The sequence below is a fragment of the Lynx rufus genome, unplaced genomic scaffold, assembly GCF_022079265.1.
Source record: "Lynx rufus isolate CCGP_SWC_20201006 ecotype Redwood Valley unplaced genomic scaffold, mLynRuf1.p SCAF_10, whole genome shotgun sequence".
In the NCBI taxonomy this organism is placed as follows: domain Eukaryota; kingdom Metazoa; phylum Chordata; class Mammalia; order Carnivora; family Felidae; genus Lynx; species Lynx rufus.
The window spans coordinates 80,634,430-80,777,306 of NW_025814824.1; the positions used below are offsets into that span (position 1 = coordinate 80,634,430).

Consider the following 142,877-nt stretch of genomic DNA (forward strand, 5'->3'; position numbering starts at 1 on the left):
CTGCTGGTGTAGATAGAGTAGGCCAGCCAGACATGGCGTGGAGATGGGGTTCCCCACTAAGTCTCTGATGAGCTGTCTCTTTCCTGGGCCTTCAGCCAGAAAAAAGCTGGCTTTTCCTACAGCTTTTTCTGTCTGTGCTTTTGGTGGTTCTGAGCTGTGTGCCTTTCCAGTGCCCACTCTGAGGTACATGGGAGAGGAAAGAAATCTCAGGGAATGGGGCATTGCTTCTCAAGTCCGAAGGTCCCTAGCCAATCTGCTATCTTCCCTCTACCTCTCAGAATCCTCTTATGGTTGTCTGTAATTATTTCCAGGAGTTTTTAGTTGTATTTGGAGGTGAATAACAGGGAAAAGTGGGTCTATGTCTCTTGTCTAGGACCAAAAGTCTCAAAGAAAGAAGCCCATTTTATTTTATAGTTCTTTCCTCAATCCCCCTCTCCTCTCACATTTTACTACAAACAGCAAGAAGAAAGCTTAGAAATCTCTTTATATCACCAAGCTCATGGGTACACATTCTGTTTTCCATATAACTGGTGTAGGCAGTGTTGTCACAAAGATCCCCCTTCCTCCAGTTTCCAGAAATATGTTCCTCACTTCCTTTTGAGCTGCCCCTGGCAGTGTCCTCCAAGTCCAGATTTCTATCAACCATCTGTTCAAAGCAATTCAGGCTTTCTCTATCATGCTCTAAAAAATCCTTCCGGCTTCCACCCACTGCCCAATTCCAAAACCACTCCAATTGTAGGTATTTTTTATGTCACCACCCCACTTTCAAGTGCAAAATCTGTATGAGTTAGCTATTTATCCATAACAAATTAAAACAACGTAACAAACTTAAAGCAGCACATGTTCATTATCTCTCAATGTCTGTGGTCCAGGAATCTGGGCATGACTTAGCTGGATCTTCTACTTGTGGCTCTCTCACAAGGCTGCAACCAAGGTGTTGGCCGGAGATAAGGTCTCATCTGAAGACTCAACTAGGGAAGATCTTTCAAGCTCATGTACGTGGTTGTTGGCAGCATGTACTTCCTTGAGGGTTGTTGGACTGACTATTCTGGCTATTGCCTCACTTCCTTTCTGGCTATTGTCTGAGGACGGCCCTCAGTTCCTTGTTGTGAGGATTCTCCAACATTTCAACTTGCTTAGTCAAAGGCAGTAATAAATAGAGTCAGCTAGTAAGACAGAGGTGACAATCTGATGTAACCTAATCATGAAAGTGATAGTCCATTACCTTTGTCATATTCTATTGGTTAGAAGCAAGTCACTATATTCAGCTCATACTGAAGGTAAGGGTGGTAGGGGGTGGACAGGAACACCAGGATAGGTGGGTTATTGGGGACCATCGTAAGATCTGCCTGCCATAGTTGTTATCAATATTACTTACCGGGGCACCTGGGTGGCTCAGTCGGTTAAGTGTCCAACTGCAGCTCAGGTCACGATCTCATGGTTTGTGAGTTTGGAACCCCACATCGGCCTTTGTGCTATTAGATCATCTGTCTCTCTCTCTCTCTCTCTCTCTCTCTCTGCCCCTCCCTACTCATGCACGTGCACTTTCTCACTCTCAAAAATAAACATTTAAAAATTACTTTAAAAATATTCCTTTATAATTTTAGTGTTCTTTAAAATATTTTTTAATGTTTATTTATTTTGAGAGAGAGAAAGACAGCATGAGTGGGGAAGTGACAGAGAGAGGGAGACACAGAATCTGAAACAGGCTCCAGGCTCTGAGCTGTCAGCACAGAACCTGATGTGGGGCTCGAACTTAGGAACTGCAAGATCATGACCTGAGTGGAAGTTGGACACTTAACCACTGATCCACCCAGGTGCCCCAATTTTAGTGTTTTAATAGCCAATAATCTTTATCTTTTATAGAACACTTACTAAACCTTAGTTTTTAGCCAACAAAAAAGGATTAAAATAATAACTTATTGTGACTTTAGAACCTCCAGTTATTATAACTATGCTATAATGCTTCATTCATTTGTGGAAACATGTTGATGTGACTACATAGTAAAGGTTCTTCTGAGGTAGTTGCTTCCTTTCTTGAACCACTACGGCAGTTTGGCCATGTCTTCCTTACGTTTTAGCACTTCTAAATTTCCAAAAGAGATATTTATAGTTTTGTCTCCCCTGCTGGACTGTAGGCTGCTTGAGGTAAATTTTATAAAATGTATAGTCTCTCTATATATATCTTAACATTTTTTCTATCCCTGACTGCTCCTAAAAGAATATATTTACCATGGAGTTAAGTTGATAGCTCTTTACAAAAGAGTCCCTGGGGCTCCCGGGTGGCCCAGTTAGTTGAGTGTCTAACTCCTGATTTCGGCTCAGGTCATGATCCCAGGGTCGTGGGATCAAGCACCTCATCAGACTCTGCTGAGCATGGAGCCTGCTTAGGATTCTCTCTCTCTTTCCTTCTGCCCCTCTCCCCCACTTGCACACTCTCTCTCTCTCAAATATAAATAAATAAATAAATAAATAAATAAATAAATAAATAAATAAATTCCTGTAGCATTAAAAACCATGCACCCAACATCATTGCAACCATAAAAGTAAGATATGTGTTTGGTAGAATGTCTCTAGTTCACCTAAGTTCCATCAGATACTAGACAGATTAAATGCTAATTGAGAATACTTACAAGCACTGTATCTCCCAACACTGAAAAACAGAGTTTTTAATGAGTGAGTTGATGAATATTTTTTCCCTTTACATATTTCCCTTTGACATTGTGTGTGTGCGTGCGTGTGTGTGTGTGTGTGTGTGTGTACACGTGTATCTATCTATCCATCCATCCATCCATCTTTATTTTCTGAACCAGGAGAGTCTGGTGTGTTTCTTCATTTTGTGCCTCCAAAAGTATGTCCACATTATTTATAATATGTAGCTAATAACACCACTGTGCATTAATATTAAATTAACATCCATTTATTCTTACTCCAATTTAGGTAGATTTAGATGGTTTAAAACTGCAAGGAGAAAAACAATTTATTTTGGAAGATTGCACATTTTTGTAAGTTTCCAAAAACACGGAGACGTTTAATGTTTCGTAGTTGAGGAATTATTGTGATTCACTTATTAATCCATAAACCTAATGATACAACCATCAAATGCTCTTTGAATGCCATGCTATCTTCACATGTTTAATTTGTGGGGGAGTTCTAAAATTTGGATCCCAATTGTATTCTGGTGATAACAACTTAGTGGGTTTATTGATAAACAAATATTTGTTTAAATAATGTTCATATATGCTCTTGAGTCCATTTCTGTTGTCACTGGTAACTCCTTTTTGATATTCTTTAATGAAGGCTAAAACCTCACGGGGTGTGCCACCAAAAACTGCACTCTGGTAATAGAAATCTCCCTCTCCAAAAGGGATGAAAGCTGCTGATTTAGGTCTTCTCTCATAGGGGAAATTTTCAGCATGTCTAAAATACCACCATGCATGGAGTTGAGCTACAGACTCGCCCAGGGTTTCCACCCCAAAGTCATTCTCGAAGATCTGGTTTACAGTCATACTGAAGAGAAAGTCGACTTCATGTTGGATATGTTCTATGATGTACATATCCAAGTTTTTCATGTATATGTAATTGAAGTCTTTCCACACATGTTGTTTGAGTACAGTACATAGTTTAAATGTTCGAAGGGGCCCCAACTCTATTGGAGGTAGTTTGGAGAAGTCATCCATCAAGATGTAAAAGATAACATTGTAGCCAATCATGAAGTGCTTATTAGCAGACTGGAGGAACTGTTCCAGGTACTGATCCACAAACCTGTGAAACACGGAAGACCAAACATTCACTTTGCTAAAACTCATCAGGAGAAGACATGTCACTTAAACATGCAGGAGAACATTGTTGCTAAAGAACTACCAGTAGGTAGGTGGGTAGAAATTGCATTTAGAGCTTAACTGTGTTGGTTAGCTAAAGAGGGTATAGTGAGGTTGGGGAGCGGGGGCTGAGAAAAGCCATAAAATTTATTGAGAAGAAAGGAAAAGTGAGCTAAATGGATATTAATAGAAAGATTCCAAGTCGTGTTAAGAAAGCAGCCATGGCTGGAGAAAATAACCACTACAAATAATTATGCAGACCAGCCAGAAATCATGATTAGGGTTAATTATGAGTGGCTGTTTGGATGTAGAGAGTTCACGGGTGCTTATCCATATGTTTCCAAAATAAAAAAGGATGAATGTTAGTAAGCACCTACTTTCCAGTAGCAAATACAGCCAAGCCTATGGTAATGTTCAGCCTTTTGTAATACTTTTCCAGGACTTGTCTGTTGTAAGTTCCTTCCCAGATGATCGGTGCAAACCAATCAGTTGTCGTTTTCACATCAGGACGTTTTCTGTTGAACAAACAAGAAAAACGATTAAGAGAGTACCACTTATTAGGACAGCAAATGTTGTTCTCCAAGTGATAGTAGCCAATCATTATAAAGTACTTAACTATGTGCCAGGCATGGTGATTAAGTGCTTTACACTATTTATTTAATCCTTGCAATGTCCTATAATATAAATTCCATCATTATCTCTATTTTTCATTATGAAGAAACTTGGGCGCAGATTGGTTGAGTAAATTACTTAGTGTCACACAGCTAATAAATGGCAGAATCAGGATTCATAATCAGCCAGTTGGCTTTCCGAATCTGTGCTTTGGTCATTATACCAAACTGCCTTTTGAGGGGCGCATGGCCAGCTCAGTCAGTAGAGCATGGAGTTGTAGGTTTGAGCCCCATGTTGGGTGTAGAGATCACAAAAAAACCTTGCCTTTTGAGTCCAGGGATTTTTTTCCTTGAGCTCTGACTATAGCTTAAACCGAGAGCTCATTGTCTGAACATTTCTCTGATTATTGCCTAAAACAAAAAGCACTACTGTCTGCTTATGTCTTCCTTTCTTTTTACCCCTTTCTCATCTTTCTCTTCCTTTTTCTTTTCCTAGAGTACCTTCTTTCTACCCTTCCTAATGCTGAAGGCCCATCAGTGCAACCTGGAAGAAAATAAGATTAGTCCAAAAAGGGAGATGATATTACATTTGCTTCTAATAATAACAAAATAACAGCAGAAGCAGAATTAGGAATAATAAACAACCCCCAAAAAAACAAAATAAAGAAACAACAGTAATAATAAACAGTTTGGTTGGAGGGAGGACATTAAACTATTTAAGCAAATTAAGGCCAGGGTGCCTGGGTGGCTCAGTAGGTTAAGCTTTCGACTTCAGCTCAGGTCATGATCTCATGGTTTGTGGGTTCGAGACCCACATCAGGCTGTGTGCTGACAGCTCAGAGCCTGGATCCTGCTTCACATTCTGTATCTCGCTCTCTCTCTCTGCCCCTCCCCTGCTCATGCTCTCTCTCTCTCTCTCAAAAATAAATAAATGTTAAAGTTTTTTTTTTTAATTTTTAATAAAAATAAAAATCAAGCAACTTAAGGCCTTCATTTTGGAAGGAATTGAACACAAAGTGTGAAGCCATTTTGCTTTTGGTAATTACAGGTTTTAATTACAAATCTAGACCCGGACAAGGGTAGAATTTGGCAACCCTTAATAGTACATTAATAATAATAACAAAATTCTTGAAAAGTACCCCCTTTTACTATTTTAAGGATTTTTCGAACTTACACATTTATTTGCTTTTTTTTTAATACATTTACTTTTAAACCCTTCTTATACTTAGAATTTAAGGCCATACACTTGTATTTGACTCAAAAGTCTCAGACTCCACTTTAATATTGGACAGATGTACCCTTATCACAGTGATGATGCTTATAAATTAGGCACATCACAGAGGCTAATCAGTATCTATTTGAGAATGGGAAAGGGTCTGAAGATGAAAGATTTGCTATTAGAACGAAAGGAAAAGTCTCTGAAAGCAGAAGGCAGTTAAAAACTTGTGTTTAGAAATTATTTGATAAAACAGAAGAGGAAGGAGTAGAAGAGCTTTAGAGTCATTAGGTTTCTCTTACAGGTACGAAACTCTTTACCTGGAAGGTAAATGCTGCCCAGGGGGCATTCTCTGCAAAGGACATGCTCAGCAATCAGGGGGATAAGATAATCTGCCCTCTGGGTGTCAGTCAGATACCTTGCCCGGTCTCCCTTGTGACTGACTTAGTGTCTCTGTATAAAGTGGCCCCAGCTACTTGGAGTCCAATGGGGATTATGCACGGCCTCAGTGACATGGACATCCCATTGCTAAGACCAAGCTAGAGCCAGTGCTGAGCACCCAGCTTGCCAACAGCAGGGGCCAGTTGGAGCCCACAGGGTGACACCATTTCGCATGGGAACCAGCCAGCCAAATGATGGCTGGTTGATTATATTAGACCCCATAAAGAAAGGGGCAACACTTTTCCCTCAGGGGAACGTTTTATGTTCTGGGTAGGGATTTGCTGTTCATGCCTACAAGTCTGCCAGCTTTGTTGACTTGCAGAATATCTTATTAGTTGCCTTCGTATCACACATAACTTTGCCTCCGTCTAAGCTACCCGTTTCATGGTGAGAGTAGTGTGGCAGTTGGCCACTTCCACAAAGTTCTCTGGTCTGTGTGCCTCCCTGTGTTGAGGCACCTGGCCTGGTAGAAAGTGGACTAGCCAGGGAAATCTCATTTTCAGTGTTAGTTCCGAGATAAGTCCCTGAAAAGGCCGAGGTACTTTTCTGTAGTAGTTCGCCATTCCCGCTTTGACTCAATGAGCAGTGTGAGATACTGTACCTTCCAAAGCTAGAATGCACAGTTCACAAAACAAGGTGGATGTGAGGGTGTCCCTGCTCACGATGACATCCAATAATTCACTTATAGAATGTTTGCTTGCTCTTGTTGTGACTTTGGGTCCCGTGTGTTTAGAGTTCTCAGTTCCCAAGGGAGGAGTCTTTGCTCTAGGGAGAAGGTCATGGTTCTGTGAAACTGATGGTTCCCCATGCTGCTGAGCCAACAGGCAGAAAATGGCATTACTGTACTGGTTGGCATGACTGATCTTCATCACCGAGAAGATAGGAAGATGAGGTTATACAAGGATGGCAAGCAGGGCTTCATATGGAATGCAAAGGATTCTCTGGGAGTGCCCCCCGCTACCTCATTTCCAGTAACAATGGTCAGTGGGAAATTGGGGCAACTCAATAAGGTCAGACCACTGAGGGAACCAGACTCTCCAGGGATGGAGGTTTGAGTAACCCTATCGAATAGAAACTCTGACCATCAAAGGGATTAGCAGAGGATAAAGAAACCATGGGATGGTGATTATTAACTGCCTCCTTTTATTGCCAGCCTCCTGAACAGCTACAGAGGTAGGACTGTAGTCGTGATCTGCTATGTTAATTATTTTCTCCCTTTTGCCACCTTACATGAAGAATACTAGAGATGGCAGATGTTACGATCTAGGTTTCAAGTGGGAATATAGCTAGATTTCCATCACCTCGATGATACCCGGTAGCTGATGTGACTTTGTTTCTCGTGTTTGGGGAACATGAGCTTCTCCATCTAAGTCAAAAAGGTGGATTGTGTTAGTTATTCTCCATTTACAATTCCCCTGTCCATCCTTAGCCTTCTCTACCTGGCCTTCTTGGGAGCAGACTGATCACCCAATGTTCCCTGCCCTGTGGCTTGCAGTGGGTTCTGCTAATGGGAGGTACCCACGTAAGATCAGAGGGCAGGAAAACAAGTTGTCTCTTTTCCTCTTTTCTCTCCCAGCTTTGTTGAGATCTTGCCAGTGACTGTGTCCATATGCGGCTACAGCTTCTGTTGGGCAGCTCTTTCATGGTTCCAGAAATCTCTGGTCTCCAGGAGCACCATCCCTTCCCTTGTCCCTTTAGGCCAAGGGTGATAAGAGCTTCTTACTGTTGAAGCCTCTGGATGCTTCCGTGTCCTTTGTTGGGTCTCTTAACCTTGTTCCAATCTCTGCCAACCATTCCTTCACTAAAGTTACTTCATCTTAGTTGAGTTGTTTCTCTCATACCCTGATAGATTCAGTATCTGAGAAGCTTAGAAAATACCTCACCATGCCCAAGCAGAGGGTGTTCAACAGGATACAAAATGACCTGCTCATAAGTATATTGCTTACAATGAAAATTTGCAGAAGGAAGGTACACAGATAGTATGCTCAAGTGTCATAGTACTGTAGACTATCATAGGTGTGACTTACAAAGAAGTATACTAACGAAGGAGGGAAATCATATATATGGGCTAAGATATTCACATTTGTAATAAAAAGAGAATAGGTGCTACACTGAATTAGAAGTGATTTCAATGCTAGAAGGTGTTCCTAAGATTTGCTGAGATGGGATTCATGACAGTAATATGGCAGGTTATAATTTGTTCGAAAAATAGATCTGGAGAGAGAGGGTGGGGACTCTTCCTGTAAATCAAGGCTATATTGACCTATATACAGTTTCAAGGAACTGTGCATGAGTCTAAAAAGTGTAAGAAGCTAAAGTGATATAGCAGAGATAAATATACCATAAGCAGACAACCATGAGAGTACTAGAGCATTTCCAGGGTGTATGTTTCCCACATCTACCCCTGCACCACATCATGTAGCTTTCCACTTTCCTCTTCCTAGCTGCTGGCCTGCCATATTTGCAGCCTCATCCGTGCTCTTTTCTTTTTCCCTCCATATTCATATCCAATTGTATAGATAACATGTGCACAATATGCACACATACATAAGTACACACACATATGCAGGCTTTAAAAATCTTGTTTATTTTGGAGCGCCTGGGTGGCTCAGTAGGTTGAGCGTCCAATTCGTGATTTTGGCTCAGGTCATAATCTCACGGTTGGTGAGATTGAGCCCAGCGTCAGGCTCTGGGCTAACAGCATGGAGCCTGCTTGGGGTTCTCTCTTTCCCCTCTCTCTGCCCCTCCCTCGCTCATGCACGCATTCTCTCTTTCCCTCTCTCAAAAATAAGTAAATTTTTTTTAAATCTTGTTTATTATGATGAGATAACGCATACTTTCCTGCAGCTTGTCTTTCTACTCATCACAACCTTGTGGAAATCCTTCCAGGTTATCTGGACTAGTTCTTATTCACTCTTTGTAATGGCTGCATAATATTCCAAGGTGTGGACAGTTTGTTTAGCCATTTTCTTAGGACTAGGTATATACATTTTATTCCTGGAATTTCTGTCATTATAAAAACTGATGCAACAAACCTTAATCTTATGTCCTTAGGTATTGTTGCTATTATCTTTAAAAAAATTTTTTAATGTTTATTTATTCTTGAGAGAGAGAGAGAGAGAGAGAGACAGAGCATGGGAAGGGGAGGTGCAGAGAGGGAGACACAGAATCAGAAGCGGGCTGCAGGCTCTGAGCTGTCAGCACAGAGCCCAATGTGGGGCTTGAGCCCACGAACCGTGGGATCATGACCTGAGCTGAAGTCGGATGCTCAACCGACTGAGCCACCCACGCTCCCTTTGTTGCTGTTATTTTTAATGGCTAGTCCCAGGAATAGGATTGCTGTATATGTATGTTCATTAAAAAAAATTTTTTTTTAAAGAGAGAGTGCAAGCACATGCGTGCACACGTGTGAGCAGGGGAGGGACAGAAAGAAAGGAAGAGAGAGAGAATCCCAGGCAGGCTCCACAGTGGCAGTGCAGAGCCTGATGTGGGGCTCTAACTCACAAAGTGCAAGATCATGACCTGAGCCGAAATCAAGAGTCAGACACTTAACTGACTGAGCCACCCAGGAACCTCCATGTGTTCATCTTTCATAGTTTTTACCCAATTATTTTTTAAAAGGCTGAAATACTTCACCTTCCCACCAGCATTTTCCCTATACTATTAGATTATGGCTTTAAAAAGATTCCAGTAGCTCATTACTACATTATTTTACATTTCTCTAATTTCTAGTGAACTTGAGTATCTTTTCTTATACATGTTGGCTACCTCTAATGTGAGTTTCATGTTTTTCTATTGAATTGTTAATTTGTTTTTAAACCAAATCAAAGTTTAAAATTTGTATATAGTGAAATACATCTTTTTAAATAGGTGGTAGGTTTTCAGCATGGATTAAGAGGATTTCCTTCTTACCTAGACTTTACATGTTGTCTTATTGATTTTCTTTTTTTTTTTATTTTTTTTAACGCTTATTTATTTTTGAGACAGAGAGAGACAGAGCATGAACAGGGGAGGGTCAGAGAGAGAGGGAGACACAGAATCTGAAGCAGGCTCCAGGCTCTGAGCAGTCAGCACAGAGCCCAACATGGGGCTCGAACTCACAGACCACGAGATCATGACCTGAGCCGAAGTCGGACGCTTAACCGACTGAGCCACTCAGGCGCCCCTGTCTTACTGATTTTCTAGCAAGATTTTTTTTATTGCTTTATTTTTTACACTTAAATCTGTAGTCTATCAGGAATTTATCTTTATGCCATAGGATTAATGCCCCATTTTGCCCCCACTTAGATCACCAATAGTGTCAGTATAATTTATGAACTAATCTGTCCTTTCCTCACTGATTTTTAAGATGCCATTTTTGTTATATATCAACTTTGATACATACTGTGACCTAATTCTGGATTTACTACTCCTTTGATCTATTCCATTTGATTTGATCACAATGATGTCAAAATATGTTTGACTATTTAAGGCAAAACCCTTTTAAAAATTTTATTTTTGAGAGAGAGAGAGAGCATGAGAGACAGAGCATGAGCAGGGTGGGGCAGAGGGGGAAAGAGAATCTTAAGCAGACTCCACCCCCAGTGTGGAGCCCAGTGTGGGGCTCGATCTCATGATCATGAGATCGTGACCTTGGCTGAAATCAAGAGTTGGACATTTAGCCAACTGAGCCACTCAGGTGCCCCTAGGCAAAATCCTTTTAACTTTCTTATTTTTTCACACTTTCTTGGCTATTCTGAGACATTTATTCCCACATATTTACTTTAAGCTTATAGTTTTTTGTACTTAATAAGAACCAAAAATGAGCTTCTTCCCTCATATCTCCATAATGCAGAGGTCATTTCATTTTAAACTAAAAGCCAATATGATGCTTAATAATAAAGTGCAATGCCTTCTACCACTACTTTTGCATTGTTATGAAGGTGCTATCACTTCAATTAGACAGAAGATCTCATGTATTTATCTATTCTACAAATATCGAACCCCTACTATATCTAGGCTTTTTTTTTTTTTTCTAGGCACACTCTTGTGGGAAAGGCAGATAGTAAATGAATAAGCAAGCAAATATACAGTATGTCAGATGTTGGGGAGAGCAACTGAGAACAATAAATCTGGGTAAGGGAGAAAGGGAGTAGCTAGAGAAGACTTCACTGATAAAACAGCGTTTGAAGGGAGTGGGAGAATGAGCCATTTGGCTGCTTGGAGGGTAAGCAGTCCGCGCAGAGAGCACAGAAGGTGCAAAGTCCCGAGGTGAGAGCTTGCTTGGTGTTTCTGAGGAACAACAAGGAGCCAGTATGATTGGAGGAGTGGGTGAGGGACACAATGGTTGAAGATGAGGTCAGAGATAGAATCGGGCAGCTATTTTATCTACGTATTTTTTTTTTCCTATTGTAAACACATTCTTTGGAAAGGCCTCTTACAAGAGTGTTACCTCTTAAGGCTCAAAATAACAAAAACCTAGACGCAGTCCAAGTGCCCACTGATAAGGCAGGGGATGAGCAAACTGTGGTATATTTCTACAGTTAACTGTAACGCCGCCATCAAAATGAATGACAGTCATATGCAATTTGGATGAATCTTAGCAATCTAATATTAAGGGTCAAAATGAGTCCCTGGAGATTACACGTGGCATTATATCTTCTTTAAAAAATTACAAACAGCTATAATTTTAAAATATACTTGTTCCAGAATACAAATGGAAGATATACACTTATATTAAAACAAGAGAAAGCAAGGGGATAATGAAGCAGGATTCGGGATGGAGGTTGTTTCAAGGCTAGAGGGTGAGGAGACAGAACGGGGGTCCTAGGAAAGACAGAGGTGGATAGCTGGATGTTGAAGTTATTGAATGTTGAGGTTTTGTTTCATTAAAAATAAGCAAGAGAGGCACCTGGGTGGCTCAGTCAGTTAAGCATCTGACTCTTGGTTTCGGCTCAGGGCATGATCTCATGGTTCCTGAGTTTGAGCCCCGAGGCAGGCTCTGTGCTGACAGTGCGGAGCCTGCTTGGTTTTCTCTCTCTCCCTCTCTCTCTCTGCCCCTCCCCTGCTTGCTCTGTTTTTCTCAAAATAAATAAACTTAAAAGAAAACAGAAATAAGTGAGAAAGCACACAAATAAATAATGACTGGGTTTTGAAAAACCTAATGATGAGAGTGAGTCATGTAGCAAAGATTATTATTTAAATTTTTTATTAAAAATTTTTTAAAAAAATTATTATTAAAAAAGTGTTTATTTTTGAGACAGAGAGAGACAGAGCACAAGCCAGGGAGGGACAGAGAGAGAGGGAGACACAGAATCTGAAACAGACTCCAGGCTCTGAGCTCTCAGCACAGAGTCTCATGCGGGGCTCAAACTCATGAACCTGTGAGATCATGACCTGAGCTGAAGTCAGATGCCCAACTAACTGAGCCACCCAGGCACCCCACAAAGATTGTTATGAATCTAATTGTGTGCACTTAAGGTTATTTAAAAAAATATAAATATGAAAAAGGAATTCACAGAAGATGAAATATAAATAATACATATAAAAGATGATCAAATTGAACAATAATTATGGAAGTGCAAATTGAATTGAGATATTTTAACTAATAGTTTTTCCAATAAAAAAATATTTGATACAAATAAAATAAAATGGAAATTTATAAAACAAATAAAGTTAACATTCATCCACTATAGATTAGAAAATAAATGGTATAATTATTAAAAGGCAATTTAGCAACCTGAGTAAAAATTTAAAATGTCTGCATCTCATTTTTTAAAAATTTTAAATCTTTTTTTTAGCTTATTTATTTATTTTGAGAGATAGAGAGGGGAGGAGAGGTGGGAGAGAGGGGCAGAGAAAGAGGGAGAGAGAGAATCCCAAGCAGGTTCCACACTATCCATGCAGAGCCTAGTAGGGGGCTTGAATCACAAACTGTGAAATCACGACCTGAGCAGAAATCAACAGTTGGATGCTTACCCAACTAAGCCACCCAAGTGCTCCTAAAATGTCTGTATCTCTTAATCTAATGATGCTACAATAGGAATTTATCATATGGATAAGTTCACACAAGAGTGTACAAAAATATATGTACAAAGATATTCATCAAAACATTATTTACAATAGCCTTCAAACTGCAAATGGTTCAAAACCAATAGGGAACTGTAGCCATAAAATAGAATACTAGATAGCCATTATAAAGAATAAGATTCTCTGGGGCACCTGGGTAGCTTAGTTGGTTAGGTTAAGCATTCAATTCCTGATTTTGGCTCAGGTCATGATTCCAGGGTTGTGGGATTGAGCCCTGTGTCAAGCTCTGTGTTGGGTTCTACACTGGGTGTGGAGCCTGCTTAAGATTCTGTCTTTCCCTGGAGCGCCTGGGTGGCTCAGTCAGCTGAGCGTCTGCTTCGGCTCAGGTCAGGATCTCGCGGTTCGTGAGTTTGAGCCCCACGTCAGGCTCTGTGCTGACAGCTCAGAGCCTGGAGCCGGCTTCGGATTCTGTGTCTCCCTCTCTGCCCCTCCCCTGCTCACGCTCTGTCTCTCCCTCTCTCTCAAAAATAAATAAACATAAAAAATTAAAAAAAAAAAGATTCTCTCTTTCCCTCTCCCTCTGCCCCCCCACCTCAAAAAAGAAAAAAAAAAAAAAAGAATGAGATTTTCCCCCAAGTATTAATGCCAAAATCAAGAGGAGTCATTAATGGCATTTTTGGGCTGTTACTAAAAACATTTTTTTTCTTTCTCCTAATAAAACCAGGAACATTAAACTAGATAACAGTTTTCTCATTATGACCCTCAATTGCCTGATTCTAGATAAATAGACACTAGGTTTATATATAAAAGACTTTAAACTAAAAACTGCCAAGGCCTGGAAAGCTCCCAGGATAGGTACAATTTGATGATGGAAAAAAATCCTCCCCCATTTAAATTGAGTTGTTGTTGTTGTTATCATTAGTGTGTGTTTGTGTAGAATATTCTTTCTTACTTGGGATTAAACCAGTCTGAGAGCCGAAGTTCTTTTTCATTTTCCCTGGGTACAAAGAGAAAGTCAAGTTAAGAGTAATCCATTTACTCAGCAAATAATTATTGTGTCCCTGTAACACGGCAGACACTGTTTGATGCTGGTTGTAGAACTGTGAACATTTAGATCAGTTCTTGCCCTCTAAAAGCCAATAGACTAGCTGAAAAGACAACATTAAATAGATGATTATAGTGCAGAGTGGTAACTGCTAATAGGAAAACACAGATCTCCATGGGAGCATATAGATGGGGCATCCAACCTAAATGTGGGGTTAAGGGAAGCTACTTGGAGATGAAATATGTAAACTGGGTCTGGAAGGATAAGGGTTATCTCAGGAAAGAGATGTGGGGTGAAGAGGTCATAGCCAAGGGTGGGAAGGCAGGGAACAGTATGGTTCTTGAGTGGGGGATATATTTTAAAAATTAACAAAGCAGGAGAAATAATGTGTATTCAGACAAAAATACAGATTTATGTAATTCATTTATCAAGTATTAGTAGCTTACTATGTGATAGACACTTTATTACATGTTAAAATAAAGGAGTTGGAGTAGGGGGTCTAGATGTTTGTCTTTGATTTTCGTTTAAAAATAGGACCCACCTAAGTTTTTGTTGTGCTTTTAAGTTAACTATTTAATTAACAAGGTTATAAGGGGGCTTCTCTTTCATAAGTTGGGGATATTTTGTAAAATAAGAATAACTTTAAGTGATTTGTACTTCCAGATAGATGGACTAGGTACTCAGTTTCCCTATCCTACCACTAACTATAGCTAAAAACCCAGGACATTATATGTGAAGTAAACAAAAGAGTGAAAGGCAAAGAGAAGAAAGCAGATCAGGTAGGTGCACTGGGACTCAAGGATCGACATGGCAGTGGGTTCCCTGGGTTTTCTGCCACATGTATCTCAGATTAGGTGTGACTCAGAAATGCCAGTGGGTACAGACAAAAAAAGAGCCCTGAGAAAAAGCTGCTCTTAATGGCCAAAGGGCCAGGAATAGGGTATCCTAGCAAGGCAAAGAATCTGTAGACACTACTCACTGTTCTCCAACCCAATACCACAGGAAAATCCGTGGCTCTATTTCCATCCCTCCAGCAAAGGCCAAGTAGGGAGCCTAGACGTGTACTCTCACCAGGCCATAATGGGGATTCCCTTCCTTCCTCACTGGTGTGGAGTTAGAGGGGATTAGTGGGTATTAAAACAGTCACCAGTACGCAATCCCCCTGTGGTTGTGTCAGTGGAGACCACATGGGGATCCCAAACTCCCATCCCTGCTCATTAGTAACAAGGAGCCCCTCCCCACTGGGTTTCAAGGGAGGCAGAGTCAAGAACCTAAAATTTCATCCCTCAACCGACAGTAATGCAGGGGTGCCACCCTATTTCCCAGCTAGCACCGTGTTAGAGGATGCCTATGAAAACACAAGATTTAAATAAGATCCAGTCTCATAATACCCCCAAATTGTCCAAGAAAAGATCTCAACTTGAATGAGAAAGGATAATCTACAGATGCCATGATAACACAGATATTAGAATTGTCTAACAAGGATATCTGACAAAGGCAGTGTTCAATGAGCCATTACAAACACTTGAGATGTATGAAAAAATGGAAGTCACAGTAAAGAAATAGAAAGTCTTATTAAAGATATGGAAGATATAAAGAAGAACCAAATGGAAATTTTAGAACTTAAAAATATAACACTGAAATAAAAACTCAATAAATAGTCTTCACAACAGAATGGAGAGGATGGAGAAAGAATCAGTGAACTTGCAGACTGAATAACAGAAATCGCTCAATCTGAATAACAGAAAAAATTGAAAAAAAAAAAAAAAGAACAAGCCTCGGGGACACGTGGAACAAAAACAAAAGATCTAACATTCATGTAATTGGAACCCCAGAAGGAAAGAAAGAGAATGGGGCTGAAAAACAATTAAAAATATGGCTGAACATGCCCCCAAATTTGGCAAAAGACGTAAACATACAGATTCAAGAAGCTGAATGAACCCCAAACAGGATAAACCTAAAATTAAAAAATCCATGCTGGGGTGCCTGAATGGGTCAGTGAAGTATCTGACTCTTGACCTCAGGTCAGGTCTTGATCTCAGGGTCATGAGTTTAAGCCCCGTGTTGGACTCCATGCTGCGTGTGAAGCGTACTTAAAAAAGAATCCATGCTAAGGCACATGATAGCCAATTTTCTGAAAGCTAAAGGTGAAAAGAATCTTGAAAACAAGCAGAAAGAAATGATTCACCTAGAGGGAAAAATAATTTGAATGAAATGGATGTTTTTAATTAGAAACTATGGACCCAAAAGGAAGTGGAAAAATATTTTTCAGGTGCTGGAAGAAAAGAATTGTCACCCAAAATGTCCCCCAGTAGGTGAAGGGTTAAGCAAACTTTGGTATGTCCCTTTATGGAATACTACACAGCAATAAAAAAGGAGTGATTGATTGAAATACACTACAAGGTGGTTGGATCTCAAGAGCATTATCCTGAGTGAAAAAAGCTCATCTCAATAGATCATACACTGTATGATTCCATTTATAAAACATTCTCAAAATGACAAAATTGTAAAGATAAAAATAGATTAATGGTACTAGTGATTAGAAGGGTTGAGGAGAGGAGGTTGAGGTGCGTATAAATGGTAGCTCAGAGGAGATCTTTGTGGTGATGGAATCATTTTGTATCTTGATTACCTTGGTGATCTACAAATCTACACGTGATAAAATGTTATACAATTATATCCATACATTGTCCCAGCATCAATTTCCTATTTTGATATTGCATGACAGTTACGTAAGATGTAACTCTGGGGGAAATTGAGTGAAAGGTACATGTGACCTCTTTGTACTATCTTTGCAACTTCCTATGAATCTGTAATTATTTCAAAATCAAATATTAAAAAATGATTTTGAAAGTGCATCCCATCTTGACATTTCGGAGGTGTTTTTAACCAAAGATATTTTAATATAGGATTGCTCAAGACTCATACTCTTTCAAAATCCAAATTTTCCATGCCTAACTGCACTAAACATGTATAGTGACAAAAGGAGAACTTTTAAGAACAGGTTTTTTTTTTTTTTTTGAGGTTTGGTTTTAATAATTTTTTGGGTCCTACACAATGGTCGATGGTAGAAAACGTGGTGGACCACAGATGGCTGTCAATCTAAAGAAAAATACCCTGGACAGAGGTACTTCAAATATAGCAAATGTCTAAAATTTATCTGGTGTAAGCAGGTAAGTGTGTTGAAGGAGCAAAATTGGGAGATGTGCACATATACATGTCCATACAAACTCACATACATGTATATATGCACATGCACCGATTATTTCTGAACTGATACCCAAGAAATTTGTCAGTGGTTATCTCCGGAGAATTCAGTTTTATGTGCCTTCCGATTGCCATTACCATTAGAACTCACTCGACTCCAGCCAGTTTGCCCTCAATACAGTTTGTAGAATATTTATAGAATAGATTCTTACCAGCAGAGATCTATCTTCTCTAGGTGGTTCTTTATTCTTCACATAAATAAAAAGAGACATTTTAGTGTTAAACTTGAACAAACGCCTATTGCAATTGGAATAACAAAAAATCTAGAATTCAGTTCCATTCATTTACTCATTTGTTAGCCAAGTGATTACTAAACACCTACTACATGCCAGGCATAATGCTACAGTTCTGGAATGCATAGCATCTGGTTCTGATGGGACATTCCAGTTCTGGAATCCGGGCCTGCAATGAGCTTCTGGTCTATTATCTCCTTTTTGACTAAGATAGACCTTTCTATTAAGGCATAACACCCTAGGAGGACAAATAACATGTAGAACATGATACCAAAACAATACGGTTAATTTTTAAAGACATTAGCTCCCACAATATAGCTGATTTTCAAATAGCATTCGGTAACATTGCATTGCTTATTTAAAAAGACCATAAAGATGAGGAAGGCATGGAGGAGGTAAGAATTTGAATTTTTCTATAAGAGAACTTTAGCAGGTTAACAGATTTGTTCTCCAGTACAGTTATATTTCGATAGCAGTTTTCTTTGAGTCGTGTTCCTATTGTCATAGCTTAAGATGTATCTAAAATAGTCCCCCAACACTCTCTGTTCTCTTATCTTGCTTTATTTCTTTCTTCGTAGCCTTATTATATAAAATACAAAGCTCCTGGGGTGCGTCGGTGGCTCAGTCAGTTGAGAGTCTGACTTCGGTTCAGGTCATGATCTCGTGGTTCATGGGTTCCGCCCCCCGTTGGGCTCTGGGCTGACAGCTCGGAGCCTGGAGCCTGCTTCAGATTCTGTCTCCCTCTCTCTCTCTGTCTCTCCCCCACTCATGCTCTGTCTCTCTATCTCAAAAATAAACATTAAAACCAATACAAAGCTCCTAACATTGTATTATAGATTTCTTTGCTTATCGTCCATCTTCTGGACCTGGAATGTAAAGCTGCATAAGTTCCCAGCACCTAGGACAGGACCTGGCACCAAAAAGGTACTCAATAAATATTTGTTGAATGTTGAAAAATGAAAGAATTAATATATTTATAATTTAATCAGTTCCTCAAAGAGGAGATACTCTCTGATTAATTTAGGGAGTGTTTATTAAGCTTTTTTGGACAAAACTCAGCATTTTAGGTCAACTCTGCCAATCATTAAAGATGATGACTCATCAATCTTGTATATTTACCGGGAGCGATGCTTAATCAACATCAGCAATAAAGCAAATGAAGTTAATAACAGCATTTTCCACTTAGAATTCATTCTCTCCTAGAAAAAAAAAAAAAGGAGAAAAGGAGTTTTTTTGGAAAGTAAGAAACAACTTCCTTGCCATCTTCTAATAACTAATTAATTATAAAATTAATTTATGGAAATTTGGCTGAGTCTAGGATGCTTGGCCTAAGGAAGAAGGCAGATTTAGGGAAACCTAAGTTTTGTGTGAAGTGCTTGCAAAGATCCCTTTTAGTATGCCAACTGATACTTTTTAGATTAGGTACAGTGTGATGTTCCTTTTGTATTTCTTTATCACCCTGAATAAGTAAATTCAATAAAACTCTCATTCTATTTCATTTGTGCTTCTGTGAAAAGAAAATGAGGTCCTTATGAAGATGTTTTTATGTATTGGAATACATTCTACCTCCAAAGTTGATTTTTATATAGTTTTTCCTCACAAAGGTATTGAGACTAATAATTTACTCAAAGACTATAGGTCAAGTATACTAAAAATATATACGAGCTCTCTGAAAGGTATATTCTTGTAAACAGTGATTAAAAATCTAAATTAAAGGCATTAAGCACTAACATGGAATATTTGGCTCTAGCCAATGCACTGAGCTTATGTTAAAGGTGTTAAATAGGATTTCTGTTTACCCATGGGGCACCTGGCTGGTTCAGTTGGTGGAGCATGTGACTCTTGACCTTGGGGTCATGACTTTGAGCCCCATATTGAAGTGTCATCTATTTTGCACAATATACTTTCAAGGCCAAGGTTTGGGGATGATCCCTACGTATGATTTCACCAGATCACCCAACCTTTCATAGTTTCTTCCTAAGAGCCTTACCATTAGTTTTCGTGATGTTAGAAGTCCTAGGATGTTTCCCAATCGTCATATTTTTGGGTCTTCATAAAAAAAAATCAGATATTGTAAAATACTCTCCTGGTGTTTGAATCTTTTGCTAATGGTGATGTCACCAGACTCTTTTGATGATGAAAGCGTTCAAAAGTCACAATGATACTGTCATAATGATTCATGTGGTTGCAAGTTCGCATTGCTACCAGATGGTAGAACTTTGTCCCATTTGAAAAAGGATTTTAAAAGATGGTTTGCTTTTAGTTTCTTTTGTTGTACTTCCTTACCTACCTTTTTTTCTTTCTTTCTTTCTTTCTTTCTTTCTTTCTTTCTTTCTTTCTTTCTTTCTTTTTCTTTCTTTCCTTCTTAAATTTAGTTTCTTTATTTTGGGAGAGAGAGGGAGAGGCAGAGAGAGGGGGGAGAGAGAGAGAATCCCAAGCAGCTCCGTACTAACATGGAGCCCAATGTGGGACTCAATCTCACCAACTGTGAGATCAAAACCTGAGCCAAAATCAAGAGTCAGGCATTTAACCAACTGAGCCACCTAGACACCCCTTAAAGATTTTATTTTTAAATAATCTCTACACCCAGTGTGGGGCTCCAACTTACAACCCCGAGATCAAGAGTTGCATGCTTGGGGTGCCTGGGTGGCTCAGTTGGTTAAGCGTCCAACTTTGGGTCAGGTCATGATCTTGCAGCTGTCAGGCTCTGTGCTGACGACTTGGAGCCTGGAGCCTGCTTCGGATTCTGTGTCTCCCTCTCTTTCTTCCCCTCCCCCACTTTGCACATGTGCTCTCTTTCTCTCTCAAAAACTAAATAAACATTTTTTAAAAATTATTAAAAAAAAAAGTTGCATGCTCTACCGACTGAAGCAGCCAGGCACCCTTTCCTTACCTTTCTTGATGACTGATTTTTACTTGCAGAAATATATTTTGAATTGTGTGCTGTGTGTATATATGTGTAAATGAATGACCAAAAAAAAAGTACACCATCTTTTTCTTCATCCTCTTTTAGCCATTGTCCAATTAGGTAAAGTTAATCCCTTCTTACCCTTTTCTAGAATGTTTTAAGAGTACTTAGTTTCTGATTATAGAAATAGCACATTTTCATGTTATAAAATTGGTTAAGTGCTTAAAAGCATAAAGAAGAAAATGATAATCAAATATAATCACCCTCTCCTGAGATAATCACTCTTGTTTTAAGATGGCATACCTTTAGTATATACTTCTTTTTTTTTTTTTTTAGCTTTAGCGTCTATTTTTGAGAGAAAGAGACAGAGCATGAGTGGGAGAGGTGCAGAAAGAGAGGGAGACACAGAATCGGAAGCAGGCTCCAGGCTCTGAGCTGTCAGCACAGAGCCCGATGCGGGGCTCGAACTCACGAACTGTGAGATCAGACCTGAACCAAAGTCAGATGCTTAACCGACTGAGCCACCCAGGCACCCCTAGTATACACTTCTTTTAAAATAGATTTTCTAATTGAAAAAGACACACACACACACACACACACACACACACACAGCAAAAAAATTCAAACAGAGGAGAAGCTATATAATGCTTATCTTCTCCCTCAGCACTGACTCCATTATCTCATCCCCAAGGACAGCCACTGTTCAGTTTTATATTCCATAACTATTCTGCACCTATAAGGGCATATATATTTTTTAATGTGTATAGGTTTCCTTTTCACACAAATGGCAGCATCCTAAAATAATTCTTCAGCACTTTGAATATCTCACTTATCAGTATATTTTGAAGGTCATTCCATTACCTTTCATACCTCTTATTCTTTTGCTAGTGAAACGGGGTTTATTATAGGACTTTATCATTTATGTAACCAGTTCTCTATTGCTGGACATTTTGGTTGTTTATTGTCTTTGCCATTATAAGGAATGCCACAGTGGAAATAGTTGAACATGATCTGTGAACACTTATTGAACTATATTGCAGGATAAATTTCTAGAAACAGACTTGCTGGGTCAAAGGTTATACCCATTTAACAAATGAGTAAATGTTGCCAAATTGTTTTCCACAGGGGTCGTTCCAATTTAACTCATGCCACCAGTGGGTAAAAGTACCCATTTTCATACATCCTTATCAATATAAAGTGTGTTGTTAAAGTTTTTGGTATTTGAAAATTTGAGGGTGTGAATTGTATCTTAGCGCAGCCTTAATTTGTGTTTGTTTTATTATGGCTGATGTTGAGAATCTTCTTGCACATTTAAGAGCCATTGTAATTTCTTCTCTGTAAACTGACCGTAGCTTTTGTTCATTTTCAGTTAGGTCTCTATCTTTTTGCATTTTTAAATAAGCTTTCTATTTTGGCATAATTTTAGATTTAAAGATACAGTAATTAATGCCATATGGTTTAAGATAGACATACAGATCATTGGGACAAACTCAGGAGTCTAGAAATAGATCTACACGTATATGGATGATTGATTTTTGACAAATAAGAAAGGTAATTCAGTAGTGAATGGATAGTCTTTAAAAAAAATGGGTCTAGGACAATTGGTTATCCATATGCAAAAAAAAAAACAACAAAACCCAAACAAACAAAAGAAAAAACAAAACAAAACAAACTTTGATCAGTACTTTGCACCAGGTATAAAAATTAACCCCAAATGGATGACTGACCTAAATGTAAAATCTAAAACAATAAAATGTATAGTAGAAAACAGGAGCAGAAACAGTTACGACAATGAAAAGGAAACTTCAGATTGCAAGAAATACATTAAAAAATGGCAAAGTATTTGATCAGACATTTTGCAAAACAAAACGCATTCGGAAGGCAAATAAGTATATGAAAAAATCATATTAGTCTTCAGGCAAATGGAAATTAAAACCACAATAATATACCACCACATACCTATTAGAATGGCTAAAATTAAGAAAACTGGCCATACCAAGCATTATGACAATTGGAAAATTGGAGCTCTCATCCATGGTTGGTGGGAATGTAAAATGGCACAACCACTTTGGAAAAGAGTTTGGCAGTTTCTTAACAGTTCAAGCACACACTTACCGGACAATCCAGCAATTCCACTCCTAGATATTTACCCAAGAGAAATAGAAGCACATGTCCAGAAAAAGCTGTTCATGACTGCTCTTGGTAGCTTTCTTGGCAGTAGCCAAAAGGTAGAGACAACAAATGTTCATCAACAAGGGAATGGATAAGCAAATGTGGCATGTCCTTACAATGGAATAGTACTCAGCACTGATATGTGCAACAACTTAAATGGACCTTTGCATAATGATACTGTGAAAGAAGCCAGGCCAAAAAGGGGCACGTACTGTATAAATCTGTTTATATAAAATTCGTAAATATGCAAATCATTGAAACGATACAGGGCACATTTTTGTTTGGGCTGCCCAGAAACCTGAACACCCCTCATTTACAGGGAATCTTAAATTCAAGAAGCAACAGCATCCTTCTGCCAAGTGTGGAAGCCGAAATAGGCAGAAATTTCCTCTTCCTGCCCTTTGCAACTAAACCATGGGCACATGACCTAAACTACCTGGCATGCTAATCAGATTCTCTTACCTGGGATTTTGAACCTTAGGGGGGTTCAATTTGAAATTATTTGTAATAGAATCAAGGACTAATGTTCTGGAAGATGTTTTCAAGGGTATGGAGATCAGCAGGGAGATAATGAGTGATGGGATCAGGATTGGTATTCAAACAGATTACCCCTGTGGCAGGATCTTGTCTGTGTATTCCCTCCCTTTGCCCCTTTATATTAGCAGCTATTGGCTAAGGACTGGGCGCTGTTTCTGTAGTAAACGTTGTTGCTGGTCAACACTATCTGGTTCTCCCTTCCTTTGCAGAGAAGACTCTATCTTCTAGCCCAGGGCATGGGATAAGTCCAGGCTGAGGCACTGAAAAGCCCCTGCATGATTCTCTAGTGTCTTCCCCTGACATTGTGACTAGGAATGTCACAGATAGTGGACCCTCCATCGTTCTGGGTCCCCAAGTGACAATATGGAGGAGACTTCCTGGTTCCCACCCTCACTGGAAATGTAGGGTGAGTGAGAAACTTGTTTTTGTGTTAAGACTACTAAGATTTGAGGGTTCAGTTTTCTTACCCAACATGCCATTTCATAAATTCTTTCTCTGTTTAGATGAATTGGAATCAGGTTTTAGTACCAAAGAGAGGGTTGGTTTGTAGGCAACTACACTCAGGGAAATAGGGGGAATCTAGAATTTGTTTTCAGGCCTTGTTTGGGTCTAAAGTCAATTAAAAAAATAAAAACACCACGTTAGTATTCAGAGATAGGTTTCTGGCAGCCTGTGTAATATAGCAGTAAACAGTTACATTGTCCCTGTGCTCTCATTGAATGAGGTGCTCATCAAAGGCAAAGGCTTTGGGGCAATGATAGTTTTTGCCATAAAAATATATGATAATGATGCTTTATAACACTTATGCACCAGACACTGAACTATGCACATACATTAACTTATTTAATGAAATAACTTAAATGTTAACTTGCTCAACAAACAGGTGAAATGGCTGTATTTAATGGCAGTAGTGAGCTTAAAGAAAAAGTGTAACGCCAAAGTTAAAGTCTACTTTGTGACTGCACCTCCCACCAGATAGCTGTGCCCTTCGTGGTTGCAGTGGGTTCCAGCCCCCACTGATGACCCTGGCTTCTGGCCTTTGGTACCACCACCTTCCTGTGCCCTTCTGGCTCTTGGGATGGCCGAAGCTTCTCAGTTTCCTCACTATCCCATCTAGCTCCTTAGCAATTCTATCACCTGTGTAACCAGTTCTCAAAATCCCCCATTTGAAATACCCAGATTTTCCTGATTGGACCCTGACTGATAATAATAGTTCCCAAGACTAGAAGTGCTCTGATATCAATTAATTTTTGCTGTATAACAACCCACCCAAACCTTAATAGCTTAAAGCAATGATGCTTTATTTTTGCTCGTGAGTCTGGGGTCCTTTGCTGCTGTTCTGGGCCAGGCTTAGCTGATCTCATCTCAGAGTACTCATGTAGCTACAGTACTCTGGTCGGTTGAGAGCTTGCTGTTCTATATTCACATGTCTGGCTGTTGGAGAACATCTACTGGGGCTATATAAAATGGGCATGGATACAGAGAGAGGATAATAATATTCACTTTTGCTTTAAGCTATATTACAAAGCTGTAGTCATGAAGACAGTATGGTTTTGACACAAAAAACAGACACACAGATCAATGGAACAGAATAGAAAGCCCAGAAATGGACCCACAACTATATATATGGTCAATTAATCTTTGACAAAGGAGGAATGAATATACAATGGGAAAAAGACAGTCTCTTCAACAAATGGTGCTGGGAAAATTGGACAGCAACATGCAAAAGAATGAAACTGGACCACTTCCTTACACCATATACAAAAATAAATTCAAAATGGATGAAAAACCTAAATGTGAGATAGGAAACCATCAAATACTGACATTGAAATGGACTCTCAGATTTCAATGAGAATTGTGGGGTTTACATTACTGGGGAACCTCTAGACCCGGTGAGCAGAAACTTGACTTCAGTTGCCGTGGTAACAGGTTATGGTGTCTCATGTTCCCACACCTAAGCCAGTTTACAGACCTGGAGTCCCTCGATTGAAGAGGAGTCTATGTCACCCCAAGGGAGGACCTGTGGTCGTATAGTAGGATGACTGTGTCCTTGGAGGAAAATGCAGAATGGACATTAGATCTGAGTTGACAATAATTTCTAGAGGCTAGAAGTAGCATGGTGATCTACTTAACAGAGTGAGTAGAAATCCATTTCCACTCACTTTAGTGGTAAATCCACTAAAATGGTAAATCAAAAGTTATATAACCCCGGGGCATCTGGGTGGCTGAGTTGGTTAAGCGTCCGACTCCGGTTCAGGTCATGATCTCACGGTGTGTGTTTGAGCCCCACGTCTGGCTCTGCGCTGACAGCTCAGAGCCTGGAGCCTGCTTCAGATTCTGTGTCTCCCTTTCTCAAAAATAAACGCCCCTGCTCACGCTCTGACTCTCTCTCTCTCTCAAAAATAAACAAACATTTAAGAAAGAAGTTATATAACACCTCCCTGTGGAGATTGTAAAGATTAGTGTTATCATTAAAAACTCAAACACTGCAGGCTGTTGATTCCTATCACATCCTTGTTTAATATCTAATAATATTAGATTAAGACAAATGGAATTGGATTGAGCTGAAGTTCTGAAGCTATTGAAACAGGTACACTTACCTGAGATTGTTTGATACCTTTGCTTGTTTGGCCGGTATAAGAGACAGATTCATTGGTTAAATGCCTGGGAATCATTGTAAAGTTACTCAAGTGGTGACTTCAATCACAGTAACTTCTCCTGGTGCCGTATGTTTGCTAGAGCAAATGAACACAGTCCCTGTTGTGTGGTCTACAGGTGACAGATGCTTTTCCTTATATCAGTTAGTGTGGATTACCAAAAGCAGTTTGCGTTTACCTGGCAGAGACATCAGTAAACCTCCGAGTTATGTGAACTCTCCTGTGTTGTCATAATATTATCCACAGCATCCTCGACCATGTGGACATCTCTCAGGATACCGTTATTAACATCATGCTGAGCATTTTGAGCAGAAAGAAGCAAGAATCTCAGATGTCATGCTAATACAAATGCGTGCCAGGAGGTGGAAGAGAAACCCCATAAAAATTCAGGGGCCTGACACACATCAGTGACGTTTCTGAGGAGCATGTAGGGTTGTTGGTTCTAGGCAAATTACTGCACCTTGAACTACATATCACCAAATCAGAGGCCTAAATATGCTCAGTGGGACTTTTTGGATATTAAAAGCAAGGTGTATTGTACTTGAGTGCCACTCAGACCTGTGTGTTGAGAAACCAATACCCTGCCAATTTTGAGTGAGACCCAGGGTGAGAGAAGGCCCTATGTCAGGCATTGTCTGCCAAGAAAGGTTCTGTGACCCTGAACAGGTTTATGTGACAAATACAGATACTGGATAGGGCATTTTCCACAGCCAGGTAGAGAATACTAGGCACATGGGATTCTAAATTTACCTGAACTATGACCTCTCCTACCCATTGTGAACTTAATGCTTTCTGATCCAACAAAAAGCTTGGGTGTATGCAGCTGTAACCCATTACAGTGGAAGTCATTTCTGTGAGATTGGACTCAGGCAGATTGAAAACTCAGTGACAAGAAAGTCTGAAGTTCTTTATGGGCTTCTGAAATAGGTACAGAGTGTAAGGATGTGAGTGTCCCATGAAAATACTCACCAAAGAGCAATCTTGGTAGATGAGACTCTCAATAATCAAGTAGAGAAAAATCTGTTCTGTGATGTCAGCCAGCCTCTTTCTGCAGCCATCACAGTGCTTTCTTGATGGCCCATGTACAAAGTGGCCTTGGTGGCAGAGACAGAGGCTATCCAGTGGCTCAGTAAGATAGACTTCCTCTCATCAGTGACGATCTGGCTTTCTCTGCTGCTAAACGTGCAACCACCCGGCGGCAGAGGCCTCCCTGAGTACATCATATGACACTTTTCTTCTGAGGGTCTGTCTGGCCCCTGGCAGCATATTGGTAACCTTGGAGCTTTTCCATAAGGGAAGGAGAAGAAATTTGTCCCCAAACAAATATATTCTGGGTACAGATATACCTTCCTTTCCCATAGTGCTTCTTCCAGCACTACCACTTGTGGACTTACAAAATGTTTTCTTCATTGCCTCTGCCAAAGAGAGAGAGTTTATTGGCAACTAAGTGCAACAGTGGGCTTCTGTCCACGGAATTCACTGGTCTTACCTTATAACTCATGACCCAGAAGCAGCTAACTTTGTGAAGCAGCCTACTGAAGCCTCAGTCACAGGGTCAGCTCTAAGACAACACCTGGTGAGGTCGGGGTGCCATTCTAAAGGAATGTTCTAAAGGAATTAAATAGTAGTCACTAGGTCATATCGTCTTCCTCAAAGCCACAGTGCATGGGTCCTGGAACCAAGAAGTAGAGATGTGAGGCTTTGTTTTACAATTACACCAGATAATCTGCTGGAACCATTTTTAAAAAAAAATTTTTTTTAACGTTTATTTATTTTTGAGATAGAGAGAGACAGAGCATGAACGGGGGAGGGTCACAGAGAGAGGGAGACACAGAATCTGAAACAGGCTCCAGGCTCTGAGCTGTCAGCACAAAGCCCGACGCGGGGCTCGAACCCACGGACCGTGAGGTCATGACCTGAGCCAAAGTCAGACGCTTAACCGACTGAGCCACCCAGGCGCCCCTGCTGGAACCATTTTTACTTTCTTCTCTGCAACCTTGGGCTCGATGAGTTTGAAGGTTCTCATGTACAAGGAAACAAAATGATGGTCCTGTTGAACGGGCATCTGAGACTCCCCCCTGGCCATTTTTCACTCTCATTGTGCTGGATCAGCAGCCAGAGAAGGGGTCTCTGTACTGGATCAGGGAACTGATTATCAAGGTGAAAGTCGGTTGCTATGCCACAATGGTGGAATGAGGGCTGTATCTAGAGTTCAAGGTGTTCCCTGGGAGCCTCTTTAACTACTCTATCCAACAGTCCTTGTTAAGGGAAAGCTGTGGCAATCTGATAAAGACCCACTAAAGACTCAGATTCTAAAGATTATAAGACTCAGATTATAAAGGAGAAGCTTTATATCATCTTCCTAGTAAGGAACCCTACTCATCTGAGCTTCCAGCAGAAAGTAAAGAATGTGGAATGGGTGGTGAAAGAAAGGAGTGATCAATATGAACTTGACCTTGGAACCAGCTACAGAAATGAGGACCACAGAAGGCATGTATATTTTTCTTATGTTTATATTATAAGCGTAAGTATACATTATCATATATATGTACCTTTTTATGTGTTAACCAATTATTTTCCCCTTTTCCTTCTCTTACAATTTTTTTTTTTCTAAATGAGTAGTATTAGTTATTCTTTACAATTTGGATCAGAGCTCACCAAACAATGAAGAGCCACATAGAGTCCTGAGGGAGAGGACCTCATATCATCCTGGATTCTTGGACATAATGAGGGAAACTATGTCAGGCATTACTTCGGATTTCACCCTTCGGGGTGTGATTATTTACACAAAAGCTGGTTGCGTTTTGCATGGTAGAAACATGAAGTCATTTTATGGGAGTTAGGAGGAAGAGGATGAGTGCTTTGTGGCAACGTGAGTGGACTGTGGTAGCCATTTGTCTGTTTACTCTCAGATTTCGATCTCATTTTCCCCACACTCTGCTCGGTGTGGCAGGGACCTCCATTTCCTAGACTCCACTGCATCCGACTACTGGATGGCACTGGCCAGTGGAAACAAAGGCAGACAGGACAGGAGAAGGAGAAAAGTCTGTACATTTCTCTCTTGTCTCTGTCTCTGTCTCCTTTGGGTGACATCCTTAGCAGTGACTAGACTCCTCTCTTTGTTGTCCCCACCCATGCCAGGCAGCTCGTGCTAGGTTCTGGCTCTTTGTGGACATTCTACAATTTTCCCTTCAGCCTTAGGAGTGCTATTGCCTTCATTAAAATAAAAATTAGGGGCGCCTGGGTGGCTCTGTTGGTTGTGTCCGACTTCAGCTCAGGTCATGATCTCACAGTTTGTGGATTTGAGCCCCGCGTCGGGCTCTGTGCTGACAGCTCAGAGCCTGGAGCCTGCTTCGGATTCTGTGTTTCCCTCTCTCTCTGCCCCTTCCCCACTCTCTCTCTTTCTCTCTCTCTCTCCAAAATAAACATTAAAAAAAATTTTTTTTTAATTATGGGTTGCTTCACTTTCTCTTGTGCGCACTTCAGCTCTGTTATGAGCTCTTGTACGTCCAGTTCCCTGTGTTAAATCTCCACTGTTAAATACTGAGGATGGCATTATCTGTTTTCCTAACTGGGCCCCGACTAGTGGTAAAATCCTTGTGTGTGCCTGTATGTGTGCATGTGTGTGATATGAATCAATTTGTGTAAAATACAAGTGTCACTGTGTGTGTGGGTATTCATGTGGTGGGTATATAAATGCATATAAAAGGAATAGTGAGGGATAGGTTTTCAAAGGGAGAGTAAAGGAGGGGCTTTCAATTTTCTCTGTATCTATTACATTTTCTTTTAGTTTTTATAACAATCAGTCTCATAGTTTTAAAACGCCTAGTTCTTTTTGAGTGACTCCGTTTCCTAAGTAATGATCCGTCCATCTGATGGCAGCTTTAACATCTTTAATGTTTTGCATAGATAGGATATTACTATAGTTGCAGTGACTTCTTATCCACACCTCCAGACAATCCCTTTCTTTTTTATTTTTATTTTATTTTGTTAATTTTTTAGATTTAATCTTATTTGAGAGAGAGAGATGGGGGAAGAGGCAGAGGGAGAGAGAGAGAGAGGGAAAGAGATAAAGAGAGAGACACACACACACACACAGAGAATCTTAAGCAGGCTCCATGCTCAGCACAGAGCTTGACGGGAGCCTTGATCCAACAACCCTGGAATCCTGACCTGAGCCAAAATCAAGAGTTGGACCGGCTGAGCCACCCAGGCACCCTGACAACCCCCTTTCTTAAGCAGTATGAGAAATGTGTATCTACATGGATCAATAAAAATATTTCAGGCTTCATTTTCTTGTGACAGATTCTATTTTGTTCAATGTAATCCAACAAATAATATCTCCTCAATATTCACACAGGATATGAAATCATTGTATCTCCATCTGACATCAGTACATTCATTCTGCAATTGCTGTATCCCATCTTATACAGTTCACAATGAATATGAGAAGTATGAGTATTCCATATTGGCGGTCTTGCCATTTTGCTAGTGATTTTTTTTTAGTGCTAAAATTTATCAAGTGCTAATTTCCTAAGGAATAAGACAAAAATGATGCTCTTATTTTCAGAAATCTGAAGGAAGTGCTATAAAACTACAATTTCACCCTAAGATGTTTATAATCCTTTTTAGCCCAAGAGAGTTTGATATTATGAATATTAATGATATCTGTTCTAGTAAAATCCCAGCAATATTCCGGTGATAAGAGCTTAGCAGGTTTGTGGAGAAAGAAATACTTATTTAAGTGGCTTTCATCATGCCATACTGCTTCAATGCTGTTTTTCTTGTCATTCATGATTCCTTTCAAGCACTCCCTGGCAATATTGAGAACTTGGGTAGGAGTGCCACCAAATACAGCAGCATGGTAATAAAAATCTCCCATGCCAGTAGGTATATATGCTTCTGATAACTCACTTCTTTCATATGGCACCTTTATCAGATCTGCCTTGTACCAGTAAGCATGTAACTGAGCCACTGACTCCCCCAGAGTCTCCACTCCATATTTCCTTACGAAGATTTGATCTACATCCATGCAGAAGAGAAAGTCGACTTCACGCTGGATATGATCTACAACATGTTCACTAATAGTCTTCATGCGCATCATGCTGACATCTTGCCATCTCTTCTCTCGCTTAATTTCAAACACTTTGATTGTACGGAGGGGACTCAGCTGTATCCAAGGCATCCTGGAGAAGTCATCTATCAGGACATAAATTATGACTTTATGGCCAACCATAAAAAACATATCTGCAGATAGTATAAATTTCCTCAAATAGTGGTCGATATATCTGTGAAGTAAACAAGAAATGATTAAGTTCTTTGTCTTCTATTGCAGTGAAATGCATACTACTTAACTTACACTGGTCGTAGTTTGTCCAGAAATACTAGTAGGCAAACTAAATATTAGATACGCTTCTTGAGTTATATTTAAGTAGCGTAAAAGAAAGTGAAATTATCTGCCTTTCCTCTCCCTGATGGGGTTCTGTGGATCATGAGAAAAGAGGACTTCCTTACGAGGGGGAATGAAACATGGTGAGATCGGTAAATGGCACAGAGCCCTGTCGCAAGATGAGAGCCAGAGTCTTTAGGGTTGTCTGGGAGGAAGGAGCTTGTGTTGGGGATCGTAGGCAAGAAGGTCTTGGGTCCTTGCATGAGCAGTGATTGATGTCCGTGGCTTGCTTTATGAGGAGGAATTTATGAGGAGTCAATAATGCAGACATACATGTCTCAGCTTCAGATAATGTTTATATAATCATTAAAAATAAGTTCTGGATATTGATCTAAGTTTTAAGAAACATAGTAGATGGAGTCGGGAGAAAACTTTCTAGTTTGGAATATCTGAAGTTATGGTAATTTAATAATTAAAGCAAGATAAATTATGACAAATACCTCTTAAAATATTCTACTGAGTTGGAAGCTAGCAACCCAAATACAAAGAGATACCATTTATCCGCATTTTTTTATGGTCAATGCTTTTGTACTGTGTTCCAGAAATCCTTGCCTCCTCAAGGTAGTGAAAGTATGCTTCTATATTTTCTTTTAGTTGCTTTATTGTTTTCACTTTCACATTTAAGCCAGTTATCCATTTGAATTAATTTCTGTGTATGGTATAATACAGGGCTCTTTGGTATTGGTCTTTGCCTTCGATAGTAATCCTATTGGCCAAGAATGCCTGGGACTCACCTAGGCCCCTGCTGCTTGTGGTGAGACCCCCACAGACATTTCCCTTACCAGCCAATGTTGTGGCTGGACCAGCCCACACTTACAAGATACTCCTCAGCAGCAACCATCAGAGAACTTTGAAAAAACAAAGTTCGTTACTCACAAGTCCTGGAGGGTACAAGGTAGGCCCAGGGCCACAGAACGAGGTCTTAGGTAAAGGGAGAGAAGGGGGCGATCCTTGGGGATTCTGCCTTTATTTGGCTGGGGGATGGGGTGCCAAGGCTTTCACAGCTTCACTCTTTATTGCAGAATTTGAAACCTAAGAGCAGGAATGAAAGTGCAGGAAGGAAAGTGCGGGGTCACTCAGGTGGTCAGTTACACAGGTTACCCAGGCCTTTCTAAAAGGGGAATTTCACAGGAGGGCCGACCTGCCTCTTTACCCAGTTGTTTAGTTAGTGACCAACCATGTTATAGCCCGCAGTATGTTTATTCAAGTTGGATGTCTTTGAAATGAGTGCCTCAGTAATCAAAAGTGTAATGTCAGGCATTCACAAGAAAAAAAAAAGGTTATCATCAGGCACTTTCACTGCTATGGTGAACTTATTTTTTTAAATTTTTTGAAAACTTTCTATTTTGGAATGATATTAGATTTATGTAACAGGTGTAACTGTATTATACAGAGTTCCCATATACACTCTATGCATCTTCCCCTAATGTTAGTATCTTATATAATCATAGTACATTTGTCAAAACTAGGAAATTATCAGTGGTTAAATACTATAACTTAACCACAGATTTTGTTTTTTTCACCTGTTTTGCCCCCAGTGGGCTTCTAGTTTGCAAGATCCAATCCAGAATACGCATTGCATTTAGTCATTATGTCTTGTTAGGCTCCTCCAATCTGTCTCCATGTCTCTCCTTGTCGTTTATAACCCTGACCATTTTGAAGAGTACTGATCAGGTATTTTGTAGAATGGCCCTCAATTTGGGTTTTTCTGATGTTTTCTTAGGTAGAGATAATTTCAATACAGTCACATTTGTCAACCTCTTCCTTTATGATTAGTATTTTCTGTATCTTGATGAAAAAATCCTTTTCTGTCTTGATTTCATTCAGATACACTGCGGTTTGCCCTTTAACTTTTGGTCTTTAAACTACTTGGGAAGTATGTTTGTATATGCTTGTATATGGAATGCTGTAGAAAGGTGCAATTGTGATTTTCCCATGCCGACATCAACTTTCTCCAGCATCATTTATGAAAGTCTTTCCCTACAGATCCACAATGTCATAGCCATGGTCTTTCACATTTGCATGGGTGTTTCTGTTTTATCATATTGGCTTATTTGCTCATCCCTGGATGATTGTGAATTTTATTGATTTTTTTTTTCAAAGAACCAGCTTTTTGATTCTTTGATTTTACTCTATGGATTTTCTGTTTTCAGTTTCATGGATTTCTGTTCTCATCTTTACTATTTCCTTACTTCTGTTTACTTTGGCTTTATTCCGTTCCACTTTTTCTAGATTTTTGAGGTGGGATTATCGATAATCTCCCATTTTCTATAATAAAAAGCTTGAATGTAAAGGACATTTGGCATTACCTACCTTCCTACGGCAAACACAGTCAGCCCCACGGTAATTTTATGTTTGGCATAATACTGTTCCAAAACTTCTTCATTGAAAGTGCCATGCCACACAATTGGAGCTGACCAGTTGGTGGTGGTCAGGTTCATGGACTGACTGTAAGAAAGACATAAGAATTGTGAACAAGATACCTTTTAATAAAACTGTGGTAGATGTTACTAATATATAGAGCCTGTGTCTGGTTGCAGCATTTCCTTACTCCTAATCCAAAGCCTTGATGGTTATGACAACCCGGAGAAACAGCTTGTCAGAAATGGCCAGATCATTACAAAAGTACGTGTACAGGTTAGTTACACTGTGATTCCAAGATCGTTGAGGACACAGTTAAAACGTCACCCTAAGTATAAAGTAACAATAACTCTTATATTTGGACAAAATCTCCTGGTCTTAGGCTCTTTGACATTAATTGCTTTCAGAGACCATATTTTGAAAAATGACCTTCCTAGGTTCATAATCTAAAATGCTGCCAGTGCTAATATTACTGCATACTGTCAGAATCAACTTTGTCAGAACTCTAGAAGGTAGCCAAAAGTTTAGAGCAATCAAGCAAAAGTTAAATCAAGAAAAGGACGACTCAACACAATAGAAGGAAAGGTTTGTGGTATTTTAACTTAGCCTTTGCACCAACTCACTCCCAGTATGGCATAGTGTTGAAAACAGCAAACCATGTTCTCAGTTTGAGTATCTGCTTTGGGATGGAGAAGAGTGGATCTAATTCCAAAGGAAATGTGTTTGTCCATTTTGGCCCTAGAAGTCCCCAAAGGACTGGACTCCTAGTGCTTCCTTTTGTTTCACTTAACTCAGAACTCTCTCAAAATGGAAAAGTGGCTAAGTAGAGGGCAATTCTTGAAAACATTTTAAAAAGAAACAAGCCCCTGCCATCTGAGGCAAGAAATTACAGTTGGAATAAACATAGATATGCTGAAATCCTGGGAGGAGAAAATTGGGAGAGAGTTCTTTGAAAAGTAAAGGCTTTAACAAGACCCCTTGTATAACGAGGAATTAAGAAATCCATACACGTGTTCAGGATTACATGCTCAGAAAATATCCCTGAAGATCCTAAGATTTCACCTCTGGCTGATATTTAGGCTCAGTCTAAGCAGGAAGTGAAGACTAATGCAGAGTTGTAAACAACTGGGCTGTGTTGAAGGAGGGCCCAAACATAGAGCCAGTCTTCAAAGACTGTAAGAGGGTTATTTTTTTCCCTCATTCTTTTCCTTTCCCTTCTCTTCCCTTCCATTTCCTCCTTTCCTTTCCTTTCCTTTCCTTTCCTTTCCTTTCCTTTCCTTTCCTTTCCTTTCCTTTCCTTTCCTTTCTTTTTTCTCCTTCCCCTCCTCCTCTTCCTCCTCCCCCTTGGAATTCTCCTCCTCCTCTGCTGCCGTCATCTTCTTCTTCTTCTTCTTCTTCTTCTTCTTCTTCTTCTTCCCATTCTCCTCTTACTCCTTCAATTATCCTACAACCACCACCACAACCACCACCACTATGGCTCTAGGTATTTAAGGTTATCTTTAACAAACCAGTAGCTGACCATAAGCTAAAGGAACAGAGACCTCTCAGACCAAACAAGACAAAGAATACAGTCTTTAAAAATAGTCTGGAAAAGTCACCAAACAGACAAATAACTACAATCCACAGCAAGCAAGAACAACAAACTCTGAGGCAAAAGAATCAGCATTCCAAAGTAATGACATTATAATATACAAAATGCCTGTTTTCAACTAAAAATTATGAGGCATACAAGGAAACAAGAATGTGTGGTCCATTGATGGGAGGAAAGAATTAACAAAAACTGTCCCTGGGGAAGCCAGACATTGGGCTTACTATAACAAGACTTTAAATCAACTATTTTAAATATGCTGAAAGAGCCAAAGAAAACCATGGAAAAAGAACTAAAGGAAATCAGGAGAACGAAGGCTTAACAAGCAGAGGATGTGAATAAAGAGATAGAACTATAAAAAGGAACCAAAAAGAAGTTCTGAAGCTGAGAAGTGTAATAGCTGAAATAAAAAAAACTTGCCATAGGATTTCAACAGCAGACCTGAGCAGACATACATAGAACATTTTAATCAACAACAGAATACATATTCTTCTCAAATACACATGGGACATTTTCCAGGATAGATCATATGTTAGGCCATAAAACAAATCTCAATAAACTTAAAATGGTTGCAAACATACAAACTATCTTTTCCATTGACAGTGGAATGAAACTAACAGCAGAAGGAAACCTGTAAAGTTCATAAATAAATGGAAATTAAACAAAACACTCTGAAACAACCAATGGGTCAAAGAAAAAAATCACAAAGGGAATTAGAAAATACATTGAGATGAATAAAAATGAAAATACAACATACTAAAACTTATGGGATGCAGTGAAAAGCAGTACTCAGAAGGAAGTGTATAGCTGTAAACATCTGTATTAAACAAGAAGAAAGATACCATATTGATAACCTAACCTTCCACCTTTAAGGACCTAGAAAAAAATAGCAAACTAAACCCAAAGCAAGAAGAGGGAAGAAATAATAAGGACTGGAGCAGAGACAGCGGACATAGAGGAAAAGAAAAACATGACAGAATTAATGAAGCCAATAATTGGTTCTTTGAGAATATCGATAAAATTGACCAATTTTTAACTAGACTGACTGAAACCAAAAATCCAGAAATGACTCCAATTATTAAAATCAGGAGTGGAAATGGAGACACTACTACAAACCTTACAGATAGAAAAAGCATTATAAGAGAATACTATGAGCAATTGTACATGACCTTATTAGATAAATAGATGAAATGGACAAATTCCTAGAAACACACGAACTACCAAAACTAGTTGAAGAAGAAATAGAAAAATTTAATAGGCCTGGAACAAGGCAACAGAATTAATAAAAATAATTGGATTGGCAATCAAAATTCTCCCAACAAAGAAAAGCCCAGGACAAGATGGCTTCATTGGTGAATTCTACCAAACATCTAACAGATTAACACCAATTGTTCTCAAAGTCTTCCAAAGAAATTGAAGAAGAGAGAGCATTTTCTAACTCATTCTATGTGGCCAGAATTACTGATACAAAAGCCAGGAAAAAACACCTCAGGAATACTGTAGACTAATATCCATTATGAATAAAAATGCAAAAATCCTCAACAAAATATTTGTTAACTGAATCCAACAGTATATTAAAATCTGAAGTTAGATTTATTCCAGGAATGCAGGCTGGTTCAACCTACAAATACCAAAAACAAACAAAACAAAACAAAACAAAACACAAACAAATACCAATCTATGTAAAACACCATATTAATAAAATGGAAGTAAAAAACCCACATGATCATCTTAAGTGATGTAGAAAAGGCATTTGACAAAATTCCCACAATCCTGCATGATAAAAATACCCAACAAACTAGGAACAGAAGGGAAATTCCTCTACATGATAAAGGGCATCTTATGTAAAACTCACAGTTGACATCATACTTATTTTTGAGAGACTGAAAACTTTTCCCCTAAAATCAGGAACAAGACAAGGCTGTCTGTTTTATCCACTTCCTTTCAACATTGTACTGGAGGTTTAGGGAAGTTGGGCAAGAAAAGGAAATAAAAGGCATCCAAATTGGAAAGAAAGAAGTAAAACTATCTCTACTAATAGAGAAGATTCTAAGCAGTCTTCCAAAAAAAATCTATTAGAACCAGTAATTGTTGCAGGATACAAGATCAACATGCAAAAATCATTTATATTTCCATACACTAGAAACGAACCATCTGAAAATAAAATTAAGAAAACATTTTCATTTATAACAGGAACAAAAAGAATAAAATATTTAGGAATACACACAACCAAAGGAGGTGCAAGACTGATACAATGAAAACTATAAGACATTGTTGAAAAAGATTAAAGAAGGCCTAAATAAATGGAAAGACATCATGTTTATGGATTGGAGACTTCATATTGTTAAGATGGTACTATGCCCCAAAGTGAGCTACAGATTCAATGTCATTCCTACATGTACTGCATTGAATAGTAACCCTCCCCCCAATTCAAATCCACTTGGAACTTCAGAATGTTACCTTATTTAGAAATAGTGTCTTTGCAGATGTAATTAATTATGATGACATCATTCTGAATTAGGTTGGGCTTGTGAATCCAATGACAGGTGTTCTTTTAAGATGAAAGGGCACATAGAGGAGAGATACAGATAAGGCCATGTAGAGACAAAGGCAGAGACTGGAGCTATGCTTTCACGCCAAAGAATGCCTGGGGCCACCAGAGTCTTCAAGAGATAGGAAGAATTCTTCTTTTGGGCTTTGGAGGGAACGTGGCCCTGCTGACACCTTGATTTTGGATTTCTGGACTCCAGAGTTGTGAAGAAATTAATTTATGTTGTTTTAAGTCATGTAGTTTGTTGTGATTTGTTATAGCAACCCTGGGAAGGTAATACACTATCACTTTTCTAACTGCTAATTTAATTTAATTTAATTAATTATTTTTACTGAAATGAACAAACTGAGCCTAAAATTCATAAGGAATTGTAAGGAACTTCAAATAGCCAAAACAATCTTGAAAAAGAAGAACAAAATTGGAGGACTCACACTTCCCGATTTCAAAGCTTACTGCAAAGATACAATAATCAAACCAGTGTGTTATTGACATAAGGATAGACATATATAGGTCAATGGAATAGAACTGAGTCTGTAAAAAGCCCATACAACTATGATTAGTTAATTTTAAATAAAGGGTGCCAAGACCATTCAATGGGGGAAAATAGTCTTTTTAACAAATTATGCTGAGACCACTGGATATCTACATTTAAAAAAAATGAAGTTGCACTTATCTCCCACCATGGATAAACGTTAATGCAAAATGGATCAAAGACTTAAATGTAAGAGCAAAAGTTATAAAACTCTTAGAAGAAAACTACAGTAAATTTTCATGATCTTAGATTTGGTAATCATTTCTTAGATGTGACACCAAAAGCATGGACATCAAAAGAAAAAAAATTAAATAAATTAGACTTCCACAGAAAACAAAATTTTGTGCATCCAAGGACACTAACAAGAAAGCAGAAAGGAGACCCACAGATAGAAACTGGCATTTTACAAAAGTAAATATCCAAGTGGCCAATATTCATGGGAAAAGGTGTTCAACCTTGATGGTCATCAAGGAAAAGAATGAAAACAGAATGAGAATTCTTGTACAGTTGGAAGAAAAAGATTCTATTGGGGCGTGTGGGTGAGTCAGTCAGTTAAGTGTCCAACTCTTGGTTTCAGCTCAGGTCATGATCTCTTGGTTTCATGGGTTTGAGCCTCGCATCCCGCTCTGTGCTGACAGTGTGGAGCCTGCTTGGGATTCTCTGTCTCCCTCTCCCTCTCTGTCCCTCCCCGACTCATGCTGTCTCTGTCTCTGTCAAAATAAATAAATATATTTTTAAAAAAAGATTCTATTAACTATTTCAGAACCTGTTATGGACTGAACACTGTCTCCCCCCAATTCATATGTTGAAACCCTAATCCCCATTGTGGCTATTTAGAGACAGGGCCTTCAGGGAGGTAATTCAGGTTAAATGAGGTCATAAGGGTGGGGCCCAAATTCAATAGGACTGGTGTCCTTAAAAGAAGAGACACCAGGGGCGCCTGGGTGGCTCAGTCGGTTGGGCGTCCAACTTCAGCTCAGGTCATGATCTCGCGGTCCGTGAGTTCGAGCCCCGCGTTGGGCTCTGTGCTGACAGCTCAGAGCCTGGAGCCTGTTTCAGATTCTGTGTCTCCCTCTCTCTCTGACCTTCCCCCATTCATGCTCTGTCTCTCTCTGTCTCAAAAAAAATGAATAAACGTTAAAAAAAATTAAAAAAAAAAAAAGAAGAGACACCATGGATGCTTGTGGATGATGGCGCACAGAAAAAAGTCCCGGTGAGGACAAGAAAGCCCAGGAGAGAGGCCTCAGGGGAAACCGAACTTCCCACACCTTGACCATCCACTTCTAGCCTCCAGAAGTGGGAAGAAATAAATTTATATTGTTTAAGCCAAAAAAAAAAAATGCAGTGAAAACTGAATTTTATTGGTAGTCAATTTGGAATCTGTGTAAATGATTATATGGTTTTCTCCTTTGTTCAATTGTGATGAATCATCACGCTGACTTACAAGGATATGCCTTACTTGTCTTGTGAGTGGGATCCTGTGCCAGCTATTAAGCTAACATCTTTCGTAACTAAACCCACCGCACTGTGCTGGGCTTTCTTATATTGAGCCAGGACTCCGCAAACCACATCTCTTCTTTGCCAACAGGCACCCTGTTAGGCTCTGCTAATAGAGGGCACTGGAGGAAAATTACAAGCCTGGGGGAAGAAGGAACTTGCTCTTTCCTGTTTCCAGGGGGCTCCTTATCTGCCTCCTCCTCCTGCAAGTCTCCACCACCAAGATATAGTTCCATCTGGATACAAATTTCAGCTTTTCCAACATTGTCAAACCCAGCCTCATTGTGCCCCTCCATAGAGGTCTGGCTCCTTGTCCCAAGAGGCCTTTCTGGAGCCTGGTAGTACCAGCACCAGTTGAGTGGGTCTTAAACTCACTGAGTTTAAGCTCTCCAAGTTTCTAGGGTTTAACAATTTTGGCCTCTTCCTTCTGTTTCTTCAGCCCTTTTCCTGGGGAAAATAGTTACTTCCTGTGGTTGTTCCCCCCATGACACCTTAGAATTCTCTTTTCAGACTTTTCACTTACTTATACTAGTTAACAACTAACTAGGTAACTTTATACTAGTTAACAGTTCTTTGTATGAAATGCTTTTTTAAAATAACCGGTGTGCTTTATGTGTCCTTGTTAGATCTGACAAAAGTTGTAATATCATAGGAGGATGGTTCATGGACCATTATCCAATCATGATCTTAGCTGGACATCTCCTTTCAAAGTTTTAATTCAGACAAGTCCTGAAGCCCTGCACCACCAAGGAGAAAGACACGTGGGTACAGTAAGGAGAGGGAGACAGAGAGGCTGGAGGAAAGCTGCTGTATTAAAGTGTGAAGTGCACAGACAACCCATCTATCTGACTGGGGCTTTGGTTCCCTCGTTGGCGAAATGAGGAGAATCAAGCAAATGGATCAAACATGGACCCTTCACATTTTGACCTGCCATAATGTTAGGTTTGGGTTTCTGTTGGGTTTCTGTCATCTATACTCATTTATGAAGGATGTGGGCCTTAATGTCCACTGGGACACTGCTTATTTTTTTGTAATGTAATCAAAGATCAATCTCCCGCCCAACAGTTGGAAGGCCAGTTGTAAGTATTATTGACACAGTGTTAGTTTCTACTGGGCAATCTATGGATTAATCTCACATATGTTTGACTTGGAGTTCTTACCTAGGAGAAAACCAGTCTGAAAGCTTTAATTCCTTTGATGGACTGTTCATAGACCTATCAGAAGAAATAGTGCAAAGAATCACACTATATCTATTGAGCTTGAGATAATTGAATGTCTACCAAATCAAGGGTTATATTATGATACGATGTAAAATGCAAGATAAGCATGAAGCAGTAAGAAAAGCAGTGATGAACTTTGAAGGTAGTGGCATGGAAAATCATGATTTCTAACCTTGACTGAGGCTCTGTGCTGCCCAGAAATCTTTATGTGTTTCTACAGTGCTCATTCTCCTTCTTCTCACCGATAAATAGCAGTCATCACATGAAACCTCCTTCAATTTTCAGCCACCTCGCCTCCAAGTTCATCTAGAGTACTGATTTTCCCCCCCTCTATTGCATTGGAAATAGATCCCTACTATCTGTCTAAGGTTAGCCTTAAATATCCTGTCTGCTCAGAAGCCCTGATTTGAGAGTCATTCTCAGAAAGGTTTTTCCTAGGCTTTCTATCTGATCGATTGACATTCTTGCAGGCATTTTCCTATGGCTTCAAATTTGTATGTGCAACTAGACTTCTCCCGGGAATTTAAGGCTCAGACATCCAACTGCATTCTGAAGTCTCCTGCTTGAATTTCGCACAGATACCACGAGAAGAAGATGCTTAATGTGAAAGTCATCATGTCTTCCCCACAGTAGGAACCCTTCAAATGTTGCTTTATCTCACTGGCTCCACTTGGATTAGCAAGGCAGAAGTGTGAGAATCATTCTACACTCAGAGCATTCCCTAAATCCCAGCCCCAAATCCATCTTTAAACCCCGCTGGTTTTATCTCCAAAACATCTCTCAAATCCATTCCCTATCTTCATTCTCTGCCACCGCATGACTCCAAGTCACCACCATCTCTTATTCGGGCTATTGCAGTAGCCTTCTAATTGGTCTCATCGTCTGTGCACTTTAATCAAGACTTTGCAGTATGAAAAATGTTAAAGGTGTGCAAACTGAAAGAGAATAGTATAATGACCCTCCATATTCGATCCCCCCAAATTAACACTGTGATACCCTCTCTGCCTGTCCTTGTCCTGGCCCTTTGCAACCCATTCTCCATATGTCCACTCTGCTTCCTCTATCATGTTCCTGAAGCTTCAGTTGCTCCCATGTTATTATTCTGTTTAACAGTGTTCAGTGGCTTCCCATTGGCCTAAGGATCATGTTCACACTCCTTCTATGGCCATAACATTCTGCATAATCTGACCCTTCACCTTGTTCTAGCCACATCTCCTATGGGGCCCCACAATTAGAATGTTCCAGACTCACTGGCCTTTTTAAGTTTCCTTAAAACACTCCACGCTTCAACCAGCTAATTCTCACACAGCCTTTAGGTCTTATTTTAAATATCCTCACCTACGGGAAGTATTCCCTAGCCAGCTAGAGGAGGTTAGATTCCCTTCATTAATAGCTAATACTTATGGAATACTTTCCCGAGTGTTATCTAATTTAATCCACCCCTGTGAGATAGGTACTGCTATTATTATCATCCTCAATTTGCTAGACAAGGAAACTGAGGCACGTGGACCTATTATTCTCTTGTCCATAGTCACACAGCAGGTGGAAAGACCAGAAGTTGGGCCGGGGTCCTTACTTCCTCCTTGCTATACACTCTAATGGCACCCCGGCTAACACATCTTTGGAGAGTTGATCCTGGGCTGAGTTAACGAGGGGCAGCTGTGGATCTGAGTCATACGTCACAAGTCCATCTTTGTGCCTGTGTACACAGATAGGAGCACTGCGGCGTCCAGGGTGTGACTGAGACGTGGCCTTCTACGCAGGCACCCGCCTTATCGACAGCGAGGCCTTTGGTTACTGAGTATCGGTGTGTTAAGGCTTTAGAATCATGATGCGAAGAAGACCTAATATTAATGATGGAATGATTGTCAGATTGTGTTGCATTGTGTACATTTTATCAGAAAACACTTTAATTCATTTTTTCTCCCAGCCTCTGCTGCAGCAGACCTTCCTTGCACGTTCCCACCTTTGTCTACAGGTTTTCCTGCTGTTTTCAGGTGGTTGACTGTGAGCCACGGCTCCGTCTGGGGGAAACATACTCTCCCATGAAAACCATCTTACTACATTATTTTCATGCACAGAGCAGCTCACCTGCATGTAGAGTCATGGTCTTAGCGGGGGTGTTGGACCACATAGAACCAACTGAGACAAGGCCCTTGGACACAACAAGCATCAGAAAGGAAGCTTCTTGCACTTCATTAGGAATTTGGGTCTTACACAATCTTTGGGGAAGTTTTCCTCTCCGCGTACATTCTGATAGTGTGATTTTGTAGGGGGCTTGTGGTTAATACAATCTCCCAAGAGTCTTTTGGCTGAAACTTTTCTCCTGTGTGATTTCCCAGAGCTTTAAAAGACCCGAGATTCCTGGAAGCTGGGTTCTGTTTCCTGTAACACGTTTCCTCTAACTAGTTCTAACTCCTCCATTACAGATGGCACCCCGCCAGTCTGCTCTACTTTGACTCCTAGTACTCTGACCCTAAAGGAGCATCTCCAACATACGTCAGTAAAATTGCTTTGGTTAACTGTTGCCTGGAGGAACCAAGGACTTGCAGGTACTCCACTGCCCCCAACGGGTTTCGTCCTCAAAGAAGGGGTCATAGCATATTTGTAAATAGGACTTACCAGCACCGATATATCTTCTGTAGTTTCTTTGTGCTTAGGATAAACAAAAAACATTACATTACTTTTAAACTTACATAAGATGTTTCCATATTTAAGATGACTAGAGTTATACTCCAGCAATCCATTCATCTTATTCCCTAACATTACCAAATATTCAATGAACACATAATATGGACAAAATATTTGTGTCCCCCTCAAATTTGAAGGTTGACATCCTAACCCCCAACATGATGGCATTAGGAAGTGGGGCCTTTAGGACATGATTGGGTTATGAGGTTGGAGCCCTCATGAGTGGGATTAGTGGCCTTACAAAAGTGATACCAGAGAACTCCCTTGTCCCTTCAACCATGTGAGGACACAGCAAGAAGGTGGCTGTCCATGAACCAGGACACCAAGTCTGCCAGCGCCTTGATCTTGGACCTCTCAGCCTCCAGAACTGTGAGAAATAAATTTCTGGCGTTCATAAGCCATCCTGTCCATGGTATTCTGTTATAGCAGCTCGAACGGACTAAGACATGTACCATGTGCCAAGGACATTATTGGTTGCAGACATACAGTAATGAGCATGATAAAAAAAATCACCACAGTTAAGGACTTCACACACTAGATCTTAAAAAAGAAAACCTAATTCTTTGAGTTACAAATGAAAGAAAAACTTAATACTCGAAACGATGGAACTTGCTGATGGCCAATGAAATCTTTCTACTTGTGTACGTATGTGGACTGCAAATACCATACCTAGTGCCAGAAGCCACCAATGTTAGGGATGTCTCTTTAAAAAGATGCCGACTATTTAAAAATGGCACTTTCTCCAACACTTACTAACTGCCTTAATTACATGGTTACTGTGTTGGTAGCTTAACATTCCTTGTTCTCACACAAACGGGCCTACAAACATTGTGGTCAGCCCTGATCCCATTAGAAACTAAGAACTTTTATGCTGAGGGTTTTGTTTATGCTGATATATTTGAATGCCATTTGGATATTTTGGGGTATATTGGATTGGTATATATATATATGGGGGTATATTTGGAGGCTGATTTTATTCAGAGGGTGAACCTATCACCTTTCTGACATACTAGATCTTTATCAAACCCCAGAATAAAATATACATTACTTTTTAAAAATTACCTGACATGATACTGTCTGTACAAAGCCCATAAAAACAATAAAAGTAACAGCAGTTGACTTGTTTTTCTTCTGTATTTCATCCTTTACTAAGAGGAAAAAGAAACAGATAAAAATAGATTAAATATAGTACAATGAATACAGAGTAAGCTGTGTTGAATTGTGACTCTCCATGACTTTAACTAGCTGATTTAATATATATTGGCTAGGAATTAAGGCACCTCTGGTCCTTGGATGTCTCTCTATGTGAAAATAGAGTTAAGCCTGCGGAGACACTTTTTATGGGAGCCAGCTGCCCGAAGCCAGGACATTAGCTTGTCTAAGCTGGCCTTGATGCAAGAGATGTTATAAACTTCATTTGTCTTTTCTAGAGTACACAAGGCTTTTCCTGCAGAAGAGAAAAATACAAATGCCACTTCCCAGCCTAACTCACAGAGCGTGGTGTCAGAGAAAAGAGAAAATTGAGAAAATACTTGGACTTCAAAGAGGTATGTAGTTATGAAGGAACTATCTTTAGTGAAATAGTATTATGAAGTTCATCATCCCAAGACAGATGATAGGACTGATAACAGCATAAAATAGATGCTCCTTCTCAAAAGTATTTGAACATAAAATTGATTCCAAGCATGGGCTAGAGGCTAAACTATAAAGTTTAGATTATTTGTACATTGACTTGATATTTTAGCCATCAAGTTTGTAAAGCTCCTTTGTGATATTTCGTCTATGCAATATGAAATTGTGTGCAGAGAAGGAGTTGCATGTGTCTCGATTCGGTTGAAATGAAGGACAAACTCTTACCTTTTGTTTCCCTAAGATCATATAGGACTTTTACACGGTTTCTTCCTTGGAGACTCAACACTTATGGCATGGTGGTTTGGGAAGACATGTGGAAAATCTCAAGTGGGCAGACAGTTTTCAAGCAGGACCTTCTGAGACCTTTGAAAATCATGAATCAGATACCCTGGTAGTGGTTCTTCGGCACTCCCCAGTTTGCCTGCTTATTATTTCAGTCTTCTGGAATGATGATGTCATCACATTCTCTTTTGATGATGAAAGAATTAGATACTTACAATCATAACAATTCATAAGCCAGTAGCTTCTCTTTGACATTACCAAGGGACTAGATTTTTCTCCCATTTAGGAAACAAACAAACGTAGGACCATTGAAGTTCTTTTCTTTACTTGAGGTTTTTTAAGCCTTCTACTACCTTTTTAATTGAAGTACAACTTACATAACGTAAAACACATGCAATTTAAGTGTACAGTTTATTGTGTTTTTTTACACATGTACATGTATATGTAAAAACTATTAATTAAGACACAGAACGTCTCCATGACCCCAGTATTTTTTTCTTGTGCCCCTTTGAGTCAGTACCGTCCCCCCGCCCAGGAAATCAGTGTTCTGATTTCTATGACTACAGCTGAGTTATTCCTGCTATGGAAGGTCATATAAATAGTGTTGTATGACAGGTACTCTGCATTTGGTTTTTTTCACTCACGGTTTTGCAACTCATGTATGTTGTGTGTATCTTATACATACCAAAAAGTTAATTCAAAACAAATTATAGATCGAACCGTACAAGCTAAAGCCACAAGCTTTTAGAGAAAAACATAGGAGGATATCTTTCTTTTTTTTTTTTTTTTTAATTTTTTTTTTTTCAACGTTAATTTATTTTTGGGACAGAGAGAGACAGAGCATGAATGGGGGAGGGGCAGAGAGAGAGGGAGACACAGAATCGGAAACAGGCTCCAGGCTCTGAGCCATCAGCCCAGAGCCCGACGCAGGGCTCGAACTCGCGGACCGCGTCCGACTGCGCCACCCAGGCGCCCCAGGAGGATATCTTTCTAACTTGGGGATAGATAAAGGTCTCTTAGGAGGTGACAGAAGACAATAACTAAAAAAATGATAAGTTATTACCTCATTATAATTAGAAGACTTTTGCTTGTCAAAAGACACCGTTAATAAATTAATAATGATCCATTACTACTCACAAATGGTTTATAGTAACCTAAATGATACACACCAATACATGATTCATTCAGGAAATAAAATCCGTATTAATGTTAGAAGGTTTGTTTGTTTGTTTGTTTATTGTTTTTTTTATTTAGAGAGGGAGAGAGAGTGTGAGCAGGGGAAGGGCAGAGAGGAGGGTAGGGGAGAGAGAATCCTAAGCTGTGCTGACAACACAGAGCCTAATGAGGGGCTTAAACCCATGAACCATGAGATCATGACCTGTACCAAAATCAAGAGTCAGCAGCTTAACAGACTGAGCCACCCAGGTGCCCCTAATGTTAGCAGTTTTCTGTTGATCTCCATTAATCCTAGAAAAAAAGGAGGGTGGTGAAGGATGATAACAAAATTAAATTAATACAGAATTAGAATGTTTTGACTCATAGGAAAGTAAATTATACAGTCCAATGCCCCCAGAGATGACAGTCATGAATTCTAGAAGGGAAAATAAAATAAAAATTAAATAAAACTATTTGAAGGCAAAAGAGATGGACCGAAACCAGGCTGCTCCTTGAAAGAAGGGAAATGTATTGGGTAAAGTTTACATTTATACAACTTTTCATTTTGAGGTTATCTCCCAATTTACACGGAAGTGGGTAGCTAGAACTCAGAGAAAGACTTGAGTCAGGATGAAACTGGTAGATGTCAAGGAGGCTGAAAAGTAATAAAGAAAATCCCAGAAAGAGGAACACAGAATGGAGAACCCCAAAATCTGCATAGAAACTCTGACTTAAATCCTGGATGACAACTAAACTGTCCATGAAGAGGAAAAACTACAGTTTCCCCAGGAAATAGCAACGTTGGAAATTGAGCAATTTCCACTTACGCCCCCTGCAGGATAAATGGAGTTTGGAATTTGAGTCCAGCCCAGGTAACTATCTGTCCACACAAGAATCAACACTCTTCAGAGGAAAATGAGAGAATCCCGAGTCTCTACGTGTCATCTATAATGTCAGGCATACATTTCGGAAAAGTTGATAGACATGCAAAGAAACAGAAATATGTGACCCATAGTGAAGAGAAAGAGATCCCAATATAACTCAGGTGTTAGAAATGGTAAACACAGGGGCTCCTGGGTGGCTCAGTCGGTTGAGCCTCCGACTTCGGCTCAGGTCATGATCTCACAGTCCGTGAGTTCGAGCCCCGCGTCGGGCTCTGTGCTGACAGCTCAGAGCCTGGAGCCTGTTTCCGATTCTGTGTCTCCCTCTCTCTCTGCCCCTCCCCTATTCATGCTCTGTCTCTCTCTGTCTCAAAGATAAACGTTAAAAAAAAAAAAAAAAAGAAATGGTAAACACAGACCTTAAAGCAACAATTATAAAAATTTTTGAGGATTTATTGGAAAACTTGCCTAAAACAAATGAACATACAGGAATTTCTCAGCAAAGAAATGGAAGCTATTTAAAAACAGACATTCTAGGGACACTTGGATGGCTCAGTCAGTTAAATGTCTGACTCTTGATTTCGGCTCAGGTCATGATCTCATGGTTTGTGGGATCAAGCCCCATGTCAGGCTCCCTGCTGTCAGCGCAGAACCCGCATGGAATCCTGTGTTCCCCCTCTCTCTCTGCCCCTCCCCTGCTCACACTCCCTCTCTCAAAAATTAATCAACATTTTAAAGAAATCTAAGAAAAATGGACATTCTAGAACTTTAAAAGTACCATATTTGAAATGAGGATGTCAGTGGATGGGTTTACAAATGGATTGTATACAGTAGAAGAAAAGGTCAGTGAAAGGAAAGACAGATCAATGTTAACCATCTGTGAAAAAGAGAGGAAGTGAAAATCCATTTACATTTACACTGCAATCAGAAGCCACCTTAGCCATCCACATGCAGAAATTTCCACACTCTCTCATTACGATAGTCTCTCCAAGAGGAGGGCCTTCTGGAGGAGGGAAAAAGAAGGGGAGCAGTGTCTGGTGGTTCAGCAAATAGGATGGCGAGGCATGAGCCGGCATAAGAATGTTCAAAACCTGTTTTAAAGCCCATCCACTTTCAGGAGGTGTTTGAGATGGCTTACTATTAAGAAGGTATAAACAGGGATACAACACAAGCATTTTTTTTAAGGCAACAGAAAAAGAAACATTTATTTAGTCACTTAGGTAGGTGTTTTCACATGACCTTGGGCGTCCTTGCCACTTCATCAGAATGAAGGTTTAACCTTCATGTAAGTACTGTAAGGAGGGACTTACTTCTATCATTTAGCTATTTGTTTTCTATATGCCTTGTGCCTTTTTTTTGTTCCTTATTTTCTGCATTACTGTCTTCTTTCATGTTTAGTTTATTTTTTGTGGTGAAGTGTTTAAATTCTTTTTGCATTTCCTTTTGTGTGTGTTCTGTGGCTATTTTCTTCATGGTTATTATGGGGATTACATTTCAATTCCTGAAGTTATAACACTCAAGTTAGAATTTATACCACCTTAACTTCAATAACATACCGAAACTGTTCCTGCACACCCCTGTCCCCACCTCTCTTGATTGTTGATGTCACAAAATTACATCTTTATACATGGTGTCTCCAAAAACCATAAACAAATAACTCTTTGAAATCCATTAGCCTCTTAAATTTTGCAGCAAACAAAATTTGGAGTTACAAACCAAAGTTATAATAATACTAGCCTTTAGACTAGTAATTTTTAAGACTCTATTAGTCTCTAAAGTAACATAGGAAACAGAAACTAGAGTTATACACTGTCATTACAATACTGGCTTTTATAATTGCCCATGTATTTTATTTTGTTTATTTTTTTATTTTTTTTAAGTTTATTTATTATTTATTTTGAGAAAGAGGGAGAGAGAGAGAGAGAGAGAAAGGGGGGGAAGGAGAGGGGCAAGAGAGAGAGGGCGAGAGAGAGAATCCCAAGTAGGCTCCACACTGTCAGTGCAGAGGTGATGTAGGACTCAAACCCACAAAGCATGAGATCATGACCTGAGCTGAAGTCAGATGCTTAACTTACTGAGCCACCCAGGCAACCCTATTTTTTATTTTTTTTAATGTATATATTTTTAATGTTTATTTATTTTTGAGAGAGAAGAGGGAGCACTAGCAGGGGAGGGGCAGAGAGAGAGGGGGGACAGAAGAACTGAAGAGGGCTCGGCACCGACAGTGGAGAGCCTGATGCGGGGCTCAAACTCACAAACTGAGAGATCATGACCTGAGCCGGAGTCAGATGCAACCAGCTGAGCCAACCAGGTGCCCTGCCTGTGTGTTTACTTTGATGCATATCTTTACTTTTCCATATAGCTTTGAGTTACTATCTAATGTCCTTTCATTTCACCCTGCAAGACTCTCTTCTGACTTTCAGTTTCTAATGAGAAATCTGCCAGTAATCTTATTGAAGATCGCTTGTATGTGATGAGTCATTTCTCTCTTGCTGTTTTCAAGATTCTCTTTATCTTTATCTTATTTTTCAAAAGTTTGATTATAATGTGTCTCAGTGTAGGGTCTTTTTCGGTTCGTCTTACTTGTAGTTGATTGAGCTTCGTGGATGTTTATATTCATCTCTTTCATCAAACTTGGGATGTTTTCATGCATTATTTCTTGACATATTCTCTCTTTCTCTTCTTCTGGGATGCCCCCAATGCATATGTTGCTCTGCTCAATGATGTCCCATGTTTCTTAGGCTCTGTTCACTTTTCTTCAATCTTTTTACTTTCCATTCCTCAAACTTGATATTTATTGTCCTGTCTTCAAGCTCACTGATTCTTCCTTTTGCCTGCTTAAATCTGCCTTTAAATCCCTCTGGTGAATATTTCATTTTAGTTATTGTCATTTTCAGCTCTAGGATTTCTTTTTGGTTGCTCTTTAGGCTTTCTCTCTCTTTATTTTACTTCCATTTTGTTCATACATCATTTTCTTGACTTCTCCCACATCTTCTTTTTATTCTCTGATCATCTTTGACAGTTGTCTTTGTCTACTATATTGGCCATCAGGCCTTTTTCAGGAACAATTTCTGTTTATTTTTTTCCTTTGAATGAGCCGTACTTTTCTTTTTCCTTGTATGCCTTGTGATTTTTTTCTTGAAAACTGACATTTAAATCTAATACTATGATACCTCTGGAAATTAGATTTTCCTCTTTCCCCAGTGTTAGCTGTTTTTTGTTATTGTTTTCACTTATTGTTTTTGCTTTTTTTTTTCTTTTTAATTATAGGCTGTCTCTGTGCCAAGGATCAGGATAAGTTGTAAATTTAACATCTTCTAGGTCTTTTCTGAGTATTTCCTTGGGTATGCATGGTCACTTACTAATTTTCCTGTATATGTAGTCTTTATCGAGTCTCCTAGTCTTTAGTATCTGGCTCCCCAAAGAGGAAAAGGGAAAAATGAGAAGAGCGAAAAGGAGTGCTGGCCCTTTAAATCCCCTGGCTGTCACTTCAGCTGAAGGGGGTGGGGCTGGCAACAATGCGGAAGAGGCAACAATAGATGCCCGCCTCTTTGTCTGCACCTCTGTGATCCTAAGCAGCAATTAGTGATCAGAGCCCATTCTGGCTCCCATAAGCTGCCAGGAACATGTGCACAACTGCCTGCCACATGGCTGGGGGTGGAGAATAGGTGGCCGCTACTGTGCTAAGAGCTGAAATTGACCAAAATTAATCTTAATCTACCATCCAAGCCCTCCCTTGGAAGTTGCAAGCTTTCAATAGACTCCAGAGTTCCAAAATGGTTACGTCAGACACATTCTGCCAGTGCAATTATTGTCTAGGTGGGAGACAGATTCCTGGTGTTTCCTATTCCACCATGTTCTCAGAATCATCTTTACCTGGGAAGTTTTTAGAAGTCCTAACACCCATCCAATTGAATCAGAATTTTGGGGGTTGGAACCAGGCATCAATATTAGTTCTCCAGGTAATTCCAGGATGCAGCCAGGTTTGAGAACCAGGGCTTTATACTCCCTACAGCCACGAGAGTGGCATAACTCCTATGGGCTATTTTGGATTTTGAAATCAGGTGCCCTGTGCATGAGGATATCCAGCTGCCTTGCATTTGCCTGATAATATAAAAGCAGTAACCTTCAGTGAGATCCGGGACAAGAGAAAGTTCTCCAGCTGGTCCAGCTTGCGGGCCAGTTGCCCTGCTACTGAACTCTTAGGGCCAATCCTATCTTACATAGTTCAAAGAATCTGTAGAATGGGATGATGGATGAAGACTGTGAACCCTTGATGGAAAACTTAGAGCAGAGGCCCATTGAATTCCAAGGTGAGGAAATGCCTCTGGAGCATATAACCATCATGTTCTTCTTTTAAACGGTGTTGCTATAATTTTTCCTTTTTCCTTCATTGTGATTCACCACTGACTCTAGTGTGTGTGGGTGTGAGCTATGTTTACCCCTTATTTTACAGATTGCTGATAGTCCGATGGGTTCTCTAGGGAACCAAAGGGGGGAAATAGTTATGACCTGGGGTCCGTAGACTCTGAGAAGCCCGGCCTTCTGATGTTATCTGTGGATTCTGTGGTCTGGTATTAGGAGAGGGGACTGTGCTCAGGTGGTACATAACATTTTTGGATCACGGTAGCAGGGAATGTTTTAGGTATTTTAGATGCCTATTTTAGAAGTGATTGACAGCTAGACAGCTGTAAGTGGAATGTGGGAGACACTCGGAGAGGCACCAGCCAGCTCACAACAATATGTCCTTCGAACTGCCCTGCGGTGTGATCCACAGCCGCTGGGAGCAGGGTCGATGCTGTGCTGTTTGGATTTTCTTTTCCAGGAATTTAAAGGTTGGGTTTTTTTAAATGTTTTATTTATTTTTGAGAGAGAAAGCACCAGTGGGGGGAGGGGCAAAGAAAGGGGGGGACAGAGGATCCAAAACAGGCTCTGCACTGACAGCAGTGAGCCCCATGCAGGGATCGAACCCACGAACCTCGTGATCATGACCCAAGCTGAAGTCGGACGCTCAACCGACTGAGCCACCCAGGTGCTCCAGGAATTTAAAGTTTTGAAGGAAGAAACCCTGAGTCTGGAAATAGTGGGGGGCCAAGCTATGCTGACAGACCCCTAGGGAAAGTTCACAAGTTTTAGCTGTTGAAGCTCTTCGAACTTCCCTGGCTCTTGCTCATGGCCCGGGTATAGTGATGGGCCGGGAAATTTTTATACAACCAACTCCTAAAAAAGAAAAATGGAAGAGGAAGCAAAGGAAACAAGAAGCCTGCAATGTTTGTTGACCCCCATGGTGTAAACACGCCCACTGGGGCCCATATCAAGCTCCCACGGTGAGGTCACCACACAGGGAGTTGGGGGGCAAGGAGGTATGCTACGGTGGCCAACTCTTTCTTGTATTCAGTGGAACTTTCCCTACCAAAAAATAACCTCCCCCAAATCTCCCTTTCAGATTTAGACAGCTCAGGGGGATGTCTGTTCCTTGCAATAAAAATACTTTTCCCTAAAATACCTAGCTAGCATAACCACGTTTCATTCTGAACAGTTAGTCAATTCACTCAAAGTATCTTCTGATTTTGGCTGGTTTTTCACAGGCACATTCTTTAGATGTTTTTAGCTATTTTCATTTATTCATATCTTTTTCTACAATTGTGCAGTCTTCACCATATCTAGAGAGGAATGTGGGTTTTTTTTTTTGAAAGTTTATTTATTTATTTTGAAAGAGAACGTGAGCAGAGAAGGGACAGAGAAAGAGGGAGAAAGAGAATCCCAAACAGGCTCCACGGAGCCCACTGCAGGGCTAGATGTGGGGCTCCATACGGGGCTTGATCCCATAACCCTGGGATCATGACCTGAGCCAAGATTTGGATTTGGAAGCTCAACTGACTGAGCCAGCCAGGCGCCCTAGAATGTTTTTAATGGCTACAGTGGCTTAGGCTAAGTGTTAACTTTGGAAATTCCTGCCCTCCAGTGTCCAGTATACAAAACTACTTCTGTCTTAGCTGTGGAATGTTACAGGAGTAAGAAGAGGTGAGTTCGAGGCTCTTGACACCCATCAGGGACTATTCCTAGGGTATAGGCCATTAGGTATTGTGCATATTGACTCCCCAGTGTTTCTTAGTTAATGAAGTCCAAAGGAAATTTTACACCATGGTTTCTCAACTTTGTCACTATTGACATTTTGAACCAGATAATTATTGGGTGTGTGTGCAGGGGGCGGGGGGCTGTCCTGTGCATTGTAGGAGGTTTAGCAACATCCCTGGCCTCTACCCACTAAATATGAATTGCATCCCCAGCCCCCAAGTTAACCAACGATATCTTGGACATTGCCAAACATCCCTGGGGTCAGGGCAGGGGGGATGGTGGTCCTGTAAAATGATCCTGGTTTCTGGCTGAGCGGTGCCTGAGTGACTCGGTAGGTTAAGCATCTGACTTTGGCTCAGGTCATGATCTCGCTGTTCGTGAGTTCAGGCCCCATGTTGGGCTCTGTGTTGATAGCTCAAAGCCTGGAGCCTGCTTCCAATTCTGTGTCTAGCTTCTCTCTCTGCCTCTCCCCTGCTTGTACTCTGTCTCTCCAAAATAAATAGACATTAAAAAATAAAATAAAATAAAATAAAATAAAATAAAATAAAATAAAATCATCTTGGTTGAGAACCACTGCTCCGCATTGATGAACCCAATTTAACCCAGCAGCACTGAACTTAAGCAGCACTGAACCTAGCAGGTTATGGCCCCAGGTTAGAGCCCGAAGCACAGGTCCCCATACTGTGTACGACATACAGGATGGAAAGTTCCAGGTGCCAGATGTGAAAGCATCTGCTTTGTGGTAGGACATAGAGTCTACAATCAAAATTTAAAATTTTTAAATTAAAAACAATCATTTCTTATTAGGCATGATGGGAGTGGGTGTGATGATTCATTCATTCATTCATTCATTTAGTAGCTATGCATTAAGTGATGTCTCTGAGGTAGGTGATGTAATAAGGGCTGGAACTGATGCAAAGGCAAACTATGGACCTGCTTTAAGCAGCTAACAATTCTAGAAGGGTTCAACGGGGATATCTTCAGTTACAAGAGAAAGCCCATTTCCATCTGACTTAATAATGGGACTCACACATTTGAAAAGCCCACAAGCAGTGCAGGCTTCAGGTAAGGCTGGAGCCAGGGACTCAGGTTGTCATCAAGGACTGCATTTCCTTCAGCGTCCCTGTTTCTCGTGTCCTATTGTCCATTTCATCCTAACTCTGACCTCCCTGTGGTCAAGCTCCCAATACAACGTGTGTCCTCATTTCCCAAGAGAACCTGAGATTTGCTTTCATTGGACCAATTGCGGTCACCTGCCCACCACTGAATCAGCCACTGCCACCAAGGGCATGGGAAGTGCTGATCGGCTTAGTCTGGATCCTTTGCTCCATAGAAATCATGGAGACTCCATAAAGGAGCCCAGGCATCGCTGGGAGGGGAGAAAGAGAGCCACAGATGCTACACAGATGTGGAGTCCTCATCCAGCCAAAGTGCTCACATGTTCTTTACCACTTTCCACGCAGGCTCTGCCAGGTGATTTCGTCCAGTACCAAGGCCCCGGCACCATTTGTGTGGGTCTCCGAGAAGGTCTCCTGGTAGTCCTCTGTGCTTCACATCTGCTGCTCTTCCCCCTGGAACCCATTCCGTCTCCACTCCTCAGTCACCCCCTTCTCTTCTCTCAAAGCTCAGTTCAGAGTCAGCCCCTCTGACGCAGTCTCCTCCTCCCTTTCTCCATGCTTCCCTGGGCCCTGTATTGCTCATGTATCATTTGTCTGCTTCTCCAGCTTGGCTCTATGATGGCTTTAGACCTACATTCTAAGAGTTTTTGGTCTACTAAATTCTCTCTTGAATGCCTCATAAAGGAATTAAGAGCTTTTGGTGGTGATTCCTTTGGTGTCCTCCAGTTTCAAAAACAAGATGGTTAAAATGTGTGTGTGTGTGTGTGTACGTGTGTGTGTGTGTGCATACGTTTGCATGCACATACATGAAAGAGAGAGTGAGGGAAGCAGATGGGAGCTGTGGAAAGAGCAAAGGCTTTAGACAGTCCTGGGTTTGAATCCTAGTCTGTGCCCTTACAGATCTGAGGCTTTGACAGCTGGATCCTCACTTAACTCTGCTTTCTCTCCTTAAAAAGTATGCATCGCATGTTATGCATTCACTTTCTATGAGGCTTCACCCCTGTTGGTTTGCTATTGCGCCTATGTTCATTTATGCGTATTCATTTATGTAAGGTACATTTAACAAATAGTGCACTTAATAAATACTTGTTAACTGTAAGTGTTGCCATAACTATGATTCCCTTATCAGTAAATCACATGGTGACTTTGGCTGGGAGACATCAAAGATGGTGTCATTCCAAGGATAAGAGAAGTGAGGCCCTTCAGGGCTTGAAGAAACCTGTCCCCTTCCAGCTGCATGGGACCCCCAGGTTAGAGAAGGAGTGGAAGGAGGAGGCATGGCTGTCCCTTCCACATGCCCCCTCTGCCCAATCATGCCCTCCAAGGCACTGCCTTGGCACAACAGCTCAGTGTGTGTCCACAGGGATTGCATCAGCCCTGCATGCACAAAGTAAAGATAAGAATTATCACAGGGGCCCCTGGGTGGCTCAGTTGGTTAAGCATCCAACTTGATTTCAGCTCAGGCCTGATCTCACAGTTCGTAAGTTTGAGCCCTGCTTTGGGCTCTGCGCTGCCTGTACGGAGTCTATTGGGAATTCTCTCTCTCCTTCACTGCCCCTTCCCTGCTAGTTCTCTCTCTCTCTCTCTCAAAATAAAATTTAAAAAGAAAAATGTTTTATTTTTTAAAGAGAATGATCACAGTCTTTTATTTATTTTTTATATGATCCATTTTAAATAATTTAATGCATTTGGGGAGGTTTCATGCAGAAAAAGTGGGAAATAGTACAACAGGCTTGGGGACACAGTTTTTATTTAAAAAAAATTTTTAATGTTTATTTATTTTTGAGAGAGAGGGAGAGAGAGAGAGCAAGTGGGGGAGGGGCAGAGAGAGAGGGAGACACGGAATCCGAAGCAGGCTCCAGGCTCTGAGCTGCCAGCACAGAGCCTGACGCGGGGCTCGAACCCACGAACCACCAGATCATGACCTGAGCAGAAGTTGGATGCTTAACCGACTGAGCCACCCGGGTGCCCCTTACACACCTAATTTTTAAAATATTCTTATGGAAAAATGCCCCTTTATAAGATACTTCTATAAAGTTGCATCTTCCGGGACGTCTGAGTGGCTCAGTCGGTTAGGCTGCTATTGATTTCGGCTCAGGTCATGGTCTCATGGTTCGTAGGTTCGAGCCCCGAGTTGGGGTCTGGTGCTGACAGCGTGAAGCCTGCTTGGGATTCTCTCTCTCTCCCCTTCTCTCTCTGTTCCTCCCCCACTTGTGCTCTCTCTCTCAAAATAAATAAACTAAAAAACAAATAAAGTTGCATTTTCCTTGATATGAAACACACGCAGCCCTTCGTATGTGTATGTTAACACATTTATCCTTGCCAGCTTCTCTGGTTTGAGCTTCAGCTCAGTCATTTGCTAGCTGGGTGGCTAACCTTGCTGAATATCACTCTGCTTATCTATAAAATGAAAATAATTCTCTCCAATGAGGGAATGATGCCCTGTTGTATATCCAGTGTGCCACACTACATCAGTCTGGTCGGTTTTCATCTTTCCATTTATTACAAATACACCCGCCCTGACTTTGCTGGAGATCCAGCCTTTTTCCAGAGCCTCCTTGGCCACATATATTCCCCAGAGGTCAGGACTAATAATCCCCAGATGTAGTTAGGACATTGTTTTCTCCCTCTGTGCTGGCGCCCCACCCTGGGGTTGAGGGGCAAGCCTTTTTCTTTCTGGTTCCTCCACTGGCAGTTAATTATTTCAATGCACCACTTTGGAAAGTTCTCCATAAGCACGTATTGTTTTGAAAGCTTGGGACTCTCAACCATGTTCTATCTTTGCAATAGTGAACACATTTTTAAGAGGACATCAGGACTTTTTGGAGTCTAAGAATTTAAAATGTTACAACTGACGATCCTGAACATCTTTGGGAGAAAATGCACAATCCATGACCAGACGAGGATCTATTGAGAAAATAATTTATTCAATTGTGAATTGTGAATTTTATTTTTTTTTTTAATGTTTAAGAATAACTATCAATGAGATCTGGAGTTTGTTTGGGGATTTAAATTTAAATGAGTAAAAAAAATATCCAGATTCCCTCAAAAGTAAACATCAACCCTCTTCCCTAATCTTTTAAGAGAGATCATTTCTTTGGTTTAGGATTTAAATGCTTAACTGTCTCTACTCCAGAATGGATGGATCCCAGGAAAGGTCAGTTCTGGAGAGGCAGCGTCCTGACATGAAGTCTCCGTTTTCTTTTACAAAGCCCATTTCTTCAGAATTTTTGTTGTTGTTGTCGTTGTTGGTTTTGCTTCATTTTGCTGGGTTGTGAGATTTTCTGGCACGGATTGAAGAGTAGGAGGCACAGTGACATGGTAGAAAAAAAATGTAGGTTTCACTGTATCAAATAAGCCCATTGTGCTGAACACCAAGTGCGGTGGCTCTTCGAATAAATCACTTAAAAGTGGAAACAAATGACCAAAACTGGAACACGAGCAAACTATAAATACACCTGCATATGTAAATGCTGCCTCCTAACTCCTGTACATCGAATTGCTCAACTTGAAGTAATGCGTAGGATTCCATAGCTTCTCTTAGAGAAGGGAATTGTATGTTAAGCTGTTCATTCATGAGGACTGGGTCTCTCACCGCCATCCCCTCTGCTTTCGATATAAAATCAATTAGCCATTTTATTAAACGTATCTGGTTGTCACACTTCAGTAGTGCAGACAGGGCAGGGGAAAACGAAAAGTTACTTGACCCGGGGGCTTTCCAAACTCCTTGATGTCGGCCCTCCAGGTTGGGGCGTGAAGGGCTGCGGGGACCCTGAGGGTTAGAGCAGGTGGCAGCAGGGCATGTTGATGACTTATTGTCATGAAGCCCGGGTTTGGGAAATGTAACTCCTTGCAAGCCTCTTCAGTCCACTGCGGGCCGTTGCCTTCTCTGACACCATCCACTTCTCCGGCCAAGGAACTGAAGACCGGAGTCTGGAGGACTGAATGCGCCTTGGGCAAAACAAGAAACATCCTCCACTCAAGTCCCCGCAGTGCTGGCCGTCGTGGGTCTGAGGAAGCCAGAGACTACCCACCCTGCCCCCCACTCAGCGCCCAGATCCATGCTGTGTTTAAGGACCAGCCCCGTGCCCTGGGCCCCTCCCAGGTGGCCCACAGATATCAGCCTCCTCTTTTTCCACTCTCTTTGCTTTTCCATGGCAAACTCAACTCTGAGTCTGTTTTCACTCCATGCTGAGCAACCACTGGCTCATTCAGATTCCCCGTGACTCCAAACACGCGCCACCATGATCTCCCTTGGGAATCTCCACCAGGAAGATTCTGCACGGGAGCCAAACAACATTTTCCCGATGGGAAAAGAACATGGGTGGCAAATGGCCTGAAGCAGTCTGCCAGTGAAACCATGTGAGGATTGCCAAGGTGGACCGTGCCCTTACTCAGAGTTCTTCTGTCGCCAAGCAACTCGATGATGCTTGGGACTCAGCAGAGGCACTGAAGTCAAGGGGATGACCCCCTCCCCCCACAATCGTATCTTGCTGCCAAACACTTCCCTTAGCACCCTTTTCTCCAGTACATTATCTGGCACATGTAGAGTGTTTCTGGCTTTTTCTTTGCCTGTGTCAATTTTTTGGTGAGCGTTTGGTCCAGTTGATAGTATTTCCCCCAAACCCAGAAGAGATCAGAAATCACTGGGAATTTACATCTGATTCCTGTAGGTTTCATCCTCCCATAATGCAAGGTTCAAAGTTACCAGGAAGAAGAGAAGTTGGCATTTTGTTAGTATTGTTTAAAAGTTAAAATTAAGTGTTACTTTTCTGAGGAAGTAGCCAGAATACTACTCTCTCAAATTCAGAAACCTACTGGCACAATTTAAAATCAGATATTATTTCTAACCAAATTATACTCTTTCGTCTGCCAAGATATCTTGACAATCTTAATATCTGAAGGCAAGCCTATATGATAATCCCAACAATATTCTGGGGATAAAATTTTAGTGGGTTTGTTGAGAAGGAAATACTTATTTAGGTGGCTTTCATCATGCCACTCGGCTTCTATGTCATTTTTCTTGTCCTGGAGAATTCCCTTGAAGCACTCCTGGGTGATGTTTAGGACCTGAGTGGGCGTTCCTCCAAAAATGGCAGCGTGGTAATAAAAATCTCCCTCACCGAACGGAATGTATGCTGCAGATTCCTTCCGCCTCTCATAGGTAAACTCGTCGGGATCTGCCTTGTACCACCAGGCCTGTAGCTGAGCCACCGACTGGCCCAGGGTCTCCACTCCAAAGCTATCTTGGAAGACCTGGTCCACGTCCATGCAGAAGAGGAAGTCCACCTCATGCTGGATGTGGGCCACAATGTGCTCCCCGATGATCTTCATGCGCATCATGCTGATGTCCTGCCACCTCTTCTCAGGCTTGATCTCAAACACTTTGAAGGAACGCAGAGGACCCAGCTCTATCAAGGGCATCTTGGAGACATCGTCCACCATGATGTAAAATATGACTTTGTGGCCAACCATGAAGTACCTATTAGCAGATATTAAGAACTCCTCCAAGTAATGCTCAATGTATCTGAAACAAAGGAGAAGGGGACAAATTTAACCACTGGGATTTGTGCAGGAGGCTGCGTGCTGTTCTAATCATCTTTTTGTTTTGTTTTGTTTTGTTTTGCAGTTTAGGGGAGGCATAGTTTCCCCTCTCCCAGACATGTGTTTTCCACATCTGATAGTGTAACATTCCTGGCTGCCTTCCACCATTCATTCACTCCACTTTGGGGAAGAGGAGTGACTTACCTGCTGATTTTGGAAGAGTGACAGGGCCTCTGCAGCCCTGCCCCCACCACTCTGCCTCTTGGAAATGGCCACCAGCCAGGTGGGGAGAGTCTGTGCTCCGAACAGTTCGGGGCCTTAAAGTGAGCCCCAGTGAGACAGGCCCTACTCCACATCTGGAAGCCTGGGTACCTAATCTTTCGGATCCCGTGATTCAGTAGCAGGAGACCTAGGGTCTGCAACTAGAAGCCACTTTCTCCAGCACCAGCTTTAACTGTGATAAAGGTGATGCTCACTATCATCTACCTTATTTAGCCTTTTGTCTTGTTTATCAGTTGGGCCGGACTGAGGGCAGGCAAAGTGGGTGCTAGTTATTTTCCCCCAGCTTTACTGAGATAGAATTGACATAGAGCAACGTGGGAGTGTCGGGCGTCCAAAGTGTTGATCTGACATGCTTACATATTACGCAATGATTACCACTATAGCCTTAGCTGATACCTCCATCGTGTCACATAACTACCGTCTCTTTTTTGTGGTGAGAACATTGGAGGTCTATTCTCTTAACAACTTTCAAGTGTATAATACGGTTTTATTAGCTATAATCACCAGGATGTACACCAGATCCCTCGAACTTACTCATCTCATAACTGGAAATTTGTGTATCCTCTGCCCAACAGCAGGGGACACAACTTCTCCCTCAAACTATACCCAACGTTGCTCCTGCCCTACCAGATGCAAGAGTGACATCTGGGTCCTTTGGGGATGTATTAAGCCTAACCATCCCCATTCTTATATCCTCCTCTGGGACCCAGAGAATGGGTTATGGGACGGGGATATCCCTCTATATTACATATTCACCCCGTGAGCCTCCCACTGCTCACCCCAAACGCCAATCCACTGTTAAGACACCACCATCGTAAGACTCATCCAAACACCAGAGCAAACAACCCCTGACTTAAGCTTGGTTTAACTATCTTTTCCTTGTTTTTCACAATACATTTTATTTCTTGGAGCATTTTTAGGTTCACAGCAACACTGAGCTGAAAGCACAGAAAGTTCCCATGTACCTTCCCTGCCCCCCCCTCCAGGGCTTCCCCCCCACTATCAATATCTAGCATCAGGGTGATACGTGCCTTGCAATCCATGAGCCTACACTGACATGTCCTTATCACCTCCTGGTTTACACTAAGATCCACTCTTGGTGTTGTACATTCCATGGATTTGGACAAATGTACAGTGCCATGTATCCGTCACTGTGTATGGTATTATATGGAGTATTTTCACTGCCCTAAACATCCTGTGTGCTGCCTGTTCATCCACCCCCGGCAACTACTGATCTTTCACTGTCTCCAGAGTGTTGCCTTTTCCAGAATGTCACAGAGTTGGAACCATACAGTATACAGCCCCTTTAGATTGGTTTCTGTCACTAAGTAACACGCATTCAAGGTTCCTTCATATCTTTGCCTGGCTTGATAGCTTATTTCTTTTTAGCACTGATAATATTCTAGATGTTACAGTTTATTTATCCACTCACCTACCGAAGGACGTCTTGGTGGCCTGCAAGTTTTGGCCATTAGGAATAAAGCTGCCGTAAACATCTGTGTATAGGGTTGTTTTGTAGACATAAGTTTCCAACTCCTTTGGCTGAACACCAAGGAGGGCCCTTGCTGGACTGCGTGGTACCGTTAATGTTGAGTTTTGTAAGAATCTGCCAAACCATCTTCCAAATGGTTGCACCGTTTTACGTTCCTACCAGTAATGAATGAGCGTCTCTGTCGCTCCACACCCTTGCCAGCATTTGGCATTGTCAGTGTTTTGGATTTGGGCCATTCTAATGGGTGGGTGGCGATGTTTTAGCTATGTATGTATTCATTCAAGACACATCGTGTTGGTGTCTCCCGCGACCCAGGCTACACAGTAGTAGTCAGACAGCTTAATGCGACTCATGCAGACCCCAGACTCAGGCCCAGCTCAGTGAATGTGGACTGACTTTAATTTGCTGATCATGCCAGCAGCCAATCAAGATGTTTTGTGAGCCATTATAACCGGCACTCTGTTTTGCTTTTTGGTTGCTGCCTGGATTTCCTTTCTTTACTACCAAAATAAAGTGTGCTTTTAATGCCGCCCTCTAGAAGCCCGAGAGTTTACGGTACTGATTCATTTAAATGGAAAGAAGAGATCTGAGCAGTACAAACAGGGAGTTTAACACGGCTCTGTGGCCGGTTGCCAGGAAATTCTTGGGCACTCTGGAACTTTAAGAAAAATCTATTGTGTTCTGAAGCTTCGGAGACAATCCAGGGGCAAGGGAGGGAGCCCCTGGAGGTTTAACATTGTTTAGGGATTAAAACACTGCTGTTGGCTTCCTGCATTGTTATTTGAAAACAAACCAAACATCACACCTCCTAAAAGTCCAGATCCACTCTTGTGAGGATTTATTGCTGCTAAGCACCTCTCATGCCTCACAGCCGAGAGCATAGGGCTTTCCCCAGGATACGGGATTTACAAATAGGGCTTTCTCCAGGATATGCGATTTACGGCTTGGTTCTGCAGAGTCGCAAACTGGACGGTGAAGCCATTGTGGAGTGTTCTGTGCTTTTTGGGAACACCCACATCGAATCCCTCTACGACATTCGTGTCACGGGCTTAGGTGAGCTGAGTATCGCCTCCTGACTCAGAACGGTACAGAGTCTCCCGAGGAAAATGTCAAAACGCCAGAGTCAGCTGTCTCTATTAGAGATGCCGCCCAGGTGACTAACCAGGTCACCGTACCTGATTAGTATTGCAACAGCAGTGGCTTCTGGCCTCTGGGTTGGAGGTCTCAGGAGCTTCACGGAGCTCTCCTTCAGGCCCTACAGTGGGCAGAGCCCAAGCTCAGATCAGCCGAGGCCTTTGACACTCTTTGTACAGGCCGAGGGATCAACTTCCCGTGTGGTTTTCAGGAGAGGAACCGGAGGAAAGGCTCACAGCGGGGGTTGGGGAAGAGGCAAATCGAACTCTTGCTTTTGTTTGGGGGAAACAAACCCACAGAAACTCTCCAAGAGAGCAAAACGGGTTACATTTTAAAACTAATATTACGGCTACTAATTTCGAGTAAGAATGATTGCAGCTTTGGAAGGGGGGTTCTAAACGAGGAAATGGAATCTGAATCAGGAACCTCCCCAACGTCTAGAAGAGGAAGTTCTGGCTGGCTGAATCTCTGGGAGCCAAGGAAGGCCCGAGGAACCCAAGGAAGAGCGGTCAGCCATGTTCCAACGTGGAGAACCACCCCTCTTGGGTCAGTCTGGATCCAGAGCTTGCTGTAAATCCTCCAGTCCTCGGTCCTGGTCTGGAGAGTGTAGGGCAAAGAGTGACACGTGTTTGGGCCCACAGCTGCCATTTTTGGAACTTCCAGAGGAAGCCATGGAGGTCAGGAAGGAGGTTGTTGTGGGTGGACTGCGGACTCTAGGCTCGGCGGGTGTAGCAGACATTTTTACCTGCAACCCGAGACCCTCACTTTGAGGTGGGAAGGAGTCGACTCACCTACTATTGTTTTGCTTTGTCAGCCTTTTGGGGGCCTCGGCAGAAACAAGACTAAAACGGTCCTGTTCTAACATTCTCCTATTTAATAATTCAGACAAGGCAGGAAGCGCTCCGTAAGCCCAGGGGGCCCCTCACAAACATCCGGACAATGAAACAAGAAAAGACGGAGGTCGACTTTATTAGGGACACTTACCTTCCGACAGCAAAGACCGTTAGACCCACGGTAATTTTCTGTCTGGCGTAATAATTTTCTAAGATGGCTTTGTTGTAAGTGCCTTCCCACACGACCGGCGCCTTCCATTCGGTCACCGTCACAACATCGGGACGTTTCCTGGTGACAAAACATAGGGCCCCATGAGGCAGGACAGCTTCCCTAAGGTGGGGCAGAGGCTGTCCAAGGAAAAACTGGGGTCAGCTATGATATGCTGAGATTGTCCCTGGATCTGGACTGAGCCCCAGGCAGTTGGCTGGGTGGTGGGACATTTGCAGGGGCAGCATCTTCTGAGTGAGGGACAGGAGGCTCTCAGGTGCCTTTGAGGGCTGTCTTGGGGCCCTTATGGGGGGATCTTACCGGTATCTCTCATTCCCTCTGTCCTCTTGCTGCTTTCCTAGCCCTCTTCTTCCTTCTGGATCCCTTCTGCTATCTCCTGGCCCCTTTCTAAACTGCCTGTGGCATCTTTGGGTGTCATTTATCCCTGTGGGTGCCACCTGCACCTAAGGAGGTCCTAATTCTTGACTCGGGAGAACGGCAGAGTGACACTGGAGCCAAAAGAGAGCCATCTAGTCTAATCTGCCTTTTGCCGGAAAGGGATTTCTGGGTAAAAACTTGGTGATAGGCCAGAAAGGGCCCCAGATTGAAGGGGATTCCGGTGTTATCATTCGTTTTACAAACAAGGAGTCAGAGTCACCCCGAATAGAAGGGATTCAACAGAGGGCCCCCAAGGCCAAGGCCAGAACATGGGGCTCTAGCACAGACCCTCTGCTCAGACCACATTGCCTCTTTGGTAGGAGAGCGGGGTGGGGGTGGGGGGGGAAGGAGAGGCATGTTTTCTGCACTCAGAATGCTTGCAAGGGACTTGGCAAAGCCAATAAAAAAACACAGGAAGCAACACAAGAGCATCAGCAAACTGACCGACTGCAGAGGGTAGACACGCGGAAAGGCTGAGTAGCCGCTGGGGCTCAGCGGGAGGGGGTGACACAGACTCAGCTCTGACCCCCATTTGCTCAGGAAGTGGCTGCATTTCCCCTGCTGGGAGGCAGAGACTGCAACACAGTCATGAGACTCAATCCCCAGTGCGAACGGCCCGTCCCGCCTGTCCCCGTTAGGCATTTGCTTATACTTCATCCACCGAGGGGAGATGGCCAGTGACTGGGGCAAAGTCCTGCTGGTCCCTGCTGGGTCCCTGCTGGCAGCATGCATGTGGCCCTGGCGAGGCTGTCGGGGAGATGTCAGCAAATCGATGGAGCGATGAGAACTCCCCCCACCCCGCCCGCCCCAGTCCTGCACATCAGTGGGGGGAGGGTTTGCACAAAACTGCTCCTATCGCCTCAGCAAAGCTGGGGTTTCCACAGTGAGGTTGGGCAAGGCTGGGTCGACCCCCATCTGGCCCCAGCCCCGGCCCCAGAGTGGAAAAGAGCCTCGGGAAACTCATCCTCCCGTCCATCTGTCACCAAGCTCTTCGCTCTAATTCTTGAGATGATAATCCCTCCCTTCTGGAGCCCGTGCCCCGCTTCCGGCCTCCTCCCTCCTCCTGCACAGCTGAATCGCCCCCAGAGGTGGGAGGGGGGCGCTCCGAGGCTGCTGTCCCGGCCCTCCCCCATCTGTCTGCAGTCTCAGCTCGGCCCTCGCACCCCACGTGTGCTGGCTGCACAGAGAACAGCTGCTCTTGGTTTCCTTCAGTCGTGAAATGAAAGCACCTTCACCTACACTTTCTCGTTTAGTGCTTGCAACGGTCCTGCCACATATGTCCATTGTGCAGGTAAGAAAACCAAGGCTGGTCCAAGGTCACACAGCTGGCTGCCGCTGATGGTAACTAAGATCTGCTGAGCACTTCCTGTGAGACCAGGCACCGTCGTGCTAAGGGCGTCACCCTCCAGAGGTGCTATGCTGATCCCCATTTTATCCATGAGTGGCACAGAGAGGTTAATTAACTTGTCCAAAGTCACACAGCTAGTAAGGGGCAAAGCCGGTTTTGGAACCCAGGTGGTCCCACTCTGGAGTCCATGCTCTGAGCTATCACCCTACACTGCGGCTTCTATGGACACTTACTCCCCGTGCTGACGAAGCTGGGGGTAAAACCCACGTATGTCATGGTTTTAACTTTAAGCTAAGGTTTCACTGAACTTAGCGACTCTGGCATTCTTACCAGTGTGCAATGAGAAAGAGAGAGCTTCTGTTTTGTTATGTTTTTAGTCATATAACCGCCCCCCCCCCCCCACCGCTTTGTTGAATGGCAGGATTTCAAACCACAAAACACCACACACACACATACACACACACACACACACGCACGCATGACTTACATATCTATAACCAACGTTTCTGAACTTAAATTCTCCCCTGTATCACTGCCTCATTCATTGTCGTCCTTAGTTTTAGCCCGTTGAGGATACTTGAGCAGTTCTGACCCAGCCCGCTAGCTAAGTCTTACAGCTGTGTATGAGCTGGACACGTTGTAAGCGGGTAATACTATTAAAAAACAAAAAACAAAAAACAGGGTGCCGGGGTGGCTCAGTCGGTTAAGCGACCGACTTCGGCTCAGGTCATGATCTCACGGTTTGTGGGTTCGAGCCCCGTGTCGGGCTCTGTGCTGACAGCTCAGAACCTGGAGCCTACTTCAGATTCTGTGTCTCCTTCTTTCTCCGCCCCTCCCCTGCTTTTCTCACTCTGTCTCTCTCTCTCTCTCAAAAATAAACATTAAAAAAAATTTTCTTTTCAATAAAAAAAAAAAAAAAGGAAGGGGAGAGAAGGAAAGCAGCAGCTGACCAGATGTACTTATTTAATATTCATGGTGCACGGGGGCTCGGTACCAGACTTTCACTCTCTCATTTAACCCTCACATTCACCTTATAAAGTGGATGCTATCCTCACCCGCATTTTACAAATAAAGAAAGCAGGGGGAGGCGAACAGAAGGGAGCTGCACCTTCAGCCATTTGATTTATAGAAGGGCCAGACCAGGGCACTCAAGGCCTCACCGCACGGCTCCTAAGTCGCTGTCATGCACACCAGACTGGCTGCGGAGCATGACGGGAGAAAGGAGGCCCCGTCCGACCCCTGGAGAATCGCACAGTCCCAACCGGTGGCCAGCCTGCTATGCAACAGCCCCACCGCTCAGTCCACATCTTCTAGAAAGACTGAGTCAGAAAAGCAGTACCCACTTTGGTTTGCTTGGCCGGGAAGATTCCTTCCAGCGGGGGGAAAAAAAAAAAGGTAGCGATATTAAAAATTAATGTTTACTTCAAAATTAAAATGTTCTATTGCCCAGCTGTTAATTATTAAGTCTCACTGGCAGTCCCCACATGTCATTGACCCTAAGGAGCCAGATGACAGCCTGAAAACGCAGGCAGGGGGGGCAGGGGAGGAGCGAGGCTGAGCACCAGATCAGCTGGGATGAGCCTCTGTCTCAAGGAGGCTCAGTCAGCAACATCACCCACTGCCTCCCGCAAACGAAGTGACACAGGGCAGGCCACCCACGCGTGAGAGCTAGTCCTTGCTACCATCAAGTGCCAGAAGCGTCCAAAGTCACAAAGATGGGGCTCTAGAAAGAAGGAAAGGTGCCAGGACAGACTCCGAGCTGCCCAAACGCCTTTCTTCCACGCACGACACCCAACGCGTCAGCCTGTGTGACTCCACTATAGGGCAAAGGCTTCCACGGAATAAAACGGCCTCTATCACCAAAACACACACCTACCGAGGTCACTGCTAGCTTTTGAACCTTACGTACTTATTAACGGGTACAGGATGGGCCCCAAGCGTCGGGTAGAGAAAGTGTTAAACTTCTATCAACATGAACCAGGTCAAAAAAGATGTGTTCAGGGGCGCCTGGGTGGCGCAGTCGGTTAAGCGTCCGACTTCAGCCAGGTCACGATCTCGCGGTCCGTGAGTTCGAGCCCCGCGTCGGGCTCTGGGCTGATGGCTCGGAGCCTGGAGCCTGTTTCCGATTCTGTGTCTCCCTCTCTCTCTGCCCCTCCCCTGTTCATGCTCTGTCTCTCTCTGTCCCAAAAATAAATAAACGTTGAAAAAAAAAAATTAAAAAAAAAAAAAAGATGTGTTCAGCGTGTTCTTTACTGAACTCTCGATAGGCATCGGCATGCCAGGGGATGAGCCGGCAAAGAGCCGATGGAAGGAGGGTGGGGCCGTGGAATGCAGAGAAGGAGCCGATGTGGGAAGGATTTTGGAGGAAGGATTAACAGAACACATTAATCAATTAGACTGTGGGGTGGGTGGAGGAAAAGGATGAACCAGAGAGGTATTCGGGACTCTGGCTTGAGGTGGGAAATGAGGACGAGGGTGGGGTAGAACGCGGAAACCCATTTGGCTCACGGGAGACGTGTACAGAGATGTCAGGCGGGCAGTTAGATCCAAGTCAGGGCTCAGGAAATCTTCGGACTGAAGATCGGAACGTGGAGAGTCACACGCCCCGGTGTCTACGGCCATGGAAATGGATGAGAGCACAGTGGAAGATGGTGTATAAAGAAAAGAGACGAGAATACTGGATGTCGTCTCCAGAAACTCTACTATATGACGAGGGAGAGGCCCTTATGGAGGAGACCAAGAAGGGAGAATAGAGAAGAAGGAGGGAAAGTCAGAGGATGTGTTGTCACAGAAGCTAAGAGAGCTTGATGTGGAAATGTGTGCATGATACATGGTAATGTATTGTAGGTCGTCTACATGAGAGGATACATTTATATGAATATATTTATTTGTTCATTCGTGTATCTAATCGTTCACTCATCTAAGAAATATACTTTGGTGCCCTGGGAAGGCTTAAATTTGGAGCCTCTTCAAACCAATAGTCTTTAAGTATCTGCTCACCATTTGTGTGGAGGAAAAGCTGAGCCATGCACGGGGGAGAGGGGGGAGCGACAGCTGGTGGCCACGATCGGGCTCTCCTCTTTGTCTCAGCCCTCACCCCGCCTCCCAAGTCCCGCTCCCAGAGCACAAATGCCACGGTTAAAGTGTACCAGCCTCCTGAGAAAGGAGCCTGGCGACTACCTCTTGCTCATCTAGCCCACCTTTTGGTGGAGGTCTCCCTGTCCCCCTGCCCCAAACACACACACATTAAGGGGCTCATCAAAGCGACAATGCCTCCATGTTCTTGTGTTTCCAGTAATGGTTTAGCATCCCACGGACGGCCACCCTGGTGCCTAGCTCATTGAATGACACATGGGTGGGGGGTTGTGGGGGGAGGGCAAAATTCCCATCCTTCCACACTAGTGTGACCCCCCCTCCCCCCAAACAAAAAGAGAGCTTGCCGGAACATAGTCTTTCCAGAGCTCACTCCCCTCTTACCGGAATAGTTGCTATTCTCTCCCTGTCCTCCTCCTCTATAGCTCCTCCTGCCCCCTTTCAGACTCCTCTTCCTTCACTGGCCCATTAAGTGCTGACATCAGGATGTGGTTCTAGTCCCCTGCCTGGGTGACCCCCTCACTCTGATGGCTCTTCACCCCACATCTCTACCACACATCTTCCAAGGAGCTCAAGGGCACCGCTATAGACTGACCATCTGTGCCCGCCCTCCAGAATTCCTACCTTGAAACCCAATCCCGGGTGTGATGGTATTTGGAGGTGGGGCCTTTGGGAGGTGCTTCGTTCATGGGGGTGGAGTCCTCACTAATGGGATTAGTGCCCTTATGAAAGAGGTCTCAGAGAGCTCCCCGCTCCTTCCACTGTGTGAGGACAGAGAAGATGGCTGTCTGTGACCCAGGAAGTGGGCTCTCACCAGTCACCAGAGCTGCTGGTGCTTTGATCTTGGACTTCCCAGCCTCCAGAACTCTGAGAAATACATTTCTGTTGTTTATAAGCCATCCAGTCTGTGGTGGTTTGTTATAACAGCCCGAACAGACTAAGATAGGCACTCTGTGAATTTCTGTCCCAACGCCCCACAAGTACCTGAACCCACATACATCCCTCGTAGAGCTCATCCCCTACTCTGACTCCTAGACCTGGCTGCCTTTCTCCGGTCCCTATCCTGGTCAATGGCACCACCCCCCACAAGTCTCTCAGGCTTCAAGGTCATCTGACGATCCTGGACAGCTCCCGCCTCCATACTCCCCAGACGCATTCTTCTAAGTCCGATCAACCACGCCTCCTTCCCGGTTTTGGCAAATACTACTTGCACATCTCCTGCCCCTACAAGACCAGGAACTTCTTGAACATAACCATATGGATTGATTCCTCCTATCTCCTGTGCCTCACACGACATCTAGTACAGTATTTTTGACCATGACTCCCAGTGAGAAATGCATTTTACATCGCAACAAAATGCATGCACATACACATATATACAGAAACAGTAATTCAACCAAACAGTGTTTATCCTTCCACTTCATGTGATGCCCTCTGATTTTCTACTTGGTTTCAATTTTTTTTTAAAAAGCCCATTTTGTCCCATGAAGCTAGTTTCCTGAACATATTAATGGATAGTGCCTGGTAGTTTGAAAAGTGCCAGCTGACAGATCATAGGTGTTTGATAAACATTTGTCGTATGATCGCCTAATGATGCATGCACGGCCCCATGAGAGTTTTCATCATCATTGCCATGTTTTCAGATGAGTTAGCTGAATCTCAGAGAGGATTTTCCTGCTCTGACCCTACATGCTGTCGTTTTCCACAACACCTCGTGGTCAGTGAGACCCCTTCCAGCCTCGGGATTTTGTGATTCAGCTGCCGCCTTTCGACAACTGCTGTCAGAATCACTGTGCCTCTGCTCGAGCATCTGAGTCAAAACATCCAGACTCTGGGATTCTCATCTAATCTATGGTGAACGTCTGACAGATGCTAAGACTCTGTATCCCCAATCAGGAATGTTCTCAATGGCATTGTTGCCTACACAGTCCCGCCACCTCCGACGGGGGCTAATGGATTTATTGCACGTGGCGAGACGCTTCTTTTCTTACTGTGGATTAAACCAGTCTGACAGCTGAAGTTCTTCGCTGTTTTCCTTTCTTTGTTCATCTCCCTTGTCTACGGCTTCCTCTTCTGGGTAACTGTGGGTCCTACGTACAAAGGGAAAGCAAGCAGAGTGAGACAGAGGTGGATCTATGGCGTCGAGACAGCCCGCGAATGGCTCGTGAAAACGCGCTCCAAGGCGGAGAACACGTGCAGTGAAAAAATGTCTGGAGAAAGCTTCATGATACGAAACGCTTATTCGTAAACACACACTGTTGGTGAACAGGCTCAGGTCTCCCCTTTTCTATTTTTCTCCCGAGTCAGCGCAGTTAGCAATTTAGTGACCTAGAACCTTCAGGTTATTTCGGGGGGCAAGGGAACTTGCTGGAACAGTCCTCCTGTGATCATCTTTCCCGCAGCCGAAACTTCAGCCCAAGCCCCACTCACCCCCGAATTAAACGGACAAACGTGACCATAACCCCCAAGCTTCAGTATACTCGTCCCAACCAGGGAGTAGATTCCTTGTATGACTTCAACAGGCCAAAAAGACGAGTGACCGTGAAGGTCATGACCATGAGACCATTTTGTTTTGACTCTGTAAGCGTCAGGTGGGTGGACAAACACAGAGGGTCACCCCATCCATCACCTTACCTATTGTTAAACCAGCTTGGAAACCACCAGCCCTTCTGCGTGCTGCTATCACCCACCTCTGGGTTTCTAAGAAATGAAAGAGATGACAAACATTTTTAGAAGATGAGGCAGTCCCAGACTGGGTGGAGGCAGGGTGGGGGTGGGGTGGGGTTTCCAAACTCTTCATGGCAGAAAATTACTTAAATTTCCTTCCTTCTTTCTTTCTCTTTCTTTCTTTCTTTCTTTTCTTTTTTTTCTTTCTTTCTTTTGCTCCTTATTTTTCTTTCTTTCTCCCTCTCTCTTTCTTCTTTTCTCTCTTTTGTTTGTTGGTTTCTCTCTCTCTCTCTCTCTCTTTCTTTCAGTTCAGAAAACAGAACTTCAGTTCATAAAACAGGAGTGAAGCTATTCTCTACCGGGTGATGAATGGAAGTGTTGAATCACTATATTGTACACCTGAAACAAATATAACACTGTTAACTAACTGGAATTAAAATAAACACTAAAAAAAAAGAAGAAGAAAAGAAGTCAAGCTGCTCTAGCTGAATGAGGGAAAGATACCCCAATAGCGCCTGGACCTCTCCTCCGTGGTGCAGCCCCTGGTGCTCAGCTCATGCAGGGAGCCCCGGCAGGGAGAGAGGAGGCAAGAGGAAATAACAAGTCGGGGAACACTGATACATAAGCCTGGGACATGGGTCTGCCACTAACTCGTGGTGTAACTGTGACAGACCTTTTCCTTCACTGAATCTCGGTTTTTTCCTCTGAAGAGTCAGATATGTGATAATAAGGATGGTGACAATCACAGTGATAATAAACCGAACATGGAGGTGGCTTTGAAAAATAAACGAAATAGCGTACATCAGCTTTATCAAAGTTGAAAATTGCAGTAAAAAGTTGTGATCTTAATTAAAAAAAAAAAAAAAAAAGACCAGTGTATATTTCCAAGAATGATCTCTTTTGCTAAACTAGAATTCAAGTTGCTATAAAGGTCAGCAGTGACAGCCTCAGGAAATCTGAGGGTCTCTGAAGCAGAAACTCAGGAAACTGTAATCAGAAGCCACCCTCACCACCCACATGTGGAAATTTCCAGACTCTCTCATTGTGAGAGTCTCTCCAGGGAGGGGACTTTCTGGAGAAGGGGAAAGAGGGGGAAGGCAGGGGTGCAGTGGCCTGTGGTTGGACAAATAAGACAGAGAGCCACGAACAGGCTTAATAATATTAAGAAACATGTTTTAGGGGCACCTGGGTGGCTCAGTCAGTTAAGCTCAGGTCATAGTCTCGTGGTTCGTGAGTTCGAGGCCCGCGACGGGCTCTGTGCTGACAGCTCGGAGCCTGGAGCCTGCTTCGGATCCTGTGTCTCCTTCTCTCTCTGCCCCTCCCCACCCCAAAATAAATAAACATTAAAAAAAAAAAAAGGAACCTGTTTTAAAGCTCATCTACTTTCAGGAGGTGTCTCAGATGGTTGACTATTAAAAAGGAGTGGTCACCATACACAGGGAGACAACATAAGACTTAATAAACAAAAAGGAACAGAAAGAAAAATATTTAATTACTCGTGTAGGTATTTTCATATGAGCCTGGTCACCCCCAACTACTCGTGAGAGTAAAGGTTTCATCTTTATGTTCATTTTATAGCTGAGAATTTGGCCAAGTGGGGTTGGGCAAATTGCTAAGATCCCATAGAATGTAAGCGCAAAAGCCAGGGTTTAACACCAGAGAATAAATTATATCAGAAATGAAGGCTGACAAAAGTATAAGCAGTTAAGCACAAGACTTTGCTCTGAGCTTCCTGGCAGCCAAGCCAAAGAGAGAGAAATGAAGGCTTGGGCTCTGAGTGGCTCAGTCGTTAGGCATCTGACTTCGACTCAGGTCATGATCTCACGGTTCGTGAGTTCGAGTCCCGCATGGGGTATGCTCGAGCCCTGCCCCACTTCTCCTTCAATCTCTCTCTCTTTCTCTCTCTCTCTCTTCTCCCTGCCCCTCCTGGGATTCTCTCTCTGCCCCTCACATCGTACTGTGGGATTCTCTCCCTGCCCCTCACTTATACTCTCTCTCTCTCTCCCCCCCCCCAAAAAAAAAAAAAGGCTTACATAGTTCTCACTGCCTTTGGCAATAATAATAATAAATACTAGTTCATCAGGAGACCTTAACTTCTTTCCTGGTCCTTTGTCTCAAAGGAATTTCTTGCAAGGGTCTTTATAGAACACATACTGGGCAGCATAATGAAAAATATCTATCCTGATTCTTTTCATCAGCAAGGCAGAATGTTCTCCAAATGACACCACTTAAACCCAAGATGAGAATCAAGGGCAAAATACAAGTCACAGTTCTTGTATAAAGGCCTGCCTAGGGAATGGGAGGCATGTGGTCCAGATCCCTGGGAAACCACCCTTCCCCTCTGCCCTTGACCGGAGCTCCCCTACTTGCCGTGGTGCTAAAAACGGGCTGTAGGGGGTGCCAGGGTGGACACGGGAGACATCCCATACATCTCTAGAATTCAAAGCACTTACTTTGAGTGATATATCCACAAGAAAGAGCCTTCGGGGCTGAAAGCAAATGAGAAATAAAAACATATCATGTTACTTTTAATTCCGAGAAAAGCTATTTTGCAATCATTACCATTGATGCCCCGGGCTGAGCTGAGAGCCTGGGTTTTGTCTACTCCTAGGTTTCTACTTTTCTTTGAGGTACAGCCAAAGGTATCGAGGGACTGGGTATTTTCAGTGGCAGTCCCTTCAGGGTTGTTCAGAGCAAGGGGTGGGAAAGAGGTTACTGGAGTATCTCAAATCTTCATAAAAAAAAAATAAGAAAAAGGTGACACCTCTCCATTGGCTAGAGGTGGCTTCACTGAGGGAGGGGTTCCATCTCTGAAGCTAGTGCAGGCAGTGAGTTGGTCTGTAGGGACCTACAAGGCTGGGCCAGGGAATACATGACTCCTCCGTTGAGCCATCTCTAGTCATTCAGCAGATACTTGCTGAGCATAATTACGTGCCGAGTACTGGGCACACAGCACTGGCTAACACAGACACAAGACCTATGTCCATGTGTCCTTGTGCTACACTCAAGCTAGCAGGGAAGGCACACCCTATTCAGGCAATCACACGGCTACACGACCTCAAACTCCAAGCTATTGAAAAAAAAAAAAAAAAGGCATATGTACTCCAAGCAGTTAACAGGAAGACCTGGAAGGCTTCCTGGAGGAGGTGGGAATGTTTGAGCTGAGATCTGAAGGATAAATGGAGTCCAGGTGAAGGGGATGTGGGAAGAGTGTTCCAGACAAGAGTGAAAAGATACACAAAGACGGTGAGGAAAAAAAGGAGGCATTTAAATGTGCAAGAAAGTGGCAGAGAAGTCGCCGGAAGCCAGACCTTGCCGGGGCCTACTGGGGATTCTGCCCTGGAAGGGTTTTGAGCAGGGGAGGGACAGGGTCTTGCAGGCAACTGAAGAAGGTCACCGGAGATGAGATGGCAGGGGTGAGGAGTGAATGTGGGTGACCCGTTCGGAGGTGATGGCTGTCGCCCAGGCACAAAGCAAGGCGGCCAACCAGATGGAGAGAAGGACTTGAGAGGCATTTTGGGAGGTAGACTGGCAGGACTTGTCATATGGCATCACCCCACTGCTCTGTGCAGGGAAGCTGTGCCCCAGAGCTAAGCCTTGTGCCCCCTTCTCCTCCCTGTGAATAAACGGGGGTACAGCCTGGTAGGAAGAGTTCTACACTTGAGCTCAGGCACCTGCCGTGGCTCAATTCCTGCCTGGCCCGAGTTTTCTCGACCCTGAAAAAAAAAAAGTGGCTCACAGTTGTTTCACACTCTGTAGTCTCTTATCCCCTCCTCCTGCCTTCTCCCCATGCATTTCCTTGTAGGAATAAAATGCATGCTTTGTCACCACCTATGGTTTCTCCTCTGAGCCCAAGACTCAAGGACCACGCTCGAAAATTTCTTGTTCCTATACTGATTGTGACAATATCCATCAGAGCTAACCCTTAGCCAGGTACCCTTCTAAGCAACTGACATAGATCAGCTCATCGAAACCTCGCAACAATCCAATCTTCTCATCCTACAGAGGAGGAAGCTGACGCACAGAAGTATTAAGCGATTTGCCCAAGGTCCTACTGCTGGTGAGGAGTAGAGCCAGTATTTGAACCTGGGGGATCAGACTCCAGGTCCTACAAGAAGTGGAAGGGGGAGGGGAACGGAGAGGAAGAGGGGGAGGGTCTGCTGCCACCCATTGCTCAGATGGCCATCCTGGCACTCAGGGCACTAGCTTCTAGATTCAGCTTTGCGACCTTGTCACGTCTCTTTACTAACCTGTCCTTCGTCCCCTCCTCTCCCAGAATCCTGCCACATCTCAGTGGTCACAGCAATAACATATTCATCCTTCAGGGCTCACATGCCATCTCCTCTGTGCCTTTCTTGATACGATCCTAGCCTGGCACATAGTAGGTGCTCAAGAAACAGTTGTACCTAAGTGCAAACAGTAGATCCCCCTCCAAAGCCAAACATAATCTTAGCCTCCTTAACTCTGACAGTTCCTTTTCTCTACCCTGACAGTCTTCCTCTTCTACCGCTGGTTATTTATATGCCTATCTTCTTGCTCCGTCTAGATCATAACCCCCTGAGGGTAGGACTTGCACTTGTATCCCTAATCGGTTGATGGGCTCCATTTAGTATTTTGAAATCCTCTTTAGCTCGGTGCTGTCCACCTGTCTAAGGCTAGTGCCCTCAGCTCACCTCAGGCCATCGCATGGCCAATTCATAAGGTGCCACAGGGTCTGCTGCTTTTTACGCCTCTTGCAGACATTCAGTAGATTCCTCACGTTGAAAAATGCGTGCCCGGAGTCTGGGTGCCAAACCATGGCCGCGGAGAGCGGCCAGAACCCGCTCCAGCTACCGTGTGGAAAGTGCCCAGCACTGCAAAATCACCCTCGTTATGGGAGGTCAGTGCCAGAATGCACACTGGGGCCTTTGGCTCCCATCTTTGAATTTTGTGAACCACCCAAAATATGGAAGTACGACTCTGGCTGAGATTCCAAACACCAAGCTTAAACAATCAAGCATTCAGAGCTTGTAGGTTATCAGCACAAGGATCTCAATCAACTCAGGGCAGGGACTCGAAAGACTGTTTGTTCTTCAGTTGGATTCTTCCAACCACTAGAGCTCTTCCTTCTACTTGTCAAAACCCCCTGTCTTGTTCTGCCCTCTGGAGCAGAGGAAGAGGAGGAAGAGGAGGAGGAGGAGGAGGAGGAGAAGAAAGAGGAGGAGAAGAAGGATGAGGAGAAGGAGAAGGAGGAGGAGGAGGGAGAGGAGGAGAAGGAGGAGAAGAAGGAGGAGGGAGAGGAGAAGGAGGAGGAGAAGGAGGAGAACAAGGAGGAGGGAGAGGAGGAGAAGGAGGGGGAGAAGAAGGAGGAGGGAGAGGAGAAGGAGGAGGAGGAGAAGGAGGAGAAGAAGGAGGAGGGAGAGGAGGAGAAGGAGGGGGAGAAGAAGGAGGAGGAGAAGGAGGAGGAGGAGGAGGGAGAGGAGGAGAAGGAGGAAAAGAAGGAGGAGGGAGAGGAGAAGGAGGAGGAGGAGAAGGAGGAGAAGAAGGAGGAGGGAGAGGAGGAGAAGGAGGGGGAGAAGAAGGAGGAGGGAGAGGAGGAGGAGGAGAAGGAGGAGGGAGAGGAGGAGGAGGAGAAGAAGGAGGGAGAGGAGGAGGAGAAGGAGGGGCAGGGAGAGGAAGAGGAGGAGGAGAAGGAGGAGGGAGAGGATGGCAGCTAGCATTCACTAAGTGCTTATTAACTCCCAGGCATTGCCCTAAATGTTTTATATACAATAACTTACTGACTCCTCCCAATGAGGTACCTATGAAGCAGGTACTATTATTATCCCCTCATTTTTAAAGAGAGGGAAACTGAGGAACAGAGTTGCTGAGTAACTGGCCCAGGGCCACAGAGGAGGTGAATGGTGTCACAGAACCAGTTCCAGGCAGCCCAGCTCCAGACTCCAGACAAGATATTTCCTCTGCCCTCAAGTACCCAAGGGATCCCAGGGTCCCTGCACCTGACTCTGAATTACCTTGCCTCAGGACTAAGTATGTCCAGTTTCCTCAATTCAAAAGACAGACGGGGTTTGTAGACTCCTTGAACTTGACCACACCCTAGCTTGTCTCGATTTTGTTAAAATGAGTTGTTCAGAATGAAACAGAATAACGCTCCAGAAGGGGTTAGATCTACTCTGCACTCCCGGGAGTAACAGCTCCCAGGCTCTGGAGTCTTCCTTCTGCTGATGTACTTAAAGGTATAGATCCCTTTTTTAGTAGCCAAGATGGTCCTGCAGCCTTAAGCTTTAAGAGCAGAAGGAATTTAACTGTTAATCCAGGCTGTCACCTTTAACTTCGGGGCTACTAACGGACTTCATCATGAAAATATTAGTGGTGTCAGGACAGCTCCCCCGCCCAGAGTTGTGTTGTGGACTTCTTGGGTAAAGTGCCTCCTAAGTCAAAGGGATCATGCATTTTTGTAGCTGTTTGCACAGACTACTTTCTGTCAGGAGCCTCTCCAGCTGGAATCTCTGAGACACTGGATTTTCCGAAAGCACAGAAGCACGCATATTTGGGGGGGGGGGGAATCCACTGATGCATTTGAAAACTCAGAAGTGTTTCATTCATTTTGCTTTCCAGAGTTACAACAAAACAAAACAAGACAAGACACCCAAGCATGTTAGCCAGGCACAAATGAATCACCAGCCACTCAGAGTGGATCGTATAGCGAAAGTCAACAACTTAAGTTATGCCTTTCAACTCTGAAAATATCTTAGAATTGCAAGATGTGGGGTGTATTTCTCATGGCATTCCTGTCTGAAATTTCTTAAGGTAATTTCCACAGCTCGTCATACCAATAATGAAAGTTACATTTGGGCTTAGGATGGCCTCGCTGTTTCTGCACATAACCCACCCAGAACGGCAAAGGTACAAAAGTCAAGACATTAGGAATATGTGACAGGAAGGAAGGGGATTAATTAGCCAGAAGGTACTTGTCGATCTAATGATTTTAAATATAGTCCAGGGCTCAGGGATACAGGAAGGGTGGAATCTCTTCTTCATTGTTAATCCCAGTTTTAATTTCAACCTGGTCACGTGGCTGACACGAGGAGACTCAAGTCCAAGGTGGGTGTCACACTCCACAATTACCTGTTGATATATTCCCAAAACACAACAATTACAGTCGAGACAACCAGCATTGACAGAATCACTTTTCCTTTGACATTCATTATTTTCTCCTGGGGAGACAAAAAAAAAAAAAAAAAAAAAAAAGGAGAAAGGAAAAAGCAGATTAAATAAACACAAAGTGAGGTATGGTTTTCTAAGAAAGGCTGCCACCTTCAGAGAGGAAAAGCTCATAAATATTTAGCTAGCGCGAAGGAGTGCCATTAGCTAGCTCAATGGCAAAGTAGTAATTCAATGAGTTGGCAGGGCCGCCTGGGTGGGAAGGGGGCTAAGGTCACTCTGGCGCTGAGAGGGAAGGTATTGCAACTGATCCCGGTCTGCCTAGAGGTCCCTAGGCTCTCCCATTCTCAGCCCCATCCGGCTTTTCCCCACCACACCCACAATCAATCAATCAATCAATCAATCGGTGCACAGTGGGTACTTAAATATGTCTTGATTGCTGCATGAAGTCATGGTTGGAGAGGCGCTGGGTGCCAGGTGGGGAACGACAGGTTGCAAAGTACTTTAATTTGGGTGGTGAGGGAAGACCTTGCTGGGGAGGTGACTAAAGCTTCCCAAGGGATGAAGACAGAAGGCAAAAGGACGAGAAGTGCAAGGCAAGTCCCACACTTGGGAGCAAACAGATCTAGATCGGGACTGTGCCCACCCGTCATAATGATGAGATGTCTTCACTCCCAGAGAAGGGTGGATTTGGGTGCCAGCCCTCATACACACAGAGCTGGGGGACCTTGAACATGGGGCAGGTCCTCGGGTCCTCATCCACAGCTCCAGAAAGCTCCGAGGACCAAAGGCCTTTTTATAATTTAATTGGCACCAAGATCCTAACTGATATGAGGCTATTTATAATCTTTACCCCACTTGGTGATGCTGTTTACATGTTTCTTTGCAGAAATATTGATGGATTTCATTACGTCGTGCAGCATAATACACAATTATGGGCGTTACATAATACACGATATATTATCTGCAACCCCCAGAATTCTGAATCCCAGCATACCTGGCCCCAGAGTTTCAGAAAAGGGATTGTGGATCGCTAACTGAATTGGTTCCTTCATCTCTAAAACGGGGACGGAAGTGGTGATGATTGCAAGAGGTAACATCCACAAAATGCTTCACATTGCGCCTCACACTATATACATGCGCCCCAAAATGCTAGTTCTGGTTACCGGTGTCCATAAAATGGGCTGTTGGGAGGCTCCAATGGGACAGCACGGTGCCTGGTACTCGGTTAGAGCTCAAAACGTATATGAGGAAAAGGAGTAAGAACGTGTTAAACAACGAGGTGCAAATAAATGCAGATCGGGGACTGTAACGGTTTATCCATCTGTTCGGTGCCACAGCCTGATTAAGAGCTCCTGGGAAGCAGGAGGCACCCGGAGTTTCTCTGATCGAGCCCAGGGCCCTGTTACAGTCCTGCTACAATACCTGTGTGTGCGGAGGAGGTGACAACGTTGCATCCCGAGCTTTATCAATGCCACCTGCTGAGGATCCGATGCCAACTGCTTCCCGGTGGAAGAAACACTGAACGCTAAACCGAGGAACACCCCAACTCCCGGCGTGGAGAACAATGACACGCTGGGCAGCGCCCAAATCAGACACACCTCCCAACCCCCTCTCCCAGTATGCGCATAACTTTTTAATGCCAGACACTAGCATCAGAGACAACTCTCGAAGCCCATATCTTTCTGGAGATCGCTTGAACCTGCTTATGTTTTGGTGGAGACTTACGCCTGGAGGCCAGGTGGGTGAGCCAATACCGGGTCTTTTTTTGTTGTTGTTTGTTAACTTTCTTTATTCTGAGAGAGACAGAGAGAGCGAGCGGGGGAGGGGCAGAGAGAGAGAAAGAGGGAGCATCCCAAGCTGGCTCCACGCTGTCAGCACAGAGCCTGATGCAGGGCTCGAACTCACGAACCTGTGAGATCATGACCTGAGCCGAAACCAAGAGTCGGACGCTCAACCGACTGAGTCACCCAGGCGCCACCCCCTCCACCCCACACCCAATACTGCGTGTTTTAGCAAGCCACTAGAAATGGGTGTATCCATGCTTCCTGGGATCTGGAATCCAAGTCCCCAGGGAAGGAAGGGTTGGCAGGGTGGCCAACAGAGCTTTTAAAACATTTTCATTTCTCTCTCTGGACACAAGTGAGGCATTTGGCAGTCAGCACGGTCTAAAAGTCCTTCTCTTATGTTTCTGTCTCAGAATTTTCAAAACTGTATAATTCTGAAAATTGGTGGTTGGCTATCTGACCCACCAAGCAGGAAATGTGGGATGGCTTCTACATTCCTTCGTGTAAGGGGTAGAGCACCGAACTGGGACCTGCTGAAAACTGACACCGTGTCTCACACGGGAGAGTGTAGGTCTAGGTCACCTGGGTGCCTCCTTTCCCAAGATTTAGCCAGTTCTGCCAGAATCCACCCCACCCCCCCCCCCCACCTCCCAAGCCTTCTTGTCACACTTGTGATTTTTCCCTAAGTCTGTCCTACCCCAGGCACGGGCTGCCCCAGGGCCAATCCTAGACAGCGACCCTCACAACGGCTCCCACATGAAGTGTGACCCATAAATTAATTCTTCCGTACCCACCCCATCCTGTGCCCCCCACCCCAACAACAACCACACACACACACACACACACACACACCCTTCAGAGAATCTCAGAATTACACCCCAACTGGGCTAAGTCAAGGTATTCCTTCCAAACTGAATTCCTCTCTGAAAGGAATTCTGGTGAACCATGTTTTCTCCATCTCGTGTCAGGGGAAAAGGTAAACGTCTCAGCTGAATAACAGAGCACTCAGAAGCTCTGGAAAAGCCATTATTTCGGGAGAACGGGAATTGGGCAGGGAGAAAGCAGTGCTGGAGGAAAGCAAACCTTCCCACAGGTTAACAAATCCTCCTCTCTGCCTCCGATTCCTCCCCCGGCCCAGGGAACCCAAGCCCTCCTCCCTGCGAAGCTGCTTCTGCGAGCCTAGTAGCTTCTGGAATATTGCACTGAAGTCAAGAGACTCAAAAGGATCCAGGTCAGGTAGTGACAAGTGTTGCACAAGAACACAACTCAGGTAAGGGGACAGGGGAGGGGCACAGGCACCAACTGGGTGTTCATGACCTTGGACGGAACTCGAGTTCTCCACACCCCCCTCGGGGACGCTCAGACCCGGGAGGAAACTAGACCAGCACTGAGACTCTGGAGTCAGCAGTCCTGGATGTCTGCCTTGGGTGAGTAGTCTGAGCCCCTAGTTACATATACAAAATGGAGCTTGAAACACCCTCCTCCGGGGTTCTAGAAAGGACTGAAGGAGATCGTGTATACGAAGCACATGGTGCCTGGTGGTCAGCAAATGCTCCACACCTGGCAGCCGTCAGGACGCTGATGCTTTCTAATGGGAGAGTTTCTAAAATGCGTGCTCTAGAGCAGAGCGGTGCTGTACCTGAGGGAGTCTGAGTCCTCCAGAAGAGTCAAGGGTGAGCCCACCCCCCACCACGAACTGTGACTGTCCTCAGCGCTCCCTCCCCATTGCCTGCAGCCTGGGACCCGGCTGCTCATCGCGTCTGCCCCCCCTGCCTGGTGCTCGAGGCAGGTGGGCAGGCGAGGAAGGGGAGGTTCGTAGGTGTAACGGACCTACGGGTCGGCCCCAGCCCCTCCACAAAGCCGGCTTTGTAATCCAGGATCACGAGTTTCTCTGGCCTTGGTCTCCCCGTCTGTGAAACCAGTTCTGTGGACTTAACTTTCCACGACGGGCTTTCCGTCGATGGACCCGGGATGTGGAAGAGAAATCAAGCAGAGAGCTGGAAGTCTCGGCTTACGAAGGCGGTTCACTGAGACCCACCGGGAGCTCCTGGTGCCGTGGCCCGTGTGGATTCCTTGACGTGATGACAGCATGGCGGGAGCACCTACCCGCACGTGTTGAGCGCCGAGGCTGACTTACTCAGAAGCTGATGAAGCCTGGGCATCCTGCCCCCTTGCGAGCCTGGGCCTGACCTTCTGTCGCGGGTAGGGGGTGGGTCAGGAAGGCCTCCTAGAGGCAAAGAGTGCTCCCGCTGTCTGAGGGGATCATTCCAGCCTTGGGGCCTGTCCTGGGGCTAAAGGTGGGGCCGGGGAACTGAACCCACTACCTGCCCGCCCACCTGGGTCCCAGTAACAACCTGCCCCACAGGCACCCTGTTGGGCACCCAGGAGCGCCCCCCCTTGGGTCCCAAGAGGAGGGGCTTGAACCCCATGCAGCTCTGCGCCCAGCTGAGGGGCCACCTCGCGCCCTACCCCTGCCCCATCTAGGATCAAAGAGCTGGGTTCTCTGGGTGAGAAACAGCCGAAAGATTTACAGATGCGTCACCACCAACGCTAAGTTGTGAAGCTGGAAGAGACATTTCTAAAGTCTCAGTGATAAGAAGGAAGGCTGATTCACCAGGCCAGAGGCCAGACGGATTCGTCTCCCTTTGGTCTCTATTGAAAATGATACTGCAGAATCATCCTAACACAAAGAGGCCATCCAAGACTATGCAGCCAAACGATGACAGGTGCATTAGACAGCTAAGCATTACTAATGGTTTTTATGGTGTTTTCACGTCATTTTATTATGATGTCGTTTTCCTGGGTCTTTTCCTGTTTGAAGTATTTGTCAGTTTTTGTTATTTGCTGTGGTATCTCTTCTCATATCCTAGTATTCACTTCCATGCCTAATACTGTGGGTGCAACTCTGCCTTCTGTCTCTTGAAGACGGCTCTGAAAATGGAATAAACTTCAGGCCCTTGGACGCTCCCCAGAGGAACTAGGCCAGGCCCCGGGCCAAATGTTTTCCCAGTAGTCTCTCCGCTAAGCCCCACGGTTACCCTGTGAAGTTACTCTAGTGTCATCCCCGTTTTAAAGATAGGAAAACAGAGGGGCGCCTGGGTGGCTCAGTCAGTTACGCGTCCGACTTCAGCTCAGGTCATGATCTCGTGGTCCGTGAGTTCAAGCCCCATGTCAGGCTCTGTTGCTGACAGCTCGGAGCCTGGAGCCTGCTTCGGATTCTGTGCCTCCCTCTCTCTGTGCCCCTCCCCTGCTCACACTCTGTCTCTCTCAAAAATAAAGAAACATTAAAAACAAATTTTAAAAAAAGATAAGGAAATAGAGGCTCAGAAAGATTAAGTAACGTGCCCAATGTCACACAGCATAACTCGGTGGAGATGGGATTCCGGTCCCGGGAGCTGGGCTTCAGTGCCCACCCTTGTGAACACTCTTTTCTCAATAAGCATGAAGGCTCACCCGTGGACTAATCACCTGGGCCTCTCTGGCACATCCTCTCATTTTGCCTTTCTTGATTATCACGTGAGAGTCGCTTGGGTCACAACTGACCCCAAGCTGGCCACTCACAGGCTAGACTCGCTGAGGGGCTAGCTTCCCCGGACCAGCTTGAGCCTTGGCAGGCGCCTGCTGTGTGTCGGCTGGGGCCTTCCTTGCTCCCCGCCCCCCTTGTTCATCCCTCGTCACGGCCAGAGTCCAGAGTCGTGGCTTTTGGTGGCGGAGACTGAGGTTTAACACAGACTGAGGTTACTGCGTTCACCCAGAAGAACTGGGGGGAGGGGCGGTGCTGACTTTGAAAAGCAGACCCTTGGCCTCGCAGGCCCAGCTCTTGGAAGGGGGTGGTGCTGGGGGGTTCCGGAGGGGAGTGCCACTTTCTCTGCACCCCCTGCTAAAATGGTGGGCATCACAGGGAAGAGCTCCCCGTTGGAAGAAACATGGTGCAATTTGTGGGGAAAAAAATATATATGTAGAAAGCTGCTTCCAGTGATGTTTTCCATTATGAGGGTCAGAGTAAACACAGACGGAGGAAACAAAGAGTCAGGTCTCAGACTAAATACACAGCTAATTGTCGCTCCAGCCATCACAAACGGAACAACCTGTTCTCTGAAGTCCATCTTGTGGTGCCTTTTCTTGAATCCCCTCCAGGAAATCTGAAGCCTGTATCCAGCCAGCTTTTCCTTACTGCCTGGCTCCGGAGTTACTGTGCAAGGGTTTTTTTCCAAGAGAAATAAGGTAAATGAAGTGTCTGCACTGCCCTGAGGGGGCTCTGCCTCAACGTCAGCCCAGAGCCCTCCTGCCTCCGCATTGTCACTCTGAATCCTGTAGAGAAAACCCCAGGCCGTGGCCACACCAGCCAGCCACAGCCCCGTGAGGTCCTGCCAGGGGGGGAGCAAAATAAAGCAGAACTTACAGTGAAACCTCTGAGCCAGCATCCCACCAGCTCCTGCTTCTAGACGGGGGAGAGAAGGACTTTGTCTTCTTCCAGAACTACTGAGGGCACCAGCAAGAGGGGCAGGGGAGAGCGAGGTTCCTCCCTGCCAGACCCTGCTCGCAACTCCCCCATGGACCCCGACAAGGCAGAAGTAAATCATTCCAGCATCTCGACATACCTCATCGTCTGCTTCTCTCCCCGCAGAGTAAAAGGCAGAACAACAAAGTTCTATTGAGCTCCGCTCTGCAGAAGGAGGCAGGGCCGGGAGGAAGGGGAAGGTGCTGTGTTCCAACTCCTGTCAAAAGAATAAACAGCTGTTTCAGGAAGGGGGGGTGGGTGGGGAGACAGATCCCGTAGCAGCCAGGGGCTTTGTTCCTCGCTGGCCCCGGGAAGTGGGCTGTTTATCAGGCCTGTTGACTCCGAGGTACATGCCAAGGCTGAGACGTCTCTCTCTGGGCCCACGAACGGCCCGGCCTCCCTCCCCGAGTGAAACTACAGGCCCAAACTAGGCCTGGCGTTGGAGGAGGCAAGGCCACCACCCTTCAGAGGGACACACAGGCCGCCCACGTCACCCACTCCTTGGCAGAAATGGGAACTGTTCTGAATCCAAACAACCCCAAGTAACTACTATAAGGAACAGCCAATGAGAGGTCTAAAAAAAAAAAAAAAAAAAAATGCAGGGGTGGGGTGGGTGAAGGAGAGAGTCCTCAAGACTCTAGTCGAAATGCCACCTGAACGTTCCTCAAGGTTGAGCCTCTCCTCCACATCTTTTGAACCTCGGAAGTTGTTTTGTTTGAACACTATTTTTATAGAATGTTATGAGATCTCCCGCATCGAAAACCGAGCTATAAGAACTTTAAAAGGTCATGGAGGCCCAACCCTGCGCTTTGGCTGAATAATGCTTAACCCTTCCCACACCCACCTCCTGCTCCTAAAATAGAATTTTCCAGCTGGAAAGGACCTTAGAACAGTGGATTTCTCAAACGTCAAAACAGCTAAAAACTTTTATTAAAAAAAAAAAAAAGAAAAAGAAAAAAACCCACAGGAAGTCATTCTCAGAACCCCACCGTGCAAGATGGAGCGTACAAACTGCTTTGGCCGAAGCAGGGAAAGGAAGCGCAAAGAGCCCCCCCCCCCAACCCCAGCCCTCCCGAGGGGCCCCACACCCCTCACCTCCCGCGAGGATAGTCTGGCAACCCCAGACTTAGGAGAGGGGGCCAAAGTCCAGGAGCCCCACCAAGCAATGCCTCATCTAGCCACTTGCAGCTTGCTGTTAACAAAATCTCACAGCCCCTCCTCCGGGGGCCTGAGTTGTCTGACCACAGCGTTCAGCACCTGAAGTTCCAACAACATGCTTAAATCTAGTAAAGCTGAACAAAAGCGCACCTGGCAACCCATCACTGCACTGTTGGTCTGGACACCACGGCAAATGTGCATAAGCCCACCAAGAGACGCAGACCGGGACGTTCACAGCAGAGCAAGAACTGGAAACAACCCCAAAGACGATCATCAGAGCAGATCGGTAAGGCCCTAGAGCGGGATTCCAGGCACAGCACTAAGAATGAGCCAGCTGTAGCTGTTAGCAGCCACGGGATGGATCTCACACCCATCATGTGCAGAGAAAGAAGCCTTGGATGAGTCCCTTTATGTAAAGCTCGAGAACAGGCAAATCCGTCTGTGATGCTGAGATTCGGAAGGGGCCCAGAGAAGCTCCCGTGGGGCCGGTCATGCTGCTGCTTAAGTCGGGTAGTGGATACACAGGGGTGTCCACTTGGTGAAAATTCATCACAAATGCGCCTTTTCCGTGTGAATGCTAAGAACAGAAACCAACAGAAAACTTTCTGCTGAAAACTGCCTTATCTGCCTTATTCTGTCTTCCCCTGACCCTGGCTTGAGGGCCACAGGCCCTACTTTTTCCTTCTTTTGGGTTCCCCGCCACAAATACCAAGCATCACCGAGCACCTCCCTACGGGTCCAGGGAGGATTTGCTGCATTACACGATCTAGAAATCTGGAGCGATCGTCAGTGCGAAAGGGAAAGAGAGCGGAGCTTAGACGCTAAGATAAGCCGGTCCTTTTCACAAGCAAACGCCTCCCACAGGTCAGAAGGGGCTCCCACTTCACGATTTGCAAAATCAGCCTCTCTCGGTGATCCTCGGGGTCACCCACAAAGCGGTCGGGGAGCAGAAGGAGGCTCTGGGAGTCTCAGTGATTTGCTCAAGGTCCACAGCGGGCGAGTCCGAGGAGCTGTGCTTTCTCCCCTAAGCTGCCTCCAGGGGGGAACACTCAGCAGGCTGGTGGAGTTAGAGTCTCCAGGCTGGTTAACCACAGCTCGACACAGTGTGCAAACCTAGAAGGCAGAACGTTTAACTTCTAAGGATCCAACATGGTTTTCCTCCTTCCCTGACACAGTCATGCTCAGACCCTCAAAACAAAGGGGCACACACTTGCAGTCATTCCTTAATCGAGAGGCAGAGAACCTAGCAAATGAGCCTCGGACGTGCTAATCAGAGGAGGCCAGAGGCTGCATGGGTAAGGGCTCACCACTGGGCCGGCTGGGCTGGCTAATCTCATCATCTGATGGTCGCTAGGGCTCCTTCCAGTCCCAGCAGCCCATGAATCTATCAGTTAGCGGCCAGCATTCAGTACCTGTCCACTGGCCACACCTCAAGGCAGGATGGCAGGGCCTCAGAGTTGTGGCCAAGGTGGCTGTAAGCCCAGGTGTGGGAATCCCTGGCTTTGCATCCAAGACCACTTCCGGTTGGGAAAAACAATGAAGGTCAAGATCCTGCCCGCGAGGACGAGGTATTCTTGACAAAGAACAAAAAGGCTGCAGGTTGTCAGCGTTTGATTCATCCCAGATTTGTCACAAAAGACATTCTTGCTTGTAAGCGACAGAGCCAATTGGCGTTTCTCCGTCCGTGTCAAGGATAATCATCCTCCCTCACCTCGTGGGGTGGATGAGGGGCTGTAGAGAGTGGTGGTTACAAGTACAGACTCTGGAGGCAGGCTGCCTGGCTTTGAGTCCTAGCTCCGCCCCCTATGCTGTGCAATCCTGGGCGACTGGCTTAACTTCTCTGTGCCTCCATTTCTCCATCTGTAGCCAGGCACCATGAAATGAACCACAGGCGAGGGAGTGAAACAGTAAGTGTAAGGACCTCTCTCCAGCAGCCTGCCCGGGAAGGGTAGGAGAGAGGGTGCCAGCCGGTGGGGCCGGCTGAGGATGGAAAACCTTCCTGGGACAGAGCCGAGGAGAGAGAGGGTTTGAAGATTCAGAAAGGGGGCAGGACAAGTGTGGAAGAGCATCCCTGTGGGGGGAGGATCGAGGGGTGCCCCTAGGACAGGCAGAGGTGCTTCCGTTTGTGCAAAAGCAAAGGAGACAGGATGCGTGGGCTGGTGATAAGTTTTGGGGGACACGGGCAGTCGGGAAACTGACAAGCTCCAATCCGGAGTGGCTAAGGGTGGAGGACGGTGGGGAGAAAGGAGCTGGAGGGCCACACAGAGTCTTATCACCAGGAGTCGGAGCCTCACCACACCGAGGAATCTGCATTTCATCCTGAGGGTTCTGGGGAACCCTTGAATGACATTAGGCAAGAGAGTTACTGATTTGCTCTGCAGAGTTACTTGGGCTGCAGGGCGAGGGTGGGTGGGAGAAGGAAAATCTCCAGCCAGGGAGACCCACGGGGAGCCTGCTGGCCCATGTCCTGGTGAGATCGGAGACCTAGACAATGGAAGTTGCTGGAAGATAAGAAAGCACCAGCTGTCTGAGATAAATGAAGGAAAGGGCACCTTGAGAGCTTGGATTACATGAAGTAAATTCTCCCTCAACTTCTCGTGTCAGCCTTGTCGGTGAGCAACTCCCGGATTTAAAATGACTTTCTTTGCATAGGTTCCTTATTTATCTTTTAAATATCGTTCTTCTCCTCCCAGAATGTCAAGTCCATGCGCAGATACTTCCGTATGTTTTGGCCCAAAGTGAAAGTGCCTATGACAACAGCCCATGTTCAATGCGGCCCTGTAGGCTACGACGCATGCCTGGTCCACGCGCTTGGCACCTGTGTGTTCAATACATGTTAACTATTCCAAAAATGGAAGGCAGTGATGAGAGCAATAATCGCAGTGAGCAGTAGGGTGAAGAGAGCGAGGCAGACGTGGGTGTCGTTCCTGCCCCTCCAGGCGTGGACCCTGGGGTGGGCAGCGCGGGCCCAGGATGAGTGTCTGCACGAAGAGTCCGGTGATCCGGGTGCTGGCTGACGTTGCAAACTCTGCAAGTTCTGGGTAAATGGCGGAGTGAAACGATGTTCCTACTAAAGAATGGTGTGTAAGGTTGGGAGTGGGGGGAACCGGTGAGCCCCGTTCTAGACGCATTGGGTTCGAAGAACCTGCTGGAACCAGCTCAGCAGCGAGGCTGGGAGGAGTCTGATTTGGGAGTTGTCAGTACGCAGGCAAGAGCAGGCAGGTCCGCTGGGTGCTGAGGCAGAGGAAGCACAGAAGACAGAGAGGGGCGTCCCTAACAGGCACTGCCCTGAAGCCAGGGGTGGGGGTGGGGGGCACCGCAAGGAGGTAGGGGGTGGAGCCAGGAACAAAAGGAATCATGGGGCGCCTGGGTGGCTCAGTCGGTTGAGCCTCTGACTCTTGATTTCAGCTCAGGTCATGATCTCATGAGTTCGTGAGTTCGAGCCCCGCGTCAGGCTCAGCGCTGACGGTGCAGAGTCTGCTTGGGATTCTCTCTCTCCCTCTTTCTCTCTGTCCCTCTCCCTCCCTCTCTCTCTAAGTAAATAAATAAACTTAAAAAAAAAAAAGGAATCACGAAAGCCAGACACAGCCAGTACAGCCAAGAGAGCAGCGTGAGGGCTGCGAGCTGAGTCTGGGGAGCCCGTCTGGATTCTCAGCTCGGCGCCACGCTCCCATCTGACCACCTCTGAGCCGCCCCCCCCTCCCGCCTAGGGAGGAGATGGCCACAAACATGTGCGTGGGCAAAGCTGCTGCTCTCCGAGGCTCCCAGGGAGTGCCAGGCAGGGAGGTTCTGTTCCCGGCTCTGCCTCCGACTCCAGGCAGCTCTCCTGGAGTGTGCACGGTTGGTTCCCACGCCAGCTCCCGCCTCCCCCCGCCCTCCGCCTCCTGGCAGACGAAAAGCTTGGGCTAGTGTCTCTTACTCTGCATCGCACCCCAGCTCTGGGGGGTCTCGGCACCCCTCAAGGCCTGCCACGGACCCTGGCTGCAGGCCTCTGCACAGGGGTGGCTGGTGCTTTCAGACAAAAGGGGACACAGAAGGGGAGGCCCCAGCCTGTGGGTGGAGGAGGGGCCCTCTGGGTGGGAGGCCAGAGCCAACAGGTATGCCCAATCCAAGGCTTTATCTGGCTGCGATCAGAGCATCAGAACCGCTGAGAGGCAAGTTCCACGCGGCCTTCTCCTCCTTCGGCCACCACGGGAGGCCCTGGAACCAGCAAGGAAGCATTTCACAGGCAGAGAAGGGAATGTTTGCAGGCCTGTCTCTGCCTCGGTCCTGTTCTCCCTCCCAGGGCAGAGCCTGTCTCTCAGGGGGCCGGCTTGAGTCCCCGCCCCGCTGTGTCCAGCTAGCCCAGCCTACCTCCCAAAGGTGGCCACCCATTTACGGCATCCACGCCAGGCAGCCCCTGCTTGGAGGCTTCTAGTGGCGGGAACTCTGCCCCATCTCTACGCTTCCCTGATTCTAAGGCACATCGTTTCAGTGTGGCACTGATCCCTGCTTCCCAGAACGTTATCACAGCAATAAAGGCCACCATTCATTTACATACACCATTTCACTGGACCCTTTCTGTGGTCAGCGACGATCCTCTCCATCTCGGCCAGGGAGCCGAGGCTCAGAGGTTGAGGAACCCGGACAAGATCACGCAGCCAATAAACTCTGCCTGTCCGTGCAGCCGCGTCTTCCCCGCTGAACCTGACAGGTCCTCAGAGACAGGGCTGCCGACCCTTTCCTCCGCACACCCCATCTCCCCTGGCCATGCCACCAGCATTTATTCCATCAGTAGACATCTGGGGGGCACCTCTTCGGTACCAGGCACCGCGTTGGGACGGGGACACACGCCGCACAGAATGAATGAGACCCACTGCCTCTACTTTTCAAGTCCGAGTCTGCTGAGAGGGACATGTGTGTCCACAAACGCCCAGATGCCATCTGTAGATGTCAGCTACTGCCATCAGACTACCCAGGCTGGCCCTCACACACGTCCACCAGCCGAAGTCAGCGCTCCTGACCACATCAGGGTCCCTCTCCTGTTGCTTTATTCTGTTTTTACCGCCCTCCTATTTCCACTACCTGTGCTTTGCCTTTCTGCAGCCTTTGCCTTTGCCTGGTGTGGGCAAGAAAGGCCCTGCAAAATCAGGGTGACCACTCACACTGCTTTCCCTAGGACGGTTCTGGTTTATATCCGTCGGGGAGCAGTTAACAGGTTGATGTTTTAGGGTCCCCTCGCACTTTCAAAAGTGTGCCAGTCCGGAGGATAAATCATAGGGTCACTATGATGTAACGCCTGTTCAATAGAATAAAGAGAGTTCAATGACGTCCTTTCAAGATCCTTTCCAGCTAGGATCCGGGGCTTGTGTTTACCACCTGCTGGTCCCTTAGGATCCCCCTCTCCGGTGCCCAGAGTCTTTCCTGCGGCTGCTCAGAGTCCCTCCAGGTGTCCCTCTGCTCCACCCCTGCCCTCAACCTGTCCTGCTCAGTGCCTTGGCTAGGATCACCTCGACTCTCCCTCCTTCCTCTGTGCAGGCCAGGAGGCATTCAGAGGCTAAGAATTTACTGGAAAATCCTGAGCTTGTTTTGCCTTATTCCACCCCCCGCCCCCGCCCCAACATTAGGTTTTCTTAGGTCTCTTGTAATAAATTGGCTTGAAACTTCCAAGAATGAATCTCAAAGGTGCGGTTCCAGGAACTCTAGCCATAAGCCAAAAAATGAAACAAAACAACTTTTAGTTGAGGTGGCTTTTTCTTCTCCTGTTCTTGGAATGAGACAGGTCTGGACTCCAATCCCAGCCCTGTTGACTTTTTTTTTTTTTTTTTTTTTTTTGCTATTTTGGCCCTGGATAAATCACTTCACACTCTATGAGCCTCAGCTTCCTCATCTGTAAAACAGGGACGATTCCTTGCTCCTTGGGTTGTTGAAAGGATGAGCAACGATGTGTATAAAGCTCCTGGTCCCTTGCAGGTACTTAGGAAGAGGGAGCTCGTGTTATCATCACTGATGTCTAAGACACAAGGTCTGTCTCAGCCTCGTCATAGTGGTAGGAGGCAGTGTGGCACAGAGGTGAAAGCCTGCGTTTGAGTGAGACAGGCCCGGCATTGACTAAATGGGTGACCTTGGGCAAATCATGCGAGCCTTCTGAGACTTGGTCTCTCTCCTCTGTACAATGAGAGTAACATTGCCTTTCTCTTCGACCACGGTGAACGGGATGGCGCGCATAAAGCGCCAGGCATAGGGCGTGACGTTGGAATAGGTGCCCAGTAAATGGCAGCTACTCCACTCCTAATAATAATTATTCCAGAAACCTCCCCCTCACAGGCTTTGGCATCACCTGCTCTGTGTCCCCAAAGAGTGTACCATGATCCCGTGTCCTAAAAACCACCAGCCCTTCCTTTGCGTGGGGCATTTTCAAATCTTCCCACCTGCTGGAGCCTCCCCAGCCCGCAAAGCAGGGTAAGCGCTGCTCTTTTCCGCCGGCAGAGGAGGAGGCAGGTGACTTGGCCAAGGTGACTGTCCTGGAAGCTGGTTTTGGGTGGAGCCAAGGCCGTCTCCAACCTCCTTCTTCCCCGTAAGGAGTCTGAAAGTCACTGATTCAGTCAAAGTGGAAGGGAATTGTGTATTCGCTTGCTTATTCGTTCATTAAATAAGCATTTATTTCGTGCCAATATTGGCACCTACCGCGTGCCAGGCACTGTTCGGCCCACTAGGCCTACAAGGATTAGCCAATATGGCCTCTCCCTCATGGAGCGCCAGTGCAAGGCTGAGCCCAGAAACCAAGCGTCATGCCACGAAAGGCATTCTGCAACTGAGGGGAATGTCCTGAGACAGAAAAGACACAGGAGCCCCCCAACATTCAGTCACTCCCTTACTCTGAGCCGCATGGATTTCCAGCGGAATCAGAAAAAACAATCTCACAGGCCACCCTTCCCATGTGGCTGCAGGAACATCCTTACTGACCAGGGTCACTCTACTCTCAAGCATGCCCCCCAAGTCTTCTGGGCTGCTTCATTTTTCTCTTTTCTTTTTAACATGTGTTTATTTTTTGAGAGACAGAGGGAGACAGAGTGCAAGCCGGGGACGGGCAGAGAGAGAGGGAGACACAGAATCCCCAGCAGGCTCCAGGCTCGGATCCGTCAGCGCAGAGCCCGACGTGGGGCTCGGACCCACAGACCGTGAGATCATGACCTGAGCTGAAGTCCGATGCTTAACCGGCTGAGCCACCTGAGCCACCCAGGCACCCTGAGCTGCTTCATTTTCTAGATGAGGAAACTGAGGCCCCAAGGGTGATAAATGACTGATCCAGGGCCACCTGGCAATAAAGTAAGGTGACCAAAGCTGGTACCCAGGTGTCTGGCATCTCTCCAAGATGAGATGCCTTGTAACCACAGGACAGGAAATCGAAGGGCTGAGGGAGGGGCTGGAGGCTGCAGTCAACCGTCTTCTTCCCAAGTGTCCTTATCTGTGGCCAAGAAAACCCCAGAAGCCTCTGCCAGGAATGGCCACATCACTGTCCTTCCCTTTCCCCGGCTCCACTGTTCTTGAACGATCCGGGGAGGCCATGGTGGGCTTGCTGATGTGAGCACAGAGACGGTGCTGGGAAGAGGTGAGCACCGGATGGCCTGAAGCTAGCGAGGCATCCGATTTAGAAAAAACATCCTCACCGAAGCATAAACGTAAAAAGAGCTCAGGAATGGAGCAAAACCACCTAACTACGAGCTCCACTTAAGAAGCATCGCATGGGTCTGTTACGACAAATGTGGCATCAATTCCCCGATCCGACCCTGTTGCCTTTGCCTTCCCCACGAACGTAAGGCCCAGAGCTCTCAGGGAGGCATCACCTGCCCTCTTCGTGGCCACAGCTTCTTCTCTGAGCTTCTGCTTTTGTTCCCCCCGAGATGTTGTCAGTTTTGCAGCCGGCTGAGAAGTGGCTTTGGGGTTTTTGCTCTGGGTGTGGTTTCCTTGCACTCACAAGGCTCTGTCTGCACGACCCAGGCTGCTAACCTCAGGCACAGAAGGGAATATCCCACTGAGGTAGTCATTAATGCCGTTCCACCAAATATGTCCAGCTCTCCCCCTTCACCGTAGGATTTCATTTCCTGGGGCCCTTGGGGTCAGGGACTAGTGACTAGTCTGACCAGTATAATAAGAGCGGGCTATTCAATTGCCAAGACCTCCTAGGGCTCTTTTTTCTCTGTGCTCCGGAGTACATACAAGAAGGTGTTCCATCAGGGGCATCTGGGTGGCTCCGTTGGTTAAGCATTGTCTCCTGATGTCGACTCAGGTCACAGTCCCATGGTTCATAGGATCGAGCCCCGTGGCAGGCTCTGCGTTGACAATGCAAGGCCTGCTAAGGACTCTCTCTCTCTCCCTCTCTCTCTCTCTGCCCCCTCCCCTGCTCATGCTTTCTTTCTCTCCCTCAAAATAAATAAATAAACTTCAAAAAAAAAAAAAAAAAAAGAAGGTGTTCCATCAGCCTGGGTCTGTGAGTGAAGGGCACAGCCACCAGCTGGCCCAGGATGCTCATATCCATGAGAGCAGGAAATCAGCCTTCATGGGTTTGGCCCTTAGGATCTAGGGGCTGTTTGTTACTGCAGTATAACCTGCTCCATCCTGACTGATACGCTGCCCATCTCACACAGAGCAGGAGCTTCTCTAGGTCTGCCCTCTTCTCTGGGAAACCTTCACTGTCCTCATCAGTGAGGCCCATGCATGAACAAAGACAAGTAAAATGGAGGCAAGAACATTTCTCTAATGTCCTGGGGAGATTTTCTCCTTAAGACCCGAAGACAGGTGAGCATTCAGCTACATTTGAAAAGAATGAGAAGGAAGTTGAGAGTGTTGTTCTCTAAGGCCTTCCTTTCCTATGAAGAAGCTGACCACTTGGTAAGAGCAAGTGGGGCTGCAGCCTGAGAGCCCTCTGGGTTAGCAGCAGGTGCCGTGGACACTGGGAGGGGACACTGGCTGGGAGGTAAGGGCACAGGGTGCCAAGCAGCACTGTAAGCCTGCTGGGGTTGGCACTGAGCCAGCCACCCGGTCCCATTCCCCAGCCCGGGGACGGTGGCAGAGATGGGACCTTGCCTGATTCGTTGCAGTCAGGGATTGAACCGGCCGGGGCGGGTGGGCCAGAAAGACGAGCAGGGGGATGTGGTCCATGCAGTAAAGGACATGTGACTTAACCGATCCATCATTGGAGGAGAGGAGGTGGAACTCACAACATCCTGTACAGTAGATTCTCCTGTTACCTCATTTTACGGAGAAGGACAACTGAGGCCCAGAGAGACGGTACCGCTCGCCCAGCTCCGACAGCTAAGGGTCAGAGCCAGAACCAACCGAAGCCTGGCCGGCCCCAAAGCTTGGCTGCTACCTGGTACTCTTTTAGCCAGAAGCCACGTCACTCCCTTTTGAGCTCCTCTTAGCCCTTCATCGGGCTTTTCGTCTACACCTTAACGGCTCCTTTTAATTACTAGTTCACACAGACATACTCTTCCAACCCAGACTGTGAGCTCCTGAAGGGCAGGAATCTGTATTTTATATAATAGTTCATAACAGCAGTAGTGGCAACCGCAAACGCCACTCTTTGTGCTGAACGCACACAACGTGCCAAGCTGTGTTCTGAGCACAGGACACCCACCACTCAATTCCCACGGCCCTCTGTGAAGACAGGTGCCGAAATCATCCCCATCTTGCAGATGAGAAAAGATCTCCGTTGGGCTGGGCTGAAATTCAACCCCGACTATTAATATTTTCATAACTAGAGTTCAACTCGACTCGTTTCTTCTATAATCTCATTTATTTCATTTTATTTCTTATATTTTCAAACATTCTCAGAAGGAGTCTATGGGCTTCTCCGGATGCCAAAGGCGCCCATGGCAAAGGTGGCTGCCAGGATTCCAGAGGCAGGGTTCTGTGCCCAGGGATCCCGCAGAACCCAGAGCTCCTGGCTGGTACAGGGTAAGGGACCCTACGCCATCATCACGCAAGGATAGGGAGAGAATAATCGCTACGTTAGCCCATCCGCACATCATAAGTACCTAACTAGCATAAATACTCTGACGTCAGCAGCGTGAGCCCCTGGATAACGTTCATCGTAATAAACAAGTCACTTGTTCCCCCCGCCCAAAAAAAACACCATAGTTTTTAGTGTCCAGTGTGCTCATTAGAAAAGCATCAGCTGTGGATCACAAATTGGGATCATAGGAGGGTTTGCAGCAGCTGCCTCTGGATATAATGCTGGCTGACCCCAGGCCCAGACTATGCCTCCTTGAGGGTCGACTAGCTGGCCTTCCCCCGTTAGACTTGTTTTCTTAGCATCTGGGCACTGGCTCAGTCTAAATAGCGCTAACGTGATATCCTATCCTCTATATGCTCACGGTTTATAAAGTAAATTGCAGGCGTCCAAACAGGCACACTGAATCACAAGCCAGGCAGAACTTTCTAGATTTCAGAAAATCCGGGCTATTATCGGACTCGGGGATAGGGCAGCCGGGGCCAACGCTCCCTGCCCAGACCAGACAGCTGTCCTCTTTGCCAGCTGGCCCGTGCCGAGTGCTGAGCCTCAGGACACCTGGTGCCAGTCCAGACACCGCTCTGATGGGCTACATGACCTTCCATAAGTTGCTATCTGATTTTTTTATCCTCCAAATACGGGGTGTGTACCAGATCCAATTCCAGTCAATAATCACAAAGCACCCAGTGTGTGCCTGGAACTGTGGGGGATGCAGAGACCATACAAGCTTACATACTGGTCGGGGAGCCGGTGCTGGAAGCAATGAACTATTTGTTACCTGTGACGGAAAGAAGTCAGTGCAAGTAGGGATGGAAGTGATGTGTTCTGTTCTGGGGCCACAGAGGAAGGAGTAAGCCGTCTGCACGGGGCTGGGCAGCCAGGCTTCAAAGAGGAAGGGGCTCCGTTTGAACTGGGCCTCAAAGGGTGAGTGGGTGGGGAACAGCATTCAGGGTTGAAGGACAAGCAAGCGACAATGCAGGGGGCTGGAATGTGAGCACCCCACATTGCCCAGTGTGGACTGTGGAGCAAGGAATCCAGTCCTGGTGTCTCCCTACATCTACTGCCTTGGAGTCCAGAAGACTCCCTGGAACCTTATTTTTACAAGCTTCTTAAGTGATTCCAACATGCAGGCAGTAGGTGCTACATGTTGAGAAAAAAAAAAAAAAAATGAATGAGTACAAGAATGAACTTGACCTCAGGTAAGTCCCTTCCAGTCCTGAGATGTCATCCCTTCTTTAAAATAAAGGCGGTGGGTCAGCCTGGTGGTTTTTCAAATTGTGTTCTGGAGAACCCGGGAATCTCCCAAAGTGCCTCAGACACCACAGAGGGGGAGATGGGGTGCCGAGAGAGCAGAACTCTGAGCCCCCATCCACACTTCTTTAGTTCATCTTCCCTTTTATCTGTTTGCTATTATATGCTGTGCTTCTATGCACCATTATGTTTGTATTAAAGTTTCCTTGGCTACAAAGAACTTTTTTTTTTTTACATTTATTATTTTTGAGAGACAGAGTCAGAGTGTGAGCAGGGGAGGGGTAGGGAGAGAGGGAGATAAATCCGAAGCAGGCTCCAGGCTCCGCACTGTCAGCACAGAGCCCGACGCGAGGCTCGAACTCATGAACTGCGAGATCATGACCCAAGTCAAAGTCGGACGCTTAACCAACTGAGCCACCCAGGCACCCTGGCTACAAAGAACTTTAAAAAAAAATTTTTTTTAAGGCTTATTTATTTTTTGATAGAACACAAGCGGGGTAGGAAAAGAGAGAGAGGGAGGCACAGAATCTGAAGCAGGCTCCAGGTTCTGAGCTGTCAGCACAGAGCCTGACGTGTGGATCGAACCCACAGACTGTGAGATCGCGACCTGAGCCAAAGTCGGATACTTAACCAACTGAGCCACCCAGACACTCTGGCTACCCGGAGTAGAAAGAACTTTTAAAACTACTGAATTGGCTGATCATCCAAGAATCCCCGAAGAGAAAATTTTAAATTCCTTAAAGGCAGTTAACCTATCTTTGTTGAATATTTCTCAAACAGGTGTGGACACAGCATGGAGCTTGCTTACCAGGCTCTTTATTTGACCACCATGATTTAAAATCTTTTGGTGTGGTCCAGAAATCAATGAGTGGAGGGGGGAAGTGTGGATAGCAATGCAATAGAATATTACACAAACTTAAAAAAATGTTTTTGAAGAATAGTTAATAAAATGGAACATTAAATGAGAAAGCCAGATACCAAACTGCACAAAGGCATCTAATACATCAGAATTACTGGACAAGTATGGCGGTTCCTCAAAAAATTAAACATGGAATTCTCTATACCCAAAAGAATTGAGGACGGAGACTTGAAGTGAGATTTGTACACCAATGTCTAGGCAGCATTATTCACAATAGCCAAAAAGGTAGAAACAACTCAGGTGTCCACTGATGAATGCACGGATAAACAAAATATGGTGTATACATACAATGGAGTATTATTTAGCCGTGAAAAGGAACGAGATTCCGACACCCGCTTCAACGGCGATAAGCCTTGAAAACGTGCCAAGTGAAATAAGCCAGACACAAAAGGACGAACACTGGATGATGTTACTTAGATGAGGTGTGTAGTCAAATTCCTGGAGGTGGAGAGCAGAGTGGGGGATACCACGGCCTGGGGTGCGGAGGGAATGAGCAGTTTATTGCTTCCGGGGGACAGGGTGTCTGTTTTGGATGATGGAAATGTTCCAGAGATGGACGGTAGGGATGGTTGCACAATAGTGTAAGTGTATTTAATGCTACTGAATGGTACACTCAAAAAATGTTAGAATGGTGGGGCGCCTGGGTGGCGCAGTCGGTTAAGCGTCCGACTTCAGCCAGGTCACGATCTCGCGGTCCGGGAGTTCGAGCCCCGCGTCAGGCTCTGGGCTGATGGCTCGGAGCCTGGAGCCTGTTTCCGATTCTGTGTCTCCCTCTCTCTCTGCCCCTCCCCCGTTCATGCTCTGTCTCTCTCTGTCCCAAAAATAAATAAACGTTGAAAAAAAAAATTAAAAAAAAAATGTTAGAATGGTAAATTTTATGTCATGTATATTTCACCACAATAAAAAAAAAAAATACCAGCCAGTGTGTGCGACGAGATTGTGGCAGACTGATCACTTTATTCTTTCCACTTCTCTGCATTTTCAAATGTTCTACAACGAGAATAAATTACTCCCGAAACCGGACAAACAGCTATTTAATTAAACAAATCTGGTGGTTCTCTGACACTTCCCAAAAATGCCTTGTTGTCCTTTACGTAAATGGGGGCAATACTTTATGTACTTAATACAAGGAGCCAAGTTCAAGGATGCCAGCTCAAGTATTCACCAAGCTGCTCAGTCAAAATAAATGACAGGCAGACTGCCTCCCCTTTTTAAGACTAGTTGTCCTCGTCTATATTTAAATAAGTTTCAAATAAAAACGGAACCAAAATAAATCTTCTAATGAGCTTCCCAAGAAGCTGTCTGGCTTGGAGATACTCAAATGCAAACTGAAGAGAGAAAGAAAGCTGCAGAAAAGTGGGAGACAGCCAACGTTCTCCCCAGGACAGTAAGGCACTGCAGCTGGGGAAGTGACTTCGTCAGTGAATTTCTATCCCGTCTGCTTCTGGAAGATGTCCTTGGGTAGAAAGGATTCAGAATCCAGAAGAGGCCCTTTGTATTGACTGCAAATCCACCCCCTCCAACATCCCCCACCCCACATAAATGTTGACCAAATATTCCAAGGATATTAATGGTTGGAAAGGCAGCCAATGTGTCTACCTGCCAGGGTGCCCTCCGCCCTAGACCGCCTGGGTCCACTTTTCCTGGCTCCTGGGCCCTCTGCCTGCCCACAGAGTGCTTCCTCACTGGCCATGTGACCTCAGGCAGTGTCCTTACCCAACCAGTGGGAAGAAAGGCACCCACCTTGCAGGGCTATGGTAGGGGTTAAACGATGTCGCCTGTGTAAAGCGTCACTGAGATGTTGGGCGCGTGGTAGGTGCTCACAAGCTTCTTCCTTTGCACCCTAGTTCACTGTTCAAGATTCACGCGTGTCTCGGTGGGACGCTGAAGAGTAGTGCCAAAGGTAGTTAATGCCGAGTGGCAGGTTTTAGAATTACGGTACAACAGTAGGGAGAAGAGAGGCTCTTTCAGACCCGGGGTTCAAGGATGGCCCTGGAAGGCAGGCGAAGGGAGCCCAGCAGCCCCATGGGGCCCAGCTCTAGCTCCCACATTGGCCAGCATAAAGCTCTTTCATGGGAGTCTGGGTGAAATCCTCAGAGAAGGAAGATGGGCTCCATTTCACGGGTGAAGAAACAGAGTTCAAAAAGGCTGTCTTTTTCAAAGGCACACAGTTGGGGGATAACCAGATACAGGGTTTTCTCAAACTCCCTTGGCGTGAAATGGCGGAGGGGGGGCTGATAATTCCAGCTCTGCCACAAAGTCCTTTGTTTAGTTAGGTGTTAGTCTCTTGCCCCTCTCCTTAAAAGAAAAAAAAAAAAATTTTAAAGAAAAGGTGAGGAGGGGACAGGAAGAAAAATTCTTTGAGGCACTACACTGGGTTCATTTCCAATCTCTGGGCTTTGGCGTTCTCATGTACAAAATAAGGCACTTCCTGCTTCAAGACATTGCCACCGGCTCTCCCCTCTGCCTGGGACAACTTTCCCGGCCCCCTCACACCCAGGCACCCTCCTTCCCGTCCTTAAGCTTCAATGACAATGTCACCCCCCAAGGGAAGGCTTCCCCGTTCTATTCTTACTCTCCTTTGTAGCACCCTACGTCCTTCCGTTGGGGCACTGACCCCTATTTGGACACCTAGGTGTGATTCTTTGATTGACACACATCTCTCCATGAGACGGAGATTAATTCGCTGGCAGAGAGGCGGCAGTCAATGGTATTTGTTGTATGTTGACTCAAAAAGCGAGTTCTTCTCAGGGCTCTGTTCTTCAGAAAGTGCCCTCCCATCCCCACCCCCTCCTCAGGCTCTCATCTGCAAAACATAGGGAGGTGGATGGGGCACCTCTTAGATTTCTGCCAGCTCACACATTCTATGATTTTATCACCTCAACAGACAAACGAACAAGGGACAAACCAAACCCAAACCTACAACCATTGTGATTCCAGCTCCCTGGACAAGTTCGTAGAACAGGTTCTTACACTCTCGGGCCTCAGTGTCCCTAGCTACAGAACGAAGCATTCAGGTACAGCCTTCTAGGCTCTTCCCATCACCGACAATGGTAATTCCAGTAAGAAGGCTCCCCCCTCCCCTTGCCTTTCACCAAGAGCTGTACCTCATTCCGGGCACACAAACAGGAAATGTGACATCCAGGAGCTGATGAGCGGCTTGTTTCTCTGAAGCCTGGGCGGGTGACTGGGGGAACGACGAGTTTCTGAACCTTCTACCGAAGCTGAGAGTCCGTGCCAAAGACATTTCTCCAACAGTGTGGGCGGAGGGCACTACTGGTGCCTACCTGGGCCCCCTACGTCACCCCCACCCTGGTGCATTCGCAGGGGCCGTGCAGCCCAGAATGAGCAGATTAACAGTCTTGAGGGCGTCCCTGTGACCGTTCCTCTGAAGGCAGTGAATCCCAGGACGGAGCAGAAGGTGGAGGGCAGGACACCTAGGCTCTGGCTCACGCCCCTCTCTGGGCCTGGGTTTCCCCATCTGTCGAGTAAGGGGACTGAATTCGGGACTGTGCCACGTCCCTGCCCGCTCTGTTTTTTCTTCCGGGAGGCGGTGTGGTGCCATGATGAAGGGCATCGCCCCCTGCCCGTATCTGAGAATCAAACCTCTCCTTCACCGGGTGGCCCCGGGAAATTTCTTAATCTTTCTGTGCCTCAGTTTCCTCATTTGTAAAACTGGGGTTTCTCGATGAGGAACAGGCAGGGCTCCTGTAGAGCTCCTAGACAGCATCTGACGTGAATAAGTGGCCAGTAAGTGTGAGCTGTTCTTTTTTATCATCACCCTGGCTTCTGGATCACTTCCCTTTCTCGCCCTGCCCATACACGGACCAGGCCGGCCGTGAGGACCACGGCGGCAGCCCCGTCCCTCAGAGGAAGCAGATCCCAGAACCCGGCCCGGCCTCAGTGTCCTCCCCAGCACGGGCAGGACACAAAATACCTGCTTCTGCCAGCCGCTGTGGGAACGAAAAGGAACCTTGACCTACGTCCTCCAGGGCAGTGGCTCTCAAAGCGTGGCCCACAGAAGGATGCAGTTTTTTCCTCTGTGAGGAGGCAGAGAAATTGAGAGTATGTTCAATTGGCTATATTTTAACAAAATATCATCCGTGGAGGATTAGTCACAAAGAAGGACGGTTCTTCCACATCAAGGCATCAGGCATGGTGCAGGAGACACAGGGTCATTGCTCTGTCTCCTGCGGCTGCCCCACTTGGCTCCAGTGGGCTCTGTGTCCAAGGTGGAGTTCTGGGCTCCTATCTTTCTAGAATGACTCACCCAGGCAGACTGCCCATCTTGACCCAAGGGCATTTCACCCGGTGGCAAATGCAATGGGTCTCGAAATATCTGTTGCCACTGAACAGGCAGCGACTGGCTCTCAGCAGAGCCCAGAGGGCTGGGCAGGGACCAGTCATGGCTGCTCAAGGAGAGTCACTGGCACTCAGTGATTTAAAAAGCTGCCCACAGAGGAAAAGAATAAAACCGACGGTCCTCAAAACCCAGGCACTAGCTCCTACCCTTGAAGATGCTCAGTTGCGAATCTCTCTTTGGCAGCCATGTTCGGAAGGGATGTCTTTCTCAGGGATCGAGCCTTTTTATAGCTGAAGGGAACCTTAGGGGCCTCTGCTCAAATCCTTTTCTTTCACAGATGAAGGAAAAGGTTCAAGAAAAGATGACTTTTATAGCAGAGGCAGGATTTGAACCCTTGAAGGCTCCTTGACGTACTTCCATTTGTTCAACGGACCCATGGTTACTGAAGGCCTGCTACATCGATGCACTCAGGACTCGACAGCGAACCAAAGAGGTAAGTACTCTATTCTCACAGAGCTCACCTTCCAGTTGGTAAGCAAATAAAATTAATAGTTGTAATTAACAAATAATTAAGGATATATAATTTCAGTGGAAGTATAACATATATTACATAGAATATATTAATACATTACTCATTAAATATTGTTTGGTAATATTATCAAAATTAATTAATATATTAATATAATATAAACTCGGGGGTGGAAAGGGTTATAAAGCAAATAAAAGATGTCGACATGTTGGAGACTGACTCGGGGGTGAGGGAGCTGCTGTCTGGGGATCCTCCTTGCGCCAGCCTCTCTCTGGGGTCCCCAGGGACCTCCCAAGCCAGTAGTGTGCTGTAGCTGGCTCACGTTGGCTTGCAAGGGCCAACCGTTCAATTTTTAGGAATTTGGCAAGTGAGCCGTTAAATACAGCCGTCATTAAAAATTCAATTATATAAGCTTATAATTAAATGAGTCCTATTAAGAACGAAAGTATCCATCAAAACCCATCGCTTCCTAATTGTTTTATTACATGGTATACTCCTGAGGTTATGTGCACCAATTGTGTTGAGACATAGCGGAAAATGCTATAGAAAAGTAGGCTCCCTCAAGTGGCGGCTTGAACGTGGTCATGGTGTAAATATTTACACTGTGGAGACTGGCAAACACCACATAGCAGGGCTTTCAATTCTCCGGGAGCTAGTCACACTGTCTGGATCTAATCCGGGCCTTCTGTGTTCGTGGGAGTCTGTGTTCTTCCGGCCAGAGGGTGTGCGGTGTAGCCCCAACTCCCCTGGGGTTGTGGGGGCGGGGGGTGCGGGGAGCTTCCAGTCACATGGCCTGAACTTTCTCTTCCCTTTTTAAGGTTTCCACGGTGAGGAAGCAAGACTGGGATCTGTAAACGGATCTGTCTGCTTCTGCAAAACCGCGGCTCTGGTCAACAATATTCATCAAGGGTCCCTAAGATGGTGATTCATTCGTTCATTTGTTTATTTGGTTTTGATACAATTAAGTCCCGTGGTAAGTGTCCCGAGGAGGTAAAAATTTTTATTTATTGATTGATTGTTTTTAAGTGTTTATTTATTTTGAGAGAAAGAGCACGAGTGGGAGCAAGGAAGGGGCAGAGAGAGAGAGAGAGTGAATCCCCAGCAGGCCCCGCTCTGTCAGCGGAGAACCCAAGACGGGGCTCGATCTCACAAGCCGTAAGGCCCCGACCTGAGCCAAAATCAAGGGTTGGATGCTTACCCGACTGAGCCACCCAGCTGCCCCAGAAGGTAAAAATTTAAAGGAACTCCTGCAGAGAATCTGTAGAAGTGCGTGTCTTACTTCTGGATTTTCATGTTAGGTTTCCTTCCTTTAAATACATAACTGTTCTGATAACAGCTGAGTGAAGATACTAGACTTCCACTGATAATAATGATAAGGGTAGCTGCCATTTAATAGCATCATGTCACGAGACACATTTGTCTCTGAAATCCACACCAACCCATTTTACACCTGGGAACGTTGAGGTCCGGAGGTTCAATAACTTGACCAAGGCCGGGCTGCCCTTCTGAGAGTTCCCCAGAAGCCTTCTCCTGCCCGCAGTTACAGCTGTGTGACTCTCCTTAGACCTGCAGGATTCTATGGCCCTAAGGGGGCCCCAACTCTCGTGGCTTTGGCGAATTCTGCAGCTTCTCAGCTTAGTACCAGGAATCCCCTCCTGCCACCAGAGCAGAACAGGTCAGACACTTTCCCATGTGTCCATATGCACCTGGAATGCAGGTGAGTCACCTAGGCCTGACCAGTTAGTGGTGTTACATCCTAAAGAAATGGCACGAAGGTTCGGACGCCCATGAAATGTTACAGCGGCCTCAGGGGCAGCGAGAGTTAGAATTAGCTGCTATGCGGGGCGCCTGGGTGGCTCAGTCGGTCGGGCGTCCGACTTCGGCTCAGGTCATGATCTCACGGTCTGTGAGTTCGAGCCCCGTGTCGGGCTCTGTGCTGACAGCTCAGAGCCTGGAGCCTGCTTCGGATTCTGTGTCTCCCTCTCTCTCTGCCCCTCCCTCGCTCGTGCTCCGTCTCTCTGTCTCACAGAAATGAATAAACATTTTAAAAAATTAGAATTAATTGCCATACAAGACTCTGTGTTATCTACGGCCCAACTTCTACTGATTCTTGCCAGCTTGGTTTTCTAGCCTTCCCAGGGATACTGTGAGCAATAAAAGAAATCCTTCCAATGCGTGCCTTTTCTGCCGCAGCGAGCTAGAATCTCCATCTGTTGCTTGCAACCTTGATCTCTGACCAGTACACGGTCCATGTGCTACTCAATACATCAGCCCCAAACATTTACTGAGCACTTGCACGCCAAGGAACGAGTTCCCAAGCTCTCAATTAAATTTGCACATAAGAACATTAATTTTCCCTTCCTTTGCACAGCTCTGGCAAACATCTGAAAACAGAATTTGCTATGCAAAATATCACCGTGTAGACCACGAAAGAGTTAGTCAACCGAGCAAACGAAGACCAGTCCTTGCGTTCAGGGAGCCATGCCCCCCTTCCAGGAACCCCTGCCCCTGATTCTGAGCAGTTTCTTTGCCTTCCCCACAGATGCCAGGCAAGTCGTTCTCAGGGACAGCCTGCCGGCCACTTGAGGACTCGTGGTTCCCTGAGAAGGGAGGGGGGGCAGCAGTGCTTTTGCACACAGATGCTACCAACCCCAACAGCGTCATCCCTCTGGGCACCTGGCCCGTTGTCCCGGGCTTGCTTCCTCCTCTGTGCTCCCCTGGCCACCAAGGCTGTCTGGGCTCTGGAACAGCCAGAGGGATATCAGGATGATTGGTTCTCACAGCTTCTTCCCTCTGCCTGAAACCCTCTTCCCTCTTTACCCCCTAACTCCCACAGGGCTCAGCGTACAGGGCGCTTCCTCAAGGAAGTCCTATCTGACTACCTCCCCCGACAGGTTCAGGCCCCTGTGATACCCACCCTGCTCTCCTTCATGGCTCTCGCTGTGCAGTCGTTTTTTTTTTTTTTTTTTTTTTTTTAACGACTATCTCTCAAGCGAATCCCAGCATCCCTGTGGGCGGGGACTGTGTCTCTGTTCACTGCCACCTTCTAGCATAGCACACGGCAGCTGCCCAACGTATTCTGGGTGTGTCAGTAAATGAGTGAGTGAATTTCTGGTGGCTCAGTGAATGCTGAATGAATAGCTAATTTCAAAGCATGAGTCTCTGGAACAGGTGCATCTCCCAGAACCACGGTCCCCGGTGTCCCATCTGGCAAATGGGAGCCACAACCTTGGGCTCCCTCCGGGCACAAGAGCTCCTCCGCCCCTTTGGCTTTTAGTTCGAGTGTTCATTTCCTGGGGGGTTGCACTTGCTGTTTGAACAGCAGGAGTTGCTCAGAGAGAAGTTTGCTAGATCACGGCCTCGGGGCCATTTTGCTGACAGGGAAACTGAGGCCCCAGCGGCTCCGACCGCTGGGAGCACCAGTACAGGATGGGGCTGGGCCACCTCACTTTCAGCCCAGACTCTTTTCAGTGTCCTGCCCGTCAGTGGACATTTAAAGCAAGGGTCCTGAAGACAAGAGCAGGGATGGAATTAAGAATTTTCCTTAAGAACTAATCACAAGACCTGGCCTCCCTCGCCTAGCCTCTTCCAGAAGCTGCCTTTCACTCTCTGGTTGATTTCTGTCTGAGCAGCAACGGCAGGAGCCCTGTCCTGGGCGAGACATGGATCTGGGGCCCAGCATCCCTGAGTCTTCGGAACCACCTTTGCTCTCCCTGCCTGCCCCCCGCCAGGGTCTCCAGGCCATACTATATTTGGAGTCCGGACCTGGCTTCCGTGCCCTCGTTCTGCCATTCATTCTTGAGAGACTTTGGCCAAAACATTAGAAGTCCATCCTTCGGTTTCCCCCCACATAACGCAGGGGAATTATTTCTAATTTTCTGACCCTCACAGTGCTTTTGTGATGCTCAAACAAGACAGAAACACGACCTCACTCTTCAAACTGCCGACTAGCGTAGAGAACCCCAATAATAATAATTCCATAATTATTTTTCTGTTTCCCCGGGGTTTTGCTGTCAACCCATAGCCAGCTGACCTCCTTCCAGGGCTCATTCTCCCCACCCAGCCTCTCAGTGTCATTCAACCCTCTTGCCAACATCCTCCCGGGAACCCCGCTCTGCCCCCGGCTTCCCAGACATGCTCTGCCCGGGGCCCTCCTCCTCCCTCTCAGATCACTCACTCCCCTGAGTTGGGACCTGCCTCAAGGGGCAGCACCGCGCTCTCTCCTGCCATTGCCATCTGCCAAGCACGCGTGGCTTCAGAGAGGAGCCACAGGAAGCACATGCCCACCACCCGGCTCCCTCGGGGAATGCCTGCGCGGGATTTCCCCGGCGCCCAGAAACGTGAGCGCACGGCATGGGTTCTCCACCCTGCCACCAGCCATCACCACCTCTCCCTCACGGAAACTCTATGTGGCAATAAAAATGAGCACAGTGGCTGCTGGAGGCCGCGTCCTGGCAGCTCCGCCCCGGCCGGGTCTGATTGCATGCAGCCGACCTCTGCGGCCTCCACGCTGGGTTTGGACAAGCCGAGCGGAGAGCAGCTCTCCGGCCGGAGATTTAAACGACATTTTTTTACTTCCTCTTTTTCGAACGGAAAGGCCTTTTCGAAGTTATTCTGGGTTGAGTATACTAAATGATGACCCCTTTGCTTTTCGTACTCGGACCGGACTCTCTCTCAGTGTGACTTCCCAAACTAACCCACCTGGCCTCCCTCTCCGAGGGGCGAGATGAGCCGACCGTTCAGCCCAGGCAGAGAGGTGAGGGGTCTTGCTTCGGGCCTGACAGCTACTAAGGGTGCACACTCAGCAGGGGGCCTCCGGAGGCCACACTTAACCACCGGAGCAGGTCAGTAAAGAGGGCGGTGGTCGTGTGCAGCGTGCCCTCTGGCTCCTGCGGCTCACAGGGAAAGGAAGAAAGGAGCACATGTGACGGAATGTTAAGTTCAGGATGCCCAGAGTGGTGGGGGAGGGGGGGGGCGGGGGCGGGCCAAATTCACCGGAGGCAGGATGGAGAAACTGGTTTTTCACAGAGAGGATGATGATTGAGCCGGGTCTTGAAGGATGAGTAGGAGTCTGCAGGTGGATTTGGGGAGGAAGGGAGGAGGGGGTTCCAGGCAGAGGGGGCAGCATGGGAAAAAGCCCAGGGGCATAAAGCCAGGAGAGGGTGTCAGGAACTGTAGGAGATCCCTGAAGCTGGAGCAGAAAGCCGAAGGGATAGGGTGATGGGAAGAAAGCTGTTCGGAGAGCGGCTCGTGCGGGATCTTGGATGTCACGTAAAGGAACATGTGCCCTACTCTGAGGGCAGAGTGGAGCCTGGGAGCGATCCCAAACCCAGTCAGTGTGGTGTCTGGGAAGGCTTAGGCTGCGGGGACAAAATGTACTGGAGGTCACAGCAGCCCAGCGTCTCCGGGCTGGAGAGGGGTGCAGGTGCACCTCAACTAAGCAGGAGCAGAGGGACGGAAGTAAAAGGACAACAAAGAGGTAGGACTGCCTAGATCATAGATTTGGGGGTGGAGCGGGGGGGGGGGGAGACTCCCAGACAGAGGGATCGTGTGTGCAGAAATACAGCGATTTGAAAGCACACCGCCATGCTTGAAGAGAGAGCAACTGTACCAAGGAGTAGGCCGGCCGTGCGGTGGGGGGGGGGGGGATTAGTTCAGAGAGAGAAGAATAAATGGAGACGCGTATCGGGGAGTTCTTAACAAATATATGTGGTCATTTGGATTACTGTTCCCAAGCATCATTCTCTGCCAGACAGCAAAGGCAGGGGGCTGTCAAGGGCTGCCTTGACGTTGGTTGCTGAAGGGTGGGGTGGCTCTGGCAATTTCTTAAAATAAGACACCGGTGCAGTGAGCTCCATCAATTGACTCTCCCTTACGAGAATGATTTCTCTGTAGCATGTGATACTGTTCGATAGCATTTTACCCACATTAGGACTTCTTTTAAAATTGAAGCCAGTCCTCTCAAGCCCTGCCGCTGCTCCATCAACCAAGCTGATGTGATATTCTAAATCCTTTGTTGTCATTTCAACCATCTTCACGGCCTCTTCACCAGTAGATGCTATCTCGAGGAACCGCTTTCTTTGCTCATCCATAAGAAGCAGCTTCTCATCTGCCAAGGTTCTCTCATGAGATTGCAGCAATGCAAATACAGTAATAGTGAAAGCGTTTGTTGAAATCATGAAGAAATTGCAAGAATGACCAAAAGGTGCCGTGAGCAAATGCTGTTGCCATAAATGGCGCACCAAGACTTTCTGGACCCAGGGTTGCCACAAACCTTCAATTTGTAAAAAAAAAAAAAAAAAAAAAAAAAAAAAAAAAAAAAAAAAAAAAAAAAAAAAAAAAAAAAAAAAAAAAAAAAAAAAAAAAAAATTGCAATATCTGCAAAGCACAATAAAACAAATGTGCCTGTATATACATCTGTCCCATTGCCTCTGGGCATGGACATATTGCTGGCTTTGACCAGCAGCATGTGGGTAGAAGTGACAGTGTGCCAGTTTAGAGTAAAGGCTTTAAGAGGCATTACATCATTTCCTTCTTCCTCCAACTCTAACCATGAACATGACATATACCAGATAGAAGCAGCTCCTTCAGCCTATGTCCTGCAATGAGAAGACACATGGGCAGATCTTCTGGCTGGCTGGCACCTGCAGCACAGCCACAAAACCTTGTATCACAATGGCTCTCCAGCCGTCATGTAAGGTGAACAATAAACTTTTGTGGTCAGAAGTTAAGATTGGGGGTTGTTTGTTATGCAGCATAGCTGCAGCAAAAGCTAGCTGATACACCCTCCATGAGACATACTATAGCATGTCTCATATAGTGATACTCTGTGATAGTATCATGTGATGCACACTATATGAGACACAAAGGGAGCAGATGGTGAAGAACTTTCCACGTCATGATTAAGAGTTGTGCACATGGAAGGTCAACAGAGAATTCTGTAGTTGATACACATTGGAACCTTCATTCACTCACACCCAGTCACAGAGGTGGAGACATCCATCCTTCTGCTCCTCTGGAATTTTGCCCTATTGGCCATCTCTTACCTCTCTTAGACTGAGTCCTTCCCCTGGCCTGTATCTCCCTTGTCTTTTCCGTCCTAAAATCTTTCCCTTCACCTTCACCTTCCTACAACTGTAGCTCAATCTCCCTCTGGCCTTTTCACACAAATTTCTTGAAAGTATTGCCTGTACTCACCATCTCCACTTCTTTCTCTCTCATATCTCAGCAATCTAACTTGTCTGTCCTCCATCCCACCAAAATTACTCCCAGCAGATTTCAGTAATCTCCTAACTGCCCAGTGCATCTTCCTGCCCTTATCTTCCCAGGCTGCTCCACACCATTTAGCGTGGAACCAAATACATTATCTCTGCCCTTGACCCAAATGTTCCTCGTTATGTATTCTCTCAGCTAGTGGTGCCATCATTCATCCAGTGACCCATGACAGAAAGCCAATACGAGATAATGAGTTGTGTCCGGCCTTGCCAAGTTTGTAGCATCTTTGAGACATCCAAGAAGAGATGCCCAGTGGGCAGTGAAACATGTGAATCGGGGACCCAAAACAGAGATGTGAACTGGAGATAAAGATGACTGCTCTGGAGGTAGCATTTAAAGTCATTGGCATGGGTTGGGGTGCCTGGGTGGCGCAGTCGGTTAAGCGTCCGACTTCAGCCAGGTCACGATCTCGTGGGGTCTGTGAGTTCGAGCCCCGCGTCGGGCTCTGGGCTGATGGCTCAGAGCCTGGAGCTTGTTTCCGATTCTGTGTCTCCCTCTCTCTCTGCCCCTCCCCCGTTCATGCTCTGTCTCTCTCTGTCCCAAAAATAAATAAACGTTGAAAAAAAAAATTTTTTTAAATAAAGTCATTGGCATGGGGGCACCTGGGTGGCTCAGTCAGTTAAGTGTCTGGCTCTTGCTTTCCAGGTCAGATCATGATCTCACAGTTCATGAGTTCGAGCCCCCATTGCACTCTGTGCTGACAGCACGGAGCCTGCTTGGGATTCTTTCTCTCTCCCTCTCTCTCTGCCCCTCCCCCCCTTCTCAAAATAAATAAATAGACTTTAAAAACAATTTTTTAAAAAAGCCATAAGCGTGGACAAACTTGCTTAGTTTATAGAGTAAAAGTACCAGGTCTTAAATTGCAGGTGATACACAGAGAGCTCTCCTAAGCCCAGAATTTCCTATTCCTAATGTCACAATTCCAACCATTCCATTAGGTTCCTTCCCTCCGGAGGCGTGGCTTCTAGTGGCCTCCACACCACCATCTTATTTTATGTTCTGCCCCCTGTTCGTGCTGTCTTCTCCAACAGCCCTTAAAATTCCATCATAAAAATAGAAGATATAAGATACCATCACCCTGCCACTAAAATGGCTAAAATCAAAACGACGAAAATAAAATCAACACCGAATATCATCAAGCAGGTGGAATAATTGCAAGAGCCTGACGTGGCTGTGGAAAGGTAAAATGGTATGCCCTATGACCCACGGATTTCAGTCCTACATGAAAACCAACGTCCACAAAAGAATTCTACAAGAAATAAGAGCTCAAACTGGAAATCACCCAACGCGTTCCTCAATAAGGGAATAAATAAGCAAACCGTGGTATACGCATCCAACAGAATAAACTACCACTCAAGCAATAAAAAGGAACAGACTACTCATATATGCAGCAACACAGGTGAATTTGGAAACCACGACGTCAAGTGAAATAAACCAGAGATAGACAGTATGATTCTATTTACACGAAGTACAAGAGCAGGCAAAATTAATCAATGGTAATAAAATCAGGAAATGGTTGTCCGGGAGGGACAGAAGGAAAATTAGTTGGAAATGGAAACTTTCCTGGATGTTGCAAATATTTGCCTGTCACTTTGGGTGGTGGTTGCATAGGTGTGAACAGCTGTCAAAACATGTTTGAACTGAAGACTGAAGATTTGTGGATACTATTGTATCTAGATGATACTTTAATTAAAAATTAGAAAAATAATTTGTAAGGATCTACCAAAAAACACTAAAGTAAAAAGAACGTACGGGGCAGAAAACACACTCATTTCAAATACAATTATATTTATAGTGTGAATGTCCCTATATGAATGCCCAGTCTCCAGCTTAATGCTGTCCCCTTTCGGCTATTCTCGCTCACTCTTGCTCCCATCTTAATGATGTCTGTCCATTAGCTGTTTTCTAACCATTAGGAGAGATGATGTAATATAAAGAGCACAAGCCTTAGAGTCAGACAGGGCTGCATTCAAATCCCAGCCTTGAGTTAGAAGCTGAGCACCCGTGGGTGAGTTACTTGGCCTCTCTGAACTTCATTTCCTTTACTATAAAATGAGGTAACAAGATCCCCCACCCTGTTGGGTTGGACTAAGATAAGGGCAGTGTGCTGACTAGCTCCTGGGGAACCTAATGCTTTTTGATCTTAGCCTATGAACAAACTGTTAGTTCTACTCGCATCTAAAGGTCCCACAAAAGTCCGAAAACATCTCAGAGGATGTGATTGATTCATGGCTTCTTCTCCCAGAAGGGTAAGAAGGTGAACCAGAGGCCTTGGAGTTAGGATCCAGGTGAGCTGGTGCTAACAGCTGGAGAAATGGCTGCTCGGAGCCACCATGGCCAAGGGAAAGGTCCTCGTGGCCCATGACTCAGGAGACAGGCTTCCTGGCAAGGCTTGGCCACCAGAGAATCTTACACAAACCACTTTGCATACCTCTTGACTCAGTTTCTCCAAAGCAGACTGGATCTGAGGAATCTGATAACAAAAACAGCCCCTGGGGTTTCCCAATATACATAGGAGAGATAAAGGCAGAAGGGAGCTTGTACGGTCTGAAAGAAGGAAGGAGGGGTCAGAGCCCTGCCCTGTAGGCCCCCCTCCCCCACTACGGTGGCTCCAGAGCCAGGATCTCAAGACTCCCAGGAGCACAGTCTGCAACCTCCTGAACCAAGGTAAACCCCAGGGGCATTCCCGGCTCTGCTTTATTAAGTCATTGAATACCTGCCACTTCTAACAACAATTGAGATCTGCACCTGCCCCCCCTCCCCTGCCATCTGGTAGGAGAGACACGCCACACCCAGCAATAACTCAGAACCAGGGAGAAAGTGCTTGCTTAGTGCAGCCAAAGAGGCACAGAAGTGCAACAGAATAACCATGTCCCCACCGCAGGACACACACGCTGGCATTTTCTTACTCAGAGCAGCACCCCCATTTCATAGTTGCAGAAACAGGCTTCCCCGGGATAGCGTCTCCCAGCTAAGAAGCAGTGAGGCCTGGGGTCCCCGGCATCTCCTGCCTCCTGAGACATACCTATTTCCAGGTAAATGAAGAAGGCAACGAGGCCTGCGCCAGATCCAGAAGGAGTGCAAACGGCGAGCAAAGCCACAGAAGCAGCCGCCTGGTCCCGGTTCCTTCCGGGGGCGGGATGGGAGAGGTGCAGGGGCGGCGGGGGAGGGGATGGGGGGGTGGGGAGGAGGAGAGGCGCTGACACCCTCCTCGCCTTCCTCCTCCTCCCCGGCCCGGCCAGCGGGAAGATTGGGAAATCTCAAGTCGCTCTGCTTTCTCTCCTCCAGCGCTAACAATTTTTTCCACTTTACTGTTTTTTGGATGCCTTTCAAGAGTTTGTGCAATCATTCTGTTTAGCTGTTTTTCTGCCATTTTCAACGGCGGGGTGGTGTCCCTTTCGAGCAGGAACGGGGCTGTTTGTAAAGTTGAAGGGACCCTGTCTCCTCCCTTCACCCCAGTGCAGCAGGCCCTTTTGCTGCCAAAGTTACAAATGTTTGAAACTTTCGCTGTGCCGAGTTTGGCTGGGTCCGCGCTCTCGGACCACTCCTCCTCCGTGCCCCAGCTTTCAGGGGCTCCGGCGCCCCCTCTCGTCACCCTCTCAGGCTCCCCCTTCTCAGGGGCATCCTCTTCCCAAGTAGTCCAGGGCGAGAGCCCTCCCTCCGTCCTGCCCCACGGACAGACCCCTCACTCCTTTCGAGATTCCCCCAGGGACGGGGGTCCCACCGCGTACCCCCCGGGGCTCCTCTCTCCCGCCCGCACCCCGTCGGCCCCGTGGGGAGACCTCGGCCCGCCGCCCCTCCGGCGAGTCTGCAGGCTGGGCAGAGGCAGCGACAGGGACAGGATGGGGACAGGGACCGGGGCAGAGGGAGAGAGAGAGAGCGACAAGAACAAAAGCGGGGACACAGGCAGGGCAGAAACAGGGCAGGGCCGGAGCGGTGGCCCCGCTCCTCTTCCCCGCCGCCCCCCAAGCCACGCCCGCAGCCCCCGGGCCGGGCCCAGCTCCCACCTCCCGGGGCTCGGGCGGCGCCCCGCGGGACCCACCTGATCCGCAGAGCCTGGGCGCACTCGGGGCCGGACCGCGCCTCGGCCCCCGGCCCGGCGGCGCCCTCGGCGGCCCGCACGGTGGCCGCGCCGCCTCTGCCGGAGCCCCGCGGGGCGCGCCGGGGCGGGGTGTGCAGCCTGCGCTCCGGGCCGGGCCGGCCGCGGGGCGCTGCTCCCGGGCGGCGGGCGGCGGGCAGGGGCGCGCGGGAGCCGGCGAGCGCTCGACAGACAGCGGCGGCGCTCCCCGCTCTGCGCCGCCCGCGGCTGTGTGTGCAGAGCCGGGCCCGCCCCGGACACTGGCGGCCGGGAGGCCGGCCGCGCGAGTGCGTGAGTGCGGGTGCGTGTGTCTGCCGGCGGGGAGGCGGAGGGGGTGTCTGTTTCATTTTCACTCAGGCAGAAAAAAGCCTGCAACCAGCAAAAAAAGAAAAGAAAATCCCTGGTGAGGGCGGCTGGGCCTCTTTGCCTTCTCGGGCTGCACGTGGTGGGGGTGGGGGTGGGGTGGGGTGGGGTGGGGTGGGGGGACCCGGAGCTTTGGAGGGTGGGGTGGGGTCTGTCACCCGGTGGTGCAGGGAGGGGCCTCGGGGCCCTGGCGCGCCGCCAGACACTGGGGAGGCGGAGAGCCTGGGAGGTCTGATCCACCATTTGTTTCCTGGGGAAGGAAGAGTGCAGATGGAGACAGCGACAGGCGGGCGGGCCGGAGCCTGAGCCGCCCTGCCGGGGTCCCCCCAAGTCCAAAGCTCCGGAAGTGGGGGCTGGTCACCGGGCACCCAGCGCGGGTCCTGCCCGCGCATGTTCGCAGACTTGAGCCCGAGTTTCCCTACACACCCCCTGGGCTTCTCCACTGGAATTATTTAAAAGAGAACCCCCCAAAATGTACTTGAGAGTTCTGCGCCCAGCATGACGGCGATTCACTTCTGGTGAGTTGATGTAGGCACATCCGGCGGCCCTTGCCCTGCGCTGATAACGGACAACAGGCATCTTACTCCCACACTCGGGCTCACGGCCGGGTATTTTGCCGGTGGAAACTCAAAACTTCCTTTTTCCAGGGTCATTTGTCATTGAACGTCAACTTGAGAGACTGAGAAATTAGCTTCTTAAGTATTTTAATGCATTGGAACTATACTTTGACGAAAGCGGCACAAAACAGGAGTGTGATGTATAATTTTAATTGTTTCATTCCGATGAGAAAGGAACAGAGGACTGATTGAATAGTTGAAGCATGCACAGAGGCCACGAAGTGGGCCAGGTGACGCCTTGGAGCTTGGGAGAATGAAGTTTCCCGATGGGTCCATTGGAGTAAAGCGGTGGGAGAATTGAATCATCAGCCCCACACAGCAGCTCAGGAATGAGGAGCCCCATGGCAATGACCACAATGGGTCCTTTGCTAGAGTATAAACGGGGCCATTATTGTCTTTGGTGAACTCGTAGTCACTCATCAGTAGTGTAGTGAGTATCACCGTAAACATACAATGAGCGATGTTATACTCAGGGCATTATTTCCCATTTCTCATTATTGCATTTGAGAATGCATTGTTTAAATTGCTCGCCCATCAAACTGGATTATAAACGAGTTTTGTGTGTGTGTGTGTATGTTTTAAGAAAACGATGACAGTAACTCTGACAGTGGCCCAAGTGGTGGTTGGTTCACCGTGATCAAAATCAAAAGATGAGGACACCGGAAACATAAAACATGTGAAAACATTACTCTGCTGCTGTTACACCTGGTGTCCGATCTCTGATTTCAGCAACGCATCTTCAGCCCTATTAATTTAATTTGGATTTTCTTGCTTTCGTGGTCGTGTTTCTGTTTTCTTAGAAGATTTGTGTGGGCTTTATGGTTGGTTTATAGAGCTGTGAGCATGAGGAGTTCGTGCTTAATTTTAGGTTTATACATATTTCAGCAACAATACGATAAATATAACTTAATTCCACACTGTGGGTCTGGAAGTTTTCTTGTTTTGCTTTGAGAGGATCCATGTGGTGGCTCAAGATTTAACTTCAGTCTTGCTGACGGAACATCTGAGCCGGAAAACACCTTAAAGGCCATACTCACTTTGTCTGGGGGTCAGGAGTTCTAGGTTTAAGGATTAGTCATTCTTCCCTTCTGAGATTCATTTGCCTTATATGCAAAATGAGATAAGATGACCAGTTCGCGGGGAAGGTAAAGTCAAAAGTAGATAGTTGTTGGCGACGGGGCTGTGGAGCTTGCTGCCACATCACAAGAGTGTGAGGCTGAATGTTCACGGAGAGGAAGGGTGGGTCAGGGAGGCACCAGCTCCGATCACTTGCCAGGGTTGGCTCCCAGTGCTCCACCTGCACCTGACGCCCACATAATTTTCAGCGCACCCTGATCACATCCCCATTTTCCAGGGAAGAAAGCAGAGGTACAGACAAGTGATGTGACTTTGTTCACCATCTCTCCACATACGGCCAGAGTGCTCCGGGGCCCCAAGACCCTCTTCTCTTTACCTCCTTCTTTCTTGTAACAAATATTTATCAGAACCCTACTACGTGTCAGCCCCTCCTCTTCAAGTGGAAGGACACCAAGCAAACAAGGCTGGGGGGGTCAACAGCCCAGACGATGACATGCCCAGCTAATGATTTCCGGGCAAATGATCTGGGCTCTGAGGGGGAAATACAGATATAGAGGACCTTGAGACTGGGGGGAGGAGGAGTTTGCTAGGTGAAGGGTCGGGGGAGAGGGACCCAAACAGTCACGTGCAAAAGTCCTGAGGTGGGAAGAAAAGGACCCATGTGTGTGCTGGGAAGCTTCATCATTGTAAATGGCGATTTATTCTCTTCCAACCAACCTCTCGATCCACGACAAAGCTCGACAGAGTTTTCGTGGAACTTGACGAGCTGCTCCCCAGGCCAAGGGCCAGGTTTAAACCAAGACGGTTTTGACAAAGCAGGGAGGGAGGAGTTGAGCACTTGCTCGACCAGATATCACGATGTACCATGAAGCTCTGACAACGGACGCTGGTATGGGGGTGGATTATCAGACCGATGGAACGAAATAAGTAGCCTAGCAAGAGACCCCTCTGTACGGAAACGCAGTGTCTGACAGGTGGAGCTACAGATCAATGGCGGGGGGTGGGGGACCCAAACTGTTCAGAAAGTGTTGCTGGATCCCAAAGACTTGAAATCAGGTATGCAGACAAAAATGTGTACAGGGATGTTCCCAGCATTACCATTTATAATCGTGTAGAAGTGGAAACAGCCCAAGTGTCCATCGACCGATGAATGGACAGGCAAAATGTGATACATCCTCGCGGTGGAACATTATTCGGCATCAAAAGGAGGGAAATCCTGGTTCGTGTCGCCACCTGGATGAACCTGGTGAAATGCGAAGTGAAAAAAGCCAGACGCAAAAGGCCGCGGGTTGTACGATGCAATTTGTGTGAAATCCCCCAAACAGGCACATTCATCCAGCCGGAAAGCAGATAAGGGGCTGCCATGGGCTGATGTTGGGGGAAGCGGGAGGGACTGTTGAATGGGCTCACGGTTTCCTTTCGTGCTGATGAACAACACTGTGGAACTACATGTGCCAGTGGAGGCAAAACACGGTGAATGTGCTACGTGCGACTAAGCAGTGCACTTACACTCAACCTAACCATTTTAGATGTGGATTTTATGTTATAAAATTAGATTCCTAACACACACATACACACCCCGTAACAGACGGGTCAACCCAAAGAAAATCTTCAAAACCTTTAGAGGAAACCATCAATATTTGACTTCAATCATTATTACCTCAAAAAAAAGGTAAGGGTTTGGGGCACCTGGGTGGCTCAGTCGGTTGAGCGTCCAACTCTTGATTTGGGCTCAGGTCATGATCCCAGGGTGGTGGGATCGAGCCCCGCATTGGGCTCTACGCTGAGCATGGAGCCTGCTTGAGGTTCCCTCTCTCTCTCTCTCTCTCTCTCTCTCTCTCTCTCTCTCTCCCCCTCTGCCCTTCTCCCCTACTCACACACACTCTCTCTCTCTCTCAAATTCAAAAAAGAAAAAAAAAGTTAAGGGTTTTTAAAACACACGTGCACAGCACTGACCGTCAAGAAAAATATGGATAAATTCAACTACATTAAAATGCAAATCATACAGGAAAGATACCCCAACACATTAATGGACAAACCAGAGATTGGGAGATGTTTATAATCTAGATAACTGACAGAGGACTGGTATCCAGAATATCCAAGGAAGTCCTGCAAATAAACAGGAAAAGACAAATATTCTTCCATCTTCACACCTGACTCACGTCCTGCGTGAAATGTCAGTGGGTCAGGGTCCTCGTACGTCCCCTTCACGGCACTTAGCGTAAGCGTATGGAATAATCTAGTGTAGCAGCATGCCCCATTAAGTCAATGGCCATATCTATCCTGCCACACGGCATACCCAGCACATGCCTGGCACATGAGAGACTTGTGGGGAAAGTGTATTGACTGAATGGAGAAAGGTGTGCATAGATGGATGAAGAAAGCGTCATAAGGTTCTAGACACAGAGCTAGCCTTCACCCTCTCACCTATCCCTGTCTTAACAAGGTCCCTCCTTCCTCAGATTCTCCAGGTCCAAAACCCGGAAGTGAGTTGACCCCGGCAGGCAGAGTTTGGAATGTGAATCAGAAAACCCTGGGCAGAGAAAATTGCCTTGAGGCCTTGGGGGGAGGTAAGAGAAATGTCGACAAGGGTGGGTTTGGGGGGAGGACCGAGGTCCCCAGAGTTTGATGAGCCCTTCCCACAAGGGCATAGGCTCAGAGGACAGGACAAGCGAGGTCCCCACGCAGGAGGGCACTGGGCCATCAGCCCTCTGGGGCTCGGAGGTCAAGCTGGAGTCATATCAGGGAGGCTTGAAGTGGAAGGCCAGGATTCAGTTCCTCCTTCCCAGAGAAGGAAGCCTTTGGAGGATCCTTCCAAAGAAGGTATGATGGAGGTTGTGTTTGAGGGATTACTCCCACCCCCGGTATCACGGTCACCTCTGAAAAACAAAGTTACAAGGGAAGGAGATAGAGAAGGAAGGGAAGAAGGAAAAGAGGGAGAAAGTGAGAGCCAGGAAGGAATGAAAGGAGGAAGGCAAGGGAGGGAAGGAAGGAAGGGAGGAAGGAAGGACTTTCTGACTTGAGGCTGGCATCGGATAATTGCTTTCTTCCAGCTTGATGATAAATAAGCTGGAAGGAATTGACAAGCCCAGGAGACTTGGCTCCTTAGAGGCCCATCAACCTCTCCGTCCTTATTGAACCAAGGAGATGCTGTTAAAAATCATCATTTCCGCAGAGGGATATATCCTATCTTTTCTCTGGGTTTTGTATTTGGAAGTCATTTGTTTTCCAATGATATTAAATTCTGCCTCTGACACTTATATATATATTTAACTTTAAGAGGCAGAAACAGGGAGAAAGCCAAGTATTTCAGTGCTCTCACATAAATAAAATAAAAACACAACTAAAAATAAGCTGAAAATACTGGGTCTTTAAGAGTCTGAATGCTGTCTTCGGGGCTTTAGAAATCAAACTAGTAGAACAAGCCTGGAATAGTCTGGGCTCAGATTCTGTTCCTACAATTCCACAAGCTTTGTGACCTTGAGGGGAAAAAAAATCACTCAGCCTCTCTGAGCCTCAGCTATCTTAAATGGGATACTTATCTCTATCTCTCAGGGATTTTGTAAAGGTAAAAGATGAGATAAGGTGTGTTCTTGCAAAAGGGGCCTTAAGTACAACAGGGCACCCAGTCAATGGGTGCTGTTATCATGGAGTATATTGAAAAGATTCTTTGGATTCTTCAGTCACTAACCCCTGCAGGAACGGGGCCACCCTACCCCTCCTCCTGTTCCCTCTGCTCCTGGCTACCTCGTCCTCAGTCCTCACCCTGCAGATCTCAGCCCCGGGCACAACCTGGCTTTCTGGCCCCACATCTCCCCCCACTCTCCCCTGCTCCCGGGCTCCGGGCACACTCTCCATCCCTCGAACAGGTCAAGCACAATCCAAACCTGGGCCTTTCTTTGTACCTCCTGTTGCAGAGAACGGAGGGGGGGGGTTCCTGGGATGCTCTCGCACCCCTGCCAAAGTCATTTCTCTACCTATTATAAGCATGTACTTCTTAGATGTTTTTTGAACTTAAAAACAAGCAAGAAACCTTCTGAGACTAAGAAGGTGTATTGAAATCTGCAGGTCCTTGATCTATGAGGCTGTCAAGAAAACATGTGCAGACAGCCGGTTCTGTTTTTCTGCACTGGAAGCCCATCGGGAAGTCCCCGCTCAGAAGCTCTGTGCCTGGGTTTGCATGTCCTCGTTAAGCGTCATCGTCCCCCTCCACGTCTTCACCTTCTGTCTTACCACCTGCGGTGCCCTAGGCTCACATACCTGGCTCCCTGGCGGCGTCCCACAGGAGAGCCCTGTGCCACCCCAGTCCTGGAGGCGGAAGTCACTGGGTGGAGGAAGCCGGAACTGCCAGCGGTAGTCCCGGTAAAGAGAGAAAGTCCTGAATTCTAACAAAGTTGGGCCCCATCTTGGTTCGATCGTGACTAGCTGGGGTTTCAGGCAAGATGCTGCCTTTTCCAGAAGCTCAGTCTCTTTATTTGTACGGCAGGGACTCCCCCCTCACAGGATCCCCTGAGCTGAGGTGTGTGAGGCACTTGGCCGTACAAAGTGATAGCTTTGATGGTTATCAGGACACCGAGGAATGAGCCTCAAAGCGGTAGAATGTCAGGAATTGGAAGAGGCAATTGGGAAGACACTGCGGCGGGGGGGGGGGGGGGGGGGCAGGGTGGATGGGCGTTCTTGGGCCATCTCAAATTGTAACTCTGGGCAACAACCAACCGGTGGTACCCAGGAATCCAGTCCGGTGTCTCTCTTTGCACAGAAGGTGGGGGGACAACTTCCATTTTGGCTGCTCACCGTGGCAGCTGGTCTCTCCCCACCCCGTGCATGGCACCTGCTGGGGTCCTGGACAAAAGCAAACGGCTGCCTTGAGCACAGATCGTTTCTAGAGGACGTCGCTGTTTTTGTCCATCTTAGAGCTGACCCTGACTTTTTTCTCTCTGTAAGGTGGCACAGTTCGTTCCAAATGCTTACTGTGCACCTACTCTATGCCACCCCCTACACCTGGGATACAAGTTCACACGCCTGTGTGCAATGGGTGGGCAATCTGCATGTTGAGGGCACTTGACCTCTTTCTGAAGCCTTGGGTTCTGTCTCCTTTCCGGGACAGTGGGGCTACCAGCATGCCTGAGCCCCTGCTGGGTGTCCATCTTTGTGCCGTAAGCTGGGCAAGTAGCATTTCACGTACATTCTCTGACTGTCTCCTTCCATCTTGGAGAGCCCTAGCTGGATGGCGCGTGAGCTTTGCAGCTCTCCCTAGAAGAGATCTTGCTGCCATCTTTGCTGTCTGAGCTGAGCAAGTCCCTTCCTTGGGGCTCAGATGTTCCATATCTGTACAGTGACCCAGAAAGTGGAAGGATCTCCCCAGGTCCTCCCTGCGCCAGCTTCCTGCCCAGGGGGGTATCTGTGAGTCTGTGCAGTGTCTTCTCTGAGTTTGTCGGGCACCATTAGTAGTTACGTGATCTTAAGCCAGTGAGGTATCACCTCTGAATGCCTCGGATACCTCATGTGCAAAATGAGAGTAATTGTTTAGTAAAGAGTTTAGAACAGAGCTTGGCACGATATGTGAGCTGCTACCCTCATCATTAACCCCACGACCGTCACCATTATTACCAGCATCACCACCACCACCATCATTATTATCATTAGCCATTAGGCTATCGATCGGCGTGGCTGGGCTGGGGAAAACTGCCCAGCACAGGAGAGACAGACCTGGATACAAGCCCTTGCTCGAGCAAGTTTTTGCCTCTTCCCTTGCCTCAATCTTTTCTTCCTAAGGTGAGGGGCTTGGGCCTGACAGCTGGGGCGAGGGATGCACCCTGTGGCCAAAGACTAGATCCTTTTCTTGTCGCTCAAGATTGCCAACCAAATTCTTCCAATCTGGGGTTCCAGGAAAGACTTCATCGGGTCATCAGCGTCTGGCCCTGCCTTCTAACGGCCCGTCGGGTTGATCTGAACAAAAGAAAACGGGTTGGAGCAACACAGGGGAAGACAGAAACCCAGGCGCAGGAGATTTGCAGGTGCAATTTCGTACAAATGTAACCGCATCGTGGCCACCCCTTCCCTGAGAAAGATAGGAGGCCAACAGGAGAAGTGGGGGAGGGGGAGAGGTAAAAGGGGAGGGGACAGCGGGAAAAGGATGTGGGAAGGGTCGCAGGGAGAGGTGGCCAAGACAAGATCTCTCTGGAAACAATGCCCCTCTGCCATATTCGCCTCCCAAGGAATCAGACTGGGTGTGTGGTCAATTATATCTCGGTAAAACTGGAAGAAAAAAACTGGGCGTGTGCCGGGAGAGCAGTTATATGTGTTTTTGACGTGTGTGAGTGTGTGCGTACGTGTCTGTGTCTCCGTGACTGTGTGTGTGCTTGAGTGTGCATCTGGGCGTGCGCAGATATGTTTGAATGTGTCTGTGTGTCTGTGTAGCTGCATGCCTAGACAGCGTCTGGCAAGTATTAGGGCACGATCAATATCTGAGAATTGAAGGAATACACATGAGAAAGTATGTGGCGTTCCTGAGTGAGTACGGTTACACACGTTACGTGACTGTCCGTGCGTTCCTGTATGTTTATCGGAATGTGTCTGTTTGTGCCTCGTGGTAGGAGAGAAGCATAGAGGTATATTGGTGCCTGACTGTGTGCTGTCGTCACATATGGGTGTGCAGGTACGTGTGAAGTGTGAGTGATCGTTTCAAGGGTGCATGTGCGGCTCAGTCGGTTAAGCGTCCGACTCTTGATTTCCGCTCAGGTCATGATCTCACGGGTTCGTGCGGCTTCATGACTGAGCGTGAGGGAGTAGGTGTTTGCGTGCATCTGCGAGCCTGTCTGCAAGGGTGGTGTGTGTGTGTGTGTGTGAGTGTGTGTGTGCACACGAGTGTGCTGTGAGAGTGTGCGCCTGGGCACCTGCGGGTGAGCCTGCCAGTCCTGGGTTTCTTGCCCTTTCCCTAAGTCAGGAAGTGCTGGTGGTTTACACGATCGATCGGTCAGTTCCCCTTTCACACCTGCGGGAGCCAGAAGGGCCCCTGAAAGCCTCTCACCCACTCGGTTATTTCTGCTTCCTTTGTGGGAAGCAGAAAGGACCAATTTGCAAGAGTTCAACTGAAGCTGCTCCCCAGGCCTCAGCACTGAGGGTCCAGAGGAAACACCGCAGCTCTGGCCCCAGAGAGGGAGCCCCTGTCATACCCCTCTCCCGTGTCGCTCTCAGATCCCCCGCTGGACGACAGGGGGAGGCCCTTCCCCGGGCCGGTGAGCCTCAGCGCCAGTGGGAATGAGCAGGACGGGAGATCTGGAGGCAGACAACCTGGGTTCAAGTCCTGATCGCACCCTCCGGTGAAGTGGGAGGCTTTGGACAAGAAGCTGAAATTCTCTGAGATTTCACTGCCTCACTGACAAAATGGGGCACCTGATAACAAGGGTGATCCCTGCTGATTTCAGCGGGTCTGAACTGAGACGGTGAACACGAGCAGCGGGTCCTACCGAGGCACCCATCTCCGGCCTCTGGGAATCCTGGCTTCTCAGGTCCCAGCTGCCCGCTTCTTGACCTCAGCCAAACAGATGTCGTCTGCCGGGGAGGCTGAGTCCCTCCCCCAGAGCGCCCAGCAGCCCATGACTACTGACTCCAATGGGCTATAGAAAGTTCGCCCTCTTGCCTCAAGGTGGAAGCCGCTCCACGATTCGGTCCACACTCTAGAGTTCCCGTGGGATCAGGTTAAGCTGATCACCAGCCAAGACCACAGCCTTCCCTAGCTTTCTTTCCTGGCTTCCACCCTGCAGCCTTCAACCCCTGAGCCCCAGAACAGGCCCCCAACAAGCTGCTTTCACAAGAAGCCCCTCCAACGCTCTGCTGAGAAGCCCTGTAGAAAGCACTTTTACCAGACTCATTTCATACACATGAAAGGTCCATGAGCTGGGGTATGAGTTAGCTATTATCGTCCCATTTGAAGGTAGGAAGGTGGAGGTTAGTGGAGGAAAAAAAATGAAATAATAAAGAGCAAAATGTTCAGAGTTGAGTAGTCAGCTCGGGCCTCTCAGACAACAGCCAACTGGCGGCTTTATCCCGTTTTCCCTCTCGCGTCTTGGGATCAAAGGGAACGTGAAAGCTCGTCTGAGACACTTATCCCATGTGCGACTCCCCCCCCCGAGACAGATGTTCTTTTCAGGCAAATGTCCAGTTGCATTTGAATGCTCCTCACTGATGGAGGGCTCACTCCCTCCAAAGAAGTGCCTTCGGCTTTTGAACGGTGCAACTGTCCATTTGCCGTTGGGCAGATATTTTTAAGGACCTACTGTGTGCCGGGCACGATGCTCAGCACTGAGGATGCAGGGGGGAGCAAAAACCAGCACAGCAGCACGCGCCTGCCCTCAGGGAGCTTACAGACTGTTGGGAGAGAGAACCGAGCACAAACGACCACAGAAGTAGGAACTGCAACCAGGAAAGGTGGTGTGAGACCCGGTACGGGGTGTCCGGGAGGGGCTCTGCGTGAGGGAAGTCTAGACTCCTGTAGGGAGGCCGGGGGAGGCTTTCTTGAGGGCATGATCACTACGCTGGCTCCTGGAGGATGAGTGAAAGGTAACCAGGGGCTGAGAGAGGGAAGGGTGTTCGAGAGGGAGGGAACAGCATGTGCAAAGCCCTGAGGTGGGCCGGGAGAGAAGGGCACACATGTGGCGCTGAATGCAAGCTGACGAGGCAGGTCAGACGCCGGCAAGGGGAGAGCAGGCTGGGAAGCGGCTGAGAGGCGGGGTGGGGCTCAAACTCATTGTTTCCCCAAGAGCAGTAGAGGCTGGCAGTTTTAGGCAGGGGCCTCCTCGTCTGGGTCTTCAGAGGCTTGCTTTCCAATTCTTCTCCTGACAAAATGACTCCTCTCCAAATGATTGCGACATCGCTCTCCCACGGGGCTCTTCTGCGTGCTTCAGCAGGCCCCCTACGTGCCCTTGAGTGACTCAGGATGCAGGCATTTCAGGACCTCAAGGAGACACACGTAGAAACATCTATTGTCCCCACGAGTTGCACCCATGACCAGGGTCTCGTCCACGGCCTCCAGGCGACCAGGGTGGCACAGGACTGTGGGAACAGAAAGGAGAGTTTCTGGGAGTCAGGAGAACCCACCTCAGAAGCCTGGGGGCTCTCTCCTGGGGGCAGCCAGCCTGCCTCCCCATTCCCTGCCTTCCTTATGCAAACACATGCCCACACTTCAGCCCTGGCTTTTAAATCACCTGCCATGAATTGGGCCACCCGCCCTGGCCCTGCTCTGGGGTATCCGGCTTCTCTGAGCAGGAGGAGGGGGACAGGGCCGTGGAGGCTGCAGGGGAAGGAGGTCCTCTGGAAGCAAATGGGTGTGTGGAGCACTGACCAGCAGCACCCCCAGCCTTGCTTTCTCTTGGTCCCCACTTCCTGCCTCCCCTCTGCCCCGCTGTAAAATGCAGACTCCTGAGCCACAGAGAGAGTTATTCCACCCACATCTGCGGGGGGGGGGGGGGTCCATCACAACAAGGCGTGGAAGCAGAACACCGGCCCCCCAAAACATCCACATCTGAATTGTCCCTCCTCCCCAAACCTGAGTATGTTATGTTAGAACCAAGGCCATGGGTGGAATTAAGGTTTCTAGTCAGCTGACCTCAAAAATAAAATGGGGCGCCTGGGTGGCTCAGGCAGTTAAGCGTCCGACTTCGGCTCCCGTCATGATCTCACGGTCCGTGGGTTTGAGCCCCGCGTCGGGCTCTGTGCTGACAGCTCGGAGCCTAGAGCCCGCTTCGGATTCTGTGTCTCCCTCTCTCTGCTCCTCCCCCACTCACACTTTGTCTCTCTCTCTGTTTATTAAAAACATAAATAAATAAATAATAAAATGTGAAACCCTGGGCCATCAGAGCGAGCCCAAGAGTCTTTACCAGTGAAAGACGGAGGCAGAAGGATCCAGGAAGGAGCAGCGGTTGGAGGGGTGTGATGCCAGGACCCAGCCATTCCCCGTCGGCTTTGAGGACCAAGGCACCACAAGCAGCCTCTGGAACCGGAAAAGGCCAGGAAACGGATGCTCCTCTCGAGCCTCCAGAAGGGAACACAGCCCTGCCGACGCCTTGATTTTAGACCAATGAGACTGCGTCAGACTTCTGACCTCGGAACGGTGGGATCATAAAAGCGCGTGTTTTAAGCCGCTCAGTGTTGGGTAGGTGTCACAGCCGCGAGTAGAAAACTAACACACAGGGTCCTGGCAATTCTGGTGCATCGTCTGGGAAGTGCCAGGCTGGGCTGTAGGACTAGGACTCTCCAGCCCGGGCAGAGGCAGAGGGTGCTGTAGGCACAGGGGACCTTCCTACGTAAACCACATGGCCTGCTTTGAGACAGGACAAGCCGGAGTCCTGGTCTTGTGTAACCCGGACAAGCTGCTTCCTTCCCGGAGCTTGGATTCCCCACGTGAGAGTGGACCCCCCCTCCCTCTTTCTGTCCTCCTCTTTCTGCCCTGAATTGCAGGAGACAGGTGGGGCTGTCCTGATGGCTGCTCGTCCACAAACATGTCTAAGCACCGACTACATGCTCCCCTCCGGCTGGAGCTGTCGCGCAGGCACATTTCCAATTATTCCTCAAACACCCTAAAGCGCTTCTGTGAACCAGGCTAGATGCAGCACAACTATCATGTGAATGCACTGCCAGGAAGACTCAGAGTGGTCAAGTTCAAAGAGCTGGAGAGGAGAATAGGGGTAATTGGGCGCAATGGGAGGGGAAATGGGGAGTGATTACTTAATGGGTACAGAGTTTGGTTTGGGGTGATACAAATGTTCTGGAGATGGATGGTGGAGATGGTCGCACATGTACTAATGTCACCGAATACCCAAAATGTTACAGTGGTAAATTTTCTGTTACATTTTACCGCAGTAAACATTTTTTTAAATTGTTTTTTCAACGTTTATTTATTTTTGAGACAGAGAGAGACAGAGCATGAACAGGGGAGGGGCGGAGAGAGAGGGAGACACAGAATCTGAAACAGGCTCCAGGTTCTGAGCTGTCAGCACAGAGCCCGATGTGGGGCTTGAACTCACGGACCGTGAGATCATGACCTGAGCCGAAGTCGGACGCTCAACCGACCGAGCCACCCAGGCGCCCCTGCAGTAAACCTTTTTAAAAAGTTTAGTGTTTATTTATTTTTGAGAGAGACAGAGACAGTGCGAGCGGAGGAAGGGCAGAGAGAGAAGGAGACACAGAATCTGAAGCAGGCTCCAGGCTCCGAGCTGTCAGCACAGAGCCCGACGCGGGGCTTGACCCCACAAACTGCAGTATCATGACCTGAGCAGAAGTCGGACCCTTGCCCGACTGAGCCACCCAGGTGCCCCTCCACAGCCAACATTGTTTGAAACTCTCTAAAGTGGAGATGATTGGCCCCATTTTACAGATGAGGAAACTGAGGCTCGAAGAGATTAATTGACTTGCCCAGCATGGCGGTGGCTAAAGAAAAGCCGAGTTGGGATTTGAACCCAGGTCTGACTCTAAATCCAGAGCCCTATTCTCCCAGTATCTTCTCTCCATTCTTTCCAAAGGCCCTTCGGGAGCATCTGCTCAGGGGGAGACCCTGCACTTTCTCCACAGAGAAGCGGAGGAAGGGATAGAAGAATGAGGCCGAGGTGGTCCCAGGGGAGCAATCGGAGGAAATGAGGAACAGGGACTCGGCTCTGAGCTCGTGTTTGGGCCCAAAGCGGGAGGCTGAGGCCTGGCTGTCTCACTCTCAGCCCCACAACTTGACTGCTTCTCTGAGCTTCCCTTGGCAATCCTCACTTACCATGGCAACGGTAGAAGCAGCCGGCCCCGGAGACCAGCGAGCCAGAAGCTCCTTTCCAGGGAGGCGAAGCTGTAGACACTGTTCCCTGGTTTGCAGCAACGGCCCTGAGAGAGCGCTCAGCGTCCCCGGGGAATCCTGCCCCCCGACGGAGGTAGCAGGAGGGGGCTCAAATGGCCGCCCAGAGTTACAGCAAACCCGCAGAGGTTTCCAGCATCGGCACCCTCCAGGACCCAACTCTCGGCTGGGCTGTCACCCTCCATCCAAGGGAGATGTCCCGGAGTCAGAGGATGGCAGGAGACCCCGTCGGGTGGACACGTGCTGCCCTGCTCCAGAAGAGCCTAGAAAATTGACGGACAAGGGGTTGGGGACCAGACCTACTGACTGCAAGCAAAGCAAAAGACCGAGGAGCCCGGGAGCACCAGGGCTGGTGAGGGAAGGGGGGACGCCACTGGATGAGTTCTCTCCTGTTGCTTGACGAGTTATACCAACACTTACTGGCTTAAAATAACAAATGGTAATTATCTCCCCGTTTCTGGGGGCAGAAAGCTGGGCGCAGCTCAGGTGGGGTGCCTCGGGCTCAGATGTCCCCTGAGGCTGGCACCAAGCTGCAATTTCCACTGCAGCCTCCCTTGGGGAGGACCCGGTTTGAAGCTTACTCAGGTGCTTGTTGGCAGGATTCATTTGCTCCGGAGCTGTGGACTGAGGGTCTTAGCTCCTCCCTGCTTGTTGCTGGGGGGGGGGGGGGGGCTTCCCGAGCTCCTGGGCCTCACGGGCCCCTCCACAGAGCAGCTCGCAACAAGGTAACTGGTTTCCCCCCGAGTAAGAGGTGAGAGAGCGAGAGAGAGCCCTTCAGATGGAAGGCACAGTTGTTTCGGAATCGAACGCACGCCACAACAGAGGCCTTGCACACCTGCAGGGAGACCCTCCATTTGTCGACACTGGTCCACACTCTCCCCGTGCACAGTGACCCCAGGCACGTGGGTCGGTGTGGGCTGTCCTCACGAGGCAAGCCCAGGACCACCGGGCAGAGAATTCTGGGCTTCCAGGGCGTGGGTCCAGGAAGAGGACAATGCAAGATAAGAAGATATGTCCCTGTGGACCCAGGACTCCTCACTGCACAGAGAGGGCACGGCTGGAGGAGGACTGAAGGGTAATCTGTGGTCTCAGAGCAGCACCACAGGGGTCTCCCACCTTCTCGAAGACCCTGACAGCAGTCCATCCACATCACACTCTTCCCGCCTACCGCCACGACTTCCAAATTCCACACTGCGTCCATATTTTCACTTTCCACAGCATTCCCAGCCAGCCTGGCTGCCGCTGTCCCCCCCACCCCCCCCGCCCTGGGCCACTGTTCCTCCACTTCCTATGTTTGTACAAGTGACAGAATGGCATTCAAACACCCATGTGACACTAGATTGATGAAAAAGACTGACAGAAGTGGAGCTTCTGGAACAAGCTGGCCATACGAGCTTTACTTCTGTGTTACCGTCGATGTGGGTGCCCAAAAGGAAAGGATTCTGGATAGAAAACAATGATACAACCGTGAAATTCCGCAAAAGAAAATTTTTAAATAGATACATATAAATCTGCACATGTCCTTCGGGTTTTTTGAATTTGTATTGCATAGTTTATACAGACAAAAATAAATGTCACGTTATGAAGTCACGAGACAAACACCTGCATTTCAGCCACCTGTGCTGGACCCCAGGAGTGACCAATGCTGTCAGAGCCACCGGGGTCCTCCCGCAGCCTGCCCCTGACCTCCCTGCAGCTGTAACCACCACCTAAAACTGTGTTTCCGATTCTCTCATTTTTCAAGAATAGTTTGACCACAGATCTATCTGCCCCTAAACAATGTATTCTCTGGTCGTGCTTGATGTTGAAGCTTTCATACACATAGTATGGTGGCTTACACCTTCTGTGATTTGTCTCTTTCCCTCGGTACTATGTTTCTTTAAAAAAAAACTTTTTTTAACAAATCTTTATTCACTTTTGAGAGACAGAGAGAGACACAGCATGAGCGGGGGGAGGGAGCCAAAGTCGGAGGCTCAACGGGCTGAGCCACCCACGTACCCCCCCCCACCCCGCCCCATACTATGTTTCTAAGGTTCATCCACCTCCTTGTTTCCAGGTGTGATTCCTTCATATCCACTACCCATTATGGGAACAGAAACTGGAGACATAAATTGTGATCTATTCTGGATTTTTTTTTTCCTTCTTGAAATGTGATTGCTAAATCCTCTCTTGGGAAGGGCTGTGAGTATGTTCTTCCTTCCTTGTTTGGTGTTAAACTTACTTTGATCCCGGCAGATTTTTTTTTTTTTTAATTTTTATTTTAGTGGTTCGTGACACTCAGAGAGCCTGGAGTCCACGAATCTTCAGCAACCTCGCCGTTTATCCTATAGGGCCAGGTTCTCACTATTTCCTGAAGGGCTCTGGCTCTAGAAAGTTCTTTCTTGGGTTGAAGGAGAATCCGCCTCCCTGTGGCTTTCTCCCACTGGTCCTGAATTCCACCCCCTGCCCCCAACTGCCCTGAGGCTGTACGATGTCTCCACCTTCTGCACCTTGACAGCCATACAGAGGAGAGTAATCTTTCTCTCCCGCCCCCAGCATTGCACTCCCCCCCCCACCTCTCCCCAGGCTCCACCAAATCCTGCACCCTATCCTCACACAAGACAGAATTTCCAGTTCTCTACCCATCTGATAGTTAATCTTCAATGCTGAGAGCTGGAAACCTCCCACCTGCTCACACAGGAATCCCATCCCCGAGGAGTGTGATAGAATCACTCTTGAGTCAGCCCTGGCGGCCACTTCCCGCCACAGCCACGGTCAATGCTCTCGCAGTTAGAAAGTGAGGGATGCTGATAGCGTCATGGCTGCTGACCGAGCAGGAGACATCGTCTGCCACAGGCGTCCCTCTGCCTCTCTGAGGCTCTGCCATCAAGATTCAGCCTGTAGCACCGCCACTTACACTCGCAGACCTCACAGCGCTGCCACGGCTTCTCATGTGACCGCAGAAGAGAAGGCTCCCTTCTCTCTGGGGCCAGGCCCTGTCTGGGAGCCCCGCGGCAGGGCCGTATTAGAGTTTGGTGAGGCAGGTCCTGTGGTTCCCACGAGGACCACCAGGATGAAGGCGGGTTCTGACAGCCACCACTCAGGCCCTGCGTCCCCCTTCCCGGCCTTGTGGCTGAGCGCGCCGTTCCACACCGAATCCCTTGCCCTCTGGAAGAAACCCTTGAGCACCTGGCCCGCTGGTCCCTCCCTCCTCCTCCACCCTCCTCTGCCACCGTGCAACTGATTGTGGCCATGGGTCTCCTCCCAGGTACCTCCTCAGCCCTCGTGTAAATCCATGGGTGTAAATAGCACAAGGCTGGATGGGGCACAGGTACAAAGGTGTCAGAATCTCAACTCTGAACAGCTAGGACACCTGGGACACAGGGATGATGGTGTCCCTGTCCTATCCCCTGCTAATAACCGGATGAGCCCACACTTTTGGGTAAATGAAGACAAGAGGAGAAAAGACAGTTTTTGAAACTTCCGTTTGTTTAGTATAAGCCCCTAAGAGTTTTCCATCTCCTTCTGATGAAGGGAGATTAGCACTGACTTGAAAATAGTCAATCCAAGGGGCGCCTGGGTGGCTCAGTCGGTTAAGTGTCAGACACTTGATGTCAGCTCAGGTCGTGATATCACAGTTTGTGAGTTCGAGCCCCGCATCGGGCTCTGTGCTGATGGTGCAGAGGCTGCTTGGGATTCTCTCCCTCTCTCTCTGCCTCTCCTCCACTTTCTCTGTCTATCTCAAAATAAATAAACTTAAAAAAAAAATCGTCAATCCAAAAAGTGAGGGCTATATACTCAGCCCCGGGTGCGGGAAGTACAGAAGAAACGTGGTTTAAGAAAGTCATATTCCATCGGAGGAAATGCAGTGTTTTGCCAGCTCTCTTTCTGTGGTTCTTACAGTCTCTGCCTTGGAGTCCCTTCTTTACGTGAGAGACTTAACTCATATGTACCCATGAACCTCTGGAAGGCAGGATCCGTGTTTGACTCTCTGTATCTCTCCCAGGACCCAGCCTGGGGCTAGGCTCATAATAAACACATAATCATAGGAATCCAGAGCGTTGGGGAAGGAAAAACCATCTGGGACCTGGCCGTGTCTCCTCCCTGCTCAGAAACCTTCCACGGCTCCTTGTTAATGCCAGGATGAATTGTAAGCCCGTGGCTGGACATTCATGACTTTCAGCTCCTGGGGTCCCAGCCCACCTCTCTATCCTCACGTTTCATCACACACCCCCACGTTCCCAGTTCTCCAGTCCCCAGTCACACACGAGGAGTCAGGGCATCCGCTGGGGTCCTTTGGAGAAACAGAACCACTAGGAGTGGTAGAGAATGGGGATGTATGATAGGGAGTCGACCTTACGCAATTATAGGAGCATAGCAGCCGCGTGAACTGCTCATGCACAGCTGTGGCCTCCCCACCCGGTGCCAGGTCTGAGGCCAGCACGGCAGGCAATGGAGAAGGAGAGCGGTCAGGAGCTGGGGAGAGCCAGGCCACGCTGGAGCCCATGAGAACAAACTGGAACCCTCACCAGTTTCTCATTGTGTCCACGTCTCCAGCTTCCATCCTGGGACGGACCTGCAGGGAGAAGCTGGAGACTCTGTCGGCGAAATTGGCCCAAGAGGTAAGGAAACTGAAGGAGGAGATCCAGCGAGAGCTGGAGCAGGTGCAGGCTGTTGCCACCTCCCCCCCTCCCCCCGCCAGACACAGACACGAAGAGCCAGCAGATCTATCCCAACATGGATGGGCTACAAGTACCTCCACTGATGGGCTAAGCGGAAACACGCCACGGCCGCGTTCACTTCTACTTTCCAAACCTCATGCAGATTTTTCTCATGGCCAAGCCCAACCCAGAGGAAATTCCAGAAGACGTAGTTCCAACTCAGCTGAATTTGACCAGCCACAAACTTCCCCAGTCTGTTTCCTTTGCCTAGAATGTGCTTCCTCATTCTCCTCCTGAATAACTCCTACTCCTCTGCCAGGGCTCCATACAAATGGCTGTCCATCCCTCAAGTGTCCCTTATCATCCCCGAGCGCCCGCATTCAGCCCCTCCTTGCATGGCTGGCACCTGTCAGAACCAACCTCCATTGGACCCTTAACCCATCACGTTTCAGAGAGCTGTCCTCGCACATGAGCCCGGATCTGTGTCATCTCCGTGACCCAAGGGACAAGATAACACTAAGCGTACCTCAGTCAATCTTCACACCAATCCTCTGAGGCAAAATGTTTTTATTGTCTCCATGTTACAGCCGCGGAAACAGACTCCAGAAGGAACGGTCACCTGCTCAGTGCTGCACAGACCACAAGGGGCAGAGGCAGGGCCCAACTATCTGACTCCAGAGCCAAAATTCTTAATCACTGAGCAACTGTTAAGGTAGAAAATCCTAAAAGTCTAAATCCTAAAATCCTATAAATCTCTCACCATAGGTGAGAGAGGGGTGACCAACTAGCCCGGTTTGCGTGGAACCAAGGTGCGTTCTTGGAGTGCTGGGCTTTCCGCTGAGAACCGGGGTCGTCCCGGCCAAACGAGGATGAGCTGGTCACTCCAGGAGAAAGTGGTCCGGCTGTTCAAAGGTGAGAGAGGGAACACCCTGGGGAGGGGCCACCCTGAAGCACTGACCTTGTGTCACCCCAAGAGCAGAACAAGAGGAGAGTTTTGGGATTGGCTTTGTCATCCAAACTCTTCCTTTCTCGGAAACTCAGCCCTCTTGGTTGTCTGGAAAGCAATTTCGGGCCATTGTAGTTTGATGTTTGCTAGTTGTGTGTAGACTGCGGTTGGGGGAGATGTGGGGAAGGGGTAGCAGGAAATATGTCTCCCTTCCCGCAAAATCCACCAGGAATCTGTGGACAGGGAGTCAAAACAGATGCACGGAGTCTGCAGGGGCTGGGGGCTCAGGATTGGGGGGGGGAAGGGGGTGGGAATCCTCCCTGGGTCCTGCCCTCCAGCGATGGCTAAAAAAGCACCAGCAGCCTCCGTGAAGATCAAAGTCCAGCCTCCTAGCCATCAGCATTGGAAGGAATTGTTCCATCCAACCCACTGGTTCAGCCCTGGGAAGGCATTTATCCAAGGTCACAGAGTCATCAGGAGCAGAGCTGGAGCTAAGCCCCGGGTTTCCAGGCTTCTGCTCCCAAGTGGGGAGACCACTTGGGCAGGGGACAGTGGCCTGGCACACTGCCAACTCGAGGCAGTTAGCTTCTCTGTCCCTCATGCTCCTTTTCTTCATCTGCAAAATAAGGAGAGAACTTCCAGGTCAAAGAAGAAGAAAGTCACAGCCCTGGAACCCTGCAGAGCTCCTGAGAACGTCAACGCCCTTCTCCAGCCGCACCCAGGGCTGCAGCCTGGGGTTCTCGAACCAAGATTCTGTGAATCACCGGCTGTGCAATTCAGCAAGTTTTTCCTTCTCTTTAGTGCTGGTTTTCTCCCGCAGAAAGTGGGGTAGCCATGCCTACTCCCAGAGTTACTAAGAACACGAACAAAGAAAGTTGTTCTAACAGCTGGCGCCTCTCATCTTAACAGCTGGGGACTGTCTTTGTTCGACCTAAACACCTTGATCAGCTTCTTGGCTTATCAACACCGGCTGGGTGTGGCACAGTGGGACCTCTCCAGCGTGGCACACTGCCAGGCTCTGTGGGGGGCAGGGAGCTCTTGAAAGGGAGAATAAGAAATGGGGCGGGAGGTGTGGAAAACAGAATGGAGTTTCTGCGGAAATTAAAAATAGGAGGACACCTGGGTGGCTCAGTCGGTTAAGCGTCTGACTCTTGGTTTCAGCTCTGGTCACCATCTCACGGTTCATGGGTTTGAGGCCCTCATCCGGCCCTGTGCTGACAGCACGGAGCCTACTTGGGATTCTCTGTCTCCCTCTCTCTCTCTCTGCCGCTCCCCTGCCCATACGCACATGCACCCTCACACGTTCTCTCTCTAAAAAAAATAAACATTAAAAAAATTAAAGATAGAAGTACCATATGACCCAGTTAATTCCACACCTGGGTATTTACCCAAAGAACACAAAAACACTGGGGCACCTGGGCGGCTCGGTCGGTTAAGCTTCCAACTTCAGCTCAGGTCATGATCTCGTGATTCATGAGTTCGAGTCTCACTTTGGGCTTTCTGCTGTCAGCACAGAGCCTGCTTTGTGTCCTCTGTCTCCCTCTCTCTCTGCCCCTTCCCCTGCTCACTCTCTCTCTCTCTCTCTCTCTCTCTCAAGAATAAATAAATAAACTTAAAAAAAAAGAATACATAACCACTAATTCGAAAAGATACATGCATCCGTATGCTCATTGCAGCATTATTTACAATAGCCAAGATATGGAAGTAACCCAAGTGTCCATCAATAGATGAATGGATAAAGAAGATGTGAGATAGATACAGATATAGATACAGATACTGATATAAGGGAATACTACTCAGCCATGAAAAGAATGAAATCTTGCCATTTGTACAACATGGATAGACCTAGAGGGTATAATGCAAATTGAAATAACTTAGTCGGAGAAAGACAAATATCGTATGATTCCACTCATATGTGGAATTGAAGAAACAAAACAAGTGACACGAAGGAAAAAAAGAGACAAACGAAGAAACAGACTCTTACCTATAGAGAACAAACTGAGGGTTAGCAGGGGGGAGGTGGGTGGGTGGATGGGTGACACAGGCAATGGGGATTTAGTGCACACTTACCGTGACGAGCGCTGCGTCCTGTAAAGAATCGTTGAATCCCTATATTGTGCACCTGAATCTGATATAACACTGTGCGTTAATCATACTAGACTTAAAAGTAAACTTTTTAAAAAAGGAAAAAAAAGAGATGGGGTGAGATAAAGGAAAGGAAGGGGCAGGCAGAAGAGCCAGCGTGATGGAAAGAGCCAGCACCAGGGATGGGGCACCAGCTAGACCTCCAGGCAGCCGTGGGGGACTGAAAGAGAGCACTGCCTGCCCCTCTTCCCCAGAAGCTATAACCCGCCCCATCCCTTCTGCGTCCTCAAATCATCAGGAACATCTGCCAGTCCCACAAGTGCTTATCCAAACTCTGTGTGTGTGTGCGCGCGTGTGTGTAAATCGAAGAGAGCTAAATTTCCCGTCCAAGTCAAGGCAATGAGAAACAGAGACCACACATAAGGGAGACAAAGCCAAGGGTTTGAGAAAGTTTGGTTTGACAGAGATCACCAGCTATCGGTGTGAAGCCGCCCCCCCACTTCCTGGGCTCACAGCTCTGCGGTCTTCCCCAGCCTCCCTTGCTGTTAGGTGTGGCCAAACTATGGAGCTGGGGCCAGGGGCTTGTGTATGGAAGCGATTAGTGCCACTTCCAGGCCTGGCCCAGAAAACCTCCCGCTCCAGCCCCTCCCTGCCTCTCCTTCCTGCCCTCTGAAGGCCGGCCGTGGGGGCCGTGTGTTGACAATGGCAGATCTGCCGTAGGCCTGGGCCCCACCCCCACTCCAACCAACCTGGGACCTCCTAGATCTTATCAGGGGAGAAAAACAAACTTCTATTGTGTTAGGTCATTACATTCTGGGTCTAATTATTAAAGAAATTTATAGCTGACCCAAAGCGATGAACTTGCAGAAGGCTTTAGAATTCCAGGGACTATGAAATCAGGGTGGAGGGTGCCGGCCACATTTCAGCAGCTCTCTGGGACGGGCAATGCCAACGGGAAGGTGGGTTCCACGTCTCAAGTGGTTTGTGTGCACTCCACAGGTGACAGCCGTTCTGATCATGATGATGTTCGTCGGAAGAGCTGTCTATCCCTAAAATAGATCCATAAACCCCACCTCTCAGGCATGTTTGGGGGCTGCTTTGGGCTAGTGGATAGTGTCATGGGCATGAGAAAACGGTCCAGAGGGGGCTTAACTTGAGTTCTGTTTTCTCAAAGCCAGGGGAAGAAATCTCCTTCACCGAGTTGGTGGGAGCTGGTGTGTGTGGCGGGAGCACAGATTGTTTGGCTCCGGAAGGAATGAAAGTGATTCTTACCCTCTGGGAGGCCTGAGCAGCCTCCCCACCAGGGACGGTAGACCAGCCTGTGCATTTCTAAGTTCTTGGCCTCCCTGAGAAGTCGCGAAGCCCCACGAAAGAGAAAGGGGCAGAGCGTGCCCTTAATGTTTCTAGACTGCTGGATGGCACCCTAGAAACGGATAGCACCCTGCCTCTGAGAAGGCCCCTGAAGGTCCCCTCACTGCCCCTCCCGCTGCCCCTGAGGCCTTGTGTGGTGTGGACGCCGAGGCTTTGAGGCGCCCTGGCGGCTGAACTCGGCCCAGTGGGGATGGAGTTGCACCCTGTCTTTGGGAGGGTCAAGGCGGCCTGGGCCAGAAACTGGGCGACACGAGCCAGGTACAGCAGACAGACGTCGAGGACCAGCACCCAAGCAGCACCATGTGGCAGTGACCACGGCTTCACCGGCAGCGGGAGCAAGACACCCAGCTGCATCCGGGAGGCCCCTCCCCGCGAGTGTGATCCAGACTTCCATTCGGAGGGGGCGCAACTGAGCTTGAAGAACAGAGATGGGGTACGATTTGCGATCAGAGGTGGAAGAGTCCCTACGTGTCACCAGAACTTAGCAGAAGAGAGGGCCACTGGTCTCTGGTGACAGCTGGGGGACCAGGGGCAGGCTGGGTCTACCGGCCCAAGCCAAGCGACCTTTCCTCTGCCCAGTGCTGCTCCAAGCTGAGGCTCTCAGCACCTCCTGGCATCTCAGGAACCTCGGGGACTGTCTGACTGTTCGCGAGCAAAGCAGCCCAGGCGAGTAGGAGCTCAGGGCAGGCCTGGGCCCCGAACACTGAGCAGGCAGTGGGAGCGGGGGTAGGGGAGGCAGAGCAACAGTGGAAGGAAATGAGCTTCCCTGTTCGGTGAAGGCTCATTATTAAGGGAAAGTCTTGGGATGGGGGAGAGGGGTGTGTGGGCGACTAACATCGCCAAGACGACCCGGGGCTCAAACATCCACCAGGTGCACTCTCCTTGCAGACAAGCTCGTTCCCGTCCAGTGCGAAATGATGAGTAGCAGCACGCAAAGATGCTGGGAGAGACAACCCGAGTGCTGTACAAAGAAGCTCGGAATGGAAAATCGGCACCTCTCGTGGTTCCCGGCCTCCCGGAAGGCACAGCCAGCGTTCCCGGGGAACTTGGCTCCCAGGCCGCATAGCACAGGCCCTGGAGTCGGGCCAGCCAGGAGCTGAGGCCCAGCTCTTTCACCTACTAGCACGGCTTGGGCAAAGTGCGTCCCACCTCTCTGAGTCTCAGTTTCCACATCTACACAATGGGGATTATGATACTGACCCAGTAGGGCTGTTGGGAGAAATCGGCAGAAATAAAATTTTTTTTTCAACGTTTATTTATTTTTGGGACAGAGAGAGACAGAGCATGAACGGGGGAGGGGCAGAGAGAGAGGGAGGCACAGAATCGGAAACAGGCTCCAGGCTCTGAGCCATCAGCCCAGAGCCTGACGCGGGGCTCGAACTCCCGGACCGCGAGATCGTGACCTGGCTGAAGTCGGACGCCCAACCGACTGCGCCACCCAGGCGCCCCAAAAATCGGCAGAAATAGAATAGGAGAGCAATCTGTCATGGTCGTGCTCACTGTGACTTAAAAAGTAAGCCTTTGCTCCGTGACGGGCCCTTTCCCCGAAATTATCTCATTCAGTCCTCTCCGTGACACCTCTTGACAGATGAGAACGCCAGAGCCCAGAGAGGCTGAGTGATTTTCCCCAGCGTCACTCAGCTCTAAAGTGGCCGTGCCTGGGGGCACCTGGGTGGCTCAGTCGGTTAAGTGTCTGACTTCGGCTCAGGTCATGATCTCACGGTATGTGAGTTCGAGCCCCGCGTCGGGCTCTGTGCTGACAGCTCAGAGCCTGGAGCCTGCTTCTGATTCTGTGTCTCCCTCTCTCTCTGCCCCTCCCTTGCTCACACTTTGTCTCTCTCTGTGTCTCAAAAATAAATAAGTGTAAAAATTTTTTTTTTAATAAATAAATAAATAAATAAATAAATAAAGTGGCCGTGCCTGGCCTGAAACCCGGGTAGTCTGACCCCAGCATCCAGACCCTGGGTGGTCTGTTCCCATACTTTGAACATAAAGCTGGTTGTCACTGGTGCTCAGAGTGAGGCTGAAACCTACAGCAGGAGTGTGAAGAAAAGGAGGTGACATTCCTAGAAAGGTTTCTGGAGGGGGCAGGATGGGAGCCGAAATTTTCTAAGGAAAAGTGGGTTATGAGCAGGAGGAAAGGGTTGGGGAGGGGGGAGGCGCCGCCAGTCCGCCCCCACAGTGGGAGCAAAGGCAGGAAAGTAGAGACACGAGGCAGACAGAGGGGGACAGGTAGACCCTGTGGCTGCAGCTGAGGCCTCCAGGCAGAGAACCTGGTGGGGGCGTCACACTGGAGCCTTTTCTTCACAGAAAGGAGCAGTCGTTTTTCTCTGGGACAAGTCCATCAGACTACCAGCCTCACGAGGGCAAGGACTAGGTCTGTGGCTGTGCTGCAGCCTCGGTGCCTGGCCCGGTGCCTGGACCATGGTAGGCACCAGAGAAACACTTGCCGGATGAACCGCAAGGGGGAAGGTATGTATTCTCATCCGTCTCCTGTGTTGGCAGAATTGCACCTGGGTTGTCATACAATCCCCTCCCCGCAAAGGAGGTGGACAGTAATGGGGAGGGGGAGGGGGTTGGGGGCGGGACACGGATGCAACTCAGCCCCGCTGATTAGACTCCAGGGGACAGAAACCAGGGCCCTCTCCTCTCCCCTCCACCTGTTCACCAGGATACTGCCGGGAGTCAATTTCAAGTCTTGCAAGCGGAGACCCTGACTGCCCCTTGTTTAGACCATTTTTCCAAGGATGTTTGCGTATTGAACAGCCTTGGAAGATGGACTTTTCTCTGAATCAAAAGGCAGGCATGCTTACCGCCCTTTATACAAACTTCAGTTTCTCTCCGTTCAGGGATCATCTCCTGTATTACCACCCACTGCCTGTGAGGCATCCAGATGGACCCTATTAATCGCCTATTAAAATACAGGACACCCGGTTACACTCGGATGTCAGGAGAACAATGAATACTTTTTAAATATAAGTATGTCCCATGCACTATTTGAGACATACACAAAAAAGCCTTGGTTGTTTCTCTGAAATTCAACTTTCACTGGGTGCCCTACGTGTTTGTTCTCTAAGCTGGGCGACCCTACCCGCCATGGGACTCAGGGGGAAAAGGAACTGGTACGAATATCCTGATGCGGGTGCTGCGAATAATGGAAGTCCTTTGTCTCCGACCCTAGAGTCCCGTGTTTCCTGCCAGCATCCAAATTAGTTAACAAGTAGGGCAAAATGTCATACCCCTTCCCAGCTCCTGATAGGTATCCCCAGGCTAAGCTTGGAATCTGGCATAGAGTTAGCAGCCCAAAATATCTGTGGGATGAATGGTTGTCAATCCTGTAGGAATTGCTACCAACTACACAGAATTCCTCAGGGATTGAGAATGGGTTCCTGGTGGCTGGTGCCTCGCTTTACATTTCACTAACTCGTTGTTACCATGGTTACTGTAACTACATAGGGCTTCTGGGCTCCCAGAGAGCATTTTCATGCATTATCTTCTTCCATTTCCCAATGACTCGCTGAAATATGCATGATTATTCTTACTTTAGGGACTGGAAAACTGCAGTTCGGGGTCAAGAAGTCTATTGCACAAGTTCACACAGTTAGCAGCACAGCTGGGATCACGTCACCAGAGAGCATGAAGACCTACTATGTGCCTGGCCCTGGGCTAAGCTCATTACCTACTTCATCTCGTCTACGTCTTGTAACTTCCTTATGATGAGGGCTTAGTTAACCCAAAAAGGGGTCTTATAACTCATCCGGATTCACAGCGTGGGGAAGTGGCAGATTCGAAGGGGGAAGCTACTTCTGTTTAATGCTAAAGCCTGAGCAAAAATCCAGGAGGTTGCCAGGGATAGAGAAAGAGATGAGAGGTGGCAAGTAGCATGCCAGGGCTCAGCAACCACACATCTTAGGGCTTCAACAAATACCACAGTTCATTCCAGGGCCCACAGGCTAGTGGCCTGAGTTGCACCGGGATCCCCACAGTCTCAGGGATGGCACAGTGATTTAAGCTGGGAGGGACAGGATGGGGACCAAGCTGTTGTCTATACATCCTTGGGGAAAGTTGGCTCTGGGGGCGGGGAGGTGGGGGAGGGGGACACACTCTTTTGTGCCAGTTTCCCAAAGGGTGTTTCCTGAGACATTACTTTCAACCAAAGGGAAAAAGGAAATTCTATAGTGAAAGAAATTTGAAAGCCGGCCACAGCTCATTTCTGCCTCTTAGATTTACGGAGCCTTCAGTATATTAAAGGCTCTGACAAGTCCTGGAGCAGAAGAACCTGCTACATTTTACTTAACCTGGAATTTCCTGAAAATATCTGATTGGGACTTTCGTTCTCATTTTTAAAAATAATTTATTGGGGGGCACCTTGGTGGCTCAGCCGGTTAAGGATTCAACTCTTGATTTCGGCTTAGATCATGATCTCTCGGTTGGTGAGTTCAAGGCCCACGTCGGGCTCTGTGCTGACGGTGCTGAGCCTGCTTGGGATTTTCTCTCTCCCTCTCTCTCTCTGCCCCTCCCGCACTCTCTATCTCAAAATAAATTTTAAAGAATCCAACTTTAAAATGTACATTTTTTTAAAAAGGACATTTTGGGAAATGTTGGAATTTCAAGAATTCGGAAGCATAATGTTGCTTAAAATTCACCCTTTGCCTTATTTTCAGCAGAACGAAGCCTTAATTTTTGGCTCAAGAAATGGAAAGAGGCAACATCAGTATCACTCAGTTGCACAATTTCAGGGGACTCTGCTAGCATGGAATCCAGGGAAGGAGCATATCTGGTATTTCACAAATTCTCTCTAAGAACAGTGCCTCTTGGAATTGCGTGACGTAACAGCCCTGGGCAGCATTTCTCATAAAAAGAGGCGTCCTTTTTAAAAGATGTTTATTTATATATTTTTGAGAGAGAGAGAAAGAGAGAGAGAGAGAGAGAGAGAGAATGAGGATCCCAGGCAGGTTCTGAGCTGTCAGTACAAAGCCTGACGCAGGGCTGGATCCCACACACCATGAGACCATGA

The 142,877-nt window shown here is 46.8% G+C and overlaps 3 protein-coding genes and 1 non-coding gene across 7 annotated transcripts; all 4 read right to left on the minus strand.

Moving 5' to 3' along the window:
* Positions 1-3,098: 3,098 nt before the first annotated feature.
* On the minus strand, positions 3,099-15,221 carry LOC124524592 (glycosyltransferase 6 domain-containing protein 1-like). Its single transcript, XM_047096924.1, has 4 exons — positions 15,214-15,221; positions 14,050-14,094; positions 4,199-4,336; positions 3,099-3,765 (listed from the first exon to the last, which is right to left on the minus strand). Exons 1-4 carry the CDS (start codon positions 15,219-15,221, stop codon positions 3,099-3,101), a joined length of 858 nt encoding a protein of 285 aa, XP_046952880.1.
* A 15,289-nt stretch (positions 15,222-30,510) lies between these two features.
* LOC124524600 (N-acetyllactosaminide alpha-1,3-galactosyltransferase-like) lies at positions 30,511-41,104 on the minus strand. Its single transcript, XM_047096936.1, has 3 exons — positions 41,055-41,104; positions 33,679-33,813; positions 30,511-31,204 (listed from the first exon to the last, which is right to left on the minus strand). Exons 1-3 carry the CDS (start codon positions 41,102-41,104, stop codon positions 30,511-30,513), a joined length of 879 nt encoding a protein of 292 aa, XP_046952892.1.
* Positions 34,855-34,932, minus strand: LOC124505370 (small nucleolar RNA SNORD19). The gene has a single exon (XR_006960645.1). It is a non-coding gene; the product is annotated as a small nucleolar RNA SNORD19 (small nucleolar RNA).
* Positions 41,105-57,857: 16,753 nt separating the features above from the next.
* GGTA1 (glycoprotein alpha-galactosyltransferase 1 (inactive)) lies at positions 57,858-114,970 on the minus strand. Of its 4 annotated transcripts, none has more exons than XM_047068942.1 (8): positions 114,893-114,969; positions 85,522-85,638; positions 79,098-79,186; positions 74,444-74,479; positions 71,958-72,023; positions 71,315-71,413; positions 64,388-64,525; positions 57,858-60,478 (listed from the first exon to the last, which is right to left on the minus strand). In XM_047068942.1, the coding sequence occupies exons 3-8, from the start codon at positions 79,175-79,177 to the stop codon at positions 59,785-59,787; spliced, it is 1,113 nt and encodes a 370-aa protein (XP_046924898.1). In that variant the 5' UTR covers positions 79,178-79,186; positions 85,522-85,638; positions 114,893-114,969; the 3' UTR covers positions 57,858-59,784. The 4 variants fall into 4 exon arrangements, with proteins under 4 accessions (XP_046924898.1, XP_046924881.1, XP_046924906.1 ...); XM_047068925.1 differs by lacking the exon at positions 114,893-114,969 and adding an exon at positions 113,876-113,960; XM_047068950.1 differs by lacking the exon at positions 74,444-74,479 and having other exon boundaries at positions 114,893-114,970.
* Between the last annotated feature and the right edge of the window lie 27,907 nt (positions 114,971-142,877).

What these genes read in the sequence shown, in the direction of transcription:
- LOC124524600 (XM_047096936.1), bottom strand. Translation starts at nt 41,104, where the DNA reads ATGAACAGTCCATCAAAGGAATTAAAGCTTTCAGACTGGTTTTCTCCT. An exon ending in TCAGACTGGTTTTCTCCTAG is followed by an intron (nt 33,814 to 41,054) that starts GTAAGAACTCCA and finishes TCTTTCTTACAG; the next exon opens with TCAGTCCATGAACCTGACCA. An exon ending in ACTGTGTTTGCCGTAGGAAG is followed by an intron (nt 31,205 to 33,678) that starts GTAGGTAATGCC and finishes TTTACTTCACAG; the next exon opens with ATATATCGACCACTATTTGA.
- GGTA1 (XM_047068942.1), bottom strand. Translation starts at nt 79,177, where the DNA reads ATGAATGTCAAAGGAAAAGTGATTCTGTCAATGCTGGTTGTCTCGACT. An exon ending in CCAAGCTGGTTTAACAATAG is followed by an intron (nt 71,414 to 71,957) that starts GTAAGGTGATGG and finishes CTTTGTACGTAG; the next exon opens with GACCCACAGTTACCCAGAAG. An exon ending in ACGGTCTTTGCTGTCGGAAG is followed by an intron (nt 60,479 to 64,387) that starts GTAAGTGTCCCT and finishes CCTTTGTTTCAG; the next exon opens with ATACATTGAGCATTACTTGG.
- LOC124524592 (XM_047096924.1), bottom strand. An exon ending in TCAGACTGGTTTAATCCCAA is followed by an intron (nt 4,337 to 14,049) that starts GTAAGAAAGAAT and finishes TTTGTTCAACAG; the next exon opens with AAAACGTCCTGATGTGAAAA. An exon ending in GCTGTATTTGCTACTGGAAA is followed by an intron (nt 3,766 to 4,198) that starts GTAGGTGCTTAC and finishes CGTGTTTCACAG; the next exon opens with GTTTGTGGATCAGTACCTGG.